The sequence below is a fragment of the Vicugna pacos genome, chromosome 5 (genome assembly GCF_048564905.1).
Source record: "Vicugna pacos chromosome 5, VicPac4, whole genome shotgun sequence".
Lineage (NCBI taxonomy): Eukaryota > Metazoa > Chordata > Mammalia > Artiodactyla > Camelidae > Vicugna > Vicugna pacos.
This window is the reverse complement of record NC_132991.1, coordinates 96514015-96624228: the sequence shown is the minus strand read 5'-3', so window position 1 is coordinate 96624228 and position 110214 is coordinate 96514015. Positions and strand designations below refer to the sequence as shown.

Genomic DNA, 110214 nt, shown 5'->3' with positions numbered 1-110214 from the left:
CCCAGGGCCCCGCGGGGCTGAGAGTGATCCCCTGGGCCTGGCCCAGCCCTCCCATCAGCTCCATGGGGGATAGGTGGGCTCCAGCACCGCCTCCAGGGTCAGATCTGGGGCCCAGCGAGCATGCTCAGTGTGTGAGCTGAATCACCCAGGTCAAGGGTGGCCGGGCCCAGTGGCACAATCCTCGGACAGTGCAGTCACCATGGGCTGCAGCTGACCCCACCAGCTGGGGTCAGGCCAGGTGGCAGGACGCTATCTCACGACCACACAGCCTCTTGTGAGCATCCTGCTGACTCGCAGATGCACTAGTGGTCGAGGAAGGCATTCGGTCCTGGTCCAAACGACACTCCAGGGACTCCTATTCTGCTCACGTTTTCCGTTTTCTCCAAAGCTATATGCTTATTATTTTGGTGATGTTATTGTAACTGTCAAAGTAAACACTAGAAACACATAAGCACAGAAACTTTAACAAAAAAAAAAAGGTCCACACATGGGACATGACACAGTGATGAGCAGGAGGACACCGTGGAACTTTGAACAAAAACTGAAGACAGAGAAGTCGGCCAGTGTCCCTGGGGAAGCAACCAATGGAAACCAGGTGACAATCAGCACTTAATCACCCACCAACCGCCAGCCACAAACACCGTTGTTTCCCCACAATGACGGTGGGTGTGAAGCATTCAAAGGTGATGTGCAAATGTTAACTCAGCTTCTCAAGAATCATCACACACTCACTCTACTTACCTATCTTCTCCACAAAAACTGGTAAACGAGTGAAGGAAAGATTATTCCCACAATTTATTCCCCACGGTCTTTAAACAGCTGTGTTAAGAAATGCTAAGTCACTAAATGCAAACACCCCAGGTTTCTGGCTGAGGCCCCCCTTCTCCAGAGCAGCAGGGAAGCACTGGTTCTGAGAAAGCAGCTGGCCTGGGGACCCTCCACCCAACCACCCAGCCCAGCTGGAGGGGCCACACAGATGACTGACCCTGCCCCGGTCACTCAGTCAGCTCGCTCAGGGCAGGACCGCAGTCCGGACTGTCACAGGTGAGACTCCAGCAGACCCGGGCTGCCACGATGCCCCCCTCACTGGCCAAACAATAGCTGCTCTGCAGGGAGCAGCCCGCTGGGGACACAGCTTGCTTCACAGGTTCCCCTCTGCTTTATTTCCTCTCCTTAGTGAAATACTAGAAAAAAGGAGGAAAATCTACAGTAACAAGGCTGTCAGGAGGAGGCAGGTGTGTCCTTCCAGACCACCCTCCTCATGACAAAAACGAGGTTCTTCTCAGTTGGGAATACAGTCCCAAGTCCGTCTCGTGGCCTCTGGCATGAAGACAAAGGTGGGTTTCGCTTCTTCCCTCTGCAGACCCCGCTGGAGGGCCTCGGGGTCCATGGACACACTCAGAAGTCACTCTTTATGTACAATCACAAACGGATCTCAACACACCAAATGTATTCAATTTCCCCCAACTCTGAGCAAAAAGACCGTTCAAACTTGGTTTGGTGAATGCTGATGAGAAAGAAAGTACACCCCAGTTTCCCAGCTTCGCCCCAGAACGGCTGCCACGGCACAAGAAACTCACAAATCACACCACATAATTGCCGTCCCTTGCTCTAGGCTGCTGATGTGGCGCACAACGTAAACAGGTTTCAAATCGGCTCCAAGCGGCCTGGACTCACTTCACACACAGACCACTATCTTCTACCTCCATGCAATCACGATAATTTCATCTTCACAGTAAAACGTCAGGAATTCCCAGAGAAACGGAACGTCAGTCGTCTGTGAGGCTGTCTCCTATCGGCACTGGTCATAGTAACCGACAGCCCGTGTGCCAACAAAGAGCCGTTTACTCCAGAAAGTCAGCCCCTCACGGAGGGAACTGGGAGTCCAGACAGAAAGGCAGTGCACAGCGAGGTGGAGACCCTCGCCCGGGAGGGCCGGCCCTGCCCAGGCGGGTCACAGCTTCTGGATCCCACACACCCGCGCCTGGGCGAGGGTCAGGTGTGTGTGCGGGGGCACCAGAGCTGCTGCAGAGTGGCCCCAGGAGACTCAAGACGGACGATGGGCGGCTCACAGCTCCAGCTGCAAAATGATGGCAGTGTTCCGGGCCTGCGTGCCCACATGAGGCCCAGGGCTGCCCGGCACCACTGCCATGCCCAGTGCTTGGGGGTCTGTACAAAAAATTACGAGAGTGAAGTCACTGTGGCAAGTCCCATGAGATCGCTCCTCTGCGCAGACAGGGCTCAGGTGGACTCTTGTTTGTTTCAGGAAATATCCAGAATTACAACTGGCCACTGACTTATTAAATATCATTCAAAATAAGGTAGTTTTAAAACGAAGGTAAAATATTGCAACATGAATGAAGGAATATATTAACTTGCTCTTCTGGTCCGGATGTCAGCCTCCCCCTTACTTCTTCTTCCTCCTCTCCTGGACGCACCGTGGGCAGAACCTGTGACGAGAAAGGCACAGCAGTGGGTTCTCTCCACCAGACATTTCCCCGGCATCTCCCAGGATGGCTGGACACTGGTGAAGCCACACCAGAAGAGAGGCCCACAAACACAGGGAGTGCGGCTCTCCCGTCGGGGGAAGTCTCTGGTGCGGTTGCTCTGTCTGGCACGTCTGTTCTGAAGGTGGTAGATAAGGCGCAAATCGATGAACAAAATGGGGTTGCTCACAAGCATCCCTCTCGGCCAAGTTCATCAGCCTCCCCTGCGCGATGACACGGCTACCTGATCAAAGGAGACAGGGCCAGTGCAGCCCGTGCCCTGGAGGTGCTGATGGCCAGGTAATGGTGGGGGGTGGCCGGGCACCTAACCAGGTTGGCGTGCGGACTTCCGGCCCAGCCCTGCAGCGGCTGAGTGGGCCCTGGAGTCAGCACGATTAACAAGGGTAACAAGTGCTCCCCAGTGACCCTGGGCAAGCAGGTTCCAGAGCCTGAGACACAGGCAGGGGCTGCTCTTGGTCATTCCTGGGCCACAGCAGCCCCAGGACCACAGGGGTCGCTCCTGCTGCTTTCCACCTCTGCCCTCCCGAGTGCACGGGGCAGGAGGCAACATGTGATGGAGCTGCCCAGGCCCCAGGCCAGTGAGTGAGCACATCCCTGCCAGCCCCAGGGGGAGCGATGCTGCCCGGCGGTGCCCACAGGCAGGCCCCCAGGCACGGGCGCAGACCCTCGGGAGAAGCCTGCCCTCTGTGGCCTCTGAAGGGACCACCATGAACAGGAGTGGGGGCAGGGGTGGCGCCCCAGGCTGGCTCCCCTCTGCGTGACCTGCCCTGTCCTCAGCACACATGGTAGGAGCCCCGCCTGCACAGCCCCTCATGTCCCAGAAGGAAACCATTTTCCAACGCCTGCCAGACTCTTCCACCCAGAAGCCCTGCAGAGAACTCTTAACTTGCCATGTCCAAGGACACCCTCCCTGCCTCCTGCCCAGCCAGCCCACACATCCCTTCTCGGGGTGTCTGAGCTTGCCCATGGGCTGCCAGCTCCACCTGCACCCTGCCCTGGGTTCCTGCACCCACGGCCGTAGGGAATCCTTGAGCTGCCATGCCCCGCAAGCCCCTGGCATCCTGGTGCAGAGGGAGCACCCTTGGGGTTGAGACCACATGTGGCTCCAGAAAAGGTGAGCACCTGGCCTCTCCTGTCATCCACTGAAAACCCAGATAACGCAGACTGTCCTTCAGGGTTTCTAACATCCCTCTGCCCCGACATGAGCCTCGTGACAGGGAAACTGGGTGCTCCACACAGAAACACAGAGGGCAGCGTTTCCAGGATGTCACTTCAGCTTGGGCAAACAAACCCAGGTATTTATTTACATGAGAGCAGCCACTGTGCATGGAACATGGCCGCAAGGACGGAGAAAACAAATGGAAAGCCCTTCAGCAGCGCACACGGGACCTGTGCGTGGGTGAGACCCCCCCCACACACTCCTGGGTGAGACCCCTGCTCCTCTTCTTTGTCCCTCTCTAGTCTCCCGGGGGAGGAACCCCTCGCTCCTCACTTGTATGTGAGACAACCTCCCCCTCCCTCAAGTCGGAGCGGCCCTCGTTCAAGGGAGCACATGTGGAAGCACAGCGACCCTGAACCACGCGGGCTGGGGCACCACCCCCTGTATGACTCGCAGTCAGCCGTCCACCACACCCACAGGTCCTCTGTGTCCTTGTTCCACATCCACAGACTCACCCCTGCGGATCATGGAGTAAGTACCATGTTCACCAGACAGGACCCGCATGAGTGGACTCGCACAGGTCAAACCGTGTTGTTCCAGGGTCAACCATGTTATGCAAACATTAAAGAGGCAACCCCCGGTGAGACAGGCGAGGTCCCCCGGGAAGCAGGACCCACCCCGCCGGCACCCATACTGACCATTTTCCCTTGGGCTTCGTGGTCAGGTCCACACAGGCAAAGTGAAACCACTCAATGGGACACTGCAAGGCGAAGGGGGGGGCCGTCAGCATGCTGCACGCTCCATGGACGCCCACCCACCCCGTGCAACACTACCCGCGGCCTGGCGGCCTGACACTCACGTCCGGGTTGTCACAGCCAATCATCTCCCCGTAGGACACCTGGTGGCACAGGCAGTAGGTGGGCTCGTTCGGGTCCACGGGCATGTCCAGCACGTCAGAGGGATGCACGGACAGGATGGTGTCGCTGAACTCGGACCTGCAGGTAGACGAGGGCAGGGTCACCCAACAGCCAGGCAAAGACATGGCAGGAAGGCGTCTGCGAGGTGTGAAGGGGAAGCACTCACACGCACCATCCGGTCCCGTCCCCACACCTGGGCAGGACCCATGCCCATCCCGCCCCTCTGCCTGCACCAGACCTGCTCCCTGCCCCTCTGCCCCCACTATCACCACCCACAGTGGACACCTGGCAACATCTGAGAACCCCCGAATCCCATCCAATTGGCCCAGGCGTCCGAACGGCCCTGCCTTCGCAGCTCACCCTGTACCCGCCCCTCAACAAGAGCAGCCAGTGTATCCCCACCAGAACCCTCAGCCCAAAGCCCACGAAGGCCTGGCTCCCCACACCTTCCCCGGGGCTCCGATCTCAGGAGCCCGCCACCACCCACCAGCTGCCCACTGCCCAGGGAGCCACTTCTGATGGCACGCCTCCTTCATCTGCCCCCCACCCGCCCCAGGAAACAGGCCTGTGGCCCCGGCACCCCTGCAGTCCCTCTGGTCTCTGCCCAGCAGCCCAGCTGGAACCCCGCGCTGCCCAGACCCCCTCCAGCTGCTGCCCACAGCCCTGCAGCCGAGCCGGCAGGAGACGGAGGGGCGTCGCCTGTGTTAAGGGAGGGGACTCGGGGGATTCACTGTCTCACGTGGAAACCGGCAGGCAGCAGCCTGCCAGGCAGACAGCACATCCCCACCAAACAAGAAAATCCTCCCTCCGTCACCCTCAACACCGGAATGCGTGCACGTGTTCAAACACACATCTGCCACACAAATCCAGCAGGCTGCAGGAGGACCGAGGCAAAGGGAAGCTAAGACGCAGTGGCAGGCCAGGCAGCTTCAGCCTGCTGACCAGGGTGAAACGAAGGAAATCTGGCCCCACAGGAGTCCCTGCTCACCCCTCTCCTGTCCACCGTCTGGAAACACCCTGTGCCTCTGCCACCTGCAGGTCTGCCCAGGACCGTCCCCAGACCAGCTCACAGCGTGTGTGCTGTCTCTCTGTCTCTCGGTCTCTCCCTCCGTCTCTGTCTGTCTCTTGTCTCTCCATCTCTGTCTCTCCCTCCGTCTATCTGTCTCTCTGTCTCTGTCTGTCTCTGTCTCTGTCTCTGTCTGTCTCTCTCTGCCTCTGTCACTCCTCTTTGTCACAGCCGTGTGTTACTGGCTCAGTGCACTGTTTGCAAAGCTCACCCAAACTTCACACCTTGAGCTGCCGCCTGACCTGCTCCCTGGTCACCAGGGTTCACAGACCCTAGCCGGATGCAGTGGCAGCAGGAGAGGCTGGAGGGGTGGAGGGGATGGCCTGGAAAGGATCCCTCACCAGCAAGGGGGCCTGGGGATCCTGCAGTCTTGCCTGGAGGGGGCTGCAGGTTGGGAGGGTGGTGGGCCTGCTGCTACCCCTGGAGGGAAGCAATCAGGGGGTCACAGGGAGGCCAGGCCCACAAAGGCCTTCCCTGTTTGGGGAGTCCGTCCCTTGGGCAGCCCAGGGCGACCCCATAGTCAGCACTGCTGCCCCCTTGCTCTGGCCCTGCAGGACACCAGTGGTGTCCACTGAGCCAATTCCCCTGGATGAGGTGGGCACCCTTCACCAGTGAGTGCCAAGGAGCCCCTCCCACACCCGAGCCCCACCCTGGGCTTCCCAGGACCCTCATCACATGGCCCCTGGCAGGGGAGGCCCGTTCACCAGAGTTCAGGGACGCCAGGAGCTATGGAGGAACTGTCCCCGCGTCCACGCGCAGGTCCCACCTGGCCATAGAGCAGCCCGCCAGGCAGGTGCTGGAGTGGCCTCAGCCACAGACACCTGAGGCCATGCACATGCCACTCCCGGCCACCCTCCCCACGGGGCCCCAGTCCCTCTGAGGGTCCCCGGGGTGAGAACAGCTGCCCTTCCCCAGAGACGGCTGGCCGTACAGGAAGGGGCAGGGAGATGTGGAAACCTCCTGCCACTACCAGGTGGAACCAAACCCCACATGTCTCTAAAACCAGATTCTAAAGACCTGAGAAAGCTGTGGTCTGACAGGGTCCGGCTGCCTGAGGGCTGAGGGGGCAGGGCACCTGTCCCCTGAGCTCAGCAGAGGGGCAGCTGCCCACCGGGGACCTTCACACCCGGTGGCCGGGACACCACATTCCATTTACTGAGGCCAGGGTGGCACAGGCCTGCAGGGTGACAGAAGGGCAGCGAGACCTCTCCACCCAGCCCTCCCCTCCAGCCCCGGCAACGGGGCAGAAAGGAAAGCTGAGCATCACTCGTGGACAGCCATTCAGGTAGCAAAACACACATGCTGGGTCCTCCACCAAGAGCTGGGGATGGCTTCCCCTCACCGCCAACTCCCAGCTCCCACCCGCGCAGCTTGCCGGAACAAGGACGGGGAAACTCTCTAGGGAAGAGCAAAGATGTTGCTCCTGGGCCCCTCTGAGGCCAGACAATGAGAAAGCCACGTGACGGGAGAAAAGCGGGAAAATGGGAGTGAAAATCGAGAAAAGCTGGCTGACAGCAGGTGCACAGGAGACCCAGAGGGTAAAGCCAGCAGACAAGGGCTATGAGTACCTGTTATAAAGAAAATGTAAATACGATGGATGCGAACATGGGAAATTTTCAAAAAGGAATCAAAATCAGGTCAGAAGGGTGTAGCTCAGTGGCGAAGCACATGCTTGGCCTGCACGAGGGCCTGGGTTCAGTCCCCAGTCCCTCCATCAAAAATATAAAAAAATAAACCTAATTACCTTGCCCCAGAAAATAAATAATTTTTAAAAACTTCCCCCCAAAAGCTATTTTAAATAGATACATTCAAAGATATAGAGGAAAATATGAATGAGAAATGGCAGGTATAAAAAAAGAAATAGACCTTGAAAAGAGAATCTGTTAAATAAAAGAGTCTCTAAAGGAGATTAAGATTAAATTAAACACCAAGAAATACATGAAGAGAAAACAATAGATACTACCCAAACTGAAGCACAGAAAGAAAACGTGTGGCCAGAAAATAAGCAGAGCCTCGGCGCCTGGCATCCCATTAAAAGGAGAAAGGAGACCAGGAAAAAAAACTGAAAAACTGAAAACTTCCCAAATTTGACAGAAACTATAAACTAACAGTTCCCAGAAGCTCAATGAGCTCCAACCAGAATACACAGAAAACTTACAGCAGGACTCATCTTAATTAAGTTGTGAAAAATTGTTACTCAATGGAAATCTCAGAAGCAGCAAAAATAAAGCCACTTACATACAGAACGACAAAGATAACAATTCTCACGAATTTCTCATCAGTATCAATGCAAATGGGCCAAAAAAGGACATCTGCAGTGATGAAAGAAAAAAAGTCAACCTAACATTCTACATCCAACAAAAATATCCCTCAAAAATGGAGGTAAAACAAAGACATTTTCAGAGAAACAAAAACAGAAAATTCATCACCACCAGCAGGCCCGAACTGTAAAAAATGTTAAAGAAAGTTCTTCAGGCAGAAGAGAAAAGACATCAGCTGGAAATCTGCATCCGTGTAAAGTGAAGGGCACTGGACATGTCAAGACATGGAGCGACGACAAAACACTTCTCGTGTTTAAAATCTGTTTAAGACAATCTGCGGCTCAGACTGAAAGAGTAACAGCACACTGGGAGGCTTACACCAGATGTGGAAGTGACAGTTTGATAACAGCACACAGGACAGGAGGCAGAAAACCAAAGAACACGCAGGCTCTGACACCAAACGTGAGCAGTGCAGCATTATTTGAAGTTCACTGCGGTAAGTTAATAAAACAAGGTGTACACAACAGAGCCTAAGTATTCGGCCCTTAAAACCGAATACTGAAAAAATGTGTGATTAATCCAAAAGAAGACATGAAAAGAACAGGTGGGAGAGAGACAGCTAACACAAGGCAGTAATTTTAGCCCAACCACATCACTAATCATGTTAAATCTGAACAGTGCAAACGTTGCGATGAAAAGACAGAAATTGTCAGACTAGATAAAAAAGCAAGTCAGCTATGTGCTGCCTTCAAGAAGCTCAGTCTAAATACAACACAAAGTGGTGAAAGCAGAAGAATGAAACAGGAGAGACAGCACGTGCAAACTCACCATACAGCACCTGGAATGGCTACAGGCGTGTCAGACAAAGCAGACCTCAAGACAAAGAAGGTTTCGAGGACTAAACAGATAAATCACAATAAAGGGGCCAGTTATTTTTTAAAAACCTAAACGTGTATGTACCACCAAACAACAGAGCTTCAAAACACAGGGAGCAGGCCAACAAGCAGCGAGGACAAACCGACATCCACGACTTAAGACGGGGCCTCCAACCTTCCTCGCAGTCATTCAGAGAACCAGGAGACAGGCTACCAGTAGGACACGGAAACCCTGGACGGCACCGTCTGCCAGCTGTCCAACGGACACCTACCCGCACTCCTTCCAAGCCCACGCGGAACAGTCAGAAGACAGACCGTTCACCATACATGAATCTTAGTCTCTCTCAGATGATTTCAGTTATAGAATGTTCTCTGATCACAGCAGAATTAAATTAGGAAGCTACCTGGGCAATCTCAAACTATCTGGAAGCTGAGAAACATACTTCTTACGTAAGCTACAGGTCAAAGAAAAGCCACAGAAGAAAATTTTAAACATTTTGAATGGAAAAAAATTAAAACACAACATCAAAATCTGTGGGATGGAGCTAAAATAGTAATTAAAAGAAAACCTGTAGCTTTAAATATTTATATAAGAAAAAAAGGTATGAAAATCAATAACCTAAGCTATTTCCACCTTAAAAACCTAGACAAAGGAAAGCAGAGTGAATCCAATTAAGCAGCAGGAAAGAATTACTAAAGATATGAACGAAAGGAAAACAAACAATAGAAAAAAACAAAAATTAAGAGAGCCAACAGCTAGTTTTCCGAAAAGACCACAGCAAATGAGAGAAGACGTAAAGCACCAACATCGGGTCTGAGAGTGATCGTCAGGGCAGACTCCGCATCAGAAGGGTAATAACGTAACATCACGAATAAATGATGCCAATAAATCCGACAACTTACAGGAAACAACAAATTCCTTGAAAACTATAGATTACCAAAACTGACCCAAGAAGAAATAGAAAGGTGACTAGTTCTGTAACTTTAAAGAAGTGGATACAGCATCAAATTGTATACCTAAAATGAGACCATTTTATTGAAGTTAATTTAAAGGGTTAAAAAACCCAGCAAGTCTCAACTCACTGTCCAAGAATGCACATGGGGGGACAAGACACAAAGAAAGAGTGGAAGTAAACACCCCGTCCATCCGGGGCGTGTGCCTGGGGCCAGGAGGACACGGTGATTCTGACAGGCCCAGGGAGGGCCCCTGGGCGGTCAGTCCCTGACCCGGCGCCAGTTACAGGTGTGCCTCTGACGCTACGTCTTCGAACCACATGCTTGTTTTGTGCAGTCGTCTGCATCGTGTGCTGCTTTACAAAGTGACGGTGGGGTTTGGGGCTTTTTTTAAGATGAAAGTTTAAACACCAGGTTTAAGAACCAAAACTTTCCCCTTACTGTGTCAAGAACTAACTCTTCTGAGCCCTCTCTCCCCAGAACTGTGAGTCACCTCCACAGAAGCCACCTGGTGCTTCAGCATCTTCTCGGTGGTCTAAACATCACGTCCAGGAGGCCCTGCTACAGTGTCTTGGGGGCTTGGTGGGAGCAAGGGGTGGGTGCTTTAAAGGAAATATTCTGAAGCTTGAGTTCAGTGACACGTATGTTTAATAAATGCATCCCACATTTAATAACGAATAGATTCTAAAATACGTATTTGTGTGTAAAACCATCAGCAGCCAGCTACTCACTCCGAGAAAGCGGCTTAGCTTGGCTGGAGCCACACCGCCCGGGCCAATCAAGAGGCAGGGCAGCCGGCGGAGAGAAGGGTCTGGAGTCAGAAGGCCAGTCCGCCCGGCGCCCGCAGCTCTGACGCCGGGAGCCGGGAGTCGCGGGGAGGGCCGGCCACCGTGCAGGGGAAGCGGGAGTTAAGCGCCTCCTCGTCCTGAGCCGACGGACCCTGAGAAAATGCTGAGAAGTGCTCTGCAGAAAAAGAGGAAACGCGCCTCTCACCCTCCTTTGTGCTTCTTCTTCTTTGGGGTGTCCTCCTCCGAGGTCCTCCTGCCACGCCCCCGGGAGCCTCTCTTCTCCTTCTGACCCCGACCTTCTGAAACAAGACAGATCCGACAGTGTTCACAGAAGCCACTGAACACGACTGAGCCAGATGTGGCGTCTGCAGGGTGCCGCGAGCTCACTCCGACACACCACAACCCAGGGCTCACGGCAGCAGCGCGAGGGAAAGTGAGCAGACTTGCTTTTTAGCCCTCGGCCTCCGGAGCTCTCAAAGTCGCTGCCCTCCATCTTGTCCTTCAGGTCAGCTTCAAATCGAGCCAGGTCGGCGTCCAGCCTCCGGATGTGTTTGTCCACCTGCACGGAAGGACATGCACAGTGTCAGACGGGACAGCGGGCGGCAGGGTCACAAAGGCTCCCGGAGCCAAGCACAGGCAAGGTCCTGCCCTCGATCAGTCTTGAATTATCAAGCTCCGCTACTGGAGGTGGCCGCAGGGGTCTCTGTCTCCCACACGCTGGGCACGGGGTAGAGCAGACCCTACCCAGGAAGAGACCCGGGGTAATGAGGACGCAGCCGTGAGACACAACGCAGGTCAGGGCACTCGGCGCCGAAGTCTGACTGAGAAAACGTCTGGGTTCCTAAACAGAAGCCAGGATGGCGCTGGGAGGAGGGACAGCGAGCTGACGTCACCCCACGACTCGGAGGAGGGACAGCGAGCTGACGTCACCCCACGACTCGTAACGGAGGAGCCACCGTGACAAGGATGTCCCGAGAAAAGCAGCAGCCGGCTCGTGGCCCAGTGGGAGGGGCGAAGACAAGGCGACCAGGACACCCTCGTCGGGAACAAACCACCATCTTCAGCTCCGTCACGCGGCCAAGAGGAAACATGACCACCCTGGCCACAGCTGAGCAAACCTAACTCCTTGGAAAACAGCCTGCTTTCTCAAAAGGGTTAGTGCTCTGGGCGCCGAATCCCAAACAGAAGCACTAGGTCTCCTTCCAGAGTGCTCTCGGCCAGATACAGTCAGTTCAGGGTTTCAGACATCACTGCCTGTCTTACTGGGGCGGGGGCTTCACTACACGGCCTCGTGTGTATCGCGGGGGCAGCAGCCTTGCGCCACCATGTGGGCCCTGAGTGAGGCTGACCTGGGGGCAAACTCCAGGCCTTCACCTGAGGCTGACAAAAACAAGCGTTTAAAAATATACAAAAATGAACAGTTTCCCGAACGAAATAAACAAGCAAAAAGGGCAGAGAAACAAGGCTGCAGCACGTCCCCAGGGGAGGGCACCTCCCGTCTGTCCTTTCTCCTCCACCTCGATGCACCCTCCTGAGCGGCTCTGCCCTGGCTACGGGGAAGGGAGGAGTGGCGGCCCTGCCAGCCCTGCTCACCATCTCGTAGGTCTGCATGGCCAGCTGCACCTTGTCGTCACTGTACTCCTTGCACTTGCTGTAGGCGCTCTGGATCTTCTGCAGGTGCTCCACGCGCTGGTCCGGGGACAGTGTCTTCACCGTGGAGATGTACTCCGCAGCCAGGAGGTCGATCTCCGCCTTCTTATCTGACAGAGGAACAAGTGACAAGCTAGTCCTGGCGCAATCCCAGGACCCGCTCACCCGACCGGAGACCGATAACACTGACAACGCCAATTCCCGCAGAGCAGCATCGGCTTGGACTCCAAGGGCTGCCAGCAGGGCCAGGGGCACAGCCTTCCTGGACACTGTGCAGACACCACGACCTGGGCCATCTGTCCAGGGCAGCCCCAGCTGCAGCTGCTGTCCCAGCAAGGGTTCACCGTGCCCTCTGGGACTCTCCCGAGTCCTTGTTTCAATACGAAATCCTGAGCTCACCTTACCTGGGATGTAGCGCCCCACTCTCAGGCACGTACCCTAAAGACCGAGAGCCAGGACCTGCAGGGAAACACTTGTAACTGCAGAAATCAGGGAACAACCTAAATGTCCAGTCCACAGTCAAACAGATACACTGTGGTCCGTTCACACAACAGAACGCTACCCAGCAACAAAAAGACACAAGATGGATTACTCCCACCAAAGGGGGCCCTGGAGGAGGAAAGAAGACACGCAAAAAACACACTACGCGATTCCACTGACGTTAGGGTGGAAACTCTGCTGCAAGTGGACACTCGGGGGCAGGCCTGGGGGGAAGGGGCTACTCAGGAGAGTCACACACAGGCCCCCAGCGCCAGAGGCTTTTTCTCATGTGGGGAGAACTTCCCCAGGCGTCATTTGTTAAGTGATCTATAAACATTTATGCTTATTTCTAAATGTAAATGCTCTATTTCACCATAAAAGAAGTCTCTGCACTGGCCACTCAGGAGGCTGTACCTCAGTGAAAAACCACAGCTGTTCCAACCTTGCAAAACACGTGCCCAGCACAGCGAACATAAAATCACCCACGCCCACGGAGCCACCACAAAACACAGAACCTCAGGGATCAAGAGAAAAGCCTACAAGCTTCAAACAGGAAAGGGAAAAAAGACCACGCGGACAAAGGGCAAGGAGCCCAACAGCATGAGGCTTCTCGACAGAAACACAGAAGCCAGGAGCCAGCACAGCCATGCCTGCCACGCTCTAGGGGAGGTGACTCCACCAGGCCTGCCACACCCAGCCAAACTGCTCGCCACTGCTTTGTCAGACACGCAGCATCGTAAGACATTTACCTTCCCGTGTACCCCCTTTTCAGGAAGCTACCGGAGAAAAGGCTCCTCTGAAACAAAGGTGCAAATCAAGATACAGGGTAATTACAACCTAGGAAGCAGGGTTCCACAGCAAAGAGGATGGAAGGGAGCACCCAGGAAAAGCCAGGGTGAGGCCTGTGCGGCAGGCCCAGAAAGAGTCAGTCCAGACGGGGCCCCCAAGAGAGGCTCCAGGAAAGGATCTCCGTGGAGAGCAGACACAGAACTGCCAGGTAAGCTGGTGCAGAAGACACACTGAAAATGCCAAAAACAAAACCAACAAGCAAAGCAATTAGGAACTTTGAGAAAAAGTTACTCAAAAAAGGTCACGTGAGCATAGCACATGGTGAGGCTCAGTTGTAAACCACAGACACAGCGGCCCCGAAGGAGACACCATCATGGGGCCACCACCGTTCAAATTCTCTCCGACTACACCCAGGGACAGGGAGGAGGAGGTGGGCTGAGCAGGGCGTGGCTGGAGAGAAATATTCCTTCTCCATAATAACCGAATAGATAAAGTCTAAAACCAAAAAGAAACAGAAGAAATAGCAGCAAAACATGATGCTTAGAAATGGGGAGCTGAGCACTAAGAGACCAAGAAGTCCTGTTTAAACTGTGTACACATAGTTTGAAAACAGAAAATCTTTCAGAGGGAAGAAAAGGTAATGAGTACACTGACTGCAAGGAGGAGACGGCGGTGACGACGACGTGACTGAAGGTGTGTGAGAGTGCAGGGGACAAAGCCTGGTTTTGAAGAATCAGCACTCTCTCTAAGGTTCCACCCAATGCCTGCAGCCCCACTGCGGCCCGCCAGGCCCCTGGAAGCCTGGGCCACTGCCTCGAGGCCCAGCTCTGGCTGCACGTTACAGTGGGAACCCACCTTCGGTCCGCTGGTCCAGCTCTCGCATCAGCTGGAAGTTCCTCTGAAGTTCACAGGGAAGGTTCTCGATACCTGAAACAGAGACGTGCAGTCTTAACAGCAGGACAAAAACCTGCCTTCCACACTTGGTACCTCATCTACAAGTGATGGGTCCACTCTGTCTCCTCTTTCTGTTAGGGTCTAGACAGGAGAATTAAGGCATCTGTTTTCAGGGACGCATCCAGACTCCAAGCAAACGCTGGTAAGAGGCTGACACACTGCACAGGCTGTCAGAAGCTGCAGAAGCTGGAGGTGGACCCCGCCTGACACCAGCTGCCAGCGGACACGGGGCGATGCCCGAATGACTCTTCCACTTAGACTCTTCCACTTAGACCCCGAGCCACTCCCTCACCTGCAGACAGCCCACTGCAGCCCACACATCCAAAACCCTGAAGTCCTCCTTGCTCTGCCCCTACTTTACTCTGAACTCCGGGGCACTGGGTGGAGCCGACCAGGGCTGCGCTGGAGAGCTGGACACCAAGACAGAAACGCTCTCTCGGAGCCGCCTGACACGGTGGGCGGGCACTGGCCACACGGGGCCACTGAGCCCTGAAACGGGGCTTGATACCACCGAGGAACCAAACTTCTAACTTTATTCAAGTTTATTTAAAATTAAACAAACTGTGCTGCTGATTTCCAGTCAAGCTGGCGGAGCGGTAGGGCCAGGAGTTCGCCTCTCCTCTCAACTACAACGAAACCACAACTGAATGCTAAACAACAATCGAGAAAAAGGACTGGAGCCTAGCAAAAAAGATCTTCTTCAACTGGAAACACAAAGAGGGAACCACAGCAAGAAGATAGGAGGGGCGTGCCTGTGATATAATTGGGCCCCAGACCCCCTGGGTGGGCGACCCACAAGCTGAAGACTAATTAAGTCACAGAGGCCCTCCCACAGGAGTGAGAGTTCTGAGCCCCACATCCGGCTCCTCAGCCCAGGGTTCCAGTGTTGGGAGGAGGAGGAGACTCCAGGACGTCTGGTTTTGAAGGCCAGCAGGGATTAACTCCAGGAGCCCCACGGGACCAGGGAAACAGAGCCTTTACTCTCTTGGGAAGTGTACACAGAATCTCGCATGCGCCAGGCCCAAGGGCAGAGGCAGTGATTTCACAGGAACCTGGGCCAGGCCTGCCTGCTGGTTTCGGAGGGTCTCCTGAGACACAGGGGACGGCTGCGGCTCACCCAGGGGACATAAAAGCTGGTGGCAGACATTCCAGAGTGTTCACCTACATGAGCTTTCCTGGAGGCTGACATCTTGCTTGGATCACTAGCACCAAGAACTAGGCCCATGCAACAACCCATAGGGAAGCCTCAGGCCAAACAACATACTGGGTGGGAACACAGCCCCACCCATCAGCAGACCTCCTGAGCCACAAACCTAGGCACACCCTTAGGCATGGCCCTATCCACCAGAGGTTCAGGACCAAGCTTCACCCAGCAGTGGGCAGGCACCAGCTCCTCCTGCCAGGAAACCTGCATAAGCCTCTAGTCCAGCCTCATCCACCAGGGGCAGGTACCAGAAATAAGAAACCAACACTCCCAAAGCCTCTGGAAGGAATCCACAAACACAGTCCAGCCTCTCCACTGGGACCAGTTGGACCCTGGCCCTCGGGTGACAGGAGAGGAGTGTACTACTGGGACACATAGGACGTCTCCCACTGAGGGCCACTTCTCCAAGGTCAAGAAATGTAACTCACCTACCTAAAAATACAAATAGATAGAAAACACGAGGCAGCAGAGGAATATCTCCCAGGCCAAGGCACAAGATAAAATCCCAGAAGAAATAAGTGATGAGGAGACAGGTAATTTATCCAAGAAAGAGTTGCATAATGATGGCAAAGAAGTTCAGAGAACTCAAGAGGAGTACAGGTCCACAGAGTGAAGTTTTAGCAAAGAGTTGGAAAATATAAAGAAAACCCAAACAGAGTTGAAAAATAAAATCACTGAAATGAATAACACACTAGAAAGAACCAAGAACAGACAAAATGAGGCAGAAGAACGGATCAGTGAGCTAGAAAACAGATTAGTGGAAATCACTACTGCAGAACAGAAAAAAGAAAAAAAGAATGAAAAGAAATGAGGATAGTTTAAGAGAACTCTGGGGGAAAAAAAGAGAGAGCACTCTCGGACAACATGAAGCACATTAATATTTGCATTATAGGGGTCCCAGAAAGAGAGAGAGAAGGGACCTTAGAAAATTTTTGGAGAGATAATAACCGAAAACTTCCCCAACTTGGGAGAGGAAACAGTCACCCAAGTCCAGGAAGCTCAGAGAGTTCCACAAAGGATCAACCCAAAGAGGGACACACCAAGGCACACAGTCATCAAATTGACAAAAATTAAGGATAAGAAAATATTAAAATCAGCAAAAGAAAAGCAACAAATAACATACAAGGGAACTCCCATAAGGTTTTCAGCTGATTTTTCAGCAGATGCTCTACAGGCCAGAAGGAAGTCACACGATATATTTAGAGTGATGAAAGGGGGAAACCTACAACCAAGACTACTCTATCCAGCAAGGCTCTCATTCAGATTTGATGGAGAAGTCAAAAGCTTCACAGATAAACAACAGCTAAAAGCATTAAGCACCACCAAACCAGCTTTACAACAAATGTTAAAGGAACTTCTCTAATCACCAAACCATAAGCAAAGAGAACAAAAAGAAGAAAGTGTGGGGAAGACTTATAAAAGATTACTTTGGCAATTTGGGGTGTCTTATGGTTCCTTATAAATTTTAGAATTGTCTGCTCCAAAACATTGTTGCATTGTTCCAATGCATCTGTAGATTGCTTTGGGTAGTACGGCCGTTTTGATAATGTTGATTCTTCCAATCCAAGAGCACAAGGTATCTTTCCATTTCTTCGTATCATTTTCAATTTCCTTCATCAATGTTTTTTAGTTTTCAGAGTATAGGTACCCTCCTTGGTTAAGTTTATTTGTAAGTATTCTGTTGTTTTTGATGCAATTAAAATGTTTATGCCAGTTATAAAATTCTGGTTTTTAAAGTGAAAAAAAAAGTGAATGAAGGGCTACAAATGGCAAAATATCTAAAGAAAGAAAAGAACTAAAAAAAAAAAATTCAACAGACGGTGCTGGACGGCACAGGTCAAGGACCCCACCCCACGTTGCTTTATTGTCTGCACTGCCAGGCTCCTCATCCAGGGGAACACCCTCGTCTACCTGCAGCACCAGGTCAGGCCCCTGCCTGGGCTCTTGCATCCAGTCTTGCCCCCCTCCTCCACAGTTGATCCCTTTGGCACTAAATCTAATCTCACAAGCAGCTGCCTAAAACCCCAGTGCTTCCCTGCTCACCCAGAGTGTGGCTAACTCTCTCGCAGCCTCTAAGCTCACGGCACCCTGCCCATGGTCTCCCCACTGTCCCCCCAGGCTCTCAGGATGGTGTCACCTCTGCAGAATCAAGATCTGCCAGGCTCCTTGGTGGCCTTTAAACGTCTGTGAACTTTTTCAAAATCTGTCTGCCCCATTTGATAGTCAAGTTCCGGGATAATGGGGGTTATGTCTGAACTCCTAGCACACATCAGGTGCTCAAGGAGTGAGCAGGGGCCCGCACAAGACCAAACTCGCGGTCCTCAGGGGGCCCAGAGTGGGCACCAGGACAGAGAAGGGCAAGCGGCAGAACTCCCCTGCAGACACCTGGGCGCAGGCCTCCCTAGTGACATCGGCAGGGAAGACCCTCCCCTCACTGTGGTCTCCTGCCCAGGACCCCGTGCTCAGGGTGGGCCAGGAGAGCGGAAAAATGGCCAGAACTGGGCAGCCCCTTGGTGAGGGCTGAGTTTTCCCCAGAGCCGGGTTCACGCCCTACTCTCAGCAACTTCAGGTGGGGGTACTGGGCACCCAGGCCGGAGTGATGGGGAATGTCCCCAATGCAGCATGGCTCCAGAGCCACCTGGCCCAACCCCACCAGCCCTCACCCAGAGTCAGATGGTCAGACCTGGGGGGTTCAAACGGGGGATCTCAACTCTCCTGCGTGTGACCTTGACAAGCTACTTAGCCTCTGCAGGCAGCATCTTCCCCTCTGTGAAATGTGGGAAATGCCCACCTGCTCAGGGGCCCTCCAGAGGGTTCAAGCTGTGCTAAGCCTCAGGACATCAGCCCATTGTGAGGACCATGGCCTCGAACACCCTACCAGGCCCTGTAGGTACCAGCCCCAAGTCCCCTGAACAGACAGGTGCCCTAAGAGACCCTCCGCGCCAGCATGCCTTGTAGATGCACAAACTGACACTCAGAAGCGACTCCCAGGTCACAACACAAGCAAGAACATAAGTCGGGACCCCCAGGCCCGGGACCCCGAAACTCGGCCCAGAGTTCGGGGGCCTAGGGACTCAACGACCCTTAGCAGGCCCGCGCGGTTGGACCTGGTCGGGAACCTGGTCCGGGAAGGGGCGGAGCGGGGCCTCGGGGGGGGCGGGGCCTGGCCAGGGAGGGCGGGGGCCAAGACGAGAAAGGCGGGGGCAGCCGATGGAGTAGGCGGGGCTAGGCGACGAGGGGCGGGCCCATTGGGGGAGTGGGCGGGGGCTGTGGAGAAGTGGGCGACTCCAAACCTGGAAGGGTGGGGCCGGGAGCGCTGGCCCCGCCCCGCGCCCGCAGGCCCCGCCCCGCCGTGACGCACCTAGAATTGGCGCGGCCGTGACGGCGGGACCCCGCGCCGCGCCCCCTGCGCGCCCCTCCCTCGTGGCCCCGCCCGCCCCGCGCGCGACCCCGCCGCCCCCGCCGCCGCCGCGCCGCCCCCGCCGCCCCCACGAGCCCCGGGGTTCACGTGCGAACCCTGGCGCGCGGGGGGCCGCGGCGGGGGCGGCCCGGCGCGGACGGCGGGCCAGGAGGGCGCGGGGGACGCTTACTGTCCAGGTAGTGCTCCAAGTACATGGCGGTCGCCATCTTCGTCCGCGGCCGCGCTCTGGGTCTGCGCGGGCGGCGGCGCTGCGAGAGACGGAGGCGGGGCCGACCTGGTCACTATTAATGAGCCCCGCGCGCTGATTGGGCGTCGGCCGGGGCGGGGCGCCGTCTGGGCTCGCCCCCTGGCTTCCGGTCGGGGCCGCGCGGCGGCAGGCGGGAGTAGGGTGGAGCAGGTGCCTGGCAGCTGGGAACGCGAGCGGTCGCGGGCCGCGGGGAGCGGCCGAAGCTCCGCTGGCCCCGACCCTATGCGTCTGGGCGCCGGTGGGGGGCGGTCGTTTCATCACTGAAAATGCGATTGTAAAGATTGCCCTTCCGGGACTCTTCCCGAAGCCCCAGACGGATATTTAAAAGTGGAAGCACGTGCATTTTTCTGCCAATTTTACCTTCATTGTGAAAACTCAAACTGTACAGAAACTTACAGGTTCCTAACCTCTCAAAGGTACAGGACTGTGATTATCTTGCTCACTCTTCAAGCCAAATGTTAGCTTCAATGCAGCCCTTCTGGTCCCATTCAATGCTTGATGTGAAAATGCACACACCGCACGCTCGCGTACATGCTTGCACACAGCCCACCTTTTCATCGTTTTAAGGAGAAAATATTTTTATTAATAGACTTTATATTTTAGAGCAGTTTTTAGTTTTCAGAAAAATTGAAAAGGAAATACAGAGCTACACACACACACACACACACACAGTTTCCCTCATAAGCATTTTCCATTGCTGAGGTACATTTATTACAAGTGATAAAATATTGACACATTATTAAGTAAAACCCATAGTTTACATTAGGATTCATTCTGTGCTGTACAATTATGTTAAGTAGCCACCATTACAGTATCACACAGAATAGTTCCTCTGCCCTAAAGATCCCCTGTACTGCAGTTGTTCCCTCCTCTCCCTGCCCCTCAACACCATCCCGGGACACACTCATCTTTCCACTGTTTTATTTCTGCTTTTCCAGACTGTCATATGGTTGGAATCATGCAGTAGCCCTTTCAGGTGGCTTCTCTCAGTCATACACATTTTAAGTTTCCTCCATTCCTTTTCATGGCTGGATAGCTCATTTCTCCTCCTTTTTGGTGGGGGGAAGGCATTTAGGTTTATTTATTCATTTATACTTAGAGGAAGTACTGGGGATTGAAACCAGGACCTCGTGCATGCCAAGCATGTGCTGTACACTGAGCTATACCCTCCTCCCATCAATTCTTAATGCTGAGGAACATTTGTCTCTAGGCACCACAGTTTAGCTAGTCATTCACCTATTGAAGACGTCTTGATTGCTTCCAAGTTTTCTCAATTATGAATGAAGCTGCTATAACCATTCATGTACAGGTTTTTGTGTGGACATAGTTTTTGATTCCTTTGGGTAAATACCGAGAACTGTGATTCCTGGACCATACGGTAACATGGTTTAGTTTGTTAGAAACTGCCAAACTGTCTTCCAGAATGAGCTGTACCATTTTGCATTCCCACCAGCAGTGAGTGCCTTTCACTCCATATCCTGGCCAGCATTTAGCGTTCTGAGTGTTTTGGATTTTAGCCATGCTCATAGATGTGTAGCAGTATCTCATTTTATTCCAGTTCCCTGATGACATGTGACATTGAGCACCTTTCACCTGCATTTTTGCCATCTGTATATCTTTTTGGTGAGGTGTCTGTTCAGATCTTTTGCCCATTTGTTAAACTGAACTGTTGCTTTTCTTAACTGGTGAGTCACACTATCCACTTTTCTACTATTTACATTTTTAACTTAATACTCTTCATGAATTCTGGCCACATTTTACTCAATTTTATCTCATCCTGTTTACTAGATATATTACATTGTGTTGGTGTACAATTCTTTAACAAACTCCTTATGAAAACAAATATATGTATGTAGATGCATGACTGGGACATTGTGCTGTACCTCAGAAATTGTCACAGTATAACTGTACTTAAATTTTAAAAAGCAATGAAGAAATTAAAAAAAAAAAACTCCTTATAGATGAACAACATTTTGATTTGTTTCCAGCTTTTCGTTACCATTAATAATGCTCGCTGGACATTTGCTCATACACCTGTACACATCTGTCTGTTCTAGTTGTTTATTGCTGCATAATAAACTACCTGAAAATGCAGTGGTATAGAAGAAACATTTTATTATAGCTCACAATTTGTATGAGTCAGGCATTCCAGCAAGGCTCAGTTGGGTGATTCTTATGTTCTATGTGATACTCTTGTGACCTCACCTTGGTTGTCCCTACGTGGCCTCACCACATTCTATTGCTCAAGCAAGTCACTGGAGCCAACCCAGACTGAGGGGAGGGAAAATGAGACCAACCTCCACCTCTCAATGGGAGTAGACAGGTTGTGGTCATCTTCACTCTATCATACTGTCTTATTTGTATTTTAGGATAAATTCTTAGAAATTTTATTGCTGGCTCAAAGGGCATGTTCTAAGGGCTGATGCTTCAAAATGCATTGCCCAAAGAGAAGTTTGCCTGACACTCCACTGAGTATGTTTCTACTTCCATCAACCCTAGATTTCATCAGGCTTTATTATCTTTGCTTAACATGATAGAAAAAAATAAATAACCAAAGAAATAACCTCAGTACTTAATGTTTCTTTGAATTTATGTCCAGATGCAAGGGAGCTCCTACGCCCACGTGCGATCAGGACCACATGCACAGATGCTGCAGTCACCTTGACCATGAGGGACAAGCCAAGAGAATGCTGAGTTGTTGACCCAACATCTGACATCACTGAGCAGCAAAAGCAGTTCTCGGCTTCCTAACTCTGGGCGTTTGGTTCTGTGAGATAATTAAACATCTTGATTTAAGCCAAAGTTAGGCTTTCATTCTGGTACTTGCCGTCAAAGGCAACCTAATAAAAATGGCCTAACGTGTTGGAAAAGGCAGAAGCAAAAGTGCCTGTTGTGTTGTATCTGAGTAACAAGTTTCACTGTACTTGTGCTAGTTTGGCAATTTCTGCCATCAAAGGGGCACCCACTGATCCCCAGCACACGAGGGCCCAGCAGCCAGGTTCCCCCATTCTGTGGGTGAGAGGGGGGCTCCGCAGCCACAAGCTGACATACTGCACCGTGTTCCTCCCTGTCTGCCCAGTGAGTTCATCCTAGACACAGCTCTGTTGCCAGTGATTAGGTTCTTTTCTCCTTGCCGAAAGAATTCAGAGATGAGACGCGGAGGTCGAGAAAGTAAAGTGAGGATTTATTAAGGGATGAATAACACTCTCAAGAGGAGAGCGGGCAGGCTCAGGTGAGCAGCTGCCCTGAGCTTCTTCAGCAAGTTGGTTACACAGGGTGCAAAAGTGAATGGGCAGAATACCCACTGGGGAGGGAAGGGTTTGGGGTTGTATTCCCTAATTTTCATCCCAACCTCCACCTTTCCAAGTAGAGGAGGGATGTTTATTTCCTCATTTAGTCTGGATCGGAAGTGTCATGGCATTGGTGCATGATGGGTACTTCTAATCTGCAAGGCTAATTTTATTGAAATGAGGGAATAATGAGCAAAAGGTTACCTTCGGACACTGGAGATTACTGTCTTTCCCACCTTTCTTTGTCCAGGACACCCTTAAATGTGTGATCTCTTTATCAGCCCCTAGCTTCCTGCTTTTCTGTCTGCTCAAGGATACCCATTGTTTACATGATGTATGGTCCCCTGCATTTGGCCCATGCCCCTTCTTTTTTGCTCAGTTCCTGCCATCTGGCCTGTGTCCCCCTTTCTCTGCTCATATCTAGCTACCTGCCTTCCCTAACAGTTCAGGGCTGTACTGGCATTTGCCCAACCCCAGGGGGAGTTCTCCTCTGTAATCCCTTCATTCTTCTGAAGGCAAGGAGATGGACATTTTAAAACAAGACACATTGATCAGATAAAGGCAGTATTATCTACTAGTCTTTGTATCAGAAAACTATCACTAGGCTGTAGAGCAGTAACTAAGGTGCCTTAAGTCTCAGTGGACTCAGGATCACAATGGTTTATCTAACTATCGGCTGCAGTGGCTGTAGCCTGGCTGTGGCTGTATCTTCACGCCAGGATCCAGGATGAAAAAGGAGCCCTAACGGTGCACACGCTGTTCTCACACTGATGGGCAGGAAGGGGAGGGCTGGACCACACAACTTTTAAAGCTTCTGCCTGAAAGTCAGCCCCGATTCCACGCCAGCAGCCTTTGAAGGTACATAGCCAAGCTCAACACCAAGGAAGAAAACCCGTAATTGGGAGTAATAGAGTCTATCACCTTCCCAGAACCCAAATCAAACCAAGAAGGGTCCATCAGGAAAACATAAAGCCTCCGCAGGTAACCTGGGTGATGGTGAAATCGGAGAGCTGCACAACCAGAGTGAACAGGGGGAGGAAGATCCGGGAAACGGTTACCATGACCTCGGGGCAAGCACTGAGGTGGACGGTGTCCGGAGCTCAGGGAACCCGCTGCCATTCTCAGCACCGGAAAGCCCTCACCCATCTTGCGGCCCGCAGACCCGAATTTCAGGTCCACGTTTCTGCTGCCCCCAAACTCCGCACGAGTGCCTGTCGTCCGGAAGCTCTAAGTTCCGCGAGGGATTCTGGGGAACGCAGCCCCTAGCTTGTGGGCTGAACGTCGGTCACATCGAAGTCCTGATCCCGTGTGGTGCTCCTCGGCAGGGGCCCGCGGGCGGCCCCGGAAGCAAGGGAGGCGGGCCGTCTCCCCGACGTGCGGCCTCCCCGGGGACTGCGCCTCAGACAGCAGCAACAACAGCAGACCTCACTGAGCGCTCTCCGGGCGCGGGCCCTGCGCCCTCAGGGTTACCGCTGTCGGGGAGCCGACAGCGGGCAGGCTGGGAGGGCTGCAGCTAGCGTTTCGGGAGCGCGGGCGGCCACCCCCACGCCCTGCCCCGCCACCGGCGCTCACGACCGCGGCCCGCGCCGGACAGGGCGCGCCGGCCTCCGGACCGGAAGAGGCGGTGCGACCTTGGCGCCGTCGGGCAATTGCCCCGCCTCCGCCGCACCAGTCCCAGCCTATCCGTCCAAAGCTGGCTGAGCCAATCCCAGCGCCGGCTCATCTGAGCCAATCCTCGCGCGCGTCGCGGACGCCGGCTCACTTCAGCCAATCCCGGCGCGCGCTGAGGACGCCGGCCAATGGGCGGCCCGGGTGACGCGGCGACGCGGTGGCGGCGGCGGGAAGATACGGCGATGGCAGGCCGTCGCGGGGCGCTCATCGTGCTGGAGGGGGTGGACCGCGCGGGGAAGAGCACGCAGGGCCGCAAGCTGGTGGACGCGCTGTGTACCGCAGGCCACCGCGCCGAGCTGCTGCGCTTCCCGGGTGTGCGGGCGGGCGCGGCGGGGCCGGGGGGTAGCGGGTACCGGGGCGGGGACCTCGCGCTCCGGGCTAGCCCTCGCTTGTCCCCTTGTCCGCGGGCGAGCAGGTCGGACCCGGGCTGCAGGCCGTCGGTGGTTCCGAGCGCTCGGCCGACACTCCGGCTGTGACGTCGGCGCGGGTCTGTTGCCCCGGGGCGGGTGTGCAGTGGCGTCACCTGTCTTGGGGGGGAGGGGGTCTCGGCACCCGCGTGCCCCCACGAAAACGGCCTCACAACCAAGATGACACTGCTGCCCCCAGACGTTTCCTGGTGCTGTTGTGTCATCCAGATCTCCGTTTTGTTTGGCTTTTTTTTTTTCTTCTTGGATAGCTGTTTATCCTTCGAGGGGTTTTCTGTCATATTTTTAATTTTTAGGGTGAAACGTTGATCTTGAAATTGCTTGTAGAAATATCGTCAATACTTGAATAATCAAGAGAAACCCAAGGTTTACAAAATAGGGGTTGGAGGATGGGGTGGGCATGCTTTTTTAAGTATTTAGTATTTATTTAAGCCAGCTTGCCTTACAACTCTTGTAAGTTGACCCTTGAACAACCTGGGTTTGAACTGCATAGGTCCACTTATCCGTTTAAGTACTACACAGTCCTGGGTTGGTTAAGTCCAAGAACGCAGGCCCTTAGGCCTGGGGTTGACTTCCAGTGTCCTCCCAGTTTGGTATCAGGGCAGGTCCTGGAACCAGCCCTCCTTGGACTGGTACTTCTTTGAGGTTGCTGGCTTTCTACCTGAGTTCCTTCTTCTTAAAGGAAGATGAAACGCATTTTCCATCCCAGTGTGTCCGCACACTGCTGCCCTTTCTCAGGGAAAGTCTGGCTTCATGGGAAGTCTGAACTTGTCTCAGGTTGTAGAGAAATAAAACTCAAAATTAGACTTGTGTCAGGATCAGAAGTTTAGCACAAACTATTATTTAACTGGGAAGCCTGACCTCACTTTTATGTGTTTTTTTCCTTTTAGAAAGATCAACAGAAATTGGCAAACTTCTGAGTTCTTACTTGGAAAAGAAAAGTGAGGTGGAGGATCACTCAGTGCACCTGCTTTTCTCTGCGAACCGCTGGGAACAAGTGTAAAAACATTGCCCTTCTGCCACCCTTCCCCCTGCTTTGCCACCTCTTGAGTCAGTGATCACAGCTCTGGTTTCTGACGGGTGTTGACAGTCATGTTGGAGGCTGCATCTTGACAAGGCTTTTATATTCACTGATCCCGGTGAGGGCTAACTAACGCTGCTCCCCCACCTTCTGTAATTCATAGACTTAATTTTTAGGTAGCTTTAGATACACAGCAAAGGTGATCAAAAAGTTCAGAGGGTTTACCCTCACCCGGTCCCATCTCCCTTCCCTAGAGTTACTCTTGTCTTCGATGAACCAGTGTTGACATGTTGTTAAGTGAAGTTGGCAATTTGGGTTGGGGTTTGCTTCCATCCCCTTTTCCTCTGACATCATCTTGGAAGGTTCCCGCTTGTCCCAGCATCAGTACTTATTGAGTGCCCGTGGGTCATGCTCTCAGATGTTTCCATTTCCATTTCCACACACGTGTCATCGGAATTGTTTTAACATGAATAAACGGAGCCTGCCACGCGTATTTCTCACAGCTTGCTCCCTGCCTTGTGGTCGATGTCCCTCTTGTTTCTGCCCCCGCCGCGCACTCCCCCTCAGGCTGAGCCGGGTGCCTGTGGATGGGCATCCCGGTGGTTTTCCCTCGTTCCCTCACCAGCATGCTGACACTGCTCTCCTTCAGCTTAGCTTGGTGTCTTGTCTCAAAAGCCTCCCCCTCGCCAAGTATTAGATGAAGATGAGACTGTATCTTTAATATTCTGGACTCTGTTGACATATTTGTTCTGATATTTGCTTTTTGTGGATTTGTAGAAGTGTTCTAAGCCCAATTTAAAATGGAAAACAGTGCTGACTCTCCAAAATCCTGGTCTTGTCCTGGTTTTGTAGGCCCGCGTATCTCTGGTCTGCCTGTTTTGCCACAGCTTCCCCTTCAGATCATCACAGCCAGAGCCGGCAGTCGTTTTTCTGAGACTGGAACATCCTTAGGTGACAGCTTTGATGCCAGGTCCCTGTCTGGCACCACTGCCACTCGCTGTGTGACCTGGTCTCAGCCTCAGCCGTGGCTCCCTCTGCAGGTGCCCCTCATGGGTGCGGTGCAAGGGGCAGGCGGGAGCAGAGGCTCAGTTAACTTAGCTCCTTTGAATTCGCCAGGTACTTGAAGCCCTTTGTGAGGGAACTCTGGTTCCTTCTGCAGCCTTTGGACTTCCTGCCCTTTATTGTGCTTCACCTTCACTGGGTCAGTTGCTGGTCAGCGGTCGCCTTCCGGCTTCTGTGCAGTTCCCGCACAGACCTGGTCGCCCCCTCCAGTTCCCTCCCCATCTCTCCCTGCCAAAACCTCCTGACCCTCCAGGGCCACGTGGGAGTGAATACAGGATCCCAGAAATGAGAGGTTTCTCTCACTTCCCATAGCAGCTTAGCAATTTTCTTCTCTACCTATTTTTGAACTTTTTAGTGTAAAATGGTTTCAGTCAACCAGAAAAGCTACAGGACCGGCACTGAGATGCCCAGCTGCGCCCATTAGAAACACAGCCGCGTTCTCTCTGCTGTTTGCTCACTCTGTTTATTTCTCAGAATGCTGGGTTCATCTGACCTCACAAGTAAATTTGGGTTTGTATTTTTGTCAGAAGCAACACAGGCAGGACACTGGGTCCTGAGGGCATTGTGCCAGGAGGGATATGCGGCCGTCAAGCTGCGCAGCCGGTTTCCCTTGTTCACCTGCGAGGGGCTGCCGGCCGGGCTTCTCCACTGTGACTCTTTGCTGTAAACGGGGAGACATTGTAAAACTGCACAGACGTCCTTCCTTATCAGACTTCGCTCTCCTAGTTAGCATTCATTAACATGCCTGCCTGAGTCAGTTACTGTGAGTTTCTGATTCTGTCATTCCGTCCACAGTTGGCGGTTGGCGTTCTACGTGAGAAGAGCTTTCCTGCCTCCGCCAGCCATCCGCCCAGCTGTCCAGCAGTCACCAGTATGGACTCTGTCCAGAGCGACTCCTGTCCTTTGTTTGGATGTTCAGATTGTTCCAACTTTGGCCTGTGGGAGTCCCTTCTTAGTGGCTTCTGTGACCACTGACATGGTCCCGCTTCTCGTGCTTTCTCTGCGTTAGCTGGGAGCCCGCTGCCCCCTCTTCGTGCATGAGGACGTTAGAAGCCGACCTCTGGGTGGGCGCAGGCTGCTCGCTGCTGGAGTATCCCAGTATCTAGGCTTCTGTACACGTTTGTCTTCCCTGCGTCTGTCTGTCCATCTGACACCTGCTGCTCCGGCCCTGCAGGGTCTTCTTCCTGACCGCATCGCCAGCACATCTGCTCGGTCCTGTACCCTGCCTGGCAGGAGGGCGCTTTAGGGCCGCCACCCCAACCTCCGCGAAGCCCATGTTGGGTCAGGGCTGGCTGCTGCTCTGTTGTTAGAACAAGGCACGTAGACTGCTGCGTCCAGACATCTCAGCACGTTTTGTTCCACTTTAACTGTGGTTCATTTGGACACAGGCTCATTTGACTTTGGATACAATTTTAGGGATTTTCCCCCTCATCTTGCTGATTTTAGTTTTTGAATACAGAAAGTACAAAATGGCCCTAAAAGTCAAAACCACACCAGAAGGTCACTGCCCTGCCTTCCCCCGGGCTATCAGTGCACTTGTTTGTAGAGTTCTCCTGAATTTCTTCTTTAAGCATTACCTTGTCCTTATACAGAGAGGCCCCCAGAGTCCTCGTTGTGCTTGGATGTATTGACAGCATATCCCGAGATCCTTCATATCTGCCTGGGCGGTTCTCGGTCTCTCCTGCTCGTGCCACATCTGTTCTTCCAACTTGCTGTGGGATTGGGTAGCTTCTTAAATAACGTGCGTTTAGGAACAGTGCTGTGATGAACATTGCATCTTGTTGGTGGAGGTGTCCCTGCTCCAGAATGTTCTCTGAGCTCAGCCTCACAGCATCAGACATCTTGTTCCCCAAGTGCCAGCAGTGCCTTGTGCTGATGTCAGGCTGTCTGTCCTCACACGTCTTCCTGAGCTCTTGGGGCTGGAGGTGTAGGACCTGCCATCACCTGGTCGACAGCATCCTGGGCGTCCACTCCATCCTCGTCCTGCTCCGGGCTGGGCCACAAGTGTCTCTCCACCGCCTCCAGCCACCTCCACCTAGCTTCTGCTCCCCAGCAGGCCGGCCTGGCCCCGCCATGCCCCACCCGCACAGCTCAGCGGCCTCTGAGCACGGCCTGTGTCAGTTGGGTTTTTGCCCTTCGGTGGACTTACGTTTTCATGCTGGGCTTTGCTGGGAGTGCGCGCCTGTGGGGCATCTTCTGAGGAAAAGACCTGGAGCTTTATTTTTTTTTTTTTTTAATAAAATTAGGTTACGGCTAGCTGCCGTGAGACCCCCCTCACCGTGTGGGTTTCTGAATCGCTGCCTGTGTTGTCAGGATGATGTAGGGTGAGCTCAGGGCCTGTGCAGCCACAATGGCTCATAGCACCCCACCTCCCTCTCTGTTTCAGGCCGTTGATTAAGGAGAAGCTGGGCCAGGGCGTCACCTTGGTCGTGGACAGATATGCATTTTCTGGTGTCGCCTTCACCAGCGCCAAAGAGGTGAGAGCCGCCAGCCCCAGCTTGTGGTCAGGGCCCAGTCCCTCCTGCCACTGCCTCTTGAGTTTTCTGGTCGCCATACTCCCAGGCTAATCTCATCTTTCTCAAAGAGAAACCATTTGTAGCTACAGATTGTTCTCACCATCCAACTGTGTTTTCCACTTCATGTTGTACGTTCACGCGGGTGGTCCATCGGCAGACCTTTCCCTCCACTGCCCTGTTCTCAGAAAAGGCGCTGAGAGGGTCTGGGGCGCCTTCGTGCTGTTTTCCTGACTCCCTGTCCCAGGAAGCTGCCCCAGGTGCAACAGCCGTGACCACACTGCCTTTTATTCCTGCTTTTATTTAAAGATTTTCTAACGTATACCAGCAGAGGAGATAAGCCACCCAGCATTGTCGCCCGCCACAGAACCTTCTGGTCCCTGACCCACCAGCCACATGACCAGTTCCCTCGAATGCTTCAGTGCACATCTGCAAAGCAACTTCAGAAACCTGGTCTCACCTCAGATGAATTTAGACAGTTCAGTCATTCTGTGGTGCCGTGACTCAGCCAGCTTTCAGATTTCCCAGTTCTCTCAGAAGCTTGTGTTTTTACAGTCAGATGGACTCAGAATCCAACCGCTTAAGGACCATACTTGAAGCATCGCCTAACTTAATTTCTGGGTTCCCAGGTTTTTCCTTTGGTTAAGGTTTTTGAAGTTTTTATTTTTGCAGGGCTCCTGCAGGTGGCACTGGACGTCCGGTATCTTGTGTTATGATAGCCTCTGGTTGCGGTGAGTTCACGAGGGCTGTGAACTGACCACCTCTCGTTCTTTGGGTCTCTTCCTGAGCCGGCAGCTCGTGCCAGGAGGCACCGGCCACACGGTTCCATCCGAGAGATGACTGGACAGGTGGCCGCGCTTTGCAGGCCTGAGGGCACATCCCCCGCGTGCATTGTCCCGAGCCTGCAGCTGGATTCTGACCCTGAATCTTCAGCGCTGTGTGGCCTTGGGTCGTATCCTCCCTGGCTTTGTCTGTCCCCCCAGACAGAGGCGCTGTTTTCGAGTCGCTAGGTTGAAGAGGAAGAATGTGGGGGTGTCCCCAGTGTGCTGGTGGGGTGCTGCGTTGACCTCCCTCTGCAAAGACGGCCACCCAGGGGTCCCAAGGGTCTCTGCTGCATGGACTCTTCTGCCTAGCGGAGGGTGTGGGGCCTGTCCCTGTGACCTCGGACCCTGGCCCTGAGGTGAATCACCACCGTGGTGCGTTCTGTCCAGGGGTTTGAATTGAGGTGCAGCAAACACACAGCATTGCAATAGACAGGCGGTGTAGCTCGTTGAGCCACGTGTGGCAGAGGTGGCATGGTGCGTTCCTGGCTATAAGACGCTGGTCCCTGTGTGGGACGGTGTACCCTTGTAGCTCATTTCATACCTGAGTGTGTACTCCCCTTCCTACACTGTTCCCCCCCCGCCCTGGGTAACCCGTTTGTTCTCTGTACCTGTGAGTCTGGTTCTGTTTTGTTAGACTTGTTCCTTCGTTTTTTTGAGATTCCACAGATGAGCGAGATCACATAGCAGTTGTCTGACTTAGTGCCCTGGGCGTGGTGCCCTCCGAGCACCCTCAGCTGTGGCAGGTGGTTCTTCCCTGGCTGAGAGCTGTTCCTCGTGTAAATACACCGCCCCTTCTCTGCCCCTCTCCGGAGTGGCCTGTGGGGCACCCAGCAGCACTGTCTCCTGACCTGTCCACAGTCAAGTCGGGAGAGGTGGCCAAGGGAAAGCCAGGGTCTGAGTGCTGAAAGCAGAACCCTCCGTTCAAGCGCTCACTCGCTTTTCCCCTTTTGGTGAGAGTTTTGAAACTGAATATTAGACCCTATCAAGCGTTCTTCATCTAACAGTCGGGTTCTTTGTCGCCAGAACTTCTCCCTGGATTGGTGCAAGCAGCCCGACGTAGGCCTTCCCAAACCGGACCTGGTCGTGTTCCTCCAGCTGCGCCTGGCGGAGGCGGCCGCGCGCGGCGAGTTTGGCCGGGAGCGCTACGAGGACCGCGCCTTCCAGGAGCAGGTGCTGCGGCGCTTCCACCAGCTCCGGAGCGACACCTCCCTGAACTGGAAGGTGAGCGGCCAGGGCGCCCCTGCAGCAAACTCGTCTTCTGTGGGTGTGCTGCCCTGCTGGTGAGCTGGGAAGGGGCTGACAGAGGCGGCAGCGGGTGGACAGCCCCCTCTGCCCCGCTGTGTCCACCCATCTGCCGTGCACTGTTCTCACCCCAACACAAAATGCCCGGTTACTCCCCCGTCCGTCCATCGTCCCCAGAGCCTCCTCCAGCTCGGGTCTGCCCGTGGGTGATCTGGTCGGCCGGGGGTCCACACCCCACTTTCAGCCCACGGAAGGATCACTGCTCTCCCTGCCCCCCACCACAGCTCCTGCCCATCCCGTGGCCGCACGCTGTCCCCTTGTGCTGTCCTCATGCCCGTGCCCATCCCATCTCGGGGCCTCTCACCCAGAGCCCGGCCCTCGTGCATGCCCGCTCCTTCTGAGCGCACCCTCGTGGCCTGGCCCACCTTCGTCCTGGCAGGTCAGCACTTGGTGCCTGACGGCCGCTTCTCCTACCTCCGCCGCACCCGCTGCTGGCCACCAGCCTGGTCCTCGCTGCGCAGCCCGTGGTCCAGCGTCTCAGCTCTGGTGTCTCCTCCAGCTTGTGCTTCCCCCTCCACCTGCATCTGTGCGCCCTGCCCGCCCCGTCTCTGCTGTGCAGTGCAGCTCTGTTGCCGCGGCCAAGCTCTCTGTGAGAAGGGGCCATGCGCAGCCCCAAGCACATCCTGGACCTCCCGGTCTCCCCCATGTGCTCAGGTCAGCGCTGAGCCCGCACATCTGGGGCAGAGACTGTGCCGCATCTGAATTCCAGAGGTCTCAGTGTTTTCCTTCCTAATTCATTCTGCATGGTTCGCGGCATTCTTGATGTATGATACGTTTCCACGTCCGCGAGGAACAAGACCAGAGCGTATGGAATCGGGAACAAGAGGAAGGGAGGGAAAGCCACCCCCGCCTGCGATCAGCACGGCCTCCTCGGTCCAGTTCCAAGCTCATCTCCCTCGGCCTTGAGGATGCCCTTGAATGTTTCTTGTGGTGCAGGCGCCTGGCCTAGAATCCTCTGCTTTTGTTTATCTGGAAATTTGTTTAGTATTTTTCAAAACCTTCTGTTTTATTTATTTATTTTTCAGTTCAGTGGAGGCCCTGGGGGTGGAACCCAGGACCTCGTGTGTGCTGAGCTGTGCTCTCCCTCCCAGTACTTGTCAGATTTTAAAAGCAACAACACATTTACAGAAAGTTGTCAGGACAGTACAAAAGACTCACCCAGGACCCTGGAGAAAAAGCCAGTACCTGACAGCCCTTCAGTGTCACAGCCGGGCTGTTAACACAGACGTGCTCCTGCTGTCTGGCCGGTTCCCCGTGTCCCTTGTCCTAGCCTGTGCTCTCATGGCCGTGACGTTCCTGAGGGGCCCAGCAGTTGCTCTGCAGCTGAGCCTCGCTGACTCTGTCTCCTGGTGAAGGGACACTGGGCCCTCACTGCTCTGTTGCGGGTGCACAGTCTGTCCCGCCCTGGCGGTGTCCCCTGGCCGCTTGGTTAAGCAATTCCGTGGTGAAGTCAGTCCGGTTACTCTGAGGAAGGGTTTTGAAACCACATAGAAACTCATTGCTCGTAGACCTTCAGTTTCTTTGTAAGCTTCCATCTGTACAGACTTGTGTTTGTACGTTTCAGTCCCTGGCGCTCTCACTTTATTTGAGGCCTATGTTGCCCCAGCCTGGCCCCCGGGGGGCCTCCCAGCGGCTCCGTGTCCTCCGGGAGACCCCTTCACTTAGGGCCCCTCCTGGTCCCAGCATGGTAAGACCCCCTGGGCTCACCCTGTGCTTTCTGGGGCATCGCTGGTTCCTTTTGTGGAGGAAGAGACCGAAGTCCTCACAGAGCCCCCAGGGCTAGAGACGTCCGGGTGGGGTTTCTCAGGAGCCACGTGTCTGGCACGAGCTGCCAGGACGGTGCTGCTAGGTGACCTTCAGGAAAGTGGCCCTGTTCGGGTCTCAGGGACCTGTGGGGTTGCTGCCACTCCCAGTGGACCTTGTGCAGTGGACAGTCTCTTCTGAGTGCATCTGCACCCCAGGGGCTTCTGCAGAGCTGGCTGTCCCAGAGGCTCTTGGCCCCATGGGCTGAGCGCTTGGTGTGACCACCACACTTCTGCGCACCGTCTTCCTCCCTTCACTGGAGAGCAGTTTCTCGCGGGCAGGTGGGCTCTCTGGTGACTGAAGATCCTTGTGCTTCTCGTGGGAGGACTCAGTGTCTCAAGGGCAAGCAGGGTGGGAGCGGCCCTGCGCCAGGACGAGGCCCATCTTCTCGGGGAAGAGGGGCTTCTGCAGAACCTGGTGGAGCCCAGTCATTGAGGGGCAGGTGCGTGGCCTGGGGGGGCACTGCCCTCTCCGCCTCCTGGACGTGACCTGCCCTCTGCTTGGGGTAGGGGGACGGGAGCTGCAGCCCCGGGGGTGAGGGAGCTGAGCAAGGGTGCGGTCGAGGCCGAGGATCAGAGAACAGTGTGGGTGAAGGAGCCTGCCTGTGCGCTGAGAACCAAAAAGCACTAACCAGACTCTCTCCTGCACCCTCCCCCCGACAGATGGTGGACGCCTCCAGAAGCATCGAAGAGGTCCACCAGGAAATCTGCACGCTATCCAAGGACACCATCCAGGCCGCCGCACAGAGGCCGCTGGGGGAGCTGTGGAAATAGAGGGAGTGTCCCCCCCGTCGGCCTTCAAGGCAGGAGCAATGTGCAGAGCGCAGGGGCTGTGTGCAGGGCGCGGGGGCTGCACACAAGCCCATGGCAGGCAGAGCAGGACTCCACAGGGGTGGGCCGTGCACTCAGCCTTCCTCCGCCCTCTCCTAGACCCTGAAGATGCCAATAAAATATTTTTCTTACTGAAGTTCAGTGACACCTGTATGCAAGCAGACCCGTCGAGCTCGCTGGGACGGGACTCAGCCGAGGTGCTCGTAAGGTCTCAGACACACTAATAAAGACTGAATGAAGACACGTTATGAGTAGCCTTGGGCTGGGGTGCTGGGGAGTCCTCCCAGGTGAGGCCCCCACGCTGGCCCCCTCAGGACTTCCTTCCTGCCCTCGTCTCCGGCCACCGGGGGTATGGCCAGTCTCAGCCACGCCTGCTGCTGAGCACCTGCCTGGTGCACAGGCCTCGCGGGGCCCCGGCCGGCCCCTGTCCACATGACATGACAGCATGTCTTCTCTGAACCGTTATGATCTGAGGAGCATAACTTCTTTCCATCCTGTTTTCAGCTCCTCTAGGGTAGTGTTCACGCTGCCCAGGAGACCCCAAAAGAGAAGGCAGGGACCCTGTCTGCAGGGCCTGTGGGTGCCCTTCCTTCTGTGGCCAGGAGACTGGATTCCGAGCAGAAGCAGAGGATGTGACATTTGTGCCAACATGGGGTTTTCGGAGTCTAACAGGGCTTGGGGAAGCCTGTGTGTGGCGAAGAGAGTCGCAGCAGGGTGCTGGCACCCAGGACTCTGGCTTCCCCACACCTGTCACGTCCACAGGTGCCCGGCAGGTAGGGCAGACCAGGCCTTGGTGGGGGAGGACAGGTAGTGAGCAGCAAGGAGGCTGCTGGCTGTGCCCCTGGACAAGGTTGAGGGCTCAGCTCCAGGTGTGGCCCTGTGTGGTCTGTGCCCTGGGGACGGGGGTAGGGGAGTCTGAGGAGCTCACTGCAGCCCTGCTGATGGTAACAGATTGGCCTCAGGCATCTGTCCACCTGAAGGGCCTGGCTCCGTCCACCCAGACCGTGCACCACACGCTCAAGTCAGAACCCAAGAACCTGTGATTGAAAAAGTGATCAGAAACCGCTCACAGGGTTAGACCACTTTCATCCAGGGGTCCCAGAGTCACCCAGGGGGAGGGCCGCGTGGCCCTATCAACCTGCCTGTTGCTCTTTCACGGCCAAGGCTGTGTGCTGCACCCAGCAAATGGGACAGGGCAGGTTCTCGAGAAGACCGGGAACTCAGAGCTTGTTGGCCCAGAGGACGCGTCAGTCTCACCAAAGGTGGCCAGGCTGGTGCTCGGCCAAGTTGGGGCTCTCAGAGGGGCTGTGCCGTGGGCCCAGGTCAGGATGCAGGGGCAGTGGGGGCCACAGCACAGACCACCCTCTCGGGGCTGGGCTGTCAGGCCCAAGGCGGGCAGTTGGAGTAGGGTGGAGACAGGAACAGTCCCAGAGACCTCGAGTCAACAGGTGGCTTGAGCTTTCTTCAGTGAACCCTGTCCATTTTACAACTACCCACCAGGGCTGTGGTGGCAGCAGTGGCCGAGGTGACTACCTTGACCCACCTGCTTCTAGTCTCCCCCTGAAGAAGCAGAACGGCCCCAGAGATGCCCACACCCTGATCCCCAGAACCCCAGGGCGCCCACCTGGCAAAAGGGACCAGGAGGAGGGAGACCACTGTTTGTCTGGAAAGGTGCCAGGTGTCAGGAGGGTCTGTCCCAGGAGGCAGGAGGGGCCTGGGCAGAGATGTGAGGCTGGCTCTGCAGGCGGAGGGCCGAGGGCGCTTCCAGGAGCTGGGGCCTCCGGGGTCCTGAGAGGGTATGTCTGTTGTCCAGAGGACTGGGGTTCTGGGAGAGTCTGGTCTTGGCCCCCTCGCACCAGAAGGGAGGGCAGGCAGGGTCACTCTGTCCCGGCAGGACTCCGCAGGCCGGGTGAGCAGCCCGTGCTCACACCCGAGGGACCCGAGTGCCTGCAGGGTCACTGCTTCTCCGAAGCCCACTGCGGCCGCTCCCCTGCCCTTCTTGCTGAAGAGAGGGAGCTACTGTGTGTCTGCCTAGAATCAAGTTTCTCTGTATTTTTTGCTTTAAAGGCAAACCACAGGAGGTGAGAACAAGAGTCGCAGCTCAGAGCCTCAGAGCCAGGCCCAGCAGGAAGGCCCCCTCTCGCCCGGGCATGGGGAGTGGGGAGCAACCGAGCTCACATGTCCGGCCACCAAAGCCTCACTGAGCCTCTTCACGAGCTGAGAAAACACCGTCCTCATTCTCACCAGGTCCAACTACAACTCAGGAAAAACGAAGACACAGACGGACAGTGAACTTGTTTTCTATTGAAACTGTTATTTGCCATTAAGAGTCGCAAACTACACAACTAAGGACGAACAACTCTCTTCAGGAAGCTTTTCCCAACACACACGAGACAGGCTCCCCTCCGGTCAGGCTGTCACCTATGGCCACCGTCTGTGCCCCCAGCAGATGCTGCGGCAGGACCCCGGCCCAACAGCGCCGAAGGAATGCACACCGTCTGAGCGCCCTCCTTTGCCCCGAATCTGCAGGAAGTGGACAGAGGAAGGAGGGAGGGACGAGGGGAAGACAAGGGAGCCAGAGGAAATAACTTAAGTCGGTAACATGTGGGGGCAGCAGGAGCCCAAACACAGGGTGGGTGGGGGCGGGGCTCTGAAGGAAGGCGCTCTGGGGGGAGGCCGCCACCTCCCCAGGCCCCTCTGTGCCTCCTGGTGGGACGAGCCCCACCCTTCGTGGGGGCGGCATCTCTGGGCACAGGACAGCAGGGCTACAGGTGGCGGTGTGGATGTCCATGGGGGCCGAGGAGGACCTGGGAGCGTCTCCACTAGAGGTGACTCGCCCCCTAGAAACGAGGGCTTTACCCTCTGGCCCCAAACCATCAGAAACCTGGCTGACCTGACCAAGGGCGGCTGGGAGGACCAGGAGATGGGGGAAGGCTCTGGGTGGCGACGAGCCCCACACCCCCTCCTCCCACCCAGGGGACGCTGGTGCGACAAGCAAGCAGCAGACGTGGGCGTCTCATTGGCCAACACCTGCAAAGGAGGCAGGAGGACGGCAGCCCTCTGGGCCTCACCTGCGTCAGTCCCGGCCACATCTCTGGACTGGCCCGCACCCCCAACCCGTGCTTTCTCCCAAAGCGAGGAGACGCCCGCTGCAGTCCTTTCACCCCATCCCCACCGAGGCAGCCCCGACAGGTCAGAGGCCAGCGCTTCTCATGTGTCTTCTGCACTGGTCTGGGACACGCCCCACACAAACGCGTGTCTGTTGTAACTTCACACAGGACCTTGATTCCAGAGCAAACTGAGGCTCGCAGCCCAGAAGGAAGCAGGACGAGGCTGCGCTGATGCAGGGCTGGCAGTGTCGCGGGCACAAGGGCTGACACGGCGCTGCTCCCAGAAGCTCCGGCCCGGTGCCAGCAGGTGGCCTCTCGTTCGTGCCGTGCGCTCCGTGAGGTCAGGCCTCCGGGCAGCGCAGTCCCCCGAGTCCATAGGCAGCTCGGGGCTCTGGCACTGGGCGCGGCGGGCGGGTGGGTGGGCTGGATGGATGAAATGCGCCCAGAGGTGGGGCTGGGCTCTCGAAGGGGCCCCAGCAGGGCCAGTGAGACCGTCCCCCAAAAGCAGGGTTTTCAAAGGGACAAGATTTCAAAGTCTTCATCTTCTGAGTCAAAGAATCTTTCCAATCGCTCTACATCAGAAGAATCTAAAGAAACAAGACAAAACCCCACCGGGCATGTGGCGTGGGTCACTCCAGGCATGGGGCTGAGGGCTGAGCGTCCACTGCACCCTGCACCTGTCCTGTGAAGGAGTCGTCCTGCCCTGTGCCCGACGGTCAGGGCGGCCCCGGTGCAGAGGGAGGCTGAGGTGACAGGACTGCCCAGCCGAGGCATCGTCCTCCCAGTGCCCGGTCTGAGCCAGCCAGGAGGGATCCAGCCCCGTGATCACCAGGACCAGGGCCTCGGTGGGAGAGGGCACCAGAGTGCAGGGAAGAAGAGCGCTGGGGCCCCGTCCTGGGAGGGGTGCCCACCCGTGCACCGTCTGGGGCTGGTGGAGCATCTGTCCCGAGCCCAGTGCTGGGCCCCCAACCGCCCTGTGGTTCCCATCAGGCAGCGGCTGTGACCGTCCCCCCCGGTGACCTTCACAGAAGGGATGAGACGCCTCCAGGGATCACAGCACGGCCTGGACGTACTCAGGGGCCCACTGCTGAGTCCCCGCTTTCCAGGTGCCACGTGCTCAATTCACTTAAGGGGAGTCGGTCCCTGGGCCAGAGCACTGAGCAGTAGGGAGAGCCCACCTGCAGCCCGTCTGTCCGACCCGGGTGGCTCCCGGGCCGCATTGTCACAGAAGCCTAGTGTGCCCTGGCTCTCAGAGAACCCAGGGACTGTGTGAGGAGCATGTGGGGCCGGGGACACGCTCAGGTGAGAGGAGGCGACATTCAGCAGTGACCCAGACCCACACACCAGTGACCACCAAGGGACCACAACTGCGTACAACTGTTAAAGGTCAAAGGCAACTGGGACAGGACCTGGGGGAAGGTGAGGGGCAGACAGGAGCACTGCACAGACCACACCCCAGTACTGAGATGGGGACACCCCGCCCCAGGGCTCCGGACTCACCTAAGGACAGGTTCAGGACGTCAGGGCAGGCCAGGTGGGAAGGCTGCTGCTCCACCAGCTCAAACATGGGCAGGGCGCCTCCGAGCAGGGACAGCTGTGGGCAAGACGACCGTCAGGGGGCCCGTCCTGCAGGGCAGCCCCACTGAGCTCAGAGGGTTCACGCTGCGCTCAGGCCGGACCCCCTGACCCGTGGAGGATGGCACCTGTCAGCCTGACACGCAGCCTCCGGGGGAAACCCCCTTCCCACCTGCTCCCCATGCAGCCCAGGGAGCAGGGAGTGCAGTCCGTTCTGCAGACGCCCTGATCACAGCAAGGGTGGCACCAGGAGCAATGACCTCGCGAGGCACACGGCACACTGTGCAGACAAGTGCCAGCAAGGGTGAGCGGGGAGGCAGGACTCCAAACCAGAGGCCCCAAGACTGGCCTTCAGCCCCTGCCCCAGTCCAGGGGACGGGGAACCACCACCAACCTTTTTGACTTGCTGGCACCAGTCATTAAAGTCGTCCTCAGTCTTGCAGAAAAACCCCTACAAGGAAAACCCGGGGTCAGCGGAGGGCGGCCCACGTGCACACTGCTGGGGGATGGGGGCAGGGGAAGTGGCTCGAAGAGGCAGGGGCTCCATTCCCAGCATCCCCACAGGACCCCGTGTGCATGCCGGGCAGGGCCGCACCACACGCTGGCCTCCTTGCCTCTCCAGCTGCCACACCTCTCTCTGCAGGCTATGCCCACAGCTCCACCCCTGCCCGCAGCCTTGACCGACCCAGGCAGGCAGCCGCGCGGTCTCAAGGCCCAGGAGCCAGGCAGGGAATGACTGTGCGCCAGGGCAGGGCAGAGACCCTCCCCTCCCTGTGCCCCGGGGGCTGGGCCGTGGGTCAGCCTCAGCCTTGACCCACTGTCAGCAGAAGCGGGCCTCCTACTGAGGGGCGACATGGGGACACCGAGGATGTGGGGACACCATCCCCTAAATCTGCTGTTGGCAGAGCTCCAGTGTTATGACGAGTGACCGGGGACGCTCAACCCATCAGAACCATATGTCAACCTGCAGAGGGACACTGGGCCCAGGAGAGGAGAGGGGCTCAGCCCCTGCAGCAGGCTCACACCATTCAAGGCTTGGGCAAGGACCCGCGGGACGCGGCTGGAAGGCAGAGGCCTGTTTCTCCTGAGAAGCCAGTCTTCGGTGCGCCTGCTCTCGGGCACATGTCCACTGCCTCGTCCAGGTGGCTGGCTCTCTCATCGGACCTGACTCTCAAGAGCATCAACTCCTGGAAGCTACCAAGGCCGCGACGTGGACCCACCTGCCGCAGTCAGAGGGGCAGCCCCACACACCACACCGCCTGCCCCCAGGGCCTCCAGCCTCAGGGTGAGACCCACCGGCGGTGAGTGTGGGGGACGTCCCATCCTAGGACCACATGCCCATCGAGGCCATTACTCAGTTCACCACCCTGAGGACTCAGGGTTCTCAGGTGTTTCTGGCCTCCTTTCCCATCAGATGCATTCTGGAACCAGGCAGGTTTACATGAATTACAACCCAGAATCCCAGCCTCGTAACCAAGAGAATGAAGCAGCTCGTTCTTACGGGCCATCTTGTAGATACATTAGATCGAAAAAGTAAAAACCACCCCAGACCCCCGCCAGAGGAGCTGAGAGCGGCGAGAGCGAGGGGGGGCGGGGGGCGCACTCACTCTCGCCCACGCGAGGCTGCCCGGGACGCACCCGAGGCGGGCAGGCAGGCACCAGTGCCCTTTCTGTGCCTGGTGAATTCTAAAACACACGAACTAACACTTATGCCAAGATGTGGAAAAACAATTATAAAAACACAAAGGCTTTTCTTTTCATCCTAAAGCAGCAGCAGGACTGGGTACAAAACGCCTCCGAACACCCGTGCACATGCCCAAGGCAGGTGCTGGCAGGCTGCCACGGGGACGCACCACGGCGATGGACGGGTCTAGCTCTGAGATGTTCATCCTGCTGGGCGGGTGCTGGCAGTGGAAGCTCTCGTCTGGGATCAGGCAGCTGTCAGTGACCTGCACGGCGGGCTGTGTGGTGTGCGGGTCCAGGTAGATGAGCTCCTCGCCTGTGTGGGGCGGACAGGCAGGTCAGCAGGAGGCTAGGCGCTGGAGGGGGTGGGGGTGGGGGTGGGGGCTGCCCTGAAGCCCCTCCCTCCCTCTCCCCTGGCTGCAGCCCCGCCACTCACCGACGTAGCCAATGAAGTAGTGGGCGCTGTTGGGCTTCCCTCCGATCACGCCCAGGGACTGCGGCATCATGAAGCAGTGCTGCGGGAGGGGACAGGGCGGGGCTGGGCGAGTGCGTCAGCAGGCCCCTCCCCAGGGAGGCTCCAGCATGGACAAGCGCACTGCGCAACGGGTGCCAGGCGGAGAATGTGGAGACGGGTCCTGAGGAGCCCAGGCAGGAGGGAGGACCAGACACAGAAGCCACAGGCCCTCCAGGAAAGCCGTGCAGGAGGAAAGGGAAGAGGGGCTGCGAGGGGAGGTGCAGATGGGTCAGCCCAGCCCGCACACAGGGGACAGGCGTCGGGAGGTGGCCTGCACGTGCTGCAGCAGAAACAGACAGGAGGCCAGCGAGACCGCCACGTCCGCAGGAAGAGCAGAGGCCATGAGAGGTGGCAGCAGGAAAGAACAAGCTGATGGGAGCACAGGGGTCAATGCGAGGGGTGGCCGGGCCTGCCCAGGGCAAGGCCAGGAGTCCACAGGGCGGACAGAGGGCTGGTCAGGGCCAGACAGTGACAGCTGGGGGTTTCCAGTGAGACGAGGTATCCCGGTCCCCCGATGGGCAGAGACCCACCTTCAGCGTCTCCGTGTAGGCTGAGTTGATGTCCGTGAGCCCCAGGCGCAGCGGGATGAGCAGCACTAGGGGTCTCCACGGCGACGGAGCGGTTCTGCTGCTGACCTCCGCCCCAGCGGGGAAACCGTTACAGTGTCGCTCAGAATCCGCAGGGAATGCGGCAGCCCCAGCACAAGGAAGGCTGCTGCTGCACAACTTTCCTGAAAAACGGGGACTTTTGTAGGCTTAACAGAAGCTGGCAGGAGTTCACCCAAAAGAAACAGGGACATGGTCACGCTGTAACAGAAAGTGGGCACAAAAGCACCAACTGCTTAGAGCGCAATCCAAGCTCAGAAAACGAAGTGTGAGGATAAACCTGCCTCCACAGACGAAAAAGCAGCAAACGTTTTCTATGAGCGCTCAATTTTAAACTCCCATTGTGAAATAGCTCACACAAACTAAACAGTGCAAAAAACACTGACGTGCACCTTAGAAGCAACGATAAACAAGCACCGTGGAGTCACCAGCCTGGCCGGACGCAGCAGGGCAGCAGGGCCCCAGGACTCCTATGGTCCCCCTCCGCCAGGAGACCATCGAGGAGTACCTCTCCTGCCTCCTCTACCGTTTCGGTAACTTCTTCTGTCTAAATACCTGGGTAACCCTTCAATAAACAGGTCAACTCTGATGTCCGGGGCAGGAGACACTGCAGCAGCCCCAGGCACCCCAGGCACCAAGTCCATGGTTTCTCAACACCTTCCCCACTAGGAGGAACCAGGGCTCCCCAGGGAGTGGACGGTTATCAGGGCTGGGCAGGCGAGTATCTAGTTAGTGCCAGGAAGGCGTATGCCAGAGAGCCGGCTGGATGTGCGTCAGCGAGTAAGGACCCTAAGGGGTAACAGCCTGAGTCAACAGAGCCCATGAGCACTGACTCTGAGGAGGACACAGCCACCGGGCTGCCGGGCAAAACGTTTCACCTGAACCTAACCGTGAGCAAAGAAGCAATCGAGTATGAGGCCTGGCTTTTTAAAAATGACAATGCTATGAAAAACCAGGACAAAAAAAACTAAGAGGGAGAACTTTCCAGATTAAAGGAGACCAAAGAGGGCGACAACACACGGCGCTGGCCCCCCATCACAGGAGGTGGCAGGACGGCTCTGACCCTGTCTTTCCAGGCTGACAGGCCATGCGGTTCAGAAGGAAGGCAGCGGTGGCGACGACGCAGTGCAGCCAAAACACCCAGCACCGTTGAGTCTGGGCAGGCAAGGCTTCGGGCTGTGACCGACCACAGGGCTGGCGCCTCTCCAGACAGACAGCTGGAAAGAGCAAGCACTGGAGGAGGAGGTACTTTACCTGTCTTCCTATGTCTGGGGGCTTAATCTTTCTGCGACGTTACGGTAAGAAATACACACAGAGCTCCTAAAGCCCACGGGACCCTCAAGTGCCACACAGAGTCTTTTGTCACCCAACAGGTAACTTCTGGAAAGCCCCTGAGGATGGGGCTGGGTGCAGGAGAACCCACCCCACGGCCCCACCTCCGGGATGGGGAGGAGCTGGGGGGCAGTGACCACCTGGATCACTGGTGCCTGTGTAACAAGGCCTCCAGAAAGCCCAGAGGACGGCGCCCCTCCCCACACCTCATCCTGTGCACCCCACCCACCCCCGCCCCACTTGTGTCCTTCAAAATAAAACTGTTTGAGTTCCCCGAGCCGCCCTGCCCTAGCGAGTTAATCCAACCAAAGAGAGGGTCATGGGAACCTTCCATCTACAGCCAGGCAATCAGAAGCACAGGTACAGCCTGGACTCAATGGGGGTCTTCAGTGGGGGTCGGGGGGAGCAGTCTCAGGGGACTGAGCCCTCAGCGCATGGGGTCTGAGGCATCTCCAGGAATGCAGACGGTGTCAGGACCAAGCTGAACTGTAGGACGCCCAGCTGCGCCACAGAACAGCTTGGGGTGGTCAGAATCGGTGTCCGGCTCTTACTGCCTCATCTCCACAGGTCTCCAGACCTTCTCCCCTTTAGGTGGTCATCTGGTGACCCGCGTATTGTTTCAAAGAGTCAGCTCAGGATGTATTTGTTCTACCATTTTTTTCCTTTTTCAAACCACTAATTTCTACATTTGTCAAGGCCGTTCTTCAGGTCCTTCCCTTAACTCTGTGGGTCTTTCCCTAACTTCCTGAACTAGGTATTTTGTTTGTTTTTACTGTGTATTATCTGGTCACCAGTATTAAAGGTACAGGTTTTCTCTTCACTTTGTTGCATCAGATTCTGATATGCAGTCTGTAAATGACTTTTTTTGACTCAAAAGCTAAGCCAGAAGTTTGAAACTTCAAGGTATCAGGGTTTTGTCCTTTTTTTCTACTTATCCTGCATTAGTTTATGGAAACGTCCCCTGGGCACTTTTTAAAAGGTGCGTCCTGCCCCCAGATCTAAGGCCTGACGTGCGCCATTACGCCCTCTGACTTGGCCACGTGGGTCCTCTGTGACACCAGTTTTTAGTATGTTGGACCTGCCACACATCCTCTATTTACTGTAGGTTTTGCTTCACTGGTTTTGAGGCTCTTTTGTGGCGGTGACATTTCCCTTGCTGACTAGACAGTCACTGCGAGCACAGCCCCCTGCTGTCTCTGGGGCACAAGCGGGCGCGAGCCTGGTGCGGCCTGTCACACGACACACGCCCCGCTAATAAGAGGCGGGTCTTCAGCTGCACCAGGCCGCCACGTGTAGTTTTCTAGCCCCTTGACACTGCTAACGTGTCCAAATTCTCTGCTTTCCCATCAGCGTCAACAATTAAACAAGGTCTTTGCTTCCGGGCCTCAGGAACCCAGGTCTTCTCCAGAATTCGAAACATTTCCAGCAGCATCTGGTGTGGCGGGAAGAGGGGGCAGCCAGCACTGGTCTGAGCCACCCTCCTTCAAAGGCAGTGTGTTACTTGGATGCTTGTAAGAGCCTCTCTATTTCTGCAGTTTGGAAGAGCCAGCAGGAATGCGCACACTCGTGTGCATCATCCAGAATCCAGAGGCCTCCAGTTCTGAAGACTCGGCTCTCCCTCCAGCTCAGAGGCGTTCTCTGCGGCTCCTGCAGCACCCGCCGGTCCTGCCCCTGAAGCTCGAACCCACACAGCTGCCTGCTGGGCTCCACTTCTCACGGAGCTTCTGTTCTGCTACCAGATCTTTGCTCCCACGCCTCCTCCGATTACCACTGCGTTTCGTCACACATCAGTGTCCCTATGCTCACTGCCAGACTGGCTCCTTCAGCCCACAGTTCCTCCCCAGGCTCAAAGGCTCATAAGGGTCTAAATCTACCACACGAGACGCTGGCAGAGCCTCTCTGGACATCCTGGCTGGTGGAGGGACGGGAGGATCGGGACATCCAAGGAGCAAGGCCTCCCCTTGTCCACGCACTTTCTGCAAAATCTGAGGGACCTCCTCCAGCCAGCTCCTCCTGGGGGCTCGGTGAGATTTCTGACCAGCTGTCTCCTCCCCACTAGCCCACAAGCAGCTCCATGGGGCCTGGAAGCAAGAGCCCTGATCGGCCAGACACATGGCTCCACCGCTTGCCTCACCGCGTCCGAGAGCTCCCTCCAGGCTGCTGCATGCACACCTCCGAGTGTGGGCCAGGAAGGCGGCAGACATGCCTCTTCTGGGCCTCTTGAAGTCCAAAGCCAAGTACAGGCCCTTCAGAATTGCCTCCACTCAGCCCCACTTCACTAAACCACACACAAGGACGCCGGCACCATGTTCAGCCCCAGAGTCCTTGCTGGTCATGGTCTGACATGGTCCTGCCTAACCCTGGCGTCAGACATCCTCCACTTGTATCTGTGATGAGTACACACCACTTCTGAGTTGGGGGAAGGAGGGTGACCGGCCCAGGCCCCTCCACACACAAGCCCGGGGTTCGGGTCCTGTCACACTTCCAGCAGCGGCCCTGCGGCCTCCAGAAGGGACCGGGGCCAGCACCACACCCCTCTGGAGGGGCCAAGGTTCTGGAAAGCAGCTGTCCCTTGCCCCCTCCTGCCCACTGCTCTCTGGTCTGAAGCCAGGGTCCAACAAGTGACTAGACTAGACCCTGTGGCGGGTGGAAAAAGCAGGGCGAGAGGCTTCCCGACACCTAGGAGCGGTGTTAAGACGAGATGGAATAGTGTCCGGCTCAACAGCTTCACCGACGAGACGAGACGTTTACAACACTAAGTACAGTTTCCACTGAAAGCACTGTAAGGCAACATGAGATATTTCTCAGTAGTAAAACCAAGTGTTTTTTTTTCTTCTCCTTTGTACGTTTCCTAAGTTTTCAATGTTCTGCAAAAACTTCAAGAACTAGAACACAGGGGAGAGGCAGGAGGAAGCACACACTGCCCGGTGATGGCCGGAGGAGGTCAGCCCCAGGGGAGCAGAGTAAACACAGCGGGGGCCCATGCAGGGTGTCTCGGACATAAGGAGCTCCTGCTCCCTAGCTCCCCAGTTTTATGCTGACACTGCCCCCAACGGTCCCCGGAAGGAAGAAAAGGGAGGGCGCCCCATCCACTGAGGGGCAGCAACACCCCAGGAGCTGACGGGCACACCGTGGTGGTGCCCACGCCCCCTCACGTGCGCGAGGCCTGGCCACAACATCCTCGGCAGCCTCAAGCCCACACACTGAGTCCAGTCCCCAAGGGCTTCCTCAAGCAGCACTGGATTCGAGGCAACAGCCTGCAGGGGAACCTCAGGAAAACTGGGGTTGAGGCAGCTTTGAAAACTTCTCTGGGGAAAAGGTGCTGCTGAATAAAAACTTAATGAAATGTTAAAACAAAGAGTTTTGCCAGCTCAGCTGCAAGGCAGACCACAAAGCACAGACTCAAACTTGCTCCCTAGAGGCCACCTGCCACCCGGCCCTCCTGCTCCTCGGGGACCGCAGCGTCTGCCCGCCTGGACTCCTGCAGGCTTCTGTGGATTCTTCTGGTGAGAGGAACACAGGTCTGCTCCCCTTTCATGCTGCCCCGTGGCTCGAGGCGGCACGGCTACCAGGGTCCACACAGGGCCTGAGCCACAACACCCACACCCCACAGCCCAGCCCAGAACTCATTTGTGACAAAGACACAAAACCAACGTGGGGCACTAAGCAACCCAGCTCTGCCCCCAAGTCGCTGCCAGGCACCCCGAGGACCCACAGCCGCCGCGCCCCCGCCCTCCGGGAACTTACGGATGTCCTCCATCACCACCGTGTTGTCCATTGCTATGTGCACAGCCAGGGCGCTCCATGTGTCAAAGACAGCGAGCTTCCTACCAGAGAGGGGGACACGCCGGTGAGCTTGACCCGTTCGGAGACGTCGCCTCTGCAGCCATCCATGGGAAGGAAGGCCGGAGCCACAGATGAGAAGGAAGCTGAGGCCAGAGCCCGCTTCCCTTCACCCAGCCAGCACGCCCTCCATCATCCTCGATGGCACCTGCGCGGAGAAAGCCCGGCACGGGAGCCCTCCGGGGGCGCCACGTCCCCATCCAGGTGGCACATGGCAGGACCCTGCCAGGCTCACCACCTCGGAGGCAGCACCCACCCCCCCCCCCGCTTTGAACCAGCAGCCAGTCTGGGTCCCCGCAGAGTCCGTGCTTTAATAGAGAGCACAGCTATAAATAATCGTGGGGTGGCTGTGGCCATGGAACCAAGTTCTGTAAGAGTGAGTTCCACAGCCAACGGCATAACGGGAGGGCCTCTGTCCAGGCACACGTGGGCAGTGTGTGTGGAGAGGAGGGCCTGGCACGGGCCCAGCTTTTGGCTTGAGCTCCTGGAGCTGAGGGACCATCACTGCGGGAGCAGCTGGCTGAGAGGGGCTGCGACCCTGGGAGATGGCGCTGACAGAGCATAGCCCTGACCAAGGGCCCGAGCTGAGCCCACAGTGCTGGCAGAGGGGCAGGAGGAGACAGCAACGGAGGCAGAGGTGGCCAGATGGCCACAGGAAGGACCGGAGAGCGGGCTGCGCCCTGAGGGCAGTGAGCACCGGCGGGGGGGCTGGTGGCGGACGGTGGAAGTCGGGGGCTGGAAATCAGCCTCCGGGCTTGATGACAGAACTGACCTGACCTCGACCAGGCTGCTTCGGGGCAGCAGTGAGAAGAGGGTGTCAGCGAGTCAGGGCTCTAAAGGGCAGTGGCGGGCGAGTCATCTTGGGGGCTGGCTCAGGAGACACACAGACAGTGGAGACCCCGCACCCAACAGGAGCAGTGAGGAGGGGGCAGGCTGGGGGCGGGGGGGCAGGGGCAGCTTGGGGTGGGAGCGGAAGGCAGATGCGGAGGGCAGACATGAGGAGGAGCCACACTGGAGGCAGAGGCTTCAAGGCAGTGGGGGAGGCTGCTCCCGCTCCCCAGACCCTCAGACGCGCCCGTAAAGGATGGGGCCCACAGAGCAAAGGTCTGGTCCAGGGGTGCCGTCTGGATACAAGTATTCATCTCGTTGGAAAACACTAACTCCGACCAAAGACCACGGGAGCCGTCGCCTCTGAGGACCCCCCTGAGGCCCTGCAAAGAGCAGGAGGCCCCTTATTTCCCTCAGCAGCAGAGACTCGGGAGAGTCTGCAGACCCGGGTGTGTCCACACCACCCCAAGGAAGGGCAAGGTGCGCTCAGCACGTACTTGAGGACCTGGGCGACGGTGTTGGGCCCGTACCACTGGCCGACAGACTTGCCCTCGCCGACTCCCATTTGCGCTGCAGGAGACAGAGGCAACGCATGACACATGCCCCTCGACACCCTCTCCGCTACCCCTGGAGGAGCCAGCCTGCAGCGTGCGGCACAGGGATCGCTTTGCAGGAAGCCTGCATCCGGCAAGAGCCCCGATGAAGCTTCCTCCAGAGGGGACAGATACCAGCTCCAGGCTCGCCCCCGGCGGACTCCGCTCTGGTCCTCACTAAGGAGCCGGAGGGAGGAAGTGGCTCCGGGCAGAGCACACAGCTCCACCACAGCTCCTGTCTATGGGCGGGAACACAAGGCCCAGGAGCGGGACTTAAGACAAAGGTGCATGCAGACTCACCGCCAGGGCCCAGAGGACCTACCTCCAAGGTCACAAGGTGGCCTTGGTAGAGCCACACCAAGCAGTCCTGCAGGCCACATGGTGGGCACGGTCCGGGGCCTGAGCTTTCCTGACCACCCAGGGCCACCACCTCACACCACAACACAGAGGAACTCCCCGGGGACCCAACGCCCACGGCCAGCCCAGCGGCCAGGACCCACCTATCTGGTGAATGGAGTAGTAGCTGTCCTTCCTGTCAACAAATGCATTAAGGACACTGAAGTAGCTGTCAGGCTGCCTCTTCCGCTGGGTCCACCTCCAATCTGTCCGAGACAGATGGGGAAATTCAGTTTCACCAAATTACAACAAAGAAGACTTCGTTGTTATAAGACATTCAAGACAGATGGTGTCCAAACCTTTTGTAAACCTTTCCAAATTTAAAATCCAAGTTCTCCAGAATTTCAAATAGACATATGTCAACCTATCAAAGCAAACCCATACAGAAAGCAAGAAAGGGTTTCGGTGACTTAAGGATAATTTCTAAAAAACAAACATTTTTCAGCATTTCTTTGGGGGGGGGTGAGATTGCATTTATCTATTTTTTTTAACAGCGGTGCTGGGGATTGAATCCAAGACCTTGTGCATGCTAAGCACAGCTCTACCATTGAGCTGTATCCCCCCTCAAAGGGTGACTCGCTTTACTGGACCCAACTCCACCGTCCTCTTGGCTTCCCCAGCACGTCGCCACCCCCGGCACTGACTCACCGCGGCCCAGGTGCCTGCACACCAGGGCTTGGGCGAAGATCATCTGTCCACACCGCAGCATGCAGCCCCAGCCTGCGTCCGAGGTGGGGCCGGTGCCCCCTGTCACGGACACAGAGAGGCACTCGCCGTCAGACAGCTGACAGAGGCCGAGGTCCCCGCAGGGAAGCTCACTGGCGTCAGCGCTACACTGCAGGCGTCACCTCCGCGCCAGGCGACATGCACTGTTTAGAACCTGCGCCTGCCAAGGCTGTGTTTGCTGGTAAGTGACATGTCCCAACAGCCCCCTCAAAACGGGCCAAACACGTGAACAAGTCACAGAGAGATGAGGACGTCTGGAAAGGCATGAAGATGCTCAGCCTCATGGTAACACAGAAGAGGCCGAGTCCAACAAGGAGCACCTTCTCCACACACCAGAAAGGTGACAACTGGCCACGGGGCAGGGGCCACATGCACTGGGGACAGAAGCACAGGCGGGGCACACTGGGAAGGACAGGCACAGAGCAGGGGCTCCTGGAAACCTGGACCCGCGGCAGCAGTACAGCGATGGCCCTGGCGGTGTCGGGCACATCAACACAGGAAGCCTCCTGATGCAACAGGCTGCCTCACCACCACCCCACACCCTTTCGTGCCCCCTTCTGCTCTCCATTCTAAAACGCTGGTCATGACACATGACCCTGGTTTTAGGCCCCAGTGACACACTGCAGCGTGGGGTCAGAAAACCCTTGCCCCGAGCAGAATCAGGGGCCCCGGGTTGGGCATGTTGCCCCACGAAGTCCTTAGCCAGCTTATCCAGCCAAGGCTGCCTGACGAGGAAAGCAAGGGACAAGTTTTTCTCTTAAACCCTGCGTATTTCATCACACATTGTAACAGACACTACTCACCAATGGCTGGGAAGTTCTTCCTGTATGTGAACCAAAGTCGTGACGCCACATCGGCCAAGATCTCATCCTTTTCTAGAGAGCATGGAAGAAAAGAAACACACATACACAGCTGTAAGTTTCTGGGGCACACATTACAGAAAGCACACAACAATCATCTCCACAAAATTCCTCCTGCAGACTGAGTGCTCAGAGCACAGCCGCTCCGACAGGCCCCATACCTGTGAAGATGCTGTATTTTCTACCCAGAATCCAAACAGGCTCTGAGGTCTCAGGGAAATCTTCAAACTCAGCAAATCGGAGAGTGTCGTAGGTCAGGGTAGCTATGGAAACCAAACACTTTGATCACACTTTTACAATTTCATAAAACAACATCAGAGATCATTTACCGCACATCTATACAAAGAGCCCGCACGGGAGCCTGCACCTCAGTGCCGCCACATCACCACCGAGACAGCAGCCCTTGGGACGAGGAAGCGGCCCTGCACCCCACTCCCCAGCCTTTCAGGCTCAAAGCCAGGGGTCAGTGTCTGGCAGACTGAGGAGTGAGAGACCACCTGGGGGCCAGGACTATGGTACAAAAAAGAGAAAAAAACAAAATCACCCGATTTAAGTCCTTGTTTAAGGTTTAAACCTAAAGGACAAAAACACAAGAGCCCACATCTTTATCTCCGTGCACGAAAGTGGCCACAAACCCCAAGGAAGGTAGAGCAGGCCCTTCTGGCATCCCAGGGTCACCAGATGCCACCGTGGGGTACATGCCCAGACACTGTGCTGAAGGCAGACGCTCTGGGGGGAGGACCATGGGGCTCCTGTCCACCCTGATGTCCCAGTTAGGAGTGGCCATCAGTGGGGGCAGGATGCTACCCTTGGGTGGGACACTGGCCTCCAGAAACAGAGACAAACCCTAGTGCAATGTCCCCTGCGGCCCTGGGGCCAAGAGGCCTGGCAGCCGAGGGCACAGCCAGCAGCTCCCCGACATCCTAAGGGAGGCACAGTGCGCTGTCCGCTTGCTGTGCCAGGTCCCAGTACCACCCTGCTCCATGCTGCTTCTACCCAGAAGCTGGCAACGCTGTGCCCCTCCTGCTCTGGACCCCAGCTGGGAAAACCCTCCCTCTGCACATGGACCCTGGAAGTGAGGGAGCAGGGTCGAGGCCGTGAGATGGGCCCCCGTGTGCTGTGGGCACCCATCTCTACAGCCGCCGCTCCAGCTTCCACGAGGCCCCTCACGTCCTCCCTGCAGTTTCACTCAACTCTTTGGAAAATCAAGGACATCATACAAGTGTCTCCCACCGCTGAGCTTATTTTTCAGCAAGAGCCCCATCTTCTGGTAAAATAACATGCTATTTACAAAAAGCCCCAAGGCTAGAAAATATAAAAAACCACCCGTAGCCTCAGGCCCAGAAGCGCCCATCTCCTGGAGGTCTCCCTGTGCAGATCCAGTGGGGCCGTCCCACACCCTGCTGCCCCACACCCGGCCTTCCCCTCCTCATTCCTCCGGACGGGACGGTCAGAGCGCCACCAACCATCTAAGGGGCTCAGTGCTCTGCTGCACAAACGCAGGCACCCTGTGAGGTGCTCCTGGTGTCCCCGGGGGCCCCTGCAAACCTTTCTGTGCCGCACACAAGCCCCGAGAAGTCTGGGCTCAGATCCCAGCTTGGGCCCCCATGGACTGGAGGTCCCCAGGCCTGCGCTGAAGCCCACCTAGAAAGCGGGAACACATAAGAGGACACCCTTGCAGCGCAGCCGGACCATGTCCCCGAAACCCTTCCCCGTAGCTACCGGCAAGGAGGTGGCAGACAGAAGAGCTCCAAGGTCAGCTGGTGCCACTCACATCAAGGAAGCAGAACTGCAGGCCCAGAGGGACACAGGCTACTACACCCTGCAAACAGATTCCCAGGCTCTGGGCCGGGAGGCAGCACTCACAGAGCTAGCAACTCCATGGCAACAGAAGGCCCTGTGTTCACTGCTTAAAGGATTCTTGAATTGTTGGGAATCCAGACCCAGCTCTGACTTTCTTCTCTTTGCCTGCAGTCCTGCAGGGTCAGAGGAGCCCAGTGCCCCACTGCCCAGGGGCCTGGGGGTGGGGCAGGGCCCCTGCTCTGGCTCATCCTCCATGGACAATGCCACCCAAGCTGCTTTGGGATCAGGGACAAATCATTTAAAGCTCCTGTTTTTACAGAAGACTACTTGCTCCTGCACGTGAGTGTACAAACTGAGTTGGGAGGGATTCAAGTTTTACCTTTTCAAGGAGCTGAAAACAGCATGTGTCTCTGCTCCCCTCTGAAGCCACCAGCACATCTTCCAAAGCACTGCCTTTTCTGACCTCGACACGTACACGAAACCCACAACGTTCACTATCGAGGGAAAAGCACGCAAACAAGACCTGTCTGGTTTCAACTGATGACACTGCAGGACCCAACTCCTCACCCTGCTGGTCCGAGACCCTCTGAGACCACAGCTCTGAACTGAAGGTGGACATGGCTTCTAAGACGCTGGACAGCTCTGGGCGAGCATCTCCTCTGTGGACGGCACCAGAGGCCCACAGCGCTGTATCCGTGAGTCTGGAACTGGAGACACTCCTGAGACATCTAGCTTCCCACATCCAGGAAACAACAACAATGAAGAAGACAAAGAGGTAAGGATGAAAAGAAAACAACGCTCATTCTGAAAACAGGGTGACAACGGCTGGCCACCTGGCAGTCGAGACCCAATGAAAAGCAGGCACCTTTCCCAGGTTAACTAGCAGACTTTCTAGGCGACAATGCCAACTTCAGAGGGAAGGCCAGAACCGGTGTTCTGTTAAGTGAAAATCCGTCACTGAGTTTCCTGCTGTCACTAACAAAATTATGGGCTGTGTGGCCTCAGATTCTCTACTGCAGGAGATGCCTGAAGGGACTAAACCAGCAGGAAGCAACCCTTGCCCTACAGAAGTTGTGAAGTGATCGTGAGGACGGTCCAGGGAGTCCCCCAGGGCTCCCACACCTGCTGTCCCTGGCGCCCCACTGCAGAACACCAGGCCACACACCCCAGCCCGGGTCCTGGCCCGGGGGGGCATGCCACACCTCCTCTAGCACCGCTGCGGACCCACCGCAGTCTCCTCCCTCCTGCTCTCTGTGCTCCGCGGGCCACCAGGCGGGGCATCCAGCCAGCGCACCACTAAACCCGGCCCGCCACGTGGAGCCGGGAGCCGGCCCTCGGAGCCCACCTGGACCCGCCATGAGGCACTCACACAGGGGTCACCCTCTGTGCCCTGTGTCCTTACTGGTCAAACAGGGACGGCTGCGTTTTCCTCAAGGCTCGTGAGAGGAAGAAACAAGATAAGGAACAGGAAAAGCTCTGACCCTCACTGGGTGGTGACAGTCAGCACGTTTCAAGGACTCACTGAAATGAGTGAAACAAGCCTCAGCAGGGCAGGAGACAGTCCCCACCATCCGCGACCACACCGCTGGCAAGCCCCAGGACAATGCCCCTGAACCCAGAGCGTGACCCAAACTTCACTGAGTGCCAGTCGGGTCATGAGCTCCCCGCACGAGAGGGAGCAGCAGTCACCATCCACGCACCTCACACAGAGCCCCCGACCAGCGGCCACGCAGACCAGACAGCCAGTGATGGCCTCCTGCCCCCGAGCGGCCACTGGCTGCCCCGACTCTGCATGCAGGACACGGTGGACGCGCCCCACAGCCTGCCCATGGCCACTGGCCCGGCCCACAGCTTCCAGGACAGGCCGAGGGGCCTGGACCTCAGGGTGCCCTGACCTTCGGCTCTCACTTCCTAACAGAGGGGAGACTTTTCTGAACACCATTTGCTCCTCACATTCAACTTTCTAACTTCCGTGAAGACGTGGTTTTGGAGATGGCGCACCCACTTGCCAGCTGTAAGACAGAGGCTGAAGTCTCTGAGCCTCAGTCTGCTCACTGTGAAGGGGCGAGGCCACCGGCCCTGCCCAGTGGGGCGGAAACACAGGGCTGCCTCTGCCTCTGCCCTGTGAAACCAAACCTCCCCCTAAGCAAAACACCACTTTTATCTGATCACCGATGTTACCATAGCCAAAATATGTATTCATGCTTCTGCAAACAGAAAACATCATAGAGCACCAGTTCAGAAAGCATTTCAATGGATAAACGAACACTTTTCCATTCTAAAACTAAGGCTCACAATCACTAACATTCACTCAGACTGACAGCATGTTCTGAGGCTCCTTTGTCGACCCTGTTCTCAGGCTGACCCCCCACCCAGGGCTGGAGACCACACCTCCCACAGGGCTCCCTCGTCCCACTCCACAGCTCCCGTTACAGCCTCATCATCTTTACATCTGACGCCATTTCATTTGTGAAGTGCACATATCTCCTGAGCTAAAAGAAGTCCAACTTTCCAAAAACGCCAGGCTTCAGACTCCCAGGTAATAATTGTAATTTGAAATAAGACCACACAAGGAGAAGCAAGACGCACAGGCACTGTCCACCTTAAGAAAGAAGCCTCTAAGAAGCACTTCTCCCGTTTGGTCACCTGGGTCCAGAAGCTCCATTCTCTGCACCCTCCTCCCTAGGGTGCCTCCATCACACTAGGAAGGGGAAGTGGAAAGTCCTTTAAGAGGATGGCAATTTCATTAAGAAAAAAACGTTTTCATCTAATGTCATTAATATGACAGAAAACAGCAGGCAGTGCTCATGAAATGTGGCCAGCCAACTTAGCCCAACTACGGTGTAACTCAGCCCAGAAGGACGGCAGAAAACGTCCACCACCACGTTTCTTTTAGAGCTTAATGTATCACATTTCAAAGATATTTCCCCAGACACACGTTTCTGGAGGTTATACTTTATAAACACACAAATTTCCATATTATGTATGTTTCATCAATGAAATCAAGGGAAGGAATCTTCCCTTCCTTCGGAAAATGCTTATGTTTATGACAATGGGTTTGCAAGCAGTTATTTTTTTAAAATCCCTAATAGTTTACGTGAAGGTGCTGGTGGTTCAGCTCTAAGTGAAAAAACAGAAGGAAGGGAGGGAGGGAGAGGAAAGGAAGGGAAGAAAAGCTGGAACTTCAGTGACATCAGGACCCCTAAACAAGGCTGGGGTGAGCACACTGGACAGAACGCCCTGCAGTGAGCAGCCCTTCTCATCCACTGTATGACACCAGCGAATGGGATGTCCATCGCACACAAACCCAGAGCACTCGGAAGTCGACAGCGTCTTCAGCACAGGGACACGTGTGTAAGTCTGCTTCTTCAGTTACCAACCACGTGCCAGACACTACGTAAAGCGCTGGAGATCCAAGGGCAAGATGCTGGCTCTTGTCCTCAAGGAGTGGACAGCATCTAAGCGCTACGCAGAGCTTGACTTGACAGACAGCTGGGGGGTCAGTGGAGACGGCAACCAGCCAGCAGTCTGCGGCTGCCTTCAGGACCCCTGCACACCAGCATCCCTGGGCCCCCACCCCATCTCTTCCCGCCCACACGCAGACCCTCAGCGATCTCATCCAAAGTGGCCTCCTGCACACTTTCACCTCTAGCCCAGGCCTACTCCCCCAGCTCCAGGCCTGCAGACCCAAAGGCTCCCTGGACATCACAAACAGATGTCCAACAGGCAGCTCACAGCCACACACACAAAACCAAACCCCATCAGCTCTCCACCAAGCAGGACCTCTCCAAGTCTCTCCCATCTGAGTTGCTCAGCTCAAGCCATAAACCTTGGCACTATCTCAAACTCCTCCCCATCCACTCCCAGGCCGCACCACTTCCAACCTGTACACAGTCTTGCTGTCTGGACCTTCAAACACATCCAGAACTCAACCTCCTCTGCCCTAGGCCTCCGAGGGTTCATGCCTGGCTTACTGTGGCAGCCTCTTGGCTAACTGGTCTCCCTGCCTCTGCCGCCGTCCCTCTGGAACGCATTCTCAACAGAACAGCCAGACTGAGTCTGCCAAACACCCATCCAGTCACGTTACTCCCCTCAAAACCTCCCCAAGCATCCCTACCTCATTCAGATGTCCTCACGGTGGGCTGACAAGGTACCATGGCTGGGTCCACATCACCCTTCTGCCATTGGCTCTCACCCCTACCCACTACACCCTGGCCACATGGACCTACTTGCTGCTCCTAGCACAGGCCACCTGCCTGGATTCTGAATCTTGGTCAAAACTTACCTTTGTGGTAACACCCTTCCTGGCATCCTGGCTACTCCAACCCCCTCCTGCTTGGCCCACATCACTCCCCCACGAGCCACACCATCGGTGTCACGTCTAGAATGTCAGCGAGGAAATGGCTTTTATCTGTTCTGTTCACTTCTCTACCCCAGGATCTAGAACAATGGCAGACACAAACCTGCACTCAATGGTAAATGTAGTTACTGAATGGATGACTATAACCACCACCAGGAACTACATAACGTTTGGCGAGGAAGGCTTCAGGGGAGGCTGGACCATCAACTGTCCCAGAAAGACGTGCAGCTTCGTGTCAGAAAGAAGACTCCCCACAACACTCTACAAATATCATACACATTTTGACTAGCGTCAGCACAGCCTGCAAATGCAAACACCTTTTCTGCTTTGAAGTGATGATCAGTGTCCCATTAAGGTATCATCATGTGGCTACTCCTAATTTTAATATGTTGGTTTTCATGCTTAGGGTAACATGACCAACATCAAAGTCTGTTTTCCACCTTAACCAAGGCTCTCAAATGAATGGTCTTTGGTACCCAAGCAGTAATTAAAAAAAAAAAAGGGTAGGTTGATAATTCTACTCCTTCCCTTGCCCTATGCCTAATACTTTTTCTGTTTCAAATGACTTCACAATACATTCAGTTAACATCGTCTTTTGGGAGCCACGGCTACTGTATTTCTGCCAACTACCTAGCACACTTAAGTGACAAGATGCCATGAATAACTGAAATATTGGCCACACAGGCCTGTATCACAGTTTCCAAACCGAGAGTTCAGTAAATTTGCATTGCAGCTGCCAGGAAAAGGAAAACAAAGCAAAAAACGAAACCATCCAGGATGACAGGTGGAATTACACCACGTGAAAGTCTTTACAGACGGTCGGATACTTAAAAGCAAGTCACTCCCTGCAAGTTATGAAAAACTGAAACTGCTGTTAAAATGAGAGCTTTACTCGGTATAAGAATGCTGTCAAGGATACTGGACACAGATCCAAAATACCGTGCCAGCAAAAACTAAGAAACTGTCCCCTCTGGAGCAGAAGCGTGATGAGAGACCAAAACAGCACGCACACAGACATACATCCGCTCCCGCCCCACCCCCCGCACACTTCGTATCAGGACCCCAGGAGGTTAGATATGATGAGATGCAGTCACAGGAAAAGAAGCCCGGATCATCTATTGGTCACCGAGTTTTCTAAAAAACATGCGTGTGCTCTGAGTGTTGGAGCGTGTTTCTCGCCTCCACCTACAACATAACTTACCAAGAGTTAAAGTTTTCCCCTTCTTAACTCCTAGCGGGGTGAGACAAAAGCTTTCTCCGACCGTGGTTTCAAGGATCAGCTCCACCCGGGCCCCCCCGCCCCCGGCATCGCCCGGCGCCCCTCCCTCCTGTGCCGGACGCCGCGCAGCCCCGGGTCATCCCAGCCGGCCTTGGGCCCGAAGGACGGGCCGGCCGGCTGGCCGGCCCAGGGCTGCAGGCGGCCCGGAAAAGCGCGAGACATGCAAATACGAGGCTGTCAGACCCGCACCGGCCTCCCCGCGGACGCCGCCCGCGCCCCGCTGTGCCCGAGGGCCCCGCTCCGCCCTGTGCCCAGGCCCCGCCAGGCGAGGCCCCGGCGCTGAGGGGCCCGACGAGCGCCGCCCAGGGCCCCAAGGCGCCCAGCTGGGTCCTCACCTGCGTCCATCTTCCCACTTGGGCCGCCGACTAAGCGCGGCGTCGCTCCGACGGTTCCGCAGCGCGACGCGACGGGCCGCCACCGGGGCCAATCCGGGACAAGCGGGCGCGGGCTCGGGCGGAGCCGGAAGTGCGCGACGGAAGTGCGCCGCCGCCATCTTGGCGTACGGCGGACCCAGCACGGAGCCCTGGCCCGCGCAATCGGCGCCTCGGCGGCTTGCGTCGTGCGTCCCGGGAGCCCCAGCAGCGACCCGTCGGGGCCGCGGAAGCAGCCGCGGGCGGGCAGGAGAGCCCCGGGGCGGGCGCGTGAGCCTGTCGCGCGCGCAGGCCCGCTGGCGCGGCCATCTTGCCGTACGGACGCGCCCCGCCCGCCATGTCGCCGCACGGCACCGCCAGCCCGGGGCGCTCCCGCCCACCCCCGACGCCGCGAGCGGTGGGCTGCGCCCCGCCCGGTGCCGGGGATCCCGGGTGCGCCGAGGGCTGGGCCGGGCGGCCGGGCGGCGGACGGCCGGGAGCCGCCATCTTGCCGTACGGCGGGAGCCGCGGGGCCGGCTCCCACGTCCCGCAGCCGTGTCGCCGCGCGCCCTCCCCTCGGGGCGGTCCCGCTCGGGGCTCGGCGAGGCGAGGGCCGGAGCCTGGCGGCGGCGCTGCGGCCGGAGGCCCGAGATGGTGATCTGCTGCGCGGCCGCGAACTGCTCCAACCGGCAGGGCAAGGGGGAGAAACGCGCCGTCTCCTTCCACAGGTAACCGGGCCCCGCCCGCCGCTGCCGGCCCGCCGCCCGCGCGGCCCGCGGGCCACGCCCCCGCCCGGCCCGGCCCGGCCCGGCCCGGCCCCGCCGGGAAACTGAGGCCGAGCGGCCCGGCCCGACGCGGGGACGCCCAGAGCGCCGGGCCTCGGGCCGGTCCTGCGAGTGAGTCAGCGCCGGCGCTGTGTGACCTTGGCCCGGCCGCCGTCTCTGGGCCGGGCGCCTCGGGCCACCGCGGCCACCGGTCCCCCGGAACCCCGGCCACTCGGCGCCCACCCGCAGTCTCCGCCGCCCTCTCCCCCAACCCGCGGCCACCCCTAGCCCCATTGATTCGGGTTGGCCCCGCCAGTTTCCAGAAGCGGTGTGTTCTGGAAACGCTCTTCCGTAGGTCAGTTGTCCCCTTGCGTGTGCTGTGACTTTTCTGCTCTTCCCGTCGCGGGGGAGCTTGCCTTGATCTTTGCGATCAGGGACTGTAGCCGACCAGACGCAGCTTGTGCCTCGTGGATTAGCACGCTGCGGGCGCGCTGTGGCTGGAAGGGCCTTGCGGCCAGCCCCGGGGAGAGGTAGCTACCGCGTGGAGGTGAGTCCTGGGGAGACGTCCCGACAGCATCCTGCGCAGAGCCTGGCCCCAGGCAGGGCGAGGGGGCTGCCTTCTCCCCGGCCAGGCCTGCCTCGTGAAGGCTGCAGATTTAAGCCTATTTCAGCGAGACCTTTTCTGCAGCTTCCGCGCTGGAGGTCCCAGAATAGTGAACAGAAGAAACTCTGCTTTAAAAATCTCCCAGATACTGTTCTGTTTCATGTTGCAAGGTGTTATTTAAGTTTTAAAGAGGTGGGTGAAGATTGTTCTTTATAATCTTACTGGAAAGTTCGCAGTGGTTTGCTCTGTCTTAAGTTGTTACAATCTATCAAAATGGAAATAGGTTATTTCAGGGGTCAGCCGCCATGCTTTCTTGAGTTTCCTTCAGAGCCAATAGTTTTGTTACTGTTTTTGAAAATGGAGGCAGAGCGCTGCAGGGAAGGCTGCTCTTGACGTTCAGAATGGTCAAACTGGTATGGGGCAAAGGACATGGGAAGGGAGGGGTCTTTGGGAAATGGGCTCCCAGAGCATTGAGGAAATTTAGAAGGTCAAGTTGCTCAGAGCTTCCTGATGAGTTGTTATCCGCCCTGGTCCTGGTCCACAGCAGCCTCAGGTGGGTTAGGTGACCTCAGGTGGAGCAAATAGCCCTACAGAATGACCGTCCTCACCCTTGCATGTCCAGTTTTGTCAGTTTTCTAAATAAAGATCTTGCTTGAATGAGAAAATACATATATTAAATATCTTATTCAGTATCTTCCAAGGGCTGGTTGATTTTTAAAGGGAGCAGTTTTACTCTTGGCAGTGGGAGTTTGGTGGGAATGCAAAACTGCACCCTTTGAGTCTCACCTCCTCAGCTGCTGGAGCTGCAGCTGGGACCGGGCACCTCGTGGGTGTCTGGGATGCTTTTCTGGCCTCAGGCACCCGTCTCTGCTGCCTGACAGCTGGCCTGACCTCTAAGTGGGGGGCCAGCCAGCCCTTTTAGCACCCAGAGTCCTGCATCCCAGGCTCACTAGGAGGGTTGGTCAGCTGTGACCTTCTAGGAACTGTTTCCAGGGCTTCCCACAGCCTCTCCTGTGGTCCTGATGCCATCTGTATCCCTGCAGGGCATTTGCCACGGCCTTGGAAGAGTTACTCACCTTTCCTTATTTGTCCTGCAGACCGTAAGCTCCTTAAGGGTAGGTCATGGGCTTTTCATCTTTTTGTTCCAGTAATGACTTGCAAGTAAAAGGTATTCCTTAAATCTTTATAAAGTTTTTAAATGGGTAAAGTCAATACAGTTTTGGGTGTTTGCAGAAACACCTGTTTTGCTTTTATCTTTGATGAAACCACGGGGAGACATATAATTCTTTCTTTCTAATTTGTCACTTGTCCTGCAGATTTCCCCTAAAGGACTCAAAACGTCTGATCCAGTGGTTAAAGGCAGTTCAGAGGGATAACTGGACCCCCACTAAGTACTCTTTCCTCTGTAGCGAACATTTCACCAAAGACAGCTTCTCCAAGAGACTGGAGGATCAGCACCGCCTGCTCAAGCCCACGGCTGTGCCCTCCATTTTCCACCTGGCTGAGAAGAAGAGGGGGGCTGGAGGCCATGGCCGCACCAGGAGGAGGGACACCAGGAAGGCCTCGGTGGGTGTGAGGGCACACTCAAGCGACGGGGACGGGAAGGCAGCTGCAGGGTCGACATCATCCTCGAGTGAAAGCCCAATGGCCAAGCCGGAGTCCCGCAAGGCGAAGCGGGCTGCACTGCAGGGTAAAGCCACACCCAGGGCCGCCCCGGGAGCTGCCAGTCCAGAACAGGCCCGGCAGGCCCCGGAAGGAAGTCCAGATGGCGGTCCGGCCCCCGCCATGTTTGGCAGCCAGGGAGCGGCCAGCGCGCTCACTGGAGACGCAGGTGATGAGAACGCCACGTCCCCCGCCGGGGGCCTGGTGGACAAGAGTGGCATTTCCATGGATGACTTTACCCCCCCGGGATCTGGGGCCTGCAAATTTATCGGCTCGCTCCATTCATACAGTTTCTCCTCCAAGCACACCCGAGAGAGGCCATCTGTCCCCCGCGAGCCTGTCGACCGAAAGAGGCTGAAGAGGGACGTGGAGCCAGGCTGCAGTGGGACTGGCCCGGGGCCCGACAAGGGCTCCGTGCAGAGCCCCCCGACCTCATCCCTGACGGCGACACCTCAGAAGCCCTCCCAGAGCCCCTCAGCACCTCCCGCCGATGTCACCCCGCAGCCGGCCGCCGAGGCGGTGCAGAGCGAGCAGAGTGACGCCAGCCCCATGTCCATCAACGAGGTCATCCTATCGGCCTCAGGCGCCTGCAAGCTCATCGACTCGCTGCACTCATACTGCTTCTCCTCGCGGCAGAGCAAGAGCCAGGTGTGCTGCCTACGGGAGCAGGTGGAGAAGAAGAACGGCGAGCTCAAGGCCCTGCGCCAGAGGGTCAGCCGCTCGGACAGCCAGGTGCGCCAGCTGCAGGAGAAGCTGGCCGAGCTGCGGAGAGTGAGCTTCCCCTACCTGAGCAGCCTGCCGACCCCCGGCCGCGGTCAGTACCCGAGCCCTGGCCCCGGAGCCTGCTTCTCGGGAGGGGGGTTCTTGCCGCACCCCAGCCCAAGTGCGGCATGTCCCTGCGTCTCGGCAGAGGCTTGACGGGAGCCCGGCCTTTAGCTGGGGAGCCCAGGCAGGCACTTGAGGCATCTGTGGCTGTGGGGTTCAGTGGCTGAGAGAGCAGGCCTTTCATGTCTGCTGGGACAGCCGGGAGCACTCAGTGGTGGTACCCAGCCGGCCAGTTTTCTGCTTGAACGGGTCCTTTCCCAGGGTGCATGTCCCACAGACAAGTGCCCATGAGTTAGGGTCTGAGAGTCAGGTAAGCAGACACAGTGAACCATCAGAGAGATTGTTGGAGACTCGGAATCATGAGGAGGTTCTTTCCATTCCTATTTCAGTGAGTATCCTTGAAGTTAAATCATTTTGAACATTAGCAATAATTTTTTTTCAGTTTTAAACATCTATTCCAGTAGTATGTTTTCTTTTGTAAAAATGCTACAGAAATACATGGGCTCAGAAGTGGTGAAAATTCCAGTTTCTCACTCACCTCCCAGCTTTTATTCCTTGTTGCTATTAAACTTTGCTGTGTGTTCTTAGACTTTTTTATGCTTTTACATACATATCTTTGTTTCCAGATAGGTTGAATATATTTTTCGTATGTTCTTGCTTGTGTTTCTGCTTTTCCCCCAATTTCACTGTTTATTTCTCGTAAAATTAGTTTCTCTACTTTCTTTACGTATTGAGGATACACCTATTCTGTGTAAAAGGTGGAAACTTTTCCTACAAGACGTTTCATTTCCTCTGAATCAAGTGTTTGTCGTCTGGGTTGTGACTAACACTTCAGGTGAGGAAAGGCTCCTGTGTGACAGGCTGTTCAGGACATGGTCCCCAGGACCACTGCCACGACCAGCGCAGCAAGACCAAAACCCAGCAGGGTTATACGCTCCATTCTGCTGTAATTTTAAAGCTGTTTTTGTACTGGCTCCTACCTAATGTTACTGTCTGCTACCCTTTTCTGTTCCTCTTGGTCTGAGGTCCAGAAATGTGCAAGCCTTTCCCAACAGCCAGCGTTGATGGGGTCTGCGTTGATGTTCCTACTTCAGCCGTCCCCATTTCCCTTGCTTTCTGGATTCTGTCTTACGACTGCTCTGGCTCCCGGAGGGAAGTGCTCAACGGCTTCGGGTGCTGCATGCATCTATGTCCGCACCTGAGGCTGGTCCCTTTTTCTGTCCCTCCGGCTCTGTGCCACGACCTGCCTCATACTGCTCTCCCCGCTGCTCACATCTGAGTAGTTTGTAATTTCAGCCTCAGTTCTGTCTTTAACCTGCGTTATTCAGAAGGGTATTGATAGTTTTTCAAGTGGATAGATTAGGGGAGGGAGGGTAACTTTTTGTAATTTTTTAATCCTACAGTTCTAAGGTGTGATAGATACGGTCACTTGAAGACTTCATGTGATTTGTAGAATCTTTTGAGATTTTATTGTGGCTTAATAACAGTCTGTTTGTGACTGTTCCTCTGCTGCTTGAGAAGAATGTATCCTCTGCAGCTGGTTACATTGTTCCCCAGGCTGAGGTCTCCTCGTTGTGTTAGTCGTGTTAGTCAGCAGATCTGTGTGCTGGCTTCTGGTGTCCTCTTGCTCTGTTGATTTCTGGGAGAGGTAAGGAAGGTCTCACTATGGCTCGAGGTGCCTGGGGTTTTGTTGCTTATGAAATGTCTGTCCAGTTTCACTTTATCTTTCAAGACCATGTTATTAGATGCATGACTGTTCCTGAATGTTATCAAACAGAAAAGCCCATTTTGTCCCGTTTAAAGCCTTACTTGTTTATCTGCTTATTTTCAACCTTTTTGTATCCTTTTATTTTGTAGCTGTATTTTAACTCAATCTGAGAACCTTTGTCTTTATAGAATAATTTAATCCATTTACAACTGATTACTGATAAGTGGAACCTTGGGCTTGCCGTTTTACTTTAGTTTTAATTTGTTGGACTTTCTCGTTGTTTCTTCTCCTGTTCTTCTGGTGGGTGTCTTTCAGTTATTTAAAACAACCGTTTCAGCCTGTCCTCCTGTGAAGGCTTGAGTTGGCCAGTTTTGTGCCTCCCCTCTGAGCTCCTCACTTTCTGCCCCAGGTCCGGAGAGTCTCTCCTCTTAGCTCTGGCCTGTTTTTCTGTCAGGCACCACGGTGAGATGTTAGTGTACTTTGTATTGATCACTTTATTCACCACTATTTATTGTATCTAAATTTTTCCTCCTTTGGGAAATATTTAATGACCTTAGTGGAGCTCATACAACAGTAAGGTTTTGAGAGGAATCGAGTGTGAGGTGCCCCTTGGGTGCTGCTGCAGGAGATCCAGCGTGTGTGGGGGAGGTCAGAGGTGTTTGGAGCATGGAACAGAAGGAGCTTTCCTGGAGGAGCACAGTGTAGGGCTCGAGGGGCTGTGGCAGCCCAAAAGCAGCCATGTTGGTGGAGGTCAGCCAAAGGGGATCCAAGGAAGGAGGCTGGAGGGGAGCCCGGAGTCATGGGAACCTCGCGGGGAAGGCATGTTGCAGAAAAGGGTTTGCTCAGCTGGACTACAACAGCTCCAATCCAGATGGAGAGAAGATGGTTGGACTCGGCCACACGGGGTCACTGGTGACCAGTCTCCTTAGACTGGTGGGAATGCAGCTAAGTGTAGAGCGGTGAATGGTGGGGCCGTGAGAGTGGCTGCGAACAAGGCGCTTTGGTTAAGAGCTTTAGCCACGAAGTGGTATTGGGAAAGTGGGCTGGAGGCAGTGGGCAGTATGGCTCCAGGGGTAAGTTGTATTTGCCCTGTGGGAGCAAGGGAGCAGGCACCTGCGGGGGTGGGCTGAGGCGGAGGGAAGAGCCAGGGTGCTGCTGGGCCTTGAGTGGGCAGAGGCATGGAGGGAAGGGGTGCCTGCCCTTCTGCTCCTGTGCTCCCTGCAGTGGGGGAGAGCCGCAGGAGGTGTCAGGCCAGTGGCAGTGGGAGGAGTGGGAGGGAGAGGGACTGCCCAGTGCCCCCCACTCAGGTCTTCTTCCCCAAAAGTCTGCTCTCTTGACGGTTCCCAGCATGCTTATGACTGTCCATCAGTGAAGGAGTTCCTCAGGGAGTTTCTGTTGAAGGGACTGTTTGCACGTCTGTTCTGTGCGTGATCTGTAGCCAGGCCTTTCCTGGGGGGCTGACTCCCTACAACAGAGCAGCAGGGCCAGTGGGCCTGCAGCTTCTCGGGTCCGGGTGGATTGGCCTTCCCACAGGATGGGGCACTCTGTCCCCGAGCCCACACCCACTGGGTGTCACAAGGCTTTCAAACTGTTTTGAGTTAATGTTCCTTCTTCATTCTTTCACATGTGGATACCTAGTCTTCCCAGCACCATTTGTCGAAAACGCTGTCCTTTCTCCACTGAATGGTCTCAGCATCCTTGTGAAAAGTCACGTATGTGAGGGTTTCTCTCTGGGCTCTCTGTTCCTTCCCATCCCATTTCCTATACGTGTCTTTATGCCTGAATCACAGCTTGGAATTACGGTAACTATGAGGTCAGGGAGTGTGAATCTTTCAGTTCTGTTCTTTTCGGGATTGCTTCGGCTATTCTCAGTCCCTTGAGCTTCCATGTGAACTTCAGGGTGGGTTTTTCTATTTCTACAAAAAGTATCACTGGAACTTTGGTAGGGATTGCACTGAATCTATAGACTGCTTTGGGTCATGCTGACACCTGAACAATATTAAGCCTTCTAGCCCTTGAATATCGGACGTTTCTGTCAGTTTATGTTTTCTTTAATTGCTTTCTGAAGTGTTTTGTAGTTTTCATTGTACAACTCTCTCACTTCCTTACTAATTTTTTAAGTATTAGTTAAGTTTAAGTCAATTTCTGAGTATTTTTAAGCTATTATAAATGGAACTGTTTTTGTAATTTCCTTCATATTGTTCACTGTTTGTGTATACAAATGCAGCTGATTTTTGTGTGTTCTTGGCTTTGTGTCTTGCTACTTTGCTGAATTTACTTAGTAGCTCTAACAGCCTTTTTTTTTTTTTTTTTTTGATTACCAAATTACCTTAGCTAACTCACCATGAATTACCATGGGCTTACTGTGGGAGTTTTGGTTTTTTGTTTTTTTTAATTGAGCTATAACTGATTTACAATATTGTGTTAGCTTCAGGTGTATAAAGAAGTGATTCAGTTTTATGTATACTTTCTCAGATTATTTTTTATTATAGATTATTACAAATTACTGAATATAGTTCCCTGTGCTATCAGGTAAATCCTTGTTGCTTATCTGTTTTCTGTATAGTAGTTTGTACCTATTAATCCCAATCTAACTCATCCCTCCCTGCTCCCTTTCCCTTTGGTAGCCATAGGTTTGTTATCTGTGAGTCTGTTACTGTTCTGTATGTAGATTCGTTTGTCTTATTTTTTAGATACCACGTATAAGTGACATCACATGGTAATTGTCTTTCTCTGTCTGACTTACTACTTCGCTTAGTGTCATATTCTCCACGTCCATCCATATTTCTGCAGATGGCAGTATTTCATGCTTTTGTGGCTGAGTAATACTCTATTTAAAAAAAATTACTACATCTTCTTTATCTGTCCATCTGTTGATGGGCACTCAGGTTGTTTCCACGTCTTAGCTATTGTAAATAGTGTTGCTGTGAACATTGGGGTGCACGTATCTTTCTGAATTAGAGTTCCCTCTGGATATATGCCCAGGAATGGGATTGCTGGATCAATGGTAAGTCTATTTTTAATTTTTTGTGGAATCTCCATGCTATTTCCCATAATGGCTGCGCCAGACTACATCCCCACCAGCAGTGTAGGAGGGCTCCCTTTTCTCCACAGCCTCTCCAACATTTCCCATTTGTGGACTTTTGAGTGATGGCCATTCTGACTGGTGTGAGGTGATACCTCCTTGTAGTTTTGATTTGCATTTCTCTGAAAATTAGCAATAGTGAGCATTTTTTCATGTGTCTATTGGAGAACTGCTTTTTTAGGTTTTCTGCCCATTTTTGGATTGGGTTTTGTTGTTGTTGTTACTGAGTTATATGAGCTGCTTAAATATTCTGGAAGTTAAGCCCTTGTCAGTAGCATCATTTGCAAATATTTTCTCCCGTTCCATAGGTTGTCATTTTGTTTTGCTTATGGTTCCCTTTGCTGTGCAAAAGCTTAAATTTAATTAGGTCCCATTTGTTTATTTTTGCTTTTATTTCTGTTGCCTAGGTAGATTGCCCTAGGAACACATTGCTAATATTTATGTCAGAAAATGTTTTTTGCCTATGTTTCCCTCTAGATTTATAGTGTCTTGTCTTATGTTTAAGTCTTTAAGCCATTTTTAGTTTATTTTTGTGTGTGGTGTGAGGGAGTGTTCTAACTTCATTGATTTACATGCAGCTGTCCAATTATCCCAACATCACTTGCTGAAGAGACTGTCTTTTCTCCGTTGTATATTCTTCCCTCTTCTGTTGAAGATTATTCGACCAAAAGTTAGTGGGTTTATTTCTGGGCTCCGTATTCTGTTCCAATGATCCATGGGTCTGTCTGTGTACCAATACCATGCTATTTTGATTACTGTAGCTCTGTAGTATTGTGTGAAGTCTGGGAGGATTATTCCTCCAGATTCATTCTTTTTCTTCAGTATTGCTTTGGCAGTTCTTGGTCTTTTGTGATTCCATATAAATTTTAGGATTATTTGTTCTGGTTCTGTGAAAAATATCCTGGGTAATTTGATAGGGATCACAGTAAGTCTGTAGATTGCTTTGGTTAGTATGTCCATTTTTAAAATGTTAATTCTCCAATCTCAGAACATGGCATATCTTTCCATTTCTTCAAGTCGTCTTTAATTTCCTTAGTCAGTGTTTTATAGTTCTCTGCATATGAGCTTTCACTTCCTTGGTCAGATTTATTCCTAAGTTTTTTGGGGGTTTTTTTGATGTGATTTTTTTAAGGGATTGTTTCTTTACTTTCCTTTTCTGATATTTCATTTCCTTTTCTGAATTTCTGTATGTTAATCTTGTATCTTGCTACCTTGCTGAATTCTTTTATAAGCTCTAGTAGTTTTTGTGTGGAACCTTTAGGGTTTTCTGTATATAGTATCACGTCATCCATATGTAGTGACAGTTTTACCTCTTCTTTTCTAGTCTGAATCCCTTTTATTTCTTTTGCTTGTCTAGTTGCTATGGCTAGGACTTACAATACTACATTGAATAAAAGTGGTGAGAGTGAGCATCCTGGTCTTGTTCCAGATTTTAGCAGAAAGGCTTTCAGCTTTTCACCACTGAGCATTAGTGCTGGCTAGAGGTTTGTCATAAATAGTTTTTATTAGGTTGAGCTATGTCCACTCTATACTAAAGTGGGTTTCTTACATACGTCATAGAGTGGGTCTTTTTTTTTTTTTGATCTACTCTGATGGTCTGCATCTTCTGCTGGATGGTCTTAGACCGCTCAAATGTAAACTAGTCACTTCTCAACTGGCTTGATATCTGTCGTGTTTGTAACTGATTTCTGTTTGCTGCTTTTGTTTTCTTCCTCTGCTTTTCAGCCTTTTCTGGTTTTAATGGAGCATTTGATTTGATTTCGTTTCCTCTACTTCTGTAGCATATCAATTATACTTTTTTAAAAAAATGTTTTTAGTGGTTGTCCTAAAATGTGCACTATACACTTACAACTAACCTGTGTCCACCTTCAGGTAACACTGCGCTGTGCTTCAGGGCAGCGCAAGTGCAAAGGGAGCAGGGTATTCCCGGTTCCTCCCTCTTCTGAGAGCGTCTTCATCTCAGGTTTTCTACAGTTTGAATACGGTGTGCCTAGATGTAGACTTTCTGGTATTTATTGTGCTTGCTGTTCTCTGAGCTTCGTGGATCTGTGGTTTGGTGTCTGCCATTAATGTTAAAAAATTCTCAGCTACTACTTCACGTATTTCTTCCTCTCCTTCCTTTCTTCTCCTTCTTGCATTGTGCGTATGTGGCACTTTTTTATTGTCGCACTGTTCCCTGGTGTTCTGTTCTCTTTTTTTCCCCTCATTCTTTTTACCTTTTACATTTCGTTTTGGGAAGTTCCTACTGACATGTCTTCAGATGCACTGATTCCTTCCTCAGCCTTGTCCATGGGAGGCATTTGTCATTTGTTACAGTGTTTTGATTCTACAGCGTCTCCCTCCCCTCTTGCAGCACTCATGTCTTCTTGCATGGTGTCCACTTTTCCACCAGCAGTCCCAGCATGTTAATCATCGTATTTTAAATCCAAGTCTGATAATTCCGGCATTTCTGCCTCACCTCAGTCAGGTTCCGTCTCTTCAGACTGTCTTTTCTTGCCTTTGAGCACGCCTTGTGCCCTATGTGCAAAGGTGGACATGGTGTGTCGTGACAAAAACGGAGGTGAACAGGCCTTTCTCTGAGGTACTGTGTTAGCCTGACTAGTGTTTGGGCTGTGTCTAATCTCCTGTAGCTGTACTGTAAGTGCCAAGGCTTCAGATTCCTCTGAGGTCCTCATTTTTGTCTCCTCTGTTGTCTTTGGGTTTCTCTGAAGTGTACCTCGGGGCATTTCATAATCTTATTTCAGTGCATACCTCGGGGCATTTTCCCTTGTTACTCTTCAGGAGGGGAAGCATTTCATAACCTTATGATTAAATTTCCGCCTTTCAGCTGCCTGTGTTCCTGGTCTGTGACCTTCTTGAGCATTTCTTCCCTTTCTCTCCCCTCCTTTCTCTTCCCTTGAGTGAGACCAGACCAGCAGGCTAGAGGGGCCGAGTGAGGAGAGGCCCTTCCGCCAGGTGAGGTGTAGCTCTGCTGGACTCCTTCCCCGGCAGGTCGTGGCAGCCTTTGTTTTGAAGGATACTCTGGGCTTGTTTATTCCTGGTTCCCTTCCCCTCCGCTGCCAGGGCCTTGAGGAGATTATTTTCTTGGCTTTTCCTGGGGAGAACTCGGTGGGGTTCCTAAAAGCGAGATTCTGCACTCCGCCCCCAGCACTTCGTCCGTGGTGGGCAGGGCTTCCCCTCAGTCGCGTCTCCGGGAGTTTCTGCTCCAGGTGAGCAGGGCTCGGGGTTCTGTCAGCGCCTCTCCAGGTTTCAGGGAGACATCTGTGACCTCACTCTCTGGTAGGTCCAAGGAGAGTCCTTGATTTTCCGTTCTTTCGTGGTTTTTCTTGTGAAGCCAGGAGTTGTGACTTCTCCGCTCTTTCCATGTCGGAGTTGAAAGTGGAAGCACCCCCTCTACACACACACACACACTTTTGGTTTGGGTGTTGCTAGTGTGCGGGGCGGGGGCTGCCCAGTGTTAAAAAGGACCACCTAGCAGATTCACTTGTTGAATCTCATGGTTTTTTAGGTGGGACTTTTGGATAAAGTAGGTAATCAGTCATATCTGCAAATAATAATTATTTGGCCTCTTTTTCTGTCTTTTTGTATTTTATAGAAAATACACTCTTTTTTTCTGTGGAAAAGTTTGGGTGCCTTTCCATTTCGCCGGTGATAGAGCAAGGCCTTGCCCTCCATGATGTGCCAGTCACTGGGCGCCAGCCAGACCACCGGGGCCAGCGCAGTGTCCTCTCTGCCTGGGTGGCCAGCCCCCGAACCTGTCGTGTGGTGCATTTGGCGTCATGGTCTCTGGGCTGTGGCGGGGAACACTGTTGTCACCGGCTCTGGAAAGGAGACCATCCCTAAGGCCCAGGGGACACGCCTGCCACCAGGGTCCTCAGCCTGTCTGCTTGCGAGTTTGGCAAGAGACAGAAGGGACACGGCCAGAGTTTCCAGGGTGACTGTTCAAAACAGCCTTGGCCATGTGCCTAACCCTGCTCAACCAGGTGGTGCCCCCTGGTCGCCAGTGGGAGTAACGGGGTGGCCACCCACTCCTGCCTGCCCCAGACATACAGCCCCGCTGTGTCCTGCTTGATCTCTGAAGCCCCTCCCCTCTGAGATGCTGGTCCTCTGGTCTGGGTCTGTGTGTGTGTCCTGCTCTTTTCTGAGGGCTCCTCTTTTATGCTGGAACTACAGTTCCCAGCATGCCCTCCTCACACATGGCAGTCACTTCCTGCTGAGCTGTTGCAGCCAGGTGCAGACACTTCCCGTATATTGGCAGAAAACAACCTTGAAGAACCTTGACGCTGTCCGGAGTTTAGAAAACTTAGGGATGGGTAAGCCTGCTTTCACTGTCTTGGGCCAAAAAATGAAAATTTAAATTTCCTGGAGAAAATTTAAATTTTTGTTTTTGCATTTTGGTTGAGATTTTAATAAAAGAAAAATTTACGTGAAGAGGTTGGAAGTGGCAAATAGTCTAGATCCTTTATGTACTATACTTCTCATTTGTTTAACTTTAAATTCATTTTATTTTTATTTTTCTGAGTATAATTTACATACAGTAAAATACACACATCTTAAGGATAGAGTTTGGTGGACTCTGACGTATGTGTAGGCACGTGTACCTTGGAATTTGGGTCTTAGAAGTGCCGGGTTGCTACCGCCCACCGCCACAACACTCGGTGGAAACAGGGGAGACAGTGGCTGAGATGCTGGCAGCAGTTCGCGGCTGGCGCACAGCTTGGCGCGGTCAGGGCGCAGAGCAGCCAGCCCGTGGAGGAGCCTGGTTAGCCCCCAGCGCTGGGCAGCCTCTGTGGGCACTGCCGGGCCGGGGCACTGTAGCCCGGAGGAAGCGTGGAATCCCTCTGCCCACCACCATTGTTTACTGCCTGCCCTGTGGTCCTTGTCCAAATGAAAGTTCGTTGCAATTAAGAGCAAATGACTCGACCACGAGGACCCAACCTGGTGTGTTTCTCAGAGCATAGTCAGATCCTCACAGTGTCGGACCAACCTGCGTTGCAGCCAGGTGCTCAGGCAGTGCAGTCTCCTGCTGTTCACTGCCTGCCTGCACCTTTTGTTTCCAACCAAGTATACGTTTTTACTTGAAATGTTTCTTCTGACTTTAAGAATCATCTTAGAATTTTCTGATCTTCTTTCATTTACTGCCACGTAAACACACTGCTTCCTTTTTGACTCTTCCCTGTGACGTGAAGGAGTGTCTGTCACAGGCCAGCTCTGTGGGCTCCAGAACCGCCAGCGTCTGGGTGAGCAGTTCTGTGCCCAGAGACTCAGTGAACTGCGGCTGCGAAGGCTTCCCATGGCCTTTGTGCACTTCCCCACCCTTGCAAAGTCGACTTACAAGCGCGTGTGCGTTGAATCTGATGAAGGCAGGGAGCTGGGCCCTCAGCTGTCTCTCCCGCCCTCTGTGCAGGTGCCGATGACCCGGGCTGGGTCCACCTCTCTGGTGGTTCTGACCTGTCCTGGTGGCAGTGTCCACCCCGGCTCGTGGGGCTCACACTGTCCCTGGATTGTTGCCAAGCCACTCAGGCTGCCGGCCTGGGACACCAGCCGCTCCTGGGCACACCCCCTCCCTGCCCCACCCCATCATCTTCCTCCTGTCCTCACCGGCTCCCCAAACCTAACCCCCACTAACCGGCGCATCCTAAGCCTCACATTCTGGCTTTGCCAACTCTCCTCAGGCCTCCAGGCTTCTAACTTCCACCCTCAGCCCCTTGGCTGCCTCCCTGTCCGGGCCCCTGGCCGGTCCCTCTTTCACCTCTCCCGGCTGTGCTTCACCGCTCCAGCTCCTCCCCACCGGAGCCACGCTGCCCAGCCCTGTCAGGTGGGCCTGCACTCACACCTGGCCCGGCGCCATTGTCACGGAGGGGGAAGGGTCAGGCGGACCAGCATTAGTGTCCCCCGCTGGTCCCCCAACCCTGCATTGGCCTCTGAGGTGTAACAGGCCTGCCTCAGGCCCAGCAGCCGGAACCTCCCAGGACCTGCGTTTGTCAGCCCTGGCCCCATATGCGCCATGCTGTCCGTTCAGCAGCAGCCGGGAGGTCGTCTTACAGAAGATTTTCCATCTGCGCCTCCTGTCTCGTCTCTGTCTCCCAGTGACGTTTTCTGCCTTTTGTTAGGATTGCTTATGAAAACATCTCTTGCCTCGTAGGGATGCGGTGGAAACCCCTGCCCAGTCCATCCTTCATCCATTTTTGCTCCTCACCCACCACCTTCTAGGTGCTGGAGTCCCCGGCGGGGGTCAGGAGGAGCCCATCCTGTCAAAAGCCCAGTCCTTACAGTAGACCCTGTGGGGTCCTCCTGGCCAACCCATGGAGACCATGGTCTCACACACATCTCACAGCAGGCTCTGTCTCTCTGTCCAGCCTGCACTTGCAGGCCGGTGATTCCATACTGACTTCAGGGACCAGCCCTGCCTGTCTTTGCACAGGCCGTCCCTGCATGGTCAGCACATCTGCAGGACCTTCAGGTGTTCCCTAGGTCATCTCAAACAGCACAGAAACCTGCTCGCTTAGGAAGAAACCCAGCTGAGGCCCTGAGATTTTGCTTGACTCTGTGGGAGCCATCGGTTCCGGGCACGGGGGTTGACTGGTGTACCAGCCTCCTGCTCTGGCTGGAAGAGGGAGGGGTGGGAGGGAGCAAGGACTGAGGTGTGGGCCCTGACCTTGGGGCGGTGGGGGGAGAGCCCTCCATAGGCCATGTGTCCTTAGGCCAAGGCTGTGGCTACTCACGGACAGCCAGCCAGGGACGAGGGGACGTAACTCACCACAGCCTGTTCTTGTCGTCCTAGTTCTTTGGAAATTAGGATATTTTGCCCCCAGATCAACATCTCTGGCTTTCCTTAAAATAGAAGAAGATCTGCAGCAGAGGGCCTGTCCCTGCCGCAGTCCTCCTGCGTGGGCCCGAGGCCTGCGCTGTTGTAACACAGCCGGCGGGTCCAGGGAAAGGCGTTTGTCTCCAGTCTTTGATGCTTGTTGTTTTGCAGAAATGTTGCCTCTTCACATTCTCACTGAGGTGCAATTTACGTGAATGAGGCAGCTCTTGGGCGTCCCTGGGTCAGTTTTGATGGGTGAAGACCCCAGGCTGTCTCAGGCCCCACCACCCCGTCCTGACCCCTGCTCCAGACTTCTGTACAGATAAGAGTCGGGGAAAGTGCAAGTTTCTGTGTCTGGTGTCTCTTTCGTAGCATGTTTTTGAGGGACGTCTGATACACTAAATTTCTGGTCTCGTGGCGTTGTGAGCAGTGCCACGAGAAGTCTGTTTACTGTGTAGCACTCACAGGTCAGGCCAGTCTTCTTGAGCCTCTCAGAGGAGCTTGAAAAGGAGGAGTATTTTCTGGATTTAAGCTACGAAGTTCATTGCACGTCCGTTAGAAACACCTCGTTCATCACATTACGTAGAGATGCTGTTTGTTACTTGCATATTATTCGCTGGACACAGACATGAACTGAGATTCCTTTAGTTTCCTTCTGTCAGCACCTGTGTGTCTGCAGTGGTTCCTGCCATGTGAATGTTGCTGCCGTGCGTGGTGCATGCATCTCCCTTGTGACTCGCACCTTTAGCATTCCGAAGAGACGTTACTTGTCCTATTAAGCACGTGTTGGCTTGAACTTCGTTTTACCTGGTGGTAGGATCCCACGCAGGTCCTGGTCGCAGGAAGCGGACCTCGAGAAGGAACGCAGTCCGCAGGGCCAGCTTCCCCCGCAAGCGGTCTGGCTGTTTTGAATGTACGCTTGTGTCACAAGAGGAACTTAAAGGCAGACCAGCGCTTCCTGAGCCAGTGAAGAACATGCAGGGTGGTCCATGTGTCCTCTGGGGCTCACAGAGACCCTCTGGTCCTGGAATCCAGAGAAGAAAAGTCAGGTCCTGGCCTCCCCACCCAAGCTGCACCCCTTTTTATGCTGGCTCTGGAGCTGCCCCGGGAGGACCCTGGGAGTCCCTGACTCCTCCAAGGGGCCCCTTCAGAGTGGGGCGCCTTTAAGGTCCATATGGATGACGCAGGTGTGTGTGTTGTGGGCCGAGGGGTTGCAGACCACAGCTCCAGGTGGAGCAGCTGGTTACGTTCTGAACCCTGTGCTTTGCTAAGATTCCTGTTCATTCTGAGCGTCATGGGCCTGCTGAGCTGCTGCCTTCTGTCGTTGGGACCTCAGACTTCAAACCACAGCCTCTTCCTTCCAGTCGGAAGCCATGCGTTTTCTCAGTTGTCCAGCCATAAACGTCGGGATCACCTCCCTCTCTTGCGCCCACGTCCAAGCCATCAGCAAGTCCAGTTAGCCTCATCTTGGGTCAGATCCAGAATCTGGCCCTTTCCCCAACCTCCATCCCTGCCCCGGGCCCAGGCTGCCCTCCTCCCCGCCGGCCAGAGGCCCCAGCCCTTCCCCTTGGACCTGTCCAGGGCTCTGCTCAGAGTCAAGGCCAGAGCCCTCCCAGGGGCTGAGAAGGCTCTCCTGGCACAGCCTTCCAGCCCAGGAACCTTGTGTCTGCGGCCTGTCTGCCGGGTCTGCTCTTCAGAGCAGCTGCAGGGCCCCTACTCCCACTCTGGTCTCTGCGCACCCCTCACGGAGACCGGCCTCGCCCTCTTAGGTAAGATCTCAAGATGCACCCCCAGTCCTGGCTCGTCACCTGGTGTCCGTGAGACTCGGCGTCTTTCTTCACTTCTTTGTGCACGACTCTTCCCTCGCCCGGGTGTCAGCGCCCGGGGGGCGGCGAGGCTTGTCTCCCAGTAGCTCGCTGCCTGTCCCCCTCCCTGGGAGGGGGCTGGTGTGTTGCAGGCCTTCATGTGTTACCGGTAATCAGCAGCAGCAGCAGGATCTGCTGGAGCCTAGACTTTTGACTCTGAAGCTTTCGTTCCTTACTTCCACCAAGGATCAATACTAAAATCCGGGCTTAAATTTCCCTCGCTGTTTAATAATGAACTTTCTACCCATCAAGGCTCAAACGCTGCCATCCTCACTTTCTAACGCCCCCCCGGGCAGTGTGAAAGGGGATGCTGGAAGAGAGGGCCAGCCAGGGAAGGAGGAGATTTTCACACACCCCAACTCGGGCTCCGTTTTTGCCCCGTGCAGGCTCAGAAGTCAGAGGTGCGAGTCCCTGTTCTCCAGCCTCTGTTCGTGCTTCGTGCCCGGGCCTGGCCGCGAGCTCAGCCTGCTCCACAGGCCCGTGTTCTTAAACGTGGCCTGTCCCTCCTCCACCGCCAGAGCCCTGTGAGTCCTTTCCTCTTGGGTGTCATTCTCCCAGGCTGCTTTCAATTTATAGTCAAAGGTGGTGTGATGTTAGAGGTCAAGAGGCCCTTGGTGTGTATGACTGGGAAGTGGGTCCCCTTGCTTTGGCTTATTTGGGTCTGTTGAAACCTCTGATCAGGTCAGCTGACCCCTGCCTCTTCCTCTGCTTTTCCTTAATGCCGTTCGTGCTGTTCGGGTGAAGGCTGACAAGGTGTGGGAAGCAGGCATCCAGGGGAAGAGTCTGGACTGCATCTGGACATCAGACCTCCAGTCCTGGTGCCCTGGATGGGCCAGGTGTACGGCGCCAGCCCCATCTTCTGGCAGTCTCGGGCATGTAGGCCGCACACAGTGACGTGGGGACCACGGGAGCCAGGTTCTAAAAAGTCAGCACGTGGTCCATAGCCAGGGTCCACCCCGACTGCTTGGCCCAGTAGGACTGGGACGTGGGGTGGGGGTTTTCTGCTTGGCACCCCCTGGCAGAGTAGGGGTGGCCACCCACCCTTGCCTGTGGTCCTGTCTCTGGACCCCTCCATTCAAGGCCTTCGTGTCACCCCTCACACTTCAGTGACGGGCTTCTTCTGAGCCCTTCTCGGTCTAAAGGAAGCCCAGGGTGCTGCTGGCCTGGGGTCCGGAGGCTCCCTGGGAAGCTGCGGTCACATGCAAACCTTGCTCGCAGAGTTTGCGCTGCACACTTTACCTGCCCTGAGACCCCGTCCGCTTTTCACAGCTTCCTCTGCCGCTCATCTCCGTCCCTGAGGCGCCATAGGGGCACCTGCTTCCCCAGGCCTCCCCCTGCCCGCCAGGCCCTCTGGCTCTCTTTTCTGTGGAGGAGGAGCTGCAGGGTCCGAAGCCAGGTCTGGAAGGAGGACGTTTGCTAATTGCTTGGTCTTCTCCCCTCCTGACAGGTGGCAGATGGCCTGCTGACGGCCCACAGGGTTAACCAACAAGGGCATGCTCTGGTACAGAGTGGGCTTCCACACGCAGCTCAGCACAGGCGGCTGGAGGGAGACCTTTGGGCACAGAGCCGCTGACTGTCTCTTCCTTCTGTCCCCAGAGCCCGCCAGGATGAACCCCGTGGTGGAGCCGCTGTCCTGGATGCTGGGCACCTGGCTGTCAGACCCGCCGGGCGCTGGTACCTTCCCGACACTGCAGCCCTTCCAGTACCTGGAGGAGGCGCACATCTCCCACGTGGGCCAGCCTATGCTGAACTTCTCGTGAGTCTGCCCGGTCCTCCGCAGGGGCGGTTCTGGCTGACGAGAGGCCCACGAACACTAGGTGGGAAGGGACAGATGCACCTGGTGGTTTCTTTGAGAAAGGCACCCTTTCCCGGCCTGCATCTGTCCCTGACACCGTGGGTGGGTAGACATGGTACTTTCTTACGTTCTGGAAAATGTGAAGCTGACCACAGAATCTCAGGCTTGTTAATCCAAACATAAAAATACGTGTAGGTGCTCAGTTAAATCCTTCATCTCATGCTGCATGCCTGTGTGGAAACCAGTCACCCCAATATTGCTGAAAATAGGGGGACATGGCTTTCGTCCAGACCTGCCCCTGAGCCAGCCGAGGTGTCAGGGAAGCCGGTGGTGGTGTGGTTGGTTCTCAGGTTCTTACTGTGCAGCAGAGCAGGGCCTCCAGCTGTGCCTTTTAGGAAGCAGGTCGCAGTGAGGGCGGCTGGAGAGGGGGCACCCCCGGGATCAAAGGAAAGTGGCTGAGGATATGGTATCCCACACCTGCCTATGTTACTTCCGACTGAGGGGGTGAGGGAAAAGTAATGTCCCGCGTGTACGCCAAAAGCTGGAAGTTCAGGATAGCACACAACAACCCACAGTGCGAAGCAGTCTTTTTAAATTGTGGGTTATACCCATTAGAGAACATTGAGACTGGCATTGATTAATTTTGATGCTAATCACTCAGTTTTGTGACTAACATAACCAAAAGTGAAATAGAATAGGATAGAAGGTATATGTTTTGGTAAACGTAATGGTGCACGTGTGTAGGAGGTTTTGGTCCACAGCGTGTTCCTCATTAGGGGTCATGTTAGAGACGGCCTGCGCCCACCCTTGTGGGCCGTAGCCGCCCCACTGGCCCAGCCTCGTCCCTCTGTGGTAGCAGTAGGCTCCCGTGGTGGTTCGTGGTGCTGGTGACATGGGGCCCTCGGGTCAGGATGCAGCCTCCCCCTACTACCACCGAGAGTGTGCAGTGGACGCAGTGCCCGTTCTGTTTCCTACCTTACGGATGGGTTAGACTCCCAAGCAAGATAATAGACCCAAAGAGGAAAGGCCTGGTGTTCGGGTGGGATTTTGCCATGTTTGTGGGGTGCTCAGGGCTGAGAAACCTGTGGGGAATTGGGGCTGAAAGAACCTTGGGGGAAGGATATACCCCAGATTACAGAGGACAAGTCCCTGTCCCCAAGGTCGTGACCACTCCTGGTCAGTGGGAGGGTGGGAAGCGGAGGGGGGGAGGCTGTGGGCTGGGGCTGTGGGTGCTCGGGGAGGCGCTTCCCGGTGAGCGAGGGTCCAGAGCCCGCACACGGGTGTCTGCGTGTCCCACGTGGCGTCCTCTGTGTCTGTTTCCACACGGTTCTTAACGTTGAGGGGTGGGGTGCCTCCCAGGTACGAGGAGGGCAGCGGCGGTCTGGGCGCTCTGGTGGGCGTGGGGCACCTGGGGCTCCACCTGTCTGATTGCCCGTCCAGGTTCAGCGCCTTCCACCCGGACACACACAAGCCCATGCACAGGGAGTGTGGCTTCATCCGCCTGCAGCCCGACACCAACAAGGTGGCCTTCGTCAGCGCCCAGAACACAGGTACTCCCCTCACTGGGCCTCCGCAGGCTGCCCTTCTGCTGGCCCAGACGTGGCTAGCAGGCGAGGTGGCATCTGCTCCCCACTCTTACTGACCTCCGGCGTGTCCATGCTCAGGGACACATTTATGGAGGTGGTTGAGGTGTAGGCATTGTCCCGTGAGCACCTTTCGGGGTGAAGAGTGTTAGGCCTTAGGACAGGGTTGGGGAGCCGGTGGTGGGGCAGCTGTGGGAGCGTCTCTGTGCCAACAGGCTGACGTCCTTCCTCCGTCCCTCAGTTTTGTCAGTGGCAGTAGGCGGCCGGTGGCCGTCCGTGCTGCCGTGCAGGTGGGGTTTTGGGGGAACTGGAGCGGAGAGGCCCACTGCCCAGCTGAGGGTTCTGTCAGGAGGTCTGCTTTGCCCGCAGTGGGAGTTCGTCCCGAAACAGTCAACCGAGTTCATGAGTCAGAAGTTACTCACAACCTGCCTACCTGGCCTTCCATTCGGGTTGTTGGGGGTTGAGGGGGGTACTGGGGTCAGGGCACCCCCGGAGAGGGGAACCCTCGGAGCCCACCTCCCGGGCTGTACCCCCTTGATCCCTGGACGGTCGTTGCCCTGATGACTGCAAAGCTCAGATCTGGTGAATCCTTGATGGCAAAAGGTGGTGGGGAGCCCGGGCAGGCTGTGTGGACTGATGGTGCTGCCTTGCAGGCATCGTGGAGGTGGAGGAGGGCGAGGTGAATGGGCAGGAGCTGTGTATTGCGTCCCACTCCATCGCCAGGATCTCCTTCGCCAGGGAGCCCCACGTGGAGCAGGTGAGCCCGAGCGCCCGCAGCTGGCTCGTCATGATGTGCTCTTAACCACAGGCGGGGCCGCACGCCATCCCTGACTCAAGTTTCGCCTCTCACTGTATCCTGGCCTCTCCACCCACCACCTTCTCACTCACACGTGCCGGGATTTAATGCCTCGTCCCCACTCACTTGGGGGCAGTCGGGTGTTTTTCTGTCACAAACATTCTTTTCTGTTTTTGCTGTTGTTCTTGTGTAGCTGAAGATTTTAAGGTTTTGTTTAACAAAAGGAAAGTACCCTCGAAGAACAGGAGGCGGGCTGACCCCAAGGTGGACAGCCGATTCTCTTACGTCTGTGTTGTCCACTTTTGCGAATACATCCATGTCTGTTGGACACGTTTCTTTCTGCCGGTTTAATTGCTGAATCAAAAGATAGAAGCATTTTAAATTCTGGTGGATACTGTGCAGTTGCTTTTCGTAACGGTAGGCTCCCCCAGCACTGTGCGGGAGGACCCGGCTCCCCAGCCCTTCACCACCATGGTGCGTTTTCAGGCTTTCTGATCTTTTCAGATCTGGTAAATAAGAAGGTGGTGTCTCGTTGGTGTTTTAAATGTAGCTTGTGGGTGAGGGGAGCGTTGTCCTGTGCTCACCGATGAACTGTATTTCTTGTTCTGTGTACTTCATGGTCTCGGTCATTGCCTGGTTGTCTGTGGGGCAGCTGTCACTTTCTCACTGGTTTTTGGGAGATTTGTATGTACTGTGGATGTTACTCTGTGGTCTGCCGCATTTGTGGCACAGGTTGCCGTTCGGTGCTCTTGTTAGCGTGGCTTGTGATGTTCTACCCTCGGGCTGTACACTTTTCTGTACTTGCCTCTGGGGTCTTTTCCTTAACCCTGTCCGGATTTGGGTTCTTGCTCAGGAAGGCATGTTCTGCTCCAAAATGATAAAATTATTCTTCCATTTCTCGTACTCTTCAGGTTTCCTTTTCACTTTCAGACCTTTAGTCTCACTCAGGTTTGTCTCTAAGTGACGGAGCTTCTGGTGCCAACTTTCCCTGGTGGGGACCAGCGACCAGAGATGGACGGCAGTGTGCTGCAGGGTGGTGGGCGCACAGTGGTGCCGGGCCCCGCTGGCCGTGTTTCAGCCCACACCGAGGGTCTTTCTCTCTAGTTTCAGTCACAGAGGTCTTGGACGTGTCGTGGTAGGTCCAGCCTTCAGTCCTGAGTAGTTTCGTTGTTTCTGTTTCCTCCTCTGAGCAGCGTTGATGGCTGGGGACACCTGTGGGTGCTGTGTGTTCCTGTGGACCTGCCGGTCGGTCCCCTCGTGGCCATGCCTCTGCCTTCACCCCGGCAAGGTGTTTGCTGTAGTCGCCCCCCCCACCAGTCTCGCGGTGGTGGAGAGCCTTTGTCGGATTGAGGAGAGTCTGTTTCTGGCGTGCCCAGACTGCACTCAGGAATGAGAGTTGAGTTTTATCCAGTGCTGCTGCAGCCCCTTTGGGAGGATTCTGTGTTCTTTCCACTTGAAGCTGTTGGTGCACTGAACTACATTAGCAACACTCACGTCTCCTCCTTGAGGACAGTCCTCCTTGTCGTGACACCCAGATGTCATTACCCGTCTTGGTACCAGAGTCGGTCATGGAGAGGGCTGGGGGCCTTCTGGCTGCTCAGACCCCCGACAGTGAGGGTGAACCCACAGAACTTCTGTGGCAGGCGGGCGTCCTCGGGGACAAGCCCGCAGGCAGACTGGGGAGGCCGTCCGCCTTCCTCCGAGACTGTTCGTCTCTCCGGGTTTCCTGCCTGCTTAGCTTGCAGATTCATTTTCCCAGGAAAGGGCTTCAGGGTTTCACAGAGGAGTAACATGACTGTTTCTCACTGTTTGCCGTCCTGCGTCCCGTGTACCTTTCTATGCTTTGCACGTGTCTGTGGGTTCTCTTTTTCTTGCTCACACCTGATTCGTCACAGTTTTGTTTGATTTTTTTTTTTTTTTTTTTTTTTTGCTGAAGAACTGACTTTGGGTTTTACTGTTTAAACAAACAGCACCTCTCCTGCAAAAGGAGGGAGTAGGCAGGGGTGAGCCCTGAGGCCGCGTTGACCACAGGCCGGATGCTCATCCTGGGTCGGTCTGCCCCCAGGTTGGTCCTCCCAGCTGGGCTGACTTGGGCAGAACCAGGATGTGAGGAAGCTCAGCCTCGAGGCCAGGACGGGAGTGGGAGGTGAGGGACTGGACTCAAAGCCCCATCTGTCCCCCCGGCGTCTGGGGAGCTGAGTGCCAGGCTTCTGCAGACCCTGGGAGACACAGGTCTTGGGACGAGGCCCTGCGCTTCTGCCGCCGAGGCCCAGCCCTGACTCACCCTGTGCTTGGTCACTTCAGACCCCGCCCAGTCTGCATATGCCCTGTGTGCCCTGCAGCCGCAGCCTGAGACAGAGCGGGTCCAGGCCTGTGCCCCCGTTTGACAGGACGGTCAGGGAGGCCCCTGCCTCGAAGAACCTCTGCCCGTCCGTGCTTGCCGCACCTTGAGTCTGGCAGCTTCTGCATCGAGTTTGCAGCCCCAGCTGCTCTGATGGTGCGGGAGGTGCAGCGTCTTTCCTGTCCTTGTTGGTCGTACTCTCGGGAAGTCCTGCTCAGTCCTTGACCATCTTCTGCTGCTTCCCTTCCTGACATCGGCAGTTCCTCGTATGATTGGGACATAAGCCCTTATGTTCATTACGCGTGTTGCAAATATCTTTTCCAGTCTGTGAGTATCTTTTCAGTTCTTTTTATTATTTTTGAGAAACAAAAGTTCTTAATTACATATGCTTCAATCTGCTGGTCTCTTCTTTCTGGATTCTGTTTTATTTAAGCAGTTTTCTCTAAGAACAGGTCAGGAAATACATATTCTGTGTGTTTCTCTTGGAGCCGTCACAGTCTGACCTGAAGCCTTTCCTTTAGGTCGCTAGTGCACCTGGAATTGAGTTTGTGCGTGTTGTCTGAGGAGGGGAGTGACCAGCTGCCCCAGCCCTGCCCAAGGAGCCTGCCTGCCCTTCCCGCCTGAGCTTTTCTCATTTTTAAAAATCAATTTTCTTGAAGTATAATTTATACATGGTCTATGTGTAGCACACCCCAGTCCAGACAAGAACAGTCCACCACCCCCAGAAGGAGTCCCTGTGCCCCGCGCCCTCCCCACGACCGGCGACCCGGCCTCTGTCACTGTGGACCGGACTTGTGCCGTCTAGAGCTCCCTGTAGGTGGGGCCCCGCAGACGCACCCCTTCCAGGCAGGTCGTGTTCTGAGCGTCTTCTGTGCTGTTGCTCCCACCAGCAGGCTGGTCGGTTTTGGCTGCTGAGCAGTGCTCCCCAGAGGGAACGTGTCGGTCTTGCTCATCCCTTCTCCTCTGAGGGGCCTGTGTTTGGTTTGGTTCCAGTTCCGGGCTGCTGTGAATAAAGCAGCTGTGGGCATCTGTGTACATGTCTCTGTGCAGACACGTGTTTTTATTTCTCTTGGGTGGATCCCTACCACTGCACCAAACTCAGAAGGGTCTGCAGGCTGCTTTCCAGCACAGCTGCCTCCCTGCGCCACGCCCTGCCCCCCGGGCTGCATGCCAGCCGGCCCAGCCCTCTCCGGGTCGGTCCTGGGGCTTCAGCCATCCTGGTGGCGTCCAAGACTGCATTTCCCTGATGCCCAGTGTTGTTGCTCGTCCTTTCACTGTGCCCATTCGCCACTTGTGTTTTTTGTTTCGGGAAGTGAGCATCCACGCCCTCTGTCCTCTTTCTGCAGTGGGCCGGTTGTCTTACTACTGAGCTGGTAGAGCTTGTTGTATGTTCTGGATACGTGTCCCTCATCAGGTGGAGGTGGTAAGACTATGTTCCCGACTTAAGACTTGCCTTTCATTTCTTTAACAGAATGATTTATGTTTGATGAGGTTCTGTTATGAACCCCGTCTTTTATAGTTAGTCTTTCGTGCCCTGACTAAACATTTTTTGACTAAATGCAGGCTTTCACCTGCATTTTCTTCAGGAATTTTTGTAGTGTTCCGTTTTACCTCAAGGCTTATGATTTCGGAATTTGCTTTTTTGTATGGTGTGAGGTAGATGTCAAAATTTTTAAATTTTTTCCCATGTAGATATTCAGCTGAGTTGTTCCAGCACAATTTTTTGAAAAACTACCCTAACTCGTTGATGTCTGTAGGTGTCTTTTCTGACAATAACTCATTGGACCTGTGTGTGTCTCTCTGACGCTGTCCGGGCCTGGTGCTTGCTCATCCTGCCTGTGCAGCGGTACCACGCGGTCTTGATGTCTGTGGCTTTACACTAATCCTTGAAACTGGGTGATACTAAGTTGCCCAATTTTTTCCTTCTTTTTCCAAAATTGTTTGGCTATCCAAGGATCTTTTGCATTTCCGTATGAATTCTGGAGTCAGTTTGTGAGCTTCCAGAACAGATTTCATCGGGATTGCTTGAACTCCCAGGTTAACCCGGGGAGCGCCGTCTTGGGCAGGCTGCCGTGTGGCCCAGGGTCAAGGCAGGTTTCGGCATCTACTGAGCTTTCTCCCACTCTGAATTGCTCTGCAGTTTTCAGTGTGCACGTTGTACACGTATTTTGTTAAGTTCTTCTAGTTCATGGTTTTAGCTGCTGTTACAAGTGATTTTTCGGTTTTTCCAGTTTGCTGCTAGCATGTAGAAATGAAACTGACAGTTGTAGTTTGATCTTATGTCATGTAACCTTCTATTCGCTTATTTACTTTAGCAGCTTTTGGGCAGAGCCCTCAGGCCTTTCTGCGTAGATGCTCATGTCATCTGCTGTTTCATCTTGACGCCACTGGACAGGATCCTCGGTGTAATGCTCAGTTCAGCGGGTGGGAGCAGACACTGCCTTGCCCTCTGTTTTAGGGGAAGGCGTTGTGTATGGTGTTGGCTGTAGGGTTATCAAATTACATTTCCTCAAGTTTTTAGTTTGCTAGTTTTTAGTTTTTTTAATCATAAATGGGTATTGAATTCTGATGCATGCTTTTGCTGTAATTATGGAGGTCATTATGTGATTTTTCTCCTTTTTTCTCTTAGTAATGGTGAATTACAGTAACAGGTTTTCAGACATTGAACCCACCTCACATTCTTCCGATTAAATTAAACCCCACTTGATTGTGACGATTTATTGTTTTTATGTTCCTGGGTTTATGTATTATCAATATTATTATTTGTTTTTTTCTGATTACTCTGAATTTAATTTCTTTCTCTCTATTTTTTGGCTTCTTAAAGGGAAGACTTGGGTCGATGATATTTACACCATTTTTATTTTACGATATGCCATCTGAAGCTGTATAAATTTCCCTTCAAGTCCTGCTTTAGCTGTGTTCCACAAATATTAACATACTGTGCTTTTATTATCTCCTAGCTCAGAATATTTTATTTCTCTGATGATCTTTTTCCTTTGAACACTTACTTAGAAGTATGTTGCCTATTTTCCAAATACTTGAGGGTTTCCTTGCTATGATTTCTAAGTCAGTTCTATAAAGCCCAGAGAACATGGTCTCTGACAGTTATTTTATGCCCCAGAGTATAGTCTAAATTGGTGGATATTTCATATGCACTCAAAACAAATAAGTATTCAACAGCTGTTGGGTGTAGTGGACTGAAAATGCCGGTCGGGTCGAACTGATTGATAACATCCAATCTTCTGTGTGCTGGAGGGTTGGTGGGGGCAGGCGGGTGGTTCTGTCTGATTTCTGAGCGGTCTCAAGCTCTCCAGCTTGCCTGAGGGTGTTTCTGTTCCTTTCTTTGATTCTGCCTCTTCCTGCTTTGTAGCTTGGAAGCTCTGTTACTTCAGTGCATGCGTGTGACGGTACACATCATGTTTATGAAATGTTCCCTTTGTGGTGGCAATAGCATGCCTGGAAGTCCGCTTGCCTGGTGCTGCTATAATCACACCTGCTTTGTTACGCTTACTGTTTATATGGTATTTCTGTTTTTAATTTTTATTCATGTTTTATTGAAGTATAGTTCGCTCAAGGTGTTGTGTTAGTTTCTGGTGAGTAGCATAGCGATTCAGTTTTACATCTACATACACATTCTTCTTCGTGTTCTTTTTCATTATGTTATTGTACGATATTGAGTGCAGTCCACTGTGCTGTGCAGTAGGACCTTGTTGTTATCTGTTTTGTATGTAGGAGTGTGTATCTGCTAATCCAGAGCTCCCAGTTCACCCTTCCTGCCCTTCCGGCTTTGGTAACCGTAAGTTTGTTTTCTGTCTGTGAGTGTTCTGTTTTGTAAATGAGTTCATGTGTGTCATTTTTTTAGATTCCACGTACAGGCGATAACATACTTGTCTTTCTCTGTGTGACTTGCTTTACTTAATATTTTTTTTCCTTCCCTTTTATATTCGGCTTGTCTCTGTATTTAGAGCACACCTCTTGTAGAGCCGTGCTTTTTTTTTCTCTAATCAGGAAACTGTATTTGGGGGAGGAGTGGTGATTAGGTTTGTTTTAACAGAGGGACCGAGGGTTGAGCCCCGGACCTCATGCATGCGCAGCACACACTCTCACTGCTTGAGCTACACCCTTGCCCAGAAAGCTCCATGTTCAGCTAAGCATTGGTTGGTTATGTTTTAACACAAGTGTCGGTGTGAGTGACTAGGCGTCCACTGTCTTGACTGGTCTGCTTTTGTTCGTTCTCAGCATTCCTTTTTGTTCCTTTATTGTGTTTTCTTGGGGTAATTAAATCCTTCTAGCATTCTGTTTTATTTCTTTTATTAGTTTAATTGCATCTTTTAAGGCTAACAACATGCGTCCTACATTTATCAGAGTCTGTTTACAGTCAGTGCTGCACTATTTCCACGTCACTTGTGTGATAACCGTACAGCTGTGTAATTCCAGTTACCCTTTCTTTTGTGCTGTTGTCAACAGACCTTTTCCGCATAAAAGGTACACACGTACTGTGAACCTGCTCACTAGCTACCTGTGCGGCGCACAGGCAGCTGACTTGGAAGGCCGTGACGGTGGGCGGGGCGAGTAGCCCCTCAGTCAGGCTCGCCCCCGGTGTTCGCTCCTCTCCTGCTGTGGGTCTCTGTCTCCCGTGGTGTACTTCCCTTCATTCCAGACCTGCACTCGTGACATTTCTTGTAGCTTAGGTCTGTAACGTTTCTCTTGAGTTTATTTTACCCCCAACTTTTTGTTCTTTTCCAGTCTCTTGTTTGTTTTTGTGGGGGAAAGGTAACTAGGTTTACTTACCTGGTTTTTTTGACGGAGGGACTGGGGATGGGACCCAGGGCCTTGGGTGTGCTGAGCTCCCTCCACCACTGAGCGCTGCCCCCCACATCTGAACCTTTGTAAGTGTGTGCTTGCGTGGTGGTAAGTGTGCTCACATTGCTGTAGGCCATCATCATTATCCATCTCCAGGACTCTCTGACCTTGCAAAACTGACACTCTGTGCCCCTTACAGAATAACTCCCTTCCCCTCTCCCCTGGCCCCTGGCCCCCACCCTTGTGCTTTCTCTCTGTGGTCGTGACTGCTGTGGGTGCCTCACGTAAGTGAGATCATACACTACTTGTCTTCTTTGAGGCTGGCTTATTTCACTCAGCATCATGTCCTCAAGGTTCATCCGTGTTGTAGCACACGTCGGAATTCCTCTCCGTTTTAAGGCCAGATAACATTCCACTGTGTAGGTGGACCTCCATCATGGACACCTAGTTGCTTCCACCTTTTAGCTACTGTGAACCATGCTGTTATGAACATGTGGGTACAGATAGCTCTTCAAGGCTCTGCGTTCAGCCACCTTCAGTGTGAGGTGGTGTCCTGCTGTAGCTCTGATTCACGTTTCCCCAGGATGAGTTGAGAATCTTCTCATGTGCCTTTTGGCCATTTGGACATCTTCTTTGGAGGGTACTTACTTGAGTTCTGCATCAGCAGGTGTGGGGGCCTTAAGGCAGTTTCTCTGCATTGTTCCACTGTCTTCTGACTTCAGTGTTTTTGTTGAAAGTCAGCTAATCCTTCATGCCTACACGCGATTTGTCTTTTTTCCTCTGGTTGTTTCCATGATTTAATCTTTGTCTTTGGATTTCGGCCCTTTCTTCGCGGTCTTCCTGGGTGTGGTTTCCTGTGTTTATCCTGCTGGGTCCCCTCAGATGTTGGCATCTGTAGGCTGTTTTGCACTTTTCTTCCCTGTTTTCTCTGTTATCTTTCAATTTGGATAGTTTATAAAACTGACTTGTGTTCAGAGTCACTGGACGTCTTCCGTCTCCCGTTTGCTGTTAGCCGTGAGGTGCATTTTGAACCTTCCTGTCTCTGCCTTTACTCAGACGTCCCGTCCTCTGGTTTTCTTTCCACTGCTCCCCCCACCCCCACCAAGGACGCCCTGCCCGGGCCGCACGCGGAGCACAGTGTGCTTCCCCTGGGCGTGTGCAGCGAGGGGAGCGTGCAGCTCGCCTACAGTAAGGGCTCACGTTGTGGTCAGCATGAGCTCTCTTCCTGTGCCTCCGGCCCCCGTGGCCCCTTGACCTGCCTGTGCTGTGGGGGCTGAGCTGCCAGCTGCTGGGCTTCTCTAGAATGAGGCTCCTGGTCACCCAACGTCCTGAGCAAGCTCCACTAGGAAGTTTCGAAGGCAGACAGCTGCTTCCGGCCCCTGTTCTTTGCATGAGATCTGTCTGTGGCTCAGACGGACCCTAGTCCTGGTGGTCGAGCTGGCATGGCTGACTTGAGGCGCTGCCCTGCTGTCACTAGAGGCCCCTAGAAAGGTCTGAGTGATGTCGTGCACTTTAAACTTTAAATCCTTCCAAATAACTTTCTTTTGAAGAGGAAAATAGAGCAAGAAATTTCACCCAAGGGGCCGCAAAGCCCAAAGGACCCTAACAGGGGATTTCTGAGGAGACGGGGCAGTGGCCTGGCCTTTGCTCCGTCTCCGTCAGTCACGGCGTCTCTGTGCAGGACTGTCCCCCTCCTTGCCACCGAGTTGCTGGCTCGGGAGCCAGATAGATGGCTGTTGCCGGCCGCTCACAGGTTTTGGTGCAAAGAAGCAGAGCTGACGGCCAAGGGAGAGGCCGCCCTGGGCCCCTGCGCTGATGTGGGTTTGAGTCCCCACGCTGAGGGCCGGTGCTGGATCCCTGCTGGAGGCGCATCCCCAGCGTTAGGTGTTGAGTGGTGACTGTGGCCTCAGCACCTGTCATCTGGGTTCCTTGTGGGAGCTGAGCGTGGTTGCCCCCCCCCCACTTTGGAAAGGCTCGTGGGCCGAGGGTCCCCACCTGCAGGCCCCTGGGGAGGTGGCCCCTCTGCCCCACCTGGGCTCCATCTGCAGGTGTGGAGCCAGTGGGAGCTGTGCACGTGGGGCACTTTGTTTTTCTCCACCCCTCCTGTGTCCTTCCCAGAGTGGTTTCTAGCAAAAAGGCTTGACTGTTTTTAAATGGAATTCCAGAACAGGTAACATGGAATCGAAGGAGCAGGTACCGTGTGAGACTGTCCCCTCCACACGGCCTACTGTCCCTCTGCCCTCGGTCCCGTCCTCTCTGCCGGCTGCACGTCTCTTCCTGTCCTCAGTGCTGGCCCTGCCGAGTGCATTTCCTGGACGTTTGGTGTAACGTGGTCTCAGGCCACCTGGGGGCTGTGGCAGGAACCTTAGGGCAGCACTTTGCAGCCAAGAGCACGGGCCCCGGGCTCAGGTGTCTCCTGACGTGCCAGGTCGGGGTGGAGCCTGAGACCCTGCATTTCCAGCCGCCTGCGGGCGACGCTGGTGCTGCTGGCACTCAGAGCCCCTTTGAGTGCCCCTGAGACTTGGAGCCAGGCACCCCTCCTGCCTCCTCCGCTAACTGCACCCTCTGAACCCCACCAGGTTGTGTAAATGGTAATGAGCATCTTTGTCATCTGGACTTGTGGGCAGCTGCCCACACAGCTGCTCCTGGCCGCTTTCATCTGCCCTGTACCTCTGATTTTCTTGGGCCATCTTCCTGAAACCCCTGAGAACTGCCTCTCGTACTTCGTTTAAGGGTGGGGAGTCCTGCTGGTGGGGAGTTGTCTGAGTTTTTGTCTAACGATGCCTGTGTTTTGCTTTCACTTTTGAAGGGTATTTTCACTGCACCTGGAATGCTAGGGTGACGATTATCTTAATCACTTGGAAGACGTGAGTCTGTTGTCTGCTGCGTTCCATCCTTTCCGTTGAGTGTTTTGAATTCTGGACGTCTTGTGTGAACACCTGTAGCCGACTTGAGGCTTTGTGTGATGTTTTCTCCCACCCAGAGTGGTTCTCGTGCTTCTGGTGATTGGTCCAGGAAGGGCAGATCCTGTTCATTAGAGATGGAGCTGTTTTGAAACTGGACTTTCCAGACTGCTTCTGGTTAACTCTTACTCCTGGGGTGCAGCCCTGCTGGGCCCCCACCTGCAGTCTGGGGTGGTTTTCCACAGTCCCTCCTTCCAGACGGGCTCCAGTTCTAGAGTGTCTCCCATGTGTCATACTCCATGGCCCGGGAGCGCCCGGCTGGTTCTCCCCCTACCCCGGCCCCGTCCTGTCCCCTCAGCCTCCAGGTGGCCTCTTAAAGTCACACCAGCCTTGGGATGGACGGTTGCTCCAAGCTGGGTCTCCCCTCTGCCCTCCCTTCTCTCTGAGACCTTGGGCCTTTTCGCCTGGGTGGCTCTCTGATGCCCTTTAAATAGACTCTGAAATCTGGCTTCTCTGGTTTTTCCTCCACTGGAGGGTTTGTCAGTGACGGAGCAGCTGGCTGTGGCCTGTCCGCACACCGTGGGTCCCCGGTGGCGACCACTGTGCTCTCACACTCTGCTCACAGACACTTCCTCACTGGGGGCTTAGTTGCTACGGGCGTGTATTCTTATTGGAAGTCGCTGCCTAATTTGTTCTGATGACTCAGGTTCCAAAAGTGCTGTTCCTGAGTTTTTCGAGAACACATTACATCAGTTCAAGTTGCAGAGCGAAAGTGAGATAGAGGAGGCGGCAGCGGAAGGTCTGCTCCTGATCCAGATAAGGCAGGGCCAGTTCCTGCTGGTCTCCTGGGAACAGCTGAGGGCAGGGAAGTCGGGACACCCCTCCGGCCATGGGCCGTGTCTGTCATCCGCCAGCAGGGACACTGCAGCTCACAGGCCTCTGATGTCTTAAGTGACATGTTGCAGCCACTGCAGGAACGCCTGGCCTGTGGTGGGACCTCTGCGGTCATTGGATCTTTGGAAGGTCAAATTTAGACATTTTGTACTTGTTTTGTTCTGCTCAGATTACGCGAAAATTCAGACTGAATTCTGAAGGCAAACTTGAACAGACGGTCTCCATGGCGACCACTACCCAGCCCCTGACGCCGCATCTCCACGTCACCTACAAGAAGGTCACCCCGTGACCCTGGTGGAGCGTCTGGCCTGCGTGCTGACACTTGGGCTTCTCAGTGGCCAGGGCGGGGGCGGCACGGGTGTTCCTGGGACGGCAGAGCAAACCAAATAAAAGGCCTTTATTTTTATGGTGGAGCATTTTGAATATTGTTGCTTGTGCAGACTCTGCATTCTTTCATCTTCTAGTGACTGTTTTCCAGGGTCTTTCCCTAAAACATCAAAGGGGGTGACTTTTTTTCTTATTCTTTCTTCCTGCAGTTTTGCCGAGATCACAGGATTTCTAAGTCTACAGTAGAGTGGACAATGATATAAGCAAAGGACGAAGGGGCTGCAGGGACAGGGCCCTCCCCAGACGAGAGGGTGGCTGGGGACTTAGCGTCATTGTGTGACTTTGTTTGCTACTCTGCAGTATAATATCCCCTTCATCTGTCTATTTACTGCACCTCACACCTCACACCTGCCCTCCTGCCTGCATCCTCCCCGCCCCGCCCCCCATCTCTTCTCCGTCCTTTAGTCCTTTATCTGGAGCATGTAAAGCAGATTCCAGACGGAATGCCATTTATCCCAAGTGCTTCAGGATGCGTGTAAAACAAAGCACTACCTTTTTTTTTTTTAACTTAAGAGAGCTGGTAGTAACAGGATTAGGAAGTCCTTTTATTTGGGGTGGGGGGTGACTAGGTTTTTATTTATTTATTCATTTATTTATTTAATGGAGGGACTGGGGAGTGAACCCAAGACCTCGTGCATGCTAGACACATGCTCTACCGCTGAGCTCTACCCTCCCCCCAAAACAAAGCCTTTTTCTTTCTCTTAGCGCAGTATCAGAAGCCTCACCAGGAACGTAGTGTCCCCTCCAGCTGTGAACCTGTGACACCAGACAAGTTATGTGCCTCAAAGTAGCAACAGCGGGAGGGAACGGAATGAATACTCCCTTTCCTAGAAGTAGGCAAGAAGCGGCAGGTTCTGAGCAAGTCCCAAACCTCAGGGCTCCAGGTGACCCTCCTTGGCTCAGTGTCTGTCCTCCAGGCCCCCGGGGCGGTGGTCCTGCCCCCAAGGCTTTGCTGGGTGCAGCCCACACCGCAGCTCTCCTGGGCTGGAGTCATGTGCCCACGGCTCTCCCCAGGCTGGGAGTGTGCACCCAGGTCACCCTAGTGGGGGCTCCCTGCCAGGGCCCACCCTTGCAGGGCGTGGGGCTCTGCCTGGGGCCTGAGCCTGAGGCTGCAGGTGGTTCCGTCCTTCACCGTCTAGGAAATGGAGCCAGGCCCCTGTGGCTCTTACATTCTGCACACTGGTACCTTGCGAGTGCCAGGCCCTGATGCCACCAACATTCATGGCTGTGCCCTCCAGAGGGGCAGCCACCCCTGCCCTGGGACAAGAACATGGGGACAGAGCCGGATCCTCAGCTGGGATGGGAGGGGCACCTCCACGATCTCCAAACTGTCTTTGAAGACATTTTTCTTGTCCTGGACCACAGTCCCTGGCTCAGCTCCGTGGGTGACAGCCGCCCCTCTGTTTGGCTACTTCGCTCCTCCTGGCTGGTCTGTACTGGCCTCCTTGTCAAATTTGGCCACGCCTTTCCTGCTCTCTCCGAGCAAGCTGTCTCCTTATTGTCAATACCCTTAGGCTGAGAATTTCCCAGAATGCTAAGCTCTGCTTCCTTTTGGGTAACAATTCTGTCGTTAAGTCTTCTTGTGTTTTACTCTAAGTGCTCAAGAGAAACAAGGCCCCTCGCTGCCTCAGCACTGAGACTTTGCTTGGAAGTTCCCTCAGCCCAGCAACCGGTTTCATCACCCGCAGAACCCTAGGTCACAAGCAGTTCCACCAAGCTCTTCGCCCCTTTTTGACAAAGCTTGTCTGTGACAGTCAGTACAGGGAGCCCTCACTAAAACAGTGAGGAGGCCAGCAGGGGTGCACCCACCCAGTCCACTGACGTCAACACAGATCCCAGAGGAGGAGACTCCCTTGCCTCTTGGGCCAGAAGCCACAGGGGGAGGAAGGAAGATTTTCTCCTTGCCCGGCAACAGCCCAGCCAATGAGAGGCTGTCACAACTCGGCCAATGAAAATCCACCGTACTTCCAACTCTGCGTTTCCTCCAGTGGACCCTTTGTTTGCAGCGGCCCTCCCGACCTCCCCCTCCTCCATAAGAGTTTCCTCTTCTCTGTTCTACCCCACTTGCATGTGGCTCACCATAGTTGCCTGTCCTGTAGTGCAGTTCTTTGCTGCTCTAAATAATCCATTTTGTTGGTTAAAAACAACAACAACAACAACAACAACAAAAACTGGCTGTTGTATGGTTTTAGATGAATACACCCGTATTTCTACCAACATTCTGTTCAGGATTACTTAGGTCTCTAGGAAGACTGAGGCTTTCTCTACGTTCTCTTTTCTTTCTGGGTCACCAGAGTCCCCCATTCATGGCATTGCAGGCTTTGCACCTTCAGACTCTTCCACCTTCTACTTCCAGAGCCACTTCCACATTTTCACATGTGTGTTGCTTCGGGCTGTCAGCTTTCTGACTTAGCCCGTTCAGGATGCTGTAACAAAAATACCAGACTGGGTGGGTTATAAATGACAGAAATTCATTTCTCACAGTTCTGGAGGCTGGAGCCCAAGGTCAAGGCACCAGCAGATTTGGGTCTGGTGAGGAGGGCCCGCTTCCTGAATTGTGGACAGCTGCCTTCCCACTGTGTTCTCCCGGGGTCGGGGGTGGGGGGGTAAGCTAGCTCTCTGGGGTCTCTGCTCTAAGGGCACAAGCTCCAATCATGAGGGTGGAGCCTGCGACTTAAATCAGCTCCCAGAGGCCCCACCTTCTCATACTATCACCTTGGGGGTTAGGATTTCAACGGATGAATTTGGGGCAAAACATACATTCAGACCATAGCACCCACCCGGGGAGCACAGAGGCTGGGGTCGGCTGTCTCTGCTGCTGGACCAGTGCTGAAAGGAGCTGGGAACATCAAGGAAGCTCCACGCCCTCCCTCCTCCTGCATCCCAGGCTCCTGCCTGCTCACTGCTGGGAGGGCCTGGGAGGGCAGCACCCAAACCAGAGCATCTGCAGGGTGGGGCTGAGAGCCGAGAGATGAGGGGCGGACACCTGACCTGGTCGTCTGGTCACCTTCCACTCTCCTCCATGCCACGGACTTGCTGGGAGGCCTGGCACTAGTCCTGGAAGGAGTCCCCAGTCTGGATTCTGGATCCATCTGGGTCCCTTGCGTCCAACCTGTGCCTCTGCCCCTCTACTTCCTGTAGTTGGAGGTTGGATCGCACTTCCCAGTCCTTCCTGCGCAGCACAGGGTGCCTCACAGTGTCTGCCTGTCTCAGGTGGGCTGGCCTGACCCTGTATTCTCAGCTCCCCATCACCACGGGGACCCGCCTGACCACCTTCCCCTATCAGAGCTGCAGAGTAGCCGGCTTCTACTCCGTCCCCACTCAGCGTCCAGGGGCTGAGTTCTCTCGGAGGAACCCCCCCCATTCATTTAGGTCTCATTTGGTTTCTCTGAAAGAAGTTCATACCAAAAAGCCAGCACAGAAGTTAAATTCTCTGCCTCTGTCTGTCAGTGGCGAGTGGGTGCGCCCTGGGAACTCGCTCGAGTGGCAGAGGGGGTCGAGCTGCCCTCCCACTGCACCAGCGCCCTGCTCCTCCTCCTGCCTTGCTGCCGGCCCAGGGCTTCGCGTGTGCTTGACGTGACCCAGGTCAGGCTCAGTCTTCTGTGACAGCCGGCAGGTGCTCACACGGCCTGGAGTTGGCTGGATGAAGCCTCTGTGCCCCCGTCCTGGCCCAGAGCCCCCCTTCCCTTCAGCGAGGGTGGGGTGAGGGACCAGCATCCCTGATGTGCCAATCCTGGCCTGCCCCTCCACTTCCTGTCCCCTCCCTGGGCACATCATTTATCTTGTCACCCAGTTCATCTGGACTGTTCGGGGTGACTACTTTCGCACGGGACATACACATTTTTTATTACTGTATTTCTGTTTTGGGGGTCATTAGGTCTACTTTTCTATTATTATTAGGGGTTTTGTTGGGGTTTTTTGCTTGTTTGTTTGTTCAGTAGAGGTACTGGGGATTGAACCCAGGATTTCGTGCATGCTGAGCATGAGCTCTACCATTTGAGCTATACCCTCCCTCCCCAAGGGATATACACGTTCTTTAAGAAAGAAAAAAGCTGTACATCCACACCGGTGTTCCCCATTCAGATTTTAAGTTTACAGTGAGCCAGAAAGAGAGGAAAATGCCATATGGTATCACTTGTATGTGGAATCTAAAAAAGGACAGAAATGAACTTATGCACAAAACAGAAACAGACTCACGGGCACAGAGAACAAAGTAATGTTTACCAGGAATAAAGAGGGTGGGAAGGGATAAATTAGGAATTCAAAAACTGCAGCTCTCGCGGAGTGATGGAAATGGTAGCTGTCTTGATTGTGGTGGTGGTTTCATGGATGCATACATCTATCAGAATTCATCAAATTGTACATCTGAAATATCTGTAGTTCACTGTACAGGAACCATACCACAATAAAAGTGTTTAAAAAATGTTCTCGTTTACAAATTTTTTTACTTAAATTCTTGGATTTTACCTCTTTTAAGATGAAAACTTATTTAACATTATTTGCTTTATTCTACGGGACACATATTTCATAATAATAATTTGTTTTGGGGGTAGGCAATTAGGTTTATATACTTACTTCCTTATTTTAATGGAAGCACTGGGGATTGAACCCTGGACCTGTGCATGCTAAGCACAAGCTCTACCACTGAGCTCTACCCTCCCCCACTATAGTATTTTTATTAACAATAAGACTACTGACTGAAGTTTGATTTTTTTTTTGCTATTGTTTTTACGGCTTTCTCACTGAAGATATAAAGTTAAAATATTGTTTGGAATCGGGGGAGAGGATAGCTCAGTGGTGGAGTGCCTGCTTAGCATGCACGGGGCCCTAGGCTCAATGTCCACTACCTCTGTTAAAATAAATAAGCAAATAAATAGACCTAACTACCTCCCCTAACAAAATAAAAATAAATAAAATATAGTTTGGAATAATTGGTTTCTCTGGGTGCTTTATGTCGCCAACTTGACATAAAAACCCATTCGTTTATTTTAATTTCTGCACATTGACTGTTGCATTAAGTCCACTTTACTTATGCAGAATCTCCCACGTGGCCTTATCATCAAACCCGTAAAGCAAGTCAAATTTTCGCCCTGTGGGCGTAGACCCAGCCGCGGATCGTGCCGCCAGGCGGCCCTGCCACAGCTCATCCACAGGTACCCTGACGCTGGGCACCAGCGCTGTCTCCAGTCTCTGCTAATCACATTAACGCCGCGACGGATTACTTCCTGCACATGTCGTTTTGGACTTTGGCCTGTGTGTCTCCGGGGTAGACTTCTAGAAGCAGAACTGCCAGGCCAGGGGAAATGCCTGTGTGACTGTCCGGGTTCTGCCCCTCGCCTCACACGGGCTGCCCCCTTTGCACCCCACAGCAAGGGGCAGGGCCCCTGCTCCCATCAACCTGATAGGTGGGGAGTGGGTCCTGGGGGAGCTGAGTTTGCATTTCTCCTTCTGTCTTTCTCTTCTTGATGTTTTGAAGTTGACGAGCTCTTTTGAGTTACAAATGTTAACCCTAATATTCCTGAGTTTAAATTATAATCTTTCATGGAGGTGAAGTGGACTGTTACAGCATGAAGGCCGCCACTCTGAAGTGCACCAGGGTGTTTGGCTGACTGGCACCTGGAGCACTCACAGCACCGTGCGACCGTCACCTCTGTCGGCTTCCGAAGTGGCTGTTGCCCCCAGAAGACACCGCGTCCCTGTAGGACAGTCACCCCACTCTGCCTACCCCCGCCCGTGACGACCACTACTGTTTCCTGTCTCAAGTTGTATTTTTGAAAATGTTAAATGTTATAAACTTCTTCTTCCTGTAAGTGTTTTGTCTTTAATCATTCCTGGATTTTGAATCGCATTGAGGAAGTTTCTGCCCACTTCACAGTTACAAAGAAATTCACCCGTTTTCCCTAACACTTGTTCCATTTTTACGCTTTCTTTGATCCAGTTGGAATCTGTCTTGTGTCTAGTGTGATGTGCAGGTTCCCGGTCATCACAGCTTTGCTGACAGCCAGCCTCACCCACTGCGTCAGGGGCTGGGCCCCCAGGCCCGGGCTGTATCCAGGGCCTGCCCTTTCCCAGCGACAGACGCAACGCAGCACCAGTGGTGCAGCTGCAGGCAGGCCCAGACCCTCCCCGTTTCTCTTCTTCTGAAGGGCTTTCCTGGCTGTTTCTGCCTTTCTTCCCCCGTCATGTGAACTTCATAATTAGCTTCTTTAGATCCAGAGGGGAAAATCCATTCTGGTACTTTCTTGCAGATTACGCTAAATTTGCAAACTTACAGCGAATGGGCCTCTTCAAGAGGTGGCTTTCCTTTTATCTGCTCCGGGCTAGGGCGTGTCTGAGGACTGTTCAGAACCCCCTCACCGAGGGTTCCGTTTATGCCCAGGGCCGTCTCTTCCTGCTGCTGTTGGAAGCGTTCGTCCCCACCGCACCTCCTACCCCAGCACGTGTGAGGACTACCCATCTCTGCCGCTTCTCTGAATTCTCTCCCTGTAACATCACCCCTGACGCTGGAAACACACCAGAGGGCTGACCAAGAGAGCGACAGGAAGCAGGGGCGCGGCAGCCCCTTCCTCTCCCTTCCCGCCCTCCTGCCGACTTCCTTCCCTCCCTCCACCGGCCAGGCTTCCCGCCCCTGGGGTCCCCTCTCCCAAGCAGCGCTGGGGAGGCCATGCCCTGCCCTCAGGGAGGAAGCCGAGGACAGGGCCCCTGTGGGGGTGCCGGGGCGGGAGGCGGGCCACGGGGCGAGGGGAGGGCCGCTGCCCCTGGTGCACAGAGGCCGTGCGCTGGGGACTCCGCACCAGGGGGCCGGATGGGAAGGCAGCCAGGGCCTTAGCACATTCTGGTCACCCTGGGTCCTACAGAAAGGCAAACGGGGCGGGGAGGCCAGGTCCTGGCCCGCCCTGCGGTGGACCTGAGGGCGGAGGAATGACTGAGGAGCATGGAGAGCAGGGCTGCCCGTGTGCGTGAGTGCGTGCATGCGTGTGGCAGCGTGACAGCACACATGTGCATGTGGGAGCGTGTGCACGTGCACGCGTGAGTGCCCCATTGCGGCCCAGGGAAGCACAAGGCAGCCCCAGTCAGGGAGGACCCTGGGGGTACTCTGCTCCGTGTTTCATCACGTTATCCTCTGCCCTCTGTCCGGTCCCTGGTGTCCTAGGAGGACAGGCGCAAGGAAAGCAGACAGGGTTGCTCTCCGTTTGCCATGAAACTTTATTGGGACCGAACACACACACACACCGTCCACCTTGTTCACGGACCCTGGTATTCATCGGTCAGGTGTGAGGCCTGGAGCCCCCCACCCGGGTCCCTGCCCCACGAGGGCTCTGCCACGGGTGGAGATGCACTCACTCCAGAAGTGGATGCAGCAAACACGTGAGCCTTCTGCTCTGTTGGTGGGGTCAGGAAGACCCCCCTGTTCCTCCAGCCTTGGCAGAGCCAGAGTCACCTTCAGGCCAAGTGTCCAGGGCCCCATGCCCATGAGGACCGAGGCCGGCTCGTGTCCTGATGTGGTCCCTACACGGACGGGACCCCGGCATCAAGTGAGAGCTTCCTGTTCCTGGCTGCTTTCCTCTGGGGCCTGGGAGGTGACCCTGACTTTCCGGCTCTAGAAAGAAGGGGACAAGCAGAGGTTGCAAGAGGGGAGCAGTGGGGAGCAGCCCCCTGTCGGCACTGAAGCCCAGCTCCAGGCCCAGGGAAGCCCCCCTCCCAGTCCCCCTTCCGGAGGGCCTGGGTCTGTGGAAGAGGGGCTCAGGGCAGGGCCTCCAGCTTTGACGCAGGGCTCCGAGGGTCTTCCTGGCTGGGAGGGGGTGGAGGACGATGCTTTCGGGGGCCAAGGGCCTCCGGGGTTGGGGGGCCGGGTGGCATCCTCTGCCCAAGCCAGCAGCTCATCTCTCCGGCAGCAGCATGAAGAAGGCAGCCTTCAGGAAGCGGCCACAGCTGCAGAGCGTGGCCACAAGCCAGTGAGAGCGGAGGCCGGGGTCGGTGCTGACCACGCACTTGAGGACGTCCGTCTGAGAGGGAAGAGGGGTCAGTCAGAGAGTGGAGCGCCCTGCCCGGGTGTCAGCTGGGTCAGTTCAGGGAATGTGCGAGGCCATTTAGGGAAAGCGTGTGGTCCAGTCTGGACGGAAGGCTCCACCCAGCTTGGGACCAGACCCAGCAGGAGACTCAGTCGTGGGAGGGAGCTGGCCGGGCCAGCAGGCAGGACACTCCTGAGCAGGAGGGAGCCCTCTGGCCCCCAGGACAGGACTCCAGTGTCCCCAGCTCAGCCACCTGCTGACTGCCCTCTGCTCTCAGGGGCTGCAAACACCCCGGTGTCCTGCTGCGGGCACTGTGCAGCCTGGGTGGCAGGAAAGGACAAAGCCCTCAGCACAGGAGCAGGAACTGAGCTTTCCAGAAGCCCAGTGCATGGCCGCTCCTTTCTTCCTTATTTCTTTCTAGTCCTAAGACATGACACATTACCCCTGCAGCCCACCTTTGGCCAAGGTGTCGAGCATCCCTGTGCCCAGCCCCAGCTGGGCTCCAGGACAGGAAGGCAGGAGGGGACGGAGGGTTGCCCACAGCCACGTTGAGTCATCCAGGAAACAGTACCCTCCCCGCCCAGGGCTGCCTTCAGCTGAGACTGCAGCCCAGCGGCCCACTGACCTCCACCTATGGCTGTGACCTCAGCAGAGGGCTGAGCTGTCGCCCTGGCCAGTGGGGCCACACGCCTTCACCCACCAGCCACTTTACAGAGGAGAAAACAGCTCTCCTGTGGCCTCCACGCCCAGGGCCGGGCACACGATTGTGGGCAAGGAGGCAGCATGGGGCGTGACTGCGACAGCAACCCTGCAGGGGCTCTGGGGCAGCGGGTTTTAGCTGTGGAGTCAGGGCCTGGGGGGCTGCAGGGAACAGGTCCACCCTGCAGCTGGGCTGCAAGGACCCCTGGCCTCGTCCCTCTCCTGGTGTCCTTGTTCCCCTCCTCCAACCCCACCACCCCATCGCTGCCAGCGCTCGGTGTTCGACTATTGCCCGCCTGCCTGGCACCCTTGCACCCCTCCCCCCTCACCCATCCGCCGCGCCTTCGCAGCCAGGTGGCCAGGGTCTTGCGCACGAACTCCCCGAGGCAGTCGACGAGGGCGTGGACCATGGCAGGCTGGGCCTGCCGCACGCAGTCCACGGCCAGCCCCGCGGCCACGGAGTACAGGGACACCACCTTGCCCCACGTGATGCCTGCAGGGGGAGATGGACGCCGGTCAGCAGAAGGCCACCAAAGCACAGCTCAAGTCCAGCCCACGGGGTCATGTGCAGCCATCTCACTGATGACTGGGGTCAGCACTCAGGGGGCCAGCCCCACCCACAGCCACAGCTCCCCACCAGAAGGGGTGCTCCATCAGCTTGCTGCCCACCCTCACAGGTGGTTCTCAGGTGAAGATTTCCTGAGCCTCCACTCCACACCTGCACACCTGTACGCCTCTGCACCTGCACACCTGTGCCAGAGCCTAGTGATGACCCCGCCCAGCCCACCGTCCACTGGAGGAAGTGGTGGAACAGAAAGGCAAACAGGGAACGGGAGGTCGAGGGGGGCTGATGCCTGGTGCGATAAACAGGAGGTGGTGTCACGGTGCACCTGCCCTGGCTTGTTGTCCCCTGATGATCCGTAGGGACAATAGGGTGTTTTCCATATAAAGAGGCTGAGGCCCTGGGAGGAGCGACCTCCCCGACCACTAAGCCACTGAGAGGCAGAGCTGAGACAGAGCTGGCCCGGGACGACAGGCCCCCTGGGGAAGAGCGCTTCCCTAGCAGAGACAGAGATCTCGTAAATCAAAGAGAAAAAGAGAGACCTCTCAGGTAAACACAGAACAAGAACAGCCCACTCACAAAAAAAAGGTACAAATGATACACTAGACGAGTGAAAAGCGCTCTTCCTCACTCACACCCAGAGAAGCGCAAGCTAAGGGAGATGTAAAAACTGCAGCCTATCAGGTTAAAACTCCAGTCACACAGCGGGGACCCAGGCAGCCCTGCAGCCCGGTGACTGATGGGGAAGGGCTGGCGGGCACTCGGCAGCACCTGTGGAAGGACTGAACACACGCAGGCCAGCGACGGCGCCCGCGGGAAGCGGCACCTGCCAGAGCAAGTGAGCTCCCAGCCCACCTCCAAGCCGCAGCTGGACCACCTGTTACAAGAGCACGAGTCGGCACGAAGAAATGCCTGTTCACCAACATCCACGGCAGCCCTGTTCACAGTCAGCGAGGGTGGAAATGACAAAAGACACGGTGAATGAAAAAGCAAAACGTGGTCTGACCGCACGACGGCATCAAAGAGGAAGGCCACGCTGACACCGGCTGAGACCTGCGTGAACCTCGGAAATGTCACGTTCGGTAAAAGCAGCGGCTCCAAAGGCCACGTGCTGTGCAGGTCCATTCAGACCAAATGTCCGGAACCATCAGGCCCGTGGAGACAGAAAGAGACCAGGGAGGGCTGAGGCCGGGGGCTGGGGCGTGGACGCGTGACGGCGGCGTGATTGCGGGTGCTCTGAGTTCTTCCGGGAGACAGAGAAGTGGAGGCTGCGTGGCACTGCGTGCACCACTGCCACCAAAGTGTTCGGTGGAAAATGCTGACTGTGTACACCAGACACTAACACTGTAGATCATCTTCAGTAAAAATGTAAGAAAAATGCTAACTGTATGTTATGTGAACTTCACTGCAATGAAAAGAAAGTTTAACACCCCATAAATCAGGCCATGTCACTCCCCTGCTTAAACCCCTCCTGTTACAGTCACTTTCCGTCTTCTAAAATGAATCCAAGACTGAGATCCCGCCCAAGCAGGCCCCTTTCCTGCCCCCGCTCCTCCTCGAGCACGCTATTCCAGCCCCACGGCTGCCTGTGGTGCTCGCCCACCCCCGGGGTGGTTCAAGGTCCTCCCTCCAAGTGCCACCCAGGGCACAAGGATGTCACACCACACTCCCCGTTTACCAGCTGCTCCCAGCGCCTGCCTGGCGGTGGGCTCTGTTCTGCCCACAGCAGGGCCCTTGGCACCCAGCAGGCACCCAGCAGGTACCCAGCACCACCAGAGGTGAAGGGTCTACAGAGGAGGGTGGGACAAGGAAATGATGTCCAGATCACCCACCGCGGGATCTGCAGAGAGAGGCTGGCTGTCCCCCGAGACGTGTGACCGCCACAAGCACTGGTCAGGAGGCTGCCAGCAGGGTGGTCTCCAGGGGAGGGCCTCGGGTGTGTTCTGTTTTCTTTGAGCTCTTCATGTTTTCTTTATTTTTTCTGGAGATATAATCTTACTACCATAAATTCATCCTTTTAAAACGTGACATCCGACCTTTTTAGCATATTGACAAGGTTGAACCATCTCCACTGTCGAATTTCAGGACATTTCCATACTCCTGAGTCCCTGTCCCCGGGAGCATCAGGCCCTTATCTCCTGGTCCCTAGAAACCTCTGATCTACTGTCTCCCTGGAGATGCCTGTTCTGGATGTTTCATACCAGCGGACTCACACAACACGCCCCGTTGTGTGTCTGACTCCTTTCTCTGAGCAGAATGGTTTCAAGGTTCCTCCACGTTGTTGGGTCTGTGGACACCTCACTCCTTCCTGCCGCTGAGTCACATACCATCACGTGGGTGGACCATGTTTTGCTTATCCATCCATCAGGTGATGACACATGGGGTGTGGCCCTTCGGCTGGTACAGATGCACTGCTCCGAACGTTCGCGTCCAAGTCCTCGTGCGGACACCTGGCTTCACGTCGTGGGTCACATGGGCAAGACTGAGGAGCGGACCTGCAGGGTCACGTGGTGGCTGCATCAGGTCAAACCACTAGAGAAACTGACAGACCGTCTTCCACGGCAGCTGCACCTCACCCACACTTGGGGCTCTCTGGTTCCAGGCTCCAGCTGTCCTGTGGGTGTGAGGCAGGGTCCTGGTGGGGTCTGATGCACGTCTCCCTGGCGACTGAGGTGCTGAGTGCTTCCCACGCACTTACCGCCCATCTAGACGTCTTCCTTGAATAAACGTCTACTCAGAGCCTTCACTCATGTTTAAATGAGGTTGTCTTTTTAGCACTGATTTCTAAGATTGCTTTATCTTGCGTATTTTCTGATCTTTAAGTGATAAAATGTTTCATTCTTGTAATAAGAAGGAAAAAACAGAAACACTTGCCAACTCTGTTTTTCCACTGAAGGGAACTGAGACACCCCTTCAGCGAAGATGCAGCCACAGCCAGGGCTGGTGAGGGGGCTGCCAGGAGGAAGGGGGGGAGGTCCAGCCTGGGGGTCAGAGTGTGTGAGGTCCAGCTGCTTGGGAGAGGCCACGGGTGGAGGGTTGGGGCCTGCAAGCATCTGATGGCGGGAGCTCGCCTTGTGGATAGAGGGTCCGTGGACACTGAGGCTGGGATGGACAAGGAGACCTCAGCGGGCAGTAAGCAGGAGGGTGGGAGGGGCAGCCCCATGTTGGCCAAGGGGGGCGGTCTGAGGGCCAGTTAGCAGCAGAAGCGAGTGGACCCGCAACCCTCTGCTCCGTGGAGCTTGCTCCTACTCCCTTTTCCAGGGGCTCCGAGGTCCAGAGAGGTTAAGAAACCATATGCAGGTCACACAGCCCACACCAGGGCAGGTGGGGGTGTGGAGGCTGGCCCAAGAAAAGGGTGCCAGTGCTGGGGGGTAGGGGTGCTTGAACATGGAGGGGTACGTCCTGCTTCAGAGATTTAAACTGACCTCTTTACAAGTGAAAGAACCGAGCAGCCTGTGCCCATTCATGGCAGCCACACGCTCCTTCATGCCCCTTCCCTCCTCTCCCTCCCAGGCCCTGCCCTGTCCTCCCAGAACCCAGAGCCCTCCTGGGCACCTCTCAGGCCCATCCCCGCACTGAGAGGGCTGGGCAGGCAAGGGTGGGTGCTTTGACCCACCCCCCCCTCCCCGCTTGTCCCCTGTCCACACACCCGCCACCACCCTGGAGCCCGGCCCCCCTCCGCATTCAGTTCCAACCACCAGCAGGGCCAAGCTGCATCCTCAGAGATGACCCATCCTTTTAAAGCCAGGCCTCAGCTTGTAAACCAGCCACCAGCCTGACAGCCCAGAGGCAGACACGGGCAGCCACCCACGCGCCGGTGTCAGGCTGGGACCAGGAGCCCAGGGAGGCCTGAGGGCAGCTGTCAGCCCTGGACGCCCGCTGTACCCTCCTTCCTTCCTGGGCCCCACCCCTTCGCTGCCTCCTCCACTGGCCCTGGCCGGGTCACCGCGAGGTCTGCTCCCCACTGCCACCCCCCACCCCCAGGCCCACGTCAGGACTGTCAGGCCCACCCAGAGCCCATCCGGGCCCTCCCCTGGGACGTCCTGGCCATGCTGACTGCTGACAGGAGGTCAGTGCTGACCCAGGGCTACCCGGGAGGAGGGGGCTCTGCGTCCAGTGGTCCTGTGCCCCCTCCACACTGGCCACAACCGAGGGAGGCCTAGCTTGCCAGGCCCTGCTCGGCCCCCAGTTGTCTGGCCTGCCCACCAGGGGTCGGAGGAGCCTCCTTGGGAGAGGACCCTGGAGATCATCCAGAGGAGGGGTCAGAGGGGCTGGGGGTGCGGCAGCCCCTCCACTGAGCATCCTTTCTTCTGCAGGGGAGGGCAGGGGGACGGCCCCCCCAGGGCATGGGCTGTTTTCAGGTGATGGGGACTGGGGCTCCCCCCAGGATCCTCTGCTCCAAAGCCCTGCCCTGCTGCTGTCCCAACCGTCCCACAGATGAAGAGAGGCGAGGGCTGTGCTGGAGTCACACTGCTGGTCAGGCACAGAACAGAGCCGCCTCACAGGCAGGGGCTCGTGGCTTCCCTGCTGCCTGGGGCCTCTCCTCCTCCTGGTGGCCCTCCCCACACTCGATGCCACATGGCCACTCCCACCCCCACACCAGCTGGGCTGGCTCTAGGGCCCCCAAGCCCCCTCCCAGAGGGCTAGGACTGGACGTCACAAGGTCCCTGGGCCAGAGCAGCACCGTGTGGTGCCGGGGAGCCACCTGTGGGACCGGCAGATAGAGAAGCTGCTGCACTCCATCTGCACAGGGGTGGGGCCAGGGTCACCTGGACGGCTGGCAGGGCCTGGCATCTGCTACGGACCAGGTCGCGGGAATGAGGCGACTCGCCGAGCATGGGGCGCCAGAACAGGGCAGGGGGTCACAGGTGGGCAGGTGAGCCCAGGGAACGGGAGGGGCTTCATGGGGGGGTAGCTCCTAATGCCTCCCTGAGCCTGGAGGCACATACGCAGACAGGAAGCAGCGGGAGCAGACATCACCTGCTCCTGGGGCACAGACGGAGGCTCTGGAGATTCACAGGTGAAACAGGTGTGTCGCTGTTCCCAGTGACGTCCCAGTGAGCCACTCCACCAGGACTCACACTCCAGGGCCTCCCTCTCACCCACATGGGGCTGTTCTGTGACTTGCCTCTGACCAACAGAATTTGGCAGTGATACTGACTTCTCAAGTCATAAGAGCTGGGCAGCACCTACCTGCGCTGCTTGGGACCTGGAACCACGCTGTGAGAGAAGCCCAAGCCCCGGAGGCCACATGCAGGAACAGCTCGGCCCCAGTGCAGCCAACAGCTGGGACAAATCGGCAGCCTGCGACGTGCAGCCCAGCCAGGACCTCAGGTCCCTCCAGCCCCAGCTAATGCCTGACCAGAACTGCACGAGAGGCCCCATGCCAGCTGCCCGGCGGGCCCACTGTCTCAGACCAGGGGAGGAACCATCCATCACCGTCTGAGTTGCAGTTTGGGGCTGGTTTGTTATGCAGCGGGAAAGCATGTGTCGGCGCTGGGCGGCTCCCCTGTGAGCCCACCCAGTGCTGCAGCCCCTGCCCTGACCCACAGACCCTGGGCCAGTTGGTGCTGTGGGCACCTTGGCATGGACATGCAGGCCTACCTGCAGAGAAGATCTGGGCCGCCACAGCCAGGAAGGCGTCAGTCACTACGGTCTCGGACTGCAGGGAGATGTTCAGCTGGCGGGCCACGTTGCGGTAGATACTGGGCCGGATCAGCTCCAGCTCATCCGCTGTGTGGACACATGGGAAGACCAGCTGTGGTCACACAGGCAAGGAGCAGCCCACAGCTCGGCCCGTGGTCACAGCTGACCTCCCCCCCTGCTGAGCCGCCATGATCCCTGACCTCCCCCACCAACACGCCACCCACCCCACTTGACACCCCGCCCATGGACCCTGGGGACAAGACCAGGGAGGTACAGTGGGCACCCCCAGACCTGCCTCTGGGGCCTGCCCCTTCTGACAAGCCAGCCACGCCTCCCTCTCCCACTCTGGGCAGAGCCGGCTGGGCCGGTGGGGCGGGAATCCCAGGCCATGCCTGATCGGTGACTCACAGCCCACAGCAAGCTGCCCAGGCGGGCAGGCGGCAGTCTGACAGGCAAGCGGCCAGAGCCCAGCACGGGCAGGGACCGCGCCGGCGACCCCACACAGGTGGGTCGCCCAGCCAACACTGCCTCAGAGGGGTGTCCTCACCCAGGACCCAGCACCACTCGGTGAGCCAAGAAGTGGAGCCCCTGCCCGGGTCCACGGCACCACCCAGGGACAAACCTGGGTTCCAGGTGCCAAGCAGGGGCATCCAAGGGGGCGGCCACACTCAGCAGAGGGAGGCCCTCTCAAGGGCCCCGTCTGTGCGCGCACTCACTGCCCTGGCAGTGCTGTGCCCGGAGTCCCACATGCCCAGGACTGGGAGTCCCCCAGCCCAGCCGCTTCTCCAGCCAAAGCAAACAGGGAAACGCCACCGCCTGGAGGTCCCGCGATAAGGGCGCTGAAGCGCCCCTGGGGCCAGCTGCACTCCGTCTAATTAAGACCTGGAACCAGGGCAGAACTGAGGCAAGGCTGGCGGAGTGATGCGGGAGGAGGCCTGGAAATTCCCAGGGCTTCCCACGCACAGACCCCGGGGGCTCCCGGGGACTGGCCCCAAGAGACTGACCATGGGAACTCAACCTGGGCTTCTTCCTGTTTGCGGCTGCCCTGGGAGCTGGGTGTCTGTGCTGAGGAGGGGTTGGGGGTATGCTGGGGCAGGGTCGGGTGGGGGTCATGCTGAGCAGCTGCAAGGGCGGATACAACAGTCCACATGAATGAGAACACTTTGGGGCTCCAAGCCATCTCCCTCCCGGGCCCGTTAGCCGTCTGTCAGGCACTGAGCCCCAGGGACTGGCCATGGTGAAGCCGGACGTTGGAGAAGGGCCTTGAAGGCCTGGCCCCCTGAGAGGAACAGCACGAGGGCCCTTGGGCCCTTGACTCGTCCCTGCTCCCTGAGCCCCAGCCAGAAACGTCCCAAGCTCTCAGGGTCTGATGTCACAGCTCTGAGGGGACAGAAGCCAACCGGCCTGATAAGCAGAGCCCAAAGCAGGACTTCAGACAAGTTCAAACAACAGGGACCCAGGGCCCTGCTCTCAGATGAGGAGATGGAAGCTGGGGCGGTAGTGTCACAGAGCAGGCAGGGACGGAGGCAGGACTCCCTCCTGCCCACTCCAGCAGTCCCAGGCAGGGGGGCTCGCAGGAGGCCAGGAAACCATATTCTCCAGGGCCCTCTAGAACACTCCCCCAGTGCTGTCCCCACAGCCCAACTGGAAGAAATGGCAGTGGGCCCTGACCTCACGTGAGTCCAGGTACTCTGGACCCTTGGCTGGTCCCCAGCCCCACCTGCTCTCCACACCTAGAAAACTCTCCCCTGTCCCAAGGTCAGTGGGTACCACTCTTGCCAGCGGCCCTCTGTGCTGGCCCCACAGCATCTGTGTGTCTCCTCCACCACACTCCTGGGCAGGCCAGGGCTACACAGCCCTGCTTCCAGGGACAAGCAGACACTAGTGCCAGGCTGAAGAGGCAAGCATCCCCCTTCATGGGGCATTTCCTCCAACCCGGGATCCGGGGATAGCCTCTTTCCGCACTCTGCCTGCGGAGCCACCGGGTAAGGGCTCCATTTATACCACCAAGCCCCCACCATGTGCACACTCTGGGCATGGCACTGGATGGATCTGGGGAGTACAGCCTCAGTCACGGTGGTGAAGTGGACTGACTGAGTCAGCTGGACTGGTCCCTCCCTCTCTGGGATCTTTGGAGGAGGTGGACAGTTACTGGGCTGTGTGACCCCAGAAACAAGTACCCCCGATGTCTACCCAACAAGCCATTCAAGTGAGATTTTTGGCTACCCAGCTTCAGCGGGGGTTCAGCTCTCCTGGGGCACTCAATTTCCACAGGGAGCCCTAGGAGAGCTCCAAATCAAGAGGAAAAAAAGCAGGATTTCAGCCAGTAACTGCAAGGATCTATTTTCCAAAACAAATATGGGGACACGTGGTCCGACAAAGGATTTTTCTGTCCAGCTGAGTACAAGGGTCACTCTGAAAGTTCAGCCACCAAAACATTCTTCTTCTCGGAGCTTTCTATCCTTTATGCCAGAATGCCTGGAATCTGGACTGAGCAGGCCAATCTGGGGAGGTCTGCCGGGTGAGCAGGCGGGTGAGGATGACCAGGAAAACACAGGGAGTGGAGGCAGCACAGGACAGCGCGCTAGGCTCCTCCTTCTCCGGGCACCCCGGGGCCAGCCCCTTCTGCACCGAGGGGAGACGTGAGGCTTGCAGGGGCGGGTGCTGGCCGGGTCACCCGGTGGGCGGGCCACTGCGGGGACAGCTGTACCCTGAGGCGCAGCAGGCCCCGCCCCAAGGACCAGCTCGGGAGGGGCAGCCTGGGGACCCGGCCCAGCAATGCCCGCACTCACCCAGGCGCAGCAGCACCGCGCACACCTCGGCCAGGCGGCCGCCGGGGGCGGGCGCGGCGCGCTCGGGCGCGCTCCAGGCGAGGCCAGCGCGCAGCAGCCGCGCGTGCACGAACTCCCGGCCGAGCGCCTTGGCCTGGGCCACCAGCTCCTTGTCGGTGGGCGAGCGGTCAAAGGCGTCCATGATCTCGGCGGCGAAGACCGAGGAGCGCCGCAGCACCTCCATGGCGGGGACGCGGGCGGGGGGCGCCGCACCTGCGGGCAGACACGCTCAGCCGCGCCCGGCCCGCCGCCCGGGCCTGGCTGGCGGAGGGGAAGGCCGGCCGCTCTGGGAGGGGAAGCGGCGCGGCGTGCGCCGGGATCGCGTCCGCGCGCCGGGCCGGGGCGCACAGGGAGGCTGGGCCGGGCGCGGCTCTGGGGAAGGGCTTCGGCCTGAGGCGAGAAAGCGTTCTGTTGTGCCCCAGATCTTTAGAAGCACGGTGACACATTCTTTGCGATTCTGAATTCACTCACAAAGATCCCCCCGGCTGCCAGGGATAGGAAGGACCGCGCGGAAATGGCAATTTGCTCTGGGGCCGCCGAGCCCGCCTCGAAGACGAGTGCGGGGGCGGCGGAGGCGTGAGCGGAGGGCACGGCCCAACCTGCTCCTCCCAACCAGCCGCAGCCAGGACCCCAGCCCGGCCCCTCATCCCGGGCCACCCACCTCCGCCCCTCGCCGGTCCCGCGGCGCGGCCCGCCCGCTTACCTCTCCTGCGGCATGTCGCGGGCGCGGAGGCCGGGGAGGAGCGCTGGCTTCAGAATCTGCTGGCCGCCGTCTCCGCGGATCTGGATCCTTCCATTCAAAACGGCGAGGACGCGCGCCCCGCCCCGGCGCCCGCCCAGTCCACGCCTGAGCTCGGCTGGCGCGCGGAGTGCGCGGGGCCTTAGGCGCTCCGGGGGCCCCGGCGGTGGCGGCGTCGGAGACGAGCGGATTGCGGGTAGCAAAGCGCAACTCTCCGCCGGCGAGAGGCGAGGCTTGGGGCTTTGCCTTCTAAGGAAAAGGCAACCCCCGGGGCGGAGCCGCGGCCAGAGCTTCCCCGCTGCCTCCCCGCTTAAGGAGGACCCCGCGAGTTCCCGGTGTGCGCCCAAGGGGAACCACGGGCAGGAGCAGGTCCCGCCTGGCCGCCTGATAAGGACCGAGCTCTGGCACCAGCCACCGGGGTTCTCACCCGGCTTTAATATCCTACGGATTCGCAGAGATTCTTTACATGGTCTGGCTACCGTGTCTCTGGTCTGACACATGGCTTGGTGTGGTAGACGGAGACTTGAACTTGCCTTGTATGGAAGGTGCCGCAATACCTTCCGCCGCTCTGGGTTTGCGACTGCGCGTGCTGAACAGGAGTTTCTCAGTGAAGTCCGATTTATTAGTCTTTTCTCTTATGATTGGTGTTTTTCCATTAGGATATTCTCCTGTCTTCTTTTAGAAGCTTAATTGTTTCAGTGTTCTATGATCTATGACGGATCACAAATTAATTCTTGTGAATGTTGTGGTAGAGGGTGAGAGCTCACTTTTTTCCGCGTGTCTACCCAGTAGACCCACCATCACTTACTGAAAGGACCATCATCCTTCCACCGAATTGGAGGAGTCCCCATCAGAGATCAAGTGACCATGTGTGTTCTGGACTCTTTTCTATCTCGCTGTTCTGTTTTTCTGTCCTTTAGTCAGCATTACACAGTTCAAACAACAGGCTGAATCAGCTTGCACTAATTCACATACATGCAGCATGTCTCCCAGTAGCTGTAGAATACATGTTCTTTCCATGTGCACATAGGA

The 110214-nt window shown here is 55.4% G+C and overlaps 5 protein-coding genes and 1 long non-coding RNA gene across 15 annotated transcripts; 3 read left to right on the top strand and 3 right to left on the bottom strand.

Annotated features, from left to right (window-relative positions):
• Positions 1–2290: 2290 nt before the first annotated feature.
• On the bottom strand, positions 2291–19317 carry ING5 (inhibitor of growth family member 5). Of its 2 annotated transcripts, none has more exons than XM_072962049.1 (8): positions 19195–19317; positions 14302–14373; positions 12121–12287; positions 10975–11086; positions 10733–10826; positions 4526–4661; positions 4365–4426; positions 2291–2450 (listed from the first exon to the last, which is right to left on the bottom strand). In XM_072962049.1, the coding sequence occupies exons 1-8, from the start codon at positions 19229–19231 to the stop codon at positions 2408–2410; spliced, it is 723 nt and encodes a 240-aa protein (XP_072818150.1). In that variant the 5' UTR covers positions 19232–19317; the 3' UTR covers positions 2291–2407. The 2 variants fall into 2 exon arrangements, with proteins under 2 accessions (XP_072818150.1, XP_072818151.1); XM_072962050.1 differs by having other exon boundaries at positions 10733–10823.
• A 2184-nt stretch (positions 19318–21501) lies between these two features.
• On the top strand, positions 21502–22155 carry LOC140696281 (uncharacterized). The gene is made up of 2 exons (XR_012072428.1): positions 21502–21595; positions 21872–22155. It is a non-coding gene; the product is annotated as an uncharacterized lncRNA (long non-coding RNA).
• Positions 22156–24358: 2203 nt separating this feature from the next.
• On the top strand, positions 24359–34149 carry DTYMK (deoxythymidylate kinase). The gene is made up of 5 exons (XM_072962043.1): positions 24359–24545; positions 25549–25657; positions 29128–29218; positions 31102–31299; positions 33846–34149. The coding sequence occupies exons 1-5, from the start codon at positions 24362–24364 to the stop codon at positions 33954–33956; spliced, it is 693 nt and encodes a 230-aa protein (XP_072818144.1). The 5' UTR covers positions 24359–24361; the 3' UTR covers positions 33957–34149.
• A 2148-nt stretch (positions 34150–36297) lies between these two features.
• ATG4B (autophagy related 4B cysteine peptidase) lies at positions 36298–58295 on the bottom strand. 6 transcript variants are annotated; one of them, XM_072962054.1, is made up of 14 exons: positions 57856–58128; positions 52449–52609; positions 50240–50341; positions 50022–50093; positions 49141–49239; positions 48597–48698; positions 48001–48073; positions 46580–46659; positions 41426–41625; positions 40818–40896; positions 40552–40697; positions 39093–39149; positions 38624–38717; positions 36298–37710 (listed from the first exon to the last, which is right to left on the bottom strand). In XM_072962054.1, the coding sequence occupies exons 1-14, from the start codon at positions 58011–58013 to the stop codon at positions 37637–37639; spliced, it is 1497 nt and encodes a 498-aa protein (XP_072818155.1). In that variant the 5' UTR covers positions 58014–58128; the 3' UTR covers positions 36298–37636. The 6 variants fall into 6 exon arrangements, with proteins under 6 accessions (XP_072818155.1, XP_072818157.1, XP_072818156.1 ...); XM_072962056.1 differs by lacking the exon at positions 52449–52609 and having other exon boundaries at positions 57856–58295; XM_072962055.1 differs by lacking the exon at positions 49141–49239 and having other exon boundaries at positions 57856–58132.
• THAP4 (THAP domain containing 4) lies at positions 58290–90712 on the top strand. 3 transcript variants are annotated; one of them, XM_072962051.1, is made up of 6 exons: positions 58290–58598; positions 60555–61714; positions 76788–76947; positions 78427–78536; positions 79223–79326; positions 90476–90712. In XM_072962051.1, exons 1-6 carry the CDS (start codon positions 58522–58524, stop codon positions 90593–90595), a joined length of 1731 nt encoding a protein of 576 aa, XP_072818152.1. In that variant the 5' UTR covers positions 58290–58521; the 3' UTR covers positions 90596–90712. The 3 variants fall into 3 exon arrangements, with proteins under 3 accessions (XP_072818152.1, XP_072818153.1, XP_006209221.1); XM_072962052.1 differs by lacking the exon at positions 58290–58598 and adding an exon at positions 58609–58989; XM_006209159.4 differs by lacking the exons at positions 58290–58598; positions 60555–61714 and adding an exon at positions 70707–70831.
• A 7169-nt stretch (positions 90713–97881) lies between these two features.
• Positions 97882–109818, bottom strand: BOK (BCL2 family apoptosis regulator BOK). 2 transcript variants are annotated; one of them, XM_072962041.1, is made up of 5 exons: positions 109147–109814; positions 108405–108656; positions 105571–105699; positions 99734–99897; positions 97882–98699 (listed from the first exon to the last, which is right to left on the bottom strand). In XM_072962041.1, exons 2-5 carry the CDS (start codon positions 108625–108627, stop codon positions 98574–98576), a joined length of 642 nt encoding a protein of 213 aa, XP_072818142.1. In that variant the 5' UTR covers positions 108628–108656; positions 109147–109814; the 3' UTR covers positions 97882–98573. The 2 variants fall into 2 exon arrangements, with proteins under 2 accessions (XP_072818142.1, XP_072818143.1); XM_072962042.1 differs by lacking the exon at positions 99734–99897 and having other exon boundaries at positions 109147–109818.
• Between the last annotated feature and the right edge of the window lie 396 nt (positions 109819–110214).

Coding starts and splice junctions, on each gene's coding strand:
- ATG4B (XM_072962054.1), bottom strand. CDS start 58,013: ATGGCGGCGGCGCACTTCCGTCGCGCACTTCCGGCTCCGCCCGAGCCC. Junction 46,660..48,000: donor ACCGTCGCCCAGGTCCTCAA/GTACGTGCTGAG, acceptor CCTCTCTGGTAG/GAAGCTCGCTGTCTTTGACA. Junction 41,626..46,579: donor GGTGGTGATGGAGGACATCC/GTAAGTTCCCGG, acceptor CCCGTTTTTCAG/GAAAGTTGTGCAGCAGCAGC.
- ING5 (XM_072962049.1), bottom strand. CDS start 19,231: ATGGCGACCGCCATGTACTTGGAGCACTACCTGGACA. Junction 4,662..10,732: donor AAGAAGAAGCACAAAGGAGG/GTGAGAGGCGCG, acceptor GTCTACCTGCAG/GTCCGAGTTCAGCGACACCA. Junction 2,451..4,364: donor ACGAAGCCCAAGGGAAAATG/GTCAGTATGGGT, acceptor TTCTCGTCACAG/GTTCTGCCCACGGTGCGTCC.
- THAP4 (XM_072962051.1), top strand. CDS start 58,522: ATGGTGATCTGCTGCGCGGCCGCGAACTGCTCCAACCGGCAGGGCAAG. Junction 61,715..76,787: donor CCTGCCGACCCCCGGCCGCG/GTCAGTACCCGA, acceptor TTCTGTCCCCAG/AGCCCGCCAGGATGAACCCC. Junction 76,948..78,426: donor CAGCCTATGCTGAACTTCTC/GTGAGTCTGCCC, acceptor TTGCCCGTCCAG/GTTCAGCGCCTTCCACCCGG.
- BOK (XM_072962041.1), bottom strand. CDS start 108,627: ATGGAGGTGCTGCGGCGCTCCTCGGTCTTCGCCGCCGAGATCATGGAC. Junction 105,700..108,404: donor CGCGGTGCTGCTGCGCCTGG/GTGAGTGCGGGC, acceptor GTGTCCACACAG/CGGATGAGCTGGAGCTGATC. Junction 98,700..99,733: donor TGCGAAGGCGCGGCGGATGG/GTGAGGGGGGAG, acceptor CTTCCCTCTCAG/ACGGACGTCCTCAAGTGCGT.
- DTYMK (XM_072962043.1), top strand. CDS start 24,362: ATGGGCGGCCCGGGTGACGCGGCGACGCGGTGGCGGCGGCGGGAAGAT. Junction 24,546..25,548: donor CGAGCTGCTGCGCTTCCCGG/GTGTGCGGGCGG, acceptor TTTTCCTTTTAG/AAAGATCAACAGAAATTGGC. Junction 29,219..31,101: donor CCTTCACCAGCGCCAAAGAG/GTGAGAGCCGCC, acceptor CTTTGTCGCCAG/AACTTCTCCCTGGATTGGTG.